At 30.9% G+C, this 144,179-nt stretch overlaps 2 protein-coding genes and 1 long non-coding RNA gene across 8 annotated transcripts; 2 read left to right on the top strand and 1 right to left on the bottom strand.

Annotated features, from left to right (window-relative positions):
- The first annotated feature begins 17,905 nt into the window (after positions 1-17,905).
- On the top strand, positions 17,906-28,731 carry LOC142324222 (ras-related protein Ral-a-like). Its single transcript, XM_075365038.1, has 5 exons — positions 17,906-17,944; positions 20,501-20,622; positions 25,271-25,357; positions 26,053-26,227; positions 28,306-28,731. The coding sequence occupies exons 1-5, from the start codon at positions 17,921-17,923 to the stop codon at positions 28,420-28,422; spliced, it is 525 nt and encodes a 174-aa protein (XP_075221153.1). The 5' UTR covers positions 17,906-17,920; the 3' UTR covers positions 28,423-28,731.
- Positions 28,732-47,669: 18,938 nt separating this feature from the next.
- LOC142324221 (uncharacterized) lies at positions 47,670-59,112 on the bottom strand. 2 transcript variants are annotated; one of them, XR_012756247.1, is made up of 3 exons: positions 58,733-59,112; positions 55,034-55,416; positions 47,670-47,883 (listed from the first exon to the last, which is right to left on the bottom strand). It is a non-coding gene; the product is annotated as an uncharacterized LOC142324221 (long non-coding RNA). The 2 variants fall into 2 exon arrangements; XR_012756246.1 differs by lacking the exon at positions 58,733-59,112 and adding an exon at positions 57,513-58,725.
- A 158-nt stretch (positions 59,113-59,270) lies between these two features.
- On the top strand, positions 59,271-121,599 carry LOC142324220 (uncharacterized). Of its 5 annotated transcripts, none has more exons than XM_075365037.1 (5): positions 59,271-59,539; positions 87,158-87,286; positions 91,238-91,366; positions 115,091-115,161; positions 119,682-121,599. In XM_075365037.1, exons 2-4 carry the CDS (start codon positions 87,209-87,211, stop codon positions 115,133-115,135), a joined length of 252 nt encoding a protein of 83 aa, XP_075221152.1. In that variant the 5' UTR covers positions 59,271-59,539; positions 87,158-87,208; the 3' UTR covers positions 115,136-115,161; positions 119,682-121,599. The 5 variants fall into 5 exon arrangements, with proteins under 5 accessions (XP_075221152.1, XP_075221148.1, XP_075221147.1 ...); XM_075365033.1 differs by lacking the exon at positions 115,091-115,161 and adding an exon at positions 73,445-73,629 and having other exon boundaries at positions 119,682-121,598; XM_075365032.1 differs by lacking the exon at positions 115,091-115,161 and having other exon boundaries at positions 119,682-121,596.
- Positions 121,600-144,179: the final 22,580 nt, after the last annotated feature.

Below are 144,179 nucleotides of genomic sequence, written 5' to 3'. Positions count from 1 at the left end.
TTAGCAATTGTTCTTCTATCTCTGTATTTGAACCCTAATTTTTTTAAAATGCTGAACATTTTATTCCAGTCTACGTTATCGAAAGCCTTTTCTAGGTCTATAAATGCCAAGTATGTTGGTTTATTTTTCTTTAATCATCCTTCTACTATTAATCTGAGGCCTAAAATTGCTTCCCTTGTCCCTATACTTTTCCTGAAACCAAATTGGTCTTCTCCTAACACTTCTTCCACTCTCCTCTCAATTCTTCTGTATAAAATTCTAGTAAAGATTTTTGATGCATGACTAGTTAAACTAATTGTTCTGTATTCTTCACATTTATCTGCCCCTGCTTTCTTTGGTATCATAACTATAACACTTTTTTTGAAGTCTGATGGAAATTCCCCATTTTCATAAATATTACACACCAGTTTATAATCTATCAATCGCTTCCTCACCTGCACTGCGCAGTAATTCTACAGGTATTCCGTCTATTCCAGGAGCCTTTCTGCCATTTAAATCTTTTAATGCTCTCTTAAATTCAGATCTCAGTATTGTTTCTCCCATTTCATCCTCCTCAACTTCCTCTTCTTCCTCTATAACACCATTTTCTAATTCATTTCCTCCGTATAACTCTTCAATATATTCCACCCATCTATCGACTTTACCTTTCGTATTATATATTGGTGTACCATCTTTGTTTAACACATTATTACATTTTAATTTATGTACCCCAAAATTTTCCTTAACTTTCCTGTATGCTCCGTCTATTTTACCAATGTTCATTTCTCTTTCCACTTCTGAACACTTTTCTTTAATCCACTCTTCTTTCGCCAGTTTGCACTTCCTGTTTATAGCATTTCTTAATTGCCGATAGTTCCTTTTACTTTCTTCATCACTAGCATTCTTATATTTTCTACGTTCATCTATCAGCTGCAATATATCGTCTGAAACCCAAGGTTTTCTACCAGTTCTCTTTATTCCGCCTAAGTTTGCTTCTGCTGATTTAAGAATTTCCTTTTTAACATTCTCCCATTCTTCTTCTACATTTTCTACCTTATCTTTTTTACTCAGACCTCTTGCGATGTCCTCCTCAAAAATCTTCTTTACCTCCTCTTCCTCAAGCTTCTCTAAATTCCACCGATTCATCTGACACCTTTTCTTCAGGTTTTTAAACCCCAATCTACATTTCATTATCACCAAATTATGGTCGCTATCAATGTCTGCTCCAGGGTAAGTTTTGCAGTCAACGAGTTGATTTCTAAATCTTTGCTTAACCATGATATAATCTATCTGATACCTTGCAGTATCGCCTGGCTTTTTCCAAGTGTATATTCTTCTGTTATGATTTTTAAATTGGGTGTTGGCAATTAGTAAATTATACTTCGTGCAAAACTCTATAAGTCGGTCTCCTCTTTCATTCCTTTTGCCCAGCCCGTATTCACCCACTATATTTCCTTCCTTGCCTTCTCCAATGCTTGCATTCCAATCTCCAACTATTATTAAATTGTCATCTCCTTTTACATGTTTAATTGCTTCATCAATCTCTTCGTATACACACTCTACCTCATCATCATCATGGGCGCTTGTAGGCATATAGACGTTAACAATCGTTGTCGGTTTAGGTTTTGATTTTATCCTTATTACAATGATTCTATCGCTATGCGTTTTGAAATACTCCACTCTCCTCCCTATCTTCTTGTTCATCACGAAACCTACTCCTGCCTGCCCATTATTTGACGCTGAGTTAATTACTCTAAAATCACCTGACCAAAAGTCGCCTTCCTCTTCCCACCGAACCTCACTAATTCCTACTATATCCACATTTGTCCTGCCCATTTCCCTTTTTAAATTTTCTAGCCTACCCACCTTTTTTAAGCTTCTAACATTCCACGCTCCGACTCGTAGAATGTTATTTTTTAATTTTCTGGTGACCCCTTCCTTAGTATTCCCCACCCGGAGATCCGAACGGGGGACTATTTTACCTCCGGAATATTTTACCAAGGAAGGCGCCTCCATTATTGCTATGTGAAAATGCAGAGAGCCACATTTTCTTGGAAAAAAAGCAGCTGTAGTTTTCCATTGCTTTCAGCTGCGCAGTACTCAAGAGGACTGAGTGATGTTGATACGGCCGTTTAAGTCGTCCTGACTCACGCCCCTAACAACTACTGAAAGAGCTGCTGCCCTCTTTCAGGAATCATTCCTTAGTCTGGCTCTCAACAGATACCTCTCCGATATGGTTGCACCTTCGGTCCAGCTACTCTGTATCCCTGAGCACTCAAGCCCCCTCACCAACGGCAAGGTCTCATGATTCATAGAGGAGGATATTAATATTATTATATTATATGATTAAGTATTGTGGCAAATAGATGAAGAAAGAAGCATTTGGAAAAATATTGTTAAAAGAAGAGACAGACTTATAGGCCACATACTAAGGCATCCTGGAATAGTCGCTTTAATATTGGAAGGACAGGTAGAAGGGAAAAATTGTGTAGGCAGGCCACGTTTGGAATATGTAAAACAAATTGTTAGGGATGTAGGATGTAGAGGGTATACTGAAATGAAACGACTAGCACTGGATAGGGAATCTTGGGTAGCTGCATCAAACCAGTCAAATGACTGGTTTCATGACAAAAAAAAGATACTAAATGAAAAAATATATTATTTTCTCATTAAAATATACATAAATATTTATATATAATATTTAGACAAGAAAAAATAATCTTTGATAGCTTCTACAGTAAATTATTTATATAAGTATCTCTAAAAAATGGTTTAGAAGAACGATTTTGATGTAATTTGAAAGCGAGTAATAATTTTTAATATTTTAGTTTATCATGTTTCATTGTGTTAATCGGTGAATTAAGTGTTAGATATTTAATGTTTTAGATAGATCTATAATAAAAGAAATACTAACTTTGACATGCAGCTGTAAAATAAAAACAAGATGTATTTAGAAAAAAACAGAAAATATAAATATTATTATTCTAAATATTTAAAAAACAGAATGTATTTAGAAAACTTAACAATCATGTTAGGAACTCATAGCCATCGCTGAAACCTTTTGTAAAACTTTTCATTTTATATTTGTAATTTATTAACCGTAAATACTTCCATTCCTTCATACATTCACGCCCGTAATTTTAAAAAAAATTTAATGTTTGTTATTTTATGTTTTATAAATTAATGATGATGTTCTTTTATTTTTTTTATAGGGTGGATTTCATTATGTTTTACCATTTATTTTTGTTCTTTCTTCAACTGCTATTGAATATACAACTGCACTTTTCTTTTGTTATATTAATTTCGAAGCTGAATTTGAAAAAATGGAAAATATTTTTATAATAAACGTAATTCTAGCAGGTAGTATAAAAACTAGTTTAAATATTAAACATATAATAAGAGTGTTGAAGGAGATATTTGCCACCAACATTTTTCGGGGTAAAAATAGGCGCAAAATGTTTGGCTGCATAAATTTTGTGTTCACTTTAACAATTTCAACCATATCTCAAACGTTTTTATCAATGTATTTAAACGAATGGGGAATCATTTTGTTCATAATAAAATGCTTAAAATTTTATCTAATAAAACATAATTCGATAAAACTAACGCTATTTGTATAATGATTATTTTAATTCGATAAAGCTCTTTGCAGACCTATTAACGATTAAAAAATGTAAATGGCCACCGATTTGGAATTTTCAAAGGTGGAATTTTCTTAAGGGTGGAGTATCCCCATTAATCTAAGGAAAATTTACAAAAACCGCCAAACTTTTTCCTGTTTTTCTGAAAGCCTAAAGTCTGCTCAAAATAACGGTGTAATTACTGTTCAGTAAATGTTTAATTTTATCCAAAAAATTATAATTTTACAAAAAAAATATTAACACAAAAAACCTCTTATGAATCAAAGAATGAGGTTTTATCTCTTATTTAACGCTCCATTTAACCATCTCCATCCTGCATTTTCACTTAAACACATTTTTTAAGGAATGGTTGAGGTTGAATGATAATTATGTATAATGAAAATATTTCATTTACCTACAGGAATCGCATTATAAAATATCAGCTTTATATGATTTACAGGAAAAACATTTTTTTTCAGGTATACTCCTCTCTTAAATTGTGTTGGGATATGTGTATCAAATTTCATTAAAATATCTAAATTTGTTCTTAAAGTATATAATTATTTTTTATTGAAAAATTACAAAATGAAGTGAATCAAGGTACTTGTTCATGTGAATGTTTTTGTTTAGTTTCATATCCCGAATCAGTCCCTTAAGTTTGGCTATAATATATATACATAACTATTTTTTTTGAAAATTTAAATAATCGATTAACATAATTACCTAATGATTAGTGTGCTAATTAAATTCAATATTAACTGATAACCTAATCACTAAAACACAGTAAAACTTAACCAAAATCGATTTTACGGGATCCCGCATCATCAGCTGGTATATAATTATATAATTGCATAAACAAATTTTAAAAAACCTAGATTTATACTCAAATTTTACTCATTCCAGTAATAGTTGTGGAGTTATGTTTTCATCGTAACAAATTTTAGTGTTATAATACTGGTAATGTAAGTTTTTTCTAAATTTTTAGGTTTTTAATATTTGATTAATGTAATTATAACATTTTATTCCAATTGATAATGCGGGATCCCGCGATCGATTTTGGTGTTAAGTTTTTTAAGCTTTTGCTTATCTGTTACTGAGTTTTGGTGGTTAGGTTTTCATTTAATATACGTATATTTTTTATCGGAAATTCTAATAATTTATTAATATATTGACAAAACTTAAATTTTATGAAATATAAACCGCCAAAACCAAAGTTGCACTTAAAATATTCCAATAATCGATTTTCTCTCTTTCGCAGTAATCGATCCTGCATCTTCATATTTACAATCTGAAGATGCTGGATCCCACGATAATTGATTATTGGAATTAATATGGTACGTACAACTTGTCTACTATATTTTGGCGGTTTATAAACCATATAGACCGTGTAATAATATTATAACCGTAAACCACATAATATTGGTTAAAATACGGATGATATATCACGTTAAGTAGATATTTTAGCAGCTCATTCATTACATGTAAAAATAAAAATAAAAGCTGACAACATGGTTGTAGGACTTTCCCGTCACGCGGCTTTTTTCTGATACACGGCTTTACACAAACATACACAACTTAATTAAAAATATTAATCAATTTATTTAAATATAGTATTTTTTATTTAATTAAATGATTCTAACTAAAACGCGCGCGCATACCTGATTTCATTCGCGCGGGTGTGGCGGTACTAGCAGCCACTTAAAATATCATTAATTCTATCGCTCACCTGTGACGTTACAACATAGTTCGTGACAGAGCTAAACAGAAAAAGACTTCAGTACGACTACAGTAGTTGTACATCAGCGGTACACTAGCGGTTCTTGTGGTGAGAACGGATACTAATGACACACCAACCCGCTTAGTCGCTAGTTTATTTAGAATATATTTTAGAGCGGGGTGCGATTTTGGATAAATTTTTTTTGAAATATTATTTTTTAAGTAGCAAATGGGCCTAAGAAAAATAAGACCTTCATCAGTGGAAATCTCGAGCTACTGAGTGCGACCTAGTTGCAAGCTTACCCCCTTGACATTTTAAGTTGAAAATTTAACGGCATCAGTGCCCCGTATATAGAAGTAAACCAAACACATACAAGTACATTCCAAGATTCGGAAAATTTCTACCCGGTTTTTCGGGTTCCTTAGGTGTCAAAACGTAAAACTCCGGTGAAAACCGCATATGCCCAAATCGGACAGATTGCCGTACTTTCCCTCTACAGTATATGTCTACTGCAGCGCTAGGCAGGAAAATAAAAGTACATGTAAACATACGTCCGGAAACGCTGCGTTAACGAGTTAACGGCTAGCGAAAAATTTCGCTCATATTTCATCTCCTCCAGTGAAATGAAGCCATACATTAATTCTTGGGACGCAAAAATGTAAGCTATTTGATGGTTTCATATGAAATTCAATCTGAAAAATTGAAAAAAAATGAGTCCGAGAACCGTAACTTGTGTAGTTCTTTTTAGAAAAACGCAAAAAACGGTAGTCGAAGAACGGACATTCTTAGTCTAACTTTTAACATCTTTTTTAAATTGCCAATAAACAGATAAAACTTGTACGAAATTTAATTCTAAATAGAATAGTATAAATAAAGCAAACAGAAAGCGAGTAACAATTAAATAAAATGAACTTTTATTTAGAGCAATACAAAGCTACATTTAACGGAAAAATGATTTTTAACGTAAAAAGTTGATAAAATTTACAATAAATTTTCGAAAATTTATTGTAAAAATGTTATAAAATTTTCACGTTTGTGGATCGGTCGTGTTGCTTTAGTTCATCGGGGCTGTTCTTTAACGTCACAAAAGCGTCAGTAATACGGTCAAGTAACTTCTATCGGGTATTTACTTTCAATTTATAAACATTACACTTCATCCAACCCCATACTCAAAAATCCATTGGCGTAAGATCTGGTGATCTGGGTGGCGAGGGTTGTGTACCGTCTCGATCGATCAGTTTATCTGGGAATTTCTGATTTAATTAGGCAGAAAAAATACGAAAGAAATGTGGAGACGATTTGAAAAAAGTCACGCGTTCAGATTAATTGTTAACATATAATCGATTTCACAAAGCGGTTGATAAGGTTAGAATAAGAATAAATCAACCGGGTGATAGTTTTTTACGTATTTGTGGGAAGCTTGTAGGCGAAAACGGTAAAAACTTAACAACATCAGAATTGGTTAATTTCGCGGGCGCCTTTCTATTTGACGAGATACAAAATATAATAAACGGGAAAGAAGTGGCCAGAACGGGAAATGCAGGTGTGACCTCTAAAATGAAAAACGCAATTTCAATGACAAATTCTTTAATTCCATTACCTGAATTAGGCGGATGGGTTAAGGATACAAATAAAATTGATACCAACTACGATAGTAATTTTAGTTTTTGTATACCGTTATCGATGTCGATAGGTTTCGCTGAAGCCTGTAAAAAAATAATCGTAAACAATAGGCAGGAGTTTTATTCTTGAAACGTAGTCGAGATGATGTGAAACCGATACCGGCTAGAGTTTCATATCGTAAATCTACACTAGAAATAACAGAAATCGCACGGGTTATACCGTATTTAAAGGCGGGGTCTCAATATCTATTGGAATCGCTCGATAAAGAAAAACGAAGAGTTGCGTATGCCGTTTAGAATTTGGGAACTTTCTCGAAAATCCAACAGTTCCTCAAACAAAATCTGTGGCGTGGAACGTGAAAACATCATCACAATTAGACAAACCGCGATACGTTATTGCGGGTTTTCAAACCGATAGGATAAATAAAGCTACAAGGGACGCGTCAGAATTTGATTCATGTAATGTGAAAAATATTGAAGTTTTCATAAATTCAAATCGTTATCCGTACGAGGATTTAGAAGGGAATCGAACGATGATGTTTAAGATGTTTATAGACTTTCAAAAATCATATTATAAAAAGATCGATTCGCCGTACACGTTTTCAGATTGTAAAAACAAATATCCGTTGTACGCGATCGATTGTTCGAGACAAGATGAATCGGTTAAAATAGGCGTTATCGATTTGAAAATTAAAACCGAAACAGAAAGAGAACTTTACACCTAATACAATAGCGGATTGTTTATTAATTTATGAAAATATAGTTTCTTATTCACCATTAACAGTGAAAAAGTAGTAAAATACGAGACAAACGAAGAGTCACAGGCTGTAACCTGAGTAGCTGTTAGATAATTTTAACACATTTTTTTGCGTTTGCAGTTAAATTTCACGATGAAAGAGTGGATTCAATGAAAATATAATAGTAAAACACCACTGATTTTTTTGATGAGAAGTTATTATTTAATATATCGAAAATCCCTGAAAAAAATACGTCCACATACATCATTTTGACCTTTGACCCCCTTAATTTTTGGGGAACTAAAATTTGAAACCCGTGTTTTAATACGTATTTTACAGTGAATGCACTCTTTCAGCTTGAAAATTTAACGAAAAACAGGAAGTAATTGTGGAGGGGTGGTCTCCCTTTAATTTTCCAGCTTTCTGATGACGGGGTCAAGGTCGAATTGATGCCGTATGTGGACATATTATACTACTGCTACAATCTTCGCTGATGCAGCTTTGAAACCCCGGGTCAAAGAAATATTTTAATCTTCTGATAAGAATTTAATCCTTCACCCTTTTCTTTATTTACATCAGGCAGAAACCGATTATTTGTTGAAAAAATTAAGTTTTTTATACGTAGCGCTGATAGACCTACATAATTTTTGTGATTACGCATATTCATTAACTCAGCGATTTTACAACGCCCAGCACATGATTTTACTTTTCAGGTTGATCTGAGGTAGCATTAAAATTTCTGTAGTAATTATTAGAAGAAAAAAGAAGCTTTTTATTCACTTCATTTAAATATTTACAGATACTAAAAAATAATTATGTATATTTTACAGAAAATTCTCATCAGGCCGAACGTCGTAAACACCGAAAAATTTTAATTTTTTTACTAAAAAACAGACGAGAAAAAGTAAATATATTTTTTTTATTCACTTCACCCATTAAGCGTAATAAATTCCAACATACACCCTTATGTAAACGATTTTCCCGGAATAGATATTCTAATAAATGTGTCTAAACGGGTCACTTTTAGAACGATAGTAATTCTTTTCCAGTATTATTATGCTTTTCATTGTAATTTTCATCTCAACCACTTCTTTTGCAACCAATTTAACTAAAATTCAAGACAATACATAACCCACCAACCAGATTTTTTTTAAAATTTAAATTTGAATTTTTATTTAAATTTTTCTCAGAAATTACGTTTTTATCACGAATATTAAAAGCATGGAGCGCCCTTCATTGTATTACATAGAAAATTATGAATGAAATGATTATAAAATATAATTAATACAATAAAGGGAGCCCCCTTGCGCCCTTTTATTATTCGTGATATAAATGGAAAAAGAAATTTTGGATCTCATAGGTTATACGACCTATATATATATATATATATATATATATATAAAAATTTATATAATAAATAAATCTAAAAGTATAAATACAATCTAACCTAACTTACCTACGCTCGCTTCGCTCGATAGTCATGGTTAGCGAGAGAAGCAAGGGTAGGTTAAGATTTGTGGGTTTTATATATATATATATATATATTATTTAGTTATCTCATAACCGTAATTGGACAAATATTTATGGACAGATATTTATTTATTGGATATTTATAGTGGGGGTCGTATAACTCATGAGACCCGAAATTTTGTTAATAAATTCCTTCAATATGTATTATTATAAATAAATGTTCACATAAAAGTAAAATCACTACTGTCAGTAGAAAACAGATGTAAAGATCATCGTTATCAATAAAAAACGTTATTTGAATCTATTCAAAGAGTTTATTATAAAGATTTATTGTTGATTTAATATGAAAGTAAAATTATTTTTATTTTTTTCATGCGTCTTTAAACAAAAGCGTATTTTTAATTTTTTAAAAATATTTTTTGAGAACGCTATTAGTGATTTACTGTAGATGTATTATAACTAATTGTGAAAATATTTAATGGCCACCATTTTGACAGGGTTGTTGTAGTCCGAAATTTTTACCCCAAAATTCTTGTTTCTTTTTAGAGCATGGGTGTTTGGTAATCTAATACCGAAATTTAAATCGTTTTGAGATTGGAGCATTTACTAAATTTTATTTTATACTCGTATATTTATTTTTTAGTTTTGATTGTTGAACAGTTATGTAAGAGGTACTGAAGATTATTTCTTTAATTATCTCTAAAAAAAGGCATTAAATGACCGCCATTTTTATTAGACTTCACGTTGCCTGATTGCTTTATGTAAAGCAAACATTTTTGTTTTTTCAATCCCCTTTACAATTATGTGTCATAATCCTATTGCTGAATTTAACTTTTCTATATTTAACTGTTGAAAAGTTATTTCAGGATTGCCGTATTTTGTTAAGATTATGTATAATAGTTCCCGTAGAATTAACAGTATATTTTATGGAAACCATACTTTTATACGAATGTGACTACTGCTGCAGCGATTTTTTAATTTCTTAAATGAGTAAAGATTTAAAATTTTATAATTAATCGATTTCATATAATTTGTTTTATAAAAACACAAATGTTAAAAGACAGACTCGATAGAAGCATGCTCGGCTATAAAACCGAAAAGTCTCTGGTTTGATTCCCGGCTAGGTTTTAAAGAAAATTTTAAATAAATCAACTTCAACATAGTCAATAATACAATGCTGACGATTAAAAAAAAATTTGTCTATTAAAAGAAGGTATCTAATTCTATTTATTAACTAACCGTGCGAAGCCGAGTAAAAATTCTTTTTTATGAATATTTAGTAAAATTTAACAATACATAAAGACTTGTGTATGTAAACGAAAAATAAAACGTTATTTTGATTGAAATATAGTACATTATATTATATAGATCACGTCAGTATAAGTAACAAATATAAAAAGAAATTATATATATATATATATATATATATACATTGGAAATTGTTTTGAGCAAATATTTACGTACACGTTGAACGGGATGCAGAAAACTCATATTTTTGATAAGTATTACCAAAAATTCATCAACAGAATAATATTTTTCCTGTAAAAGAAAGATAACAAAGTTAATGAATAGAGCCCGTGCGAAGTCGGGTAGAAATTCTAATATATATATTTTGTTAACATTTAGTACAATCTACTACTTAGATTTCATTACTGTTTTTTTATTATCTATTTCTATTAAAACAACACACAGTAAAACTGAAAATAAAACTGTTAAAAACGAACGTGAACGTAGGCTAACCTTTCAATCTTAAAATTCAATAATAATTTGGTTAAATTATAATAGACGTATTTCATTATTAGTAACCAAAAAACCATTAACAAGATTTTCTTAAAATTGCTACAATCATTGCTTTTTAAACGTTCTCTCAATTTTTTTACTCACTAGGACTGATTTAATTTCACCTAACCTATCTTTGCCCGAATATATGATCAAACCAAATGTGCTACATATATACGTACGGCTGCATTAATCACAGCAGTTTTTATTGATGACTATTTTTATTGTTTTTATAAAAATAAAGATTACATTATTTTTATAAATTATAATAAAATATATTATAATTAAAAATTCAATAATTATAATAAAAATTCATAAATAAATAAAAATTATTCACTCATTAAAATTCAGTGAAGAAAAAGAAGTAAATTAAGGGAAGATAACGACGATCTTGTTTTCGAGGTTAGTCGGTTAACGTATCTCTTCGTCGTCCCAATTACGGAGTAGTTAACTTCAAATCCGTCGTTACTTTAAAATAAAATGTAAAACTGACCAGGATTTTAAGTTAAAATTAGGGTAAGCTTATTGAATACAACATATTAATGCTAGGAATATTGTTATTTCATAGTTTTAAGTATTTTAAATTGAATTATTTAATTAAAACTTTAACGTAAATGTTTACTGCATTTTAGTAGACAACGTGGCACATACCTTTGTTCAAAATTATAAAATGCAATGAAGCATAATAATTCATTTAATATTTTTTCTATTTTTAATATAAATATGCATCGATTGAATTATATGATGATATATTTTGTATTATATTTTAAATTAATATGATATGTTTGATAAAAAATAGTTTTTTCTAGAATGTTCCATGCTTTCATAATGACACATTCTTTCTTTTTTCTATTACAGTAATGTAATTAAACATTTTTATGTATCAACATTTTCAGATTTTTCGCTATATTTACTATTTATTTCTACAACATTTTTTTTTGTTTTGATTGAATTTTAAAAAAAGATGATGAAATTAAATGGCTGCTACCTTACATAATGTAAGATTATTCATTATAAGCTGTTGAAATTTTTCCTGTAAGTTTATTTGATGCGAAACTGAATGTTTCATATCATATTTACCTTAATTGTTAAAGTTGTTGCAACAGAATGAAATTGGGTGTTACCTTAAATAATCCAAGATTATTTAAGGTAACATTGTAGGCAGTTGAAATTTTCTCTACAATCTTATATGATATGAAACTGAATGTTTCATTTTCTTATATTTACAGTTGAATTGTTAAACTAGTAACAGCAGTATGAAATTACTACTTATATCAGAGACTTATTTTACCAATTATTGAGAGACTGGTAGAATTTATGCTGTTTTAAAGCAACAATTTGAATCTCTTTACTTGAGATTACATGATCACTTGTCATGTACAGTTTTGTTAGCATCGTCATATTAACGAACAGTATTTACAGATACGAATATTAGATTTTATTCGGTAATAGGCACATAGATTAATAATAAAATCATACATTTTTGTTTAAGATTTTAAAATACTTTTAAAATTATTATTTTTTTTTTTTTTGTTTCAGATGTAATTGTTATCACTTAACACTCTACTCATTTCAAAAATCGATGCTTTCAAGACTGCTTGACTGTGAGTAAAATATGAGGGACGATTAGAAAGTAAGTAACACCCGGTCTATGAAAAAAAAACATATTCATAAGACATTTATATCGTTTATACATCTGTATTGCGTTTGTTCTGTGTGTGCTTAGTTGAAGTGCGTATTAACTTGTTCGTTTGTAAAAAAGAATGAAGTTAGGATGCAAATATACGGTCAGCAGTTCAAAAGTCCAGCCTGATTCTAATGCAGATCCTAAATTTTAAGAAAATGTTTGTGGTAATTATTCACAATCATCACCATATTTTCTAACAAGTAATAATAAATTTTTTATGATAAATATAATATAATATAACTATTGCTTCAATAATATCATCAACATAACTTTTCTGATGAATCAATTTTTTTTTTCAGGTACATGTGTTACATATAAAATCTTTTGCTTCATATTGAATTCATCCTGTTTCAAAGAGTTGTTCGGTGTGACTAGTAAATACACGATGTTCAGTATAAATTCCACAACGGTAGTAAACAATTTTGTCAGTAACTTAGTGCTATATATATTGTTGGTTTCCACATGTTGATTTATAATTATAAGATTTTATTGGAAAACATAAATGTAGTTAATTAATATTATAATTGATTATTGTTTGAGGTTTATAAAATATGTTTATTTGTGTTTCAGATGCTTGAGGTGTCATTTAAGTACTGTACTTATTTGTAAATTATGCCATTTTCAAGCCTTTGGAGCTGATTAATTTATCCTGTTCATTATAATTCAAATAAAGGTAATATACAGTTTTGTTAGCATCGTCATATTAACTAACAGTATTTACAGATACGAATATTAGATTTGATTGGGTAATAGGCACATAGATAAATAATATAATCATACAATTTTGTTTAAGACTTTAAAATACTTTTAAAATTATTATTATTTTTTTTTGTTTCAGATGTAATTGTTATCATTTAACTCTGTACTCATCTCAAAAATCGAAGCTTTCAAGACTTCTTGACTGTGAGTAAAATACAAGGGACGATGAAAAAGTAAGGTATACCCGGTCTATGAAACAAACATATATTTATAAGACATTTATATCGTTAAAACATATGTATTGCGCATGTTCTGTGTGTGTTTAGTTGTAGTGCCTAGAGAAGTGTTCATTTGTAAAAAAGAATGTAGTTAGGATGCAAATATACGGTCAGCTGTTCAAAAGTCCAGCCTGATTCTAATGCAGATCCTAAATTTAAAGATAATGTTTGTGATAATTATTCACTATCATCACCATATTTTCTATCAGTTAATAATAAGTTTTTTATGATAAATATTAGATAATATAACTATTGTTTCATTAATATCATCAACATAACTTTTCTGATGAATCAATTTTTTTTCAGGTACATGTGTTACATATAAAATCTTTTGCTTCATATTGAATTCATCCTGTTTCAAAGAGTTGTTTGGTGTGACTAATAAATACACGATGTTCAGTATTAATTCCACAACGGTAGTAAACAATTTTGTCAGTAACTTAGTGCTATATATATTGTTGGTTTACACATGTTGATTAATAATTATAAGATTTTATTGGAAAACATAAATGTAGTTAATTAATATTATAATTGATTATTGTTTGAGGTTTATAAAGTATGTTTATTTGGGTTTCAGATGCATGAGGTGTCATTTTAGTACTGTACTTATTTTTAATTATGCCATTTTCAAGCCTTTTGACCTGATTACTATATCCTGTTCAGTATAATTTAAATAGCGGTAATGTACAGTTTTGTTATCATCGACATATTATTTAACAGTATATTTAGATACGAATATTAGATTTTATTCGGTAATAGGCACACAGATTAATAATAAAATCTACATTCTTGTTTACGATTTTAAAATACTTTTAAAATTTTTATTTTTTTTTTTTTTGTTTCAGATGTAATTATTATCATTTAAAACTCTACTCATTTTAAAAAAGGATGCTTTCAAGACTGCTTAACAGTCAGTAAAATACGAGGGACGATGAAAAATAAGGTATACCCGGTCTATGAAACAAACATATATTTATAAGACATTTATATCGTTTAAACATATGTATTGCGCATGTTCTGTGTGTGTTTAGTTGTAGTGCCTAGAGAAGTGTTCATTTGTAAAAAAGAATGTAGTTAGGATGCAAATATACGGTCAGCTGTTCAAAAGTCCAGCCTTATTCTAATGCAGATCCTAAATTTAAAGATAATGTTTGTGATAATTATTCAAAATCATCATCATAATTTCTAACAAGTAATAATAAATTTTTTATGATAAATATAATATAATATAACTATTGCTTCAATAATATCATCAACATAACTTTTCCGATGAATCAATTTTTTTTTCAGGTACATGTGTTACATATAAAATCTTTTGCTTCATATTGAATTCATCCTGTTTCGAAGAGTTGTTTGGTGTGACTAATAAATACACGATGTTCAGTATTAATTCCACAACGGTAGTAAACAATTTTGTCAGTAACTTAGTGCTATATATATTGTTGGTTTACACATGTTGATTTATAATTATAAGATTTTATTGGAAAACATAAATGTAGTTAATTAATATTATAATTGATTATTGTTTGAGGTTTATAAAATATGTTTATTTGTGTTTCAGATGCTTGAGGGGTCATTTAAGTACTGTACTTATTTGTAAATTATGCCATTTTCAAGCCTTTGGAGCTGATTAATTTATCCTGTTCATTATAATTCAAATAAAGGTAATATACAGTTTTGTTAGCATCGTCATATTAACTAACAGTATTTACAGATACGAATATTAGATTTGATTGGGTAATAGGCACATAGATAAATAATATAATCATACAATTTTGTTTAAGACTTTAAAATACTTTTAAAATTATTATTATTTTTTTTTGTTTCAGATGTAATTGTTATCATTTAACTCTGTACTCATCTCAAAAATCGAAGCTTTCAAGACTTCTTGACTGTGAGTAAAATACAAGGGACGATGAAAAAGTAAGGTATACCCGGTCTATGAAACAAACATATATTTATAAGACATTTATATCGTTTAAACATATGTATTGCGCATGTTCTGTGTGTGTTTAGTTGTAGTGCCTAGAGAAGTGTTCATTTGTAAAAAAGAATGTAGTTAGGATGCAAATATACGGTCAGCTGTTCAAAAGTCCAGCCTGATTCTAATGCAGATCCTAAATTTAAAGATAATGTTTGTGATAATTATTCACTATCATCACCATATTTTCTATCAGTTAATAATAAGTTTTTTATGATAAATATTAGATAATATAACTATTGTTTCATTAATATCATCAACATAACTTTTCTGATGAATCAATTTTTTTTCAGGTACATGTGTTACATATAAAATCTTTTGCTTCATATTGAATTCATCCTGTTTCAAAGAGTTGTTTGGTGTGACTAATAAATACACAATGTTCAGTATTAATTCCACAACGGTAGTAAACAATTTTGTCAGTAACTTAGTGCTATATATATTGTTGGTTTACACATGTTGATTAATAATTATAAGATTTTATTGGAAAACATAAATGTAGTTAATTAATATTATAATTGATTATTGTTTGAGGTTTATAAAGTATGTTTATTTGGGTTTCAGATGCATGAGGTGTCATTTTAGTACTGTACTTATTTTTAATTATGCCATTTTCAAGCCTTTTGACCTGATTACTATATCCTGTTCAGTATAATTTAAATAGCGGTAATGTACAGTTTTGTTATCATCGACATATTATTTAACAGTATATTTAGATACGAATATTAGATTTTATTCGGTAATAGGCACACAGATTAATAATAAAATCTACATTCTTGTTTACGATTTTAAAATACTTTTAAAATTTTTATTTTTTTTTTTTTTGTTTCAGATGTAATTATTATCATTTAAAACTCTACTCATTTTAAAAAAGGATGCTTTCAAGACTGCTTAACAGTCAGTAAAATACGAGGGACGATGAAAAATAAGGTATACCCGGTCTATGAAACAAACATATATTTATAAGACATTTATATCGTTTAAACATATGTATTGCGCATGTTCTGTGTGTGTTTAGTTGTAGTGCCTAGAGAAGTGTTCATTTGTAAAAAAGAATGTAGTTAGGATGCAAATATACGGTCAGCTGTTCAAAAGTCCAGCCTTATTCTAATGCAGATCCTAAATTTAAAGATAATGTTTGTGATAATTATTCAAAATCATCATCATAATTTCTAACAAGTAATAATAAATTTTTTATGATAAATATAATATAATATAACTATTGCTTCAATAATATCATCAACATAACTTTTCCGATGAATCAATTTTTTTTTCAGGTACATGTGTTACATATAAAATCTTTTGCTTCATATTGAATTCATCCTGTTTCGAAGAGTTGTTTGGTGTGACTAATAAATACACGATGTTCAGTATTAATTCCACAACGGTAGTAAACAATTTTGTCAGTAACTTAGTGCTATATATATTGTTGGTTTACACATGTTGATTTATAATTATAAGATTTTATTGGAAAACATAAATGTAGTTAATTAATATTATAATTGATTATTGTTTGAGGTTTATAAAATATGTTTATTTGTGTTTCAGATGCAGGAGGTGTCATTTAAGTACTGTACTTATTTTTAAGTTATGCCATTTTCAAGCTTTTCGAGCTGATTACTATATTCTGTTCAGTACAATTTAAAGAGCGGTAATGTACAGTTTTGTTAGCATCGTCATATTAACGAACAGTATTTACAGATACGAATATTAGATTTTATTCGGTAATAGGCACATAGATTAATAATAAAATCATACATTTTTGTTTAAGATTTTAAAATACTTTTAAAATTATTATTTTTTTTTTTTTTGTTTCAGATGTAATTGTTATCACTTAACACTCTACTCATTTCAAAAATCGATGCTTTCAAGACTGCTTGACTGTGAGTAAAATATGAGGGACGATTAGAAAGTAAGTAACACCCGGTCTATGAAAAAAAAACATATTCATAAGACATTTATATCGTTTATACATCTGTATTGCGCTTGTTCTGTGTGTGCTTAGTTGAAGTGAGTATTAACTTGTTCGTTTGTAAAAAAGAATGAAGTTAGGATGCAAATATATGGTCAGCAGTTCAAAAGTCCAGCCTGATTCTAATGTAGATCCTAAATTTTAAGAAAATGTTTGTGGTAATTATTCACAATCATCACCATATTTTCTAACAAGTAATAATAAATTTTTTATGATAAATATAATATAATATAACTATTGCTTAAATAATATCATCAACATAACTTTTCTGATGAATCAATTTTTTTTTTCAGGTACATGTGTTACATATAAAATCTTTTGCTTCATATTGAATTCATCCTGTTTCAAAGAGTTGTTCGGTGTGACTAGTAAATACACGATGTTCAGTATAAATTCCACAACGGTAGTAAACAATTTTGTCAGTAACTTAGTGCTATATATATTGTTGGTTTCCACATGTTGATTTATAATTATAAGATTTTATTGGAAAACATAAATGTAGTTAATTAATATTATAATTGATTATTGTTTGAGGTTTATAAAATATGTTTATTTGTGTTTCATATGCTTGAGGTGTCATTTAAGTACTGCACTTATTTGTAAATTATGCCATTTTCAAGCCTTTCGAGCTGACTAATTTATCCTGTTCATTATAATTCAAATAAAGGTAACATACAGTTTTGTTAGCATCTTCATATTAACAAAAATGCGAAACCATATTTGGACCGTACCAGACAAGGTTTACCGACAAACAGGAAAAGATTGAGACAGATTCTACAACAATGCATCGGGAAAAACATTAAAAAAGACGGGATTTGGAGAATTATTCCAGACGAATCTATTTACAAAACGATCATCCCGATAACTAATAAATTTAGAATGAAGAGAATTTCCTTTCTAGGGCATATTTTCAGAATGGAAGAGACCAGACTTATCAGACGGACAATCGAACTTTTCTGGAACAAGAAAAGCAGACCGAACTGGTTATACGAAGTGCAGAAAGACATGGAGGAATTAGACATAACCCGTGAAAACCTAAAAACGAAAACCGGAAACTATGAGAAATTAAAAAATAAAGAAACAAGATTCCTATCAAAACCCAACAAAACAATAAGCCGGGTGTACTCTGAACAAGAAAAGGCAAGAAGATCTGAACCCTTAGAAATTACTGGCAAAAAAGAAAAGCTGAAAAACAACAAATCAGCAAGAAAAGAAAGAACTTGCCAAAAAAAAGAACTAAAGTGACGAGTTTGACTTTTGAAAAGTTGAAACAGACCTATGGGAACATTGCTTATCAAGAGCATAACTTTTCCGCTGGCACAAATCATTTTTGGAAGGCTTAGAACACGTTGAAGGATCAATCTTGCTCAGGGAGACCTTCAGCTTCAAAATCTGACGAAAACATTGAGGGTGTGAGATCAGACCGTCGTTTAACAATAAAAACGATAAGTGAACGGTTAAATTTAAACACTTTCCCCGTACATCAAATTTTGACAGACGATTTGGACATGCGAAAGGTTTGTGCAAAATTGGTGCTGAAAAATCTCACAACAGAACAGAAGGACAATCGAAGAAACGTGTGTGTTGATCTTCTTGAGAGGATTGACAATGACCAAGAATTCTTCAATCGTGTAATCACAGGTGATGATTACTGGATATTTGAGTACGATCCTGAAACAAAGCGAAGAGTGGCACACTCTGTCATCTCCTCGACCAAAAAAAATGCCTAATGAGCAAATCAAACATTAAAACCGTGCTGATTTGCTTTTTTCACAGTAGGGGTGTCGCGCATAAAGAATTTCTCCTCCTGGACAAACTGTCAACCTAATGTTTTACAAAGTTGTCCTTGTAAGGCTCGGGAAAAGAGTGATTCATGTGAGACCAGACATTGCATACAAGTGGATGCTTCATCATGACACGCCCCATGTCACACGGCCATTTCCATCAGGGAAGTTTTGACCTCAAAACGCATTCCCACGGTTCCTCAATCCCCCTATTCACCTGATTTGAGTTCTTGTGACTTTTTCCTTTTCCCGAAATTGAAACATGTCTTAAAAGGATGTCATTTTGGAACTCTGAAGAACATTCAAAAGACTGTTACCGACCAGTTATAAGCCTTACCGGTTGAAGCCTTCCACCACTACTACCAGGAGTGGGAACAACGACTCCACCAGCATAAAGCTGCCCAAGGAACTACTTTGAAGGGGATAATATTATTGTTTGAAAAAAATAAAAACTTTGTGGTAAGTAAAAAGTCAGTCTGATTACTTTTATCATACACCTCGTATATTATAAGTTAATTATAATTGTTTTCTAATTTTTTTATTGCAGTTATATATGTTAATCTTCCATAAATTAGTACGTTTCATTCTTATTTTATTTATGTCATAATACCGGCCCAGGGATTGGGGATTGAACTCAGTACCTTTTTTATTTTATCTATACAGTCTACAAATTATCAACATTTGTTTTACGCACTAAACATTATTCTACAATTACATCAACAAATAACAGAAACAAAAAAGAAATAGACACTTAAAAATTTATAAAACATTAATTCTAACAAAACTTTTAAGTTAGGCGGGTGCTGGGTCCACCAGCCAGAGCACTTAAAGCTTGGCGAGGTGTGGCTGGAAGGTAGTGTCCGTGCCCAACAGCTCTCTTGATGGGCTGACCGGGCCTGCTGCTGTGGTGGGGATGTTGGCATCTGCCAGGAGGTTCCACATTGCACCGGCCAGGGAACTTTTTCCTTAACAGATTTGTAAATGTATTGCATTCAGTTGTGCATAAAAAATTAATTTTTTTTTATTTTATTAAATCATTTATTATTACTTTGAAAACCAATTTATAAAACGTATGCTGTATGCTAATATAATTGTATCAATAAATTTAATTATACAGTTTAATGTATAAATAATTTTATTCTTTTTAATAATTAATAAATTTTGTGTGTTAATAGTTTGTTGAAGATTATGAACCCACAAAAGCTGATTCGTACAGAAAGAAAGTTGTATTGGATGGAGAAGAAGTTCAAATCGATATATTAGATACAGCAGGGCAAGAAGATTATGCTGCGATCAGGTTAGCATTGAATTACTGCAATGAACGTAAAAACTTTATTTCAAGTTGTATGTAATTTAAAAAATATTTTTTTTTTAATGCCATTTGGTTCACTTGTAAGTACAACGTAATTTACGAGATTATACAGACAGTAACTAGATTGTAGTTATTATTTGTAATAATAAATAAATAAATGAATGGACAATACAGTGTCCATAAAGTCTATCCATGATTACAAACATTTATTACAAAAAAACTATTAACAGTTAACAGCTGTATGGTTTGTGAAAGAAAGAAAAATTATCAAGTTTTTTTTTACCACGTCAGTAAACTTCAACATGTGCACCTTTTGTTGCTTGTCCAACAGATAATCAATTTCACACCATGTGTTGGTCAGCATTTCTTCGGTAACACTAGCAACAGCTTCAGTTATTCTTCATCTCAGTGTGTCCAGATGTGGTGCAGGTGTTGCATAGACCTCAGACCTTAACATAACCTCAGAGGAAAAAGTCTAAGGGAGTTATGTCTGCTGATCATGGTGGCCAGAGAGTGGGACCGTTGTGCCCAACCCATCTGTCAGGAAATGATTCATTCAGAAATCTCAAACTGGTAAACCTCAATGTGGTGGTGCACCATACTGCTGGAAAACCACCCTTGGTTGAGTCAGTTAGTTGAGGTATAGCTTATAGGTGTTGCAGCATATCCAGGTAAATGTTAGCTGTTATTGATTGCTTAATGAAAGAGAAAGGCCCAGTGATTCTATTGTACGTTAAACTGCACCACACATTCACTTTAGGGGAATATCTCATTTTTTCCCCGGTAAAGTATGGATTTTCTGAACCCCATATTTTCACATTATGCTGTTACTTCTCAGAGATATGGAAAGTGGCCTCGTCTGGAAAACACACGTTGCAGGTGCTCATTGTTGTTATCAATCCGTTGCAAAATCTTGGTCACAAAGGCGGCACAAAATCTACAGCCGTAATCTGGTTATAGATGTTACAGTATCTGAACTTTATATGCGTACAACCTTAGTTTCTTTGTAAAATTTTGTGCACTGTTGACCGGGGAATCCCTAGTTCATGAGATGCATGATGAGTATTTGGAAGGGCTATGTAAAAATGCTTGTTGCACAACCTCTACCTTCTCTTCATTAACAGATGGCTGCCTTGTTCACAGAAGGTCGACTGCACTTCCATTCTCCTTAAACTTTGCATACCATGTAACAATACTCTTGCTATCAGGTGCTGGTCGTCTGTACTCTCTTCTAAAATTTCACTGCGCAGTAATCTGTGATACCACAACACACATTGCGCTTTCTCGTGGATTGACGCAATTTTACAAAAAAATTGATCACATTGCCCTTTACTCTGCTTCTACCTGCAACAAACCAGTATTTATAATTTTTTCTTTCTTTTGTCACAACCGCACAGATGTAACTCTAATAGTTTTTGTGTAATCATTGTTTTTATAAGTTCATTTGATATTCAAACCAAAGAAAAAATTTATATACAGTAAAATTCCTGTAACTTGAATACCTATAACTCAAAAGTTTCTACAACTCAAAATTTATTCTAATTCCCAGCCGTATTGTACTATGTTATTCAGAAATATAATTCCTTCTTCAGCAGAAATACTATAAGTCGAAGTAAAAAATTTGATTAGTTTATTACTAAAAATAAAATAAAAAAATACTATGCGATAAAAAAAAAAGGATCAATTAACATACAGTCAAAAGGGAAGCGAAATCTTATACATCAGGCATCAGTATTCATTGAAACTCGTTTATTGTAAGAAGTGTTGGTCAGGTGTCTTTATAGCTGTCTCCTCAACTCGTATGCATAGTTTTCATACGTTTGTTTAGGTTTTTTGCTATTGTAAACAAGGGTGTTCTTATTTTTTCCTTACCTTGCAAGATTTTTTTAATTTACATATAAAATTGTTATCAATCATTATATTGTGGCTTGGAAAAGCTTATGATTATTATTTGTTCTATTTGTTGTCCTTCCAAAATCTATAAAAAATACCCGTGGAATGTAAATCACAACTGTCCCATTAAGATGGGGTTCAGATGGACTTTCATGAACTCTGTTAGCTAGTTCAGAGGGAAACAGTGTAGGACATTCAAGATGTCCGGGCCTACAACGAAGGCAAAGACTGAGTTAATAAATTACTGATTTAAATGTCTACGGGCATTTACATAGGTGGCATCCCAATGAGGCCAGGCTTATTACTATGAGATGTAAAAAGTCAGAGGACAATAGACGACACCTGTTAAAGCCCATCAGGGCTAGGAACGGGGAAAGTTGGCGACCGGAATGTCACTACAGGGTTGGGATGCCCCATTAAAATGGAGAAAATGTCCTTGTTTAAAGTTTTAAATAATTATATTGGCTTTCGTTTTCATCTGGAAACTAAAACTGTAAAATGCATCCTGAATGAATAAGTAACAAAAATCTATTTTTCTTTGAGAGGAAGCAGCCTACTGATAAATATATCTCAAAAATTACTATCTGATGAATTTCCACATAAACAGAATACCAGCAATTTAATTTGTGTAAAAAAAAAAAAAAATACAAATACAAAATACAAATTGAATTAACATAGCCCTTTTCAAGTTAACTTTTTCTTTAAAAGCATTTTTCTTTAACCTTTCTTTTAATTTTGCCATACCACAAAATTAAAAGAAAAATACATAGATATATAGTACACAGTAAACAGGTACACAGATATGGTTGCTGCAAAAATATATAAGTCGACTATTTGTATGAGGTCATTCAAATACAAACCGAAATTTGTTTACATAGCTGTTTTTATATTAGATAAAATTACAAATAAATTACTGTACTTTTCTATATAATTTCTTCAACAGAAATACATTTCTCCACTGGGTAGGTAGCTTCCTGATTCATCTATCAAAAAAAAAAAAAGATAAGCTGCCCCAACAACTAGTTGTGCACATAACGCTTGATTGCAGTATTGTCTTTGAATATTTCCTCTCCTAAAGCCCATTTCAGGAAACCAAACATATGGAAATCATACAGTGACAAGTTGGAACTCTACGGTGAGTGTTTAAGATTTCAATGAAATTTAGCAAGTTTATTGCAAATCTGAGTTGCTGTCTGCGGCTGTATATTGTCATGGAGAAGGAGGCCTTGTGAATTAGTTGCCAATATCATTTGTTGTGATAAGCAGCTCTGATGTCATCCAATCACTGGAAGAAGTATGCCGCATTTACTGCCATTCTTTCATCTAGGAATTCAATTAGCAACATCATTTTGAGTCCCAAAAGACAGTTTCCAGAACTTCTCCAGCTGACAAGCGTTTTTGACTTTGATCAGTGCATCCTGCCCACTTTTTTGACAAATGGTCTGAATGTTGCCATCATTGACGCTGGTATGCAGATGATGTTTGGGATTTTCATTCTCCACTGCATCACAGCCACTTAAAATTTTTTAACCCAATCAAACACTTCTCTGAACTGTGCCTGGAGTCTATTCAGAAATTTTCAGAGGAATTGACATCTTCATTTGTAAGAAATCTGTTAAACCATTTGTGACCTTGTGGCTTCTGAGTTACTTTGACGAAGGAGAGGCATTTTTGGACTATATTGTGACCTGCAATGAAATGTGGGTTCACTACATCCCGGAAAACAAAAAACAGTATGGATTTGGGAAAAAAGTCAAAAACGCTTGTTAGCCGGAAAAGTTCTGGAAACTGTCTTTTGGGACTCAACAGATTTGTTGAATCTGTAAGAATTCTTTTATAATTTGTTATGCAATGGATGATGGTATCTCCTGCTCAGACATTCTGCTACGATGTGGAAACATGATCTACAGGTGTGGCTGGGCAGTTGCTCCCCTCCACACATATCCAGTTAATTACCTGCAGCATCCCACTATATTCACTGCTGTTCCTCAGTCCATGTGGCAAAATTCCGGTTTATATTTGAATGACCCTCATAAATTTGTGGTTAATAAAATTTTGTATTTAATCACTGATATATGAGAACAGTTTGCAGTTGGAAGAGTATGATTTTGTGTATTTTTTTAATTATATGAACTATATGTTATGTCTTGATTAAAAACTGTGATTTAATCTACGATCTAGAATACTACTATTTTAAAAATTACACAGTAAAATGTATAATTTAACACATTTTACTGTGTTAAAATTACACAGTATTAGAGTTTACTGCTCATCTAATAATGCGATTATCTGGATATTTTAGGATTAAATCTTTGAGTTCAATAAACACTTCGGTAAAAGATTCATTTTGATCTGCCAAATTATTCTGAGAGTTTACTGAATGTCTGAGTAAATACATTTATTCAAATCTACGTGCACATATTTTGATTTAAGTACAGATAAAATAATAATATTAGAAAACTTCATTTTTAAGTCAATTAAAAAATTATTTATTTTTTAGTCTATATGGCAAGTAAATCCTTTTAACTTGCATCCCATACAGTCATATGTCATACCTAAGATATTTTATTAAACATGCTCAGTTTTAGTGAAAACATTATTTGTTTTGAGGGAGGTGAAGTGATGCAGATTTATTTATTTTTATTAAAAAAGAATGTTGTATTTCATTGTTTATTGTTATTTCTTTTTTTAATTAAAATTTTCCTGCAGTTTGTAACTGCGTGATGTTTTTGTGTTTTAGGGATAATTATTTTCGCAGCGGTGAAGGTTTCCTGTGTGTGTTTTCAATTACAGAAGATGAAAGTTTTCAAGCGACACAAGATTTCAGGTAAGAATTTTATTTGATTTTGATTTATCATTTTCATGGGAAAATTAATATATACTGAGTATTCTACTAATTCAATTCAGGTGAATCCAGACCATTCAGTCTCCAAGTTTTGAAACCTGAGTAAGGTTCTCCATCAAAAATTAAGAGGGACATCTTTCAGGAAACATGGGTGGGCCTCTAGATAAGGTTGAAGTTTAGAAAAATACATCTGTATGAATTGGTAGATTACTTCGTCGCTCATCCACTAGATAAAGTATGGTAAGCGATACCAAAAATGTATTTCTACTTGTATAAAGGTGGAACAGTGTGTGTAACTACATGCTTTTTTGCATTAAGCATCGTACTTCTATAATGCTATGATGTTAAATTGTAGCCAATGTGTTTTAACCGATGGTAGAGAACGATGTGGATGCTTGTATACAGATTCAAATTCCTTTCTCCATACTGAAAACGTAATATGCTTAATTTATAACAGTATACCACTGTACCTTTTAAATGCACACCGCATTTGAAAAGTACAGAATTCTTATAGCAATTATGCGTCTAGAATTTTTTTTTTTGTATTAGTAATTGAAATTTAATGTAATTATATGATTTAAAATCAGTTTGTATGATGGATTGTATATGTTGATAAATGTGTTAAAATATTTATTTTGAATGAATTAATTTTCAGTTGAATTTTAATTTCATTTCAGGGAACAAATATTGCGTGTAAAAAATGATGAAAGTATACCATTTTTGTTAGTCGGTAATAAAGGTGATTTAGATGAAAAACGAAAAGTTACATTGGCCGATGCACAAAGTCGTGCTCAACAGTGGGGTGTACCTTATGTCGAAACATCAGCTAAAACAAGAGAGAATGTTGATAAGGTTAGTTTTTTTTATGTGTAATTTTAGATAGATAAGAAGCTGTAATGAATCCATCAAATTATAATAAACAGAAATACAGTAAACCATTTTTATTTGAATTTAACTTTGCAAGGTTACATCTGGATTATCAGAAATCTGGATAACTAGAAAATGAAAAAAAAAAACTTTTTTTACAGGGTGGTCATATCATTCTAATGTTTAATAAAAGTATGAAAATATAAAAAAGTAAATGTATTTCAATAAAATTAAAAAAATACTTGGAAACAGATACAATGTAATAAAAAACAGATACAGTATTTCATTACAAAAATCTAACAAGTAGAAATCTTTAAATAAAAAAATAAGAATTTATAAAAATTGTCTTAAGAGAAATTAAAATTTACTTCCCTACTGTTTTTATAAAAAGTCATTAAAAAAACTTATTTAAAAAAAAAATGAGGAAAACTTATTAATAAAAGAAAGAATTATTCAAATGTTGCTGATCGTCTTATTATACGTCAGCATTAAAATAATGAATATAGAAAACAATTTTAAAATAAATAATAAAATACAAGGTCTGTTAAAAAATGAAAGAGAATTTCTGAATTATGCACACTTATCTTGTCAGTTAAGTTGATCTTTTTTCTGTGTGTTATAGTAATGTCAGCGGATATACTTGTTAATTTTCAGCCAGCTGCAATGTGTTGTCTGAAGAGTGAAATAACAAGATATACTTACTGTGTTGGGTGATTTTTTTTGTATAGCAAATTTTGAATCAGAAATTTTGTGTTCAAAACGGAATTAAGTGCAACAAAGATAAAATTTTAAAGGCCTTTGGCAATGAATTTATCACTTGTAAAAATGCTTTCAGAAAGTCTGAGAAGATATCAAAGTTAATATGAAGTCTGGGGCATCCTAGCACATCAATCATTGTTGAAAATGTTGAAAAAGTTAGAGTTTGTGCTTGCTAATCACAGAATTGCCATTGGAGGAGAGGTTGCTGAAGAAATAAGAATTTGATATGGGTCATGTGAAGCAATTTTTACTAATGTTTTGAAGATGAAGTGGGTGGCAGCCAAATTTGTTTCAAAACTGCTAAATTTTCAGTAAAAACAGCATTGCATAATCATCGCTGAACAAATGTTTACTACATCACTGATGACCCAGACATCCTCAAACACATCATAACTGGTGAAAAAAGGCTCTATTACATGACACCAGGAGATCGCATAACACCAATTTTACATGTGAGTAATAGTCGTTCATGAATCGTGAGGATTTTTAGCATTCCATGTTCGACAGGTTTGGCTGTTAATGTAGCCATCCAAATTAAAACTGTTTCTTGTCGCTGAAATAAACACGATCCAAAATTTCAATATCGTCATCAACAAGAGAACGAAACTGGCAACAATACTGTAAACATTTTCTGTGGTCTACTTCTTTCAGTTCTTGAACGACACCGATGCAATAAGCATGTGATTGTAGTTTTTTACCGGCCCTGAAAGCTGTAGTTAGTGAAAACCCATCCTGTGAAGAGATAACTTTCTGAATTATTTTCTGGGTGAGCAAGTCAAATATGTTTTTTCACATCCTCCAGAACTGTTAACAGTGACGGTTGACCTGTGCTTTTCCAATCGTGTTAATTCCTAGTCTCACGAAATTTATTAATCATATGCACTATTGTTGACTTATTAGGAACTGAAGAATTGGGAAATTTTGTCCGAAACTTGTCTTTTCTTCATAAGATTTACACGCACAATAAACACACATTCGTCCTTGGAAAATGCCATAGTTGACAAAATAGAGACAAATTTATACCGGTGTAGCACTAGCGCATAAGAAAAACATTTCAACCGTTACAAACTGCTAACCTTGTGTGTAATGTTGCCAACTGACATGTAGGGAGAAATAAAATTTACCTATGCGTGACTTCTACCTTCTTAATCTTAGGGTTGTGTACTTTTTGAAAAACCCATTACTTTTGCACCTCCTTGTATGGGTTTAATCTGACTATATCAAAATGATTCTTACTATGTGCTTGTACCCCTTTTCCTTTTATTTGTGAGATAATGTTTTGTTTTTTTTATTTTTTTTTTCAGGTATTTTTTGATCTAATGAGAGAAATAAGATCAAGAAAAATGGAAGATAATAGAATGAGTAACAATAGAGGAAAAGATAAAAGCAAAAGAAAGAAATTAAAGTGTGCTATTTTGTAAATAGAAAAAAAACAATTTTTTTTTTGAAACTGAAGAATAAAAATAAGGATTAAGTATGGACTTATTTGCTAATGTTTATAATTTATATATTATTATTACACACATAAAAAAAAATATATTATAATTTTCAGTGAAACAAAATAATTATTAACAAATTATTATTATTATTCTTATTATATATCTGCTGGGTATTTATTTATTTTTAAAAATTTTAATTTTACAGTGCGCGCTTGTATTATTGTCTCATTTTAGAATTAAATTATTACATTAGTTAAGTATATAATTATATAAATTTTTTTATTTAATTTATTTTTGTTTTGGTTCTTTTTTTACGTGATTGTGCTTGATGGTATGTATGATATTTAATTAAGAAATTGTCTGTCGAAGGAAAAAAAGTTTTATATTATAAATAATGTATATACAGTATAAATTGAGTTGTGTACGAACAACTTATTCTAATAAAATTAATCGTATTATAAAACTGCTGTTTGTAATAAAAAAAAAAAAAGATTTTTATTATGCGCTTTATAAGGAAAACTCTAAAAACCAAACTGAATTTTACTGTTCTTTAAGTCGCTTCAGTAAAAAAAATTGTTTTTCTTTTTAATTTGCTAGTATGTATATATGTAGGTTGCCCTTATGTACTGTAAACCCTTTTTACCTATAATTTAAATCTCCCCACACACTCTCTCTCTCTCATTGATCAATTCTAAATACTCTAAGGAGTATTTAGAGTTGATCAATTAAGGAAGATTTTTTTTTTACCTTAACGGAATCAAGGTTTTTTTATCCAGATTTCATAAATCGTGAAATTTTATTAAAAATCTTAGGTTTTATAATAGATTATTTTGTCGCTAAACAACTTGAAATTGTAGTTTTAAATAAAGTAATAAAAAACAAAAGCAAATGTTCTTATTGAATTCTGTATTTTTTTAATGTAATGCAAAATTTTTTTGACTTTGGCACAAAACAATTAGTGTAAATTTCAGTTTATAATATGCTTTACTATATAAATAAAATTTACTTCCTTTTGAAGGTTGTTTTGGAGAATTTTAGTAAGAGTTGGTTTTTAAGTTAAATTATTAATAATATTAATTAAGTTAAATTATTTGTAATGATATTGCTGATAAGTTTTAGGCTTACACCATAAAGGGCTTTGGCAGCTCTCTGAAGTAAATTTATATGAGTATAACAAACTTAGAGTATTAGATAAGAGATTATATATACTTCAGTCCGTTTTAAGGAGATATTGTGCCAATTACTCCCTTTATATCTGTCAATCTGTTTTATTCTTCTTTAAATTAAAAAAAAATTTGCTTGTCACTGCCATTTTGTTTTATTTTACAAATCTACTGATAACGAGTCACAAGAAGAGCTGTGAACATACTGGAGTAGCAGCCAAACATAAAAAATATAACAAAATATATGCACTACTATTAACATTGGCTTGACATACCTCAATCTAGTGTATGAAAATGGTTCACGTGAATGTTTCATTATTTTACTACCTTCTGTCATCATTATTATTTTCCACACCACCACCTGGTCTTAAAATAAATTCATCAGTTGCATTCTTCATTACTCCATCTTTTCCTGGTAATCACTTTTTATTTTTTCTACATGACTGAAATAAAACCGACCCGATTTTCTTTAGACATAGTTGTTATTCCTCCCTAAAGAAATTACTGTAATTTTATCATAATTAATTGTTAGCTGATTGAATGTAATATTCTAATTTAGCCTGATATAATCTATTGTTTTGAGGTCACACGTATATGTAGAAAGGAGCACTAGTCTACGACCAATTGTGGTCGTAAACATTTATAGATGCAAAATGTTCTTACTTTCTGTTTTTATTTTTTCAATTAAATTATATAATGGGTATTTTTTCCATTAACCACCTTTTAAAATTAATACTGTATGTTTGAATTTCCAACAGTGGTGGCCCATTCTTTAAATATTAATTTCCTTTTGTTTATGAATCCTTATCCTTAGATATTAGGTGTGATCGATTTAATCACTTTGCCGACAGATTTTGAAATTGAAGATAAAATATTGTACAGTTTTCTGATTTTAAATTTTTTGTAAGTACCTAAATCTCATATTTACAACATCATATAAAAAGTTTTCTTTAGATTTGCATGTCATCTATAAAAAAGCTGTTTTTTTTTTTCAAATTTTTTTGTTTAAAACCGATTCCATTTTGTAATACCAGTAAGGAATTCTTGTAGGTAAGAACAATTTTCTGTCTTTTTTTGTCTTCAGTCGTTTGACTGGTTTGATGTAGCTCTCCAAGCTTCCCTATCTAGTGCTAGTAGTTTCATTTTGGTATACCATGCATCCTACATCGCTAACAAATTGTTTTCTGTATTCCAAACATTGCCTGCCTGCAAAATTTTTCCCATCTACCTGTCCCTCCAACATAAAAGTGACTATTCCAGGATGCCGTTAGATGTGGCCTGTAAGTGTCTCTTTTTTTAGCTAGATTTTCCAAATCCTTCATCAATTTGCCACAAATTCTCTTCATTTGTCACTTTATCATCCAACTGTTCAGCATTCTCCTAGTGCCGCATTTCAAAAACTTCTAATTTTTTTCTTCTTAGGTACTGCGATCGTTGATTTTTCACTTCCATATAAAGCTACATGCCAAACATATGCTTTCAAAAATGTTTTCCTGATGTTTAAATTAATTTTTGATGTAAACAAATTATATTTCTTATTGAAAGCTCGTTTTGCCTGTGCTATTCGGCATTTTATGTCGCTCCTGCTTTGGCCATCTTTAGTAATTATACGTCCCAAATAAAAACTTCTGTCTCCATAATCTTTTCTCGTCCTGTTTTTATACTCAGTGGTCTACCTACTTTATTTCTACTACATTTCATTACTTTTGTTTTGTTCTTTTTTATTTTCACGCGGTAGTTCTTGCATATGACTTTACCTATGGCATTCATGTTTTTTCTGTCTTAAATAAAAATTACTTATTATTTCTTTCATTTCATATCTATCAAAGCCATATTTATTATTATGCTTTTACGGCCAACATGGGACCACTTAAGTCAATTTTAGTTGGATCTTTTCTGAGAAAAGCGTGTTATTTTACTCTTTCGAGCTGCCCAGTATTTCTTCATCCGTTCAGATCTTGCTTTCTTTTCTTCATCCGTAAACACCCTCTTCGTTGTATTTTGTCGTTTGCCTGTCTCAAAGCCATATATTATAGCATTTTTATGCTTTGAGAATTTTCTGTTTTTCCCTGATGTCAATAGAATTTTATGTTTGTTGTACAGAGGATTCTTTTACTATAAATTTGATTGTTGATATTGAAATGTTACAGTAATTTAACATTTCATTTGATATTCTTGTTAGAAAGAAAACAAAACCTTTTTTTTACCTTTGTTATAATACATATTATGTGTAAAACAAGATTTTTTTACCTATTACAAATAGTGTTTTCATTCACTCGACATTGCACTTCGCTTAAAATCAAAAATGATAACACGTAAAAAATATAACAAATTTTATTCACCATAAAACAAATTTATATGAAAATACAGTACTGTGTACAATAGAAAAATCAGTGACTGGACCAGTGTTAGAAATTTATGGTTTGCACATGTGCTGTAGGACTCTTCATCTTCTTCACTATTTTAGAGTTCTTCTGACTATATATCAGTAATTGGTTATGATTTTATTTTTTTAGTTGTGTTTGGTGTTTTCATTTGTTTTTTAATGTGAGAATATTTTATAGAATTTTCAGTATTAATGTAGTAGGTGATCAACCACTGTAGTTAGTTATTTACTTCTTAGATGATGCCACTGAAATGCTATGTAAAGAAATAAGAAAATATAATTTAACTTAACTTAATCTATGCTCACTAGATTAAGTTTAGTTAATTATATTTATAATTTCATTTATTTATTTCTTTTTTCAATGTAGCATTTCAGTGGCGCCATCTAAGAAATAATTAACTAACCACAGCAGTAGATCACCTACTATGTTAACCGAATTTTCATATTGGCTGTATATTATTTCTTACTGGCTAAGTTGTTATATATTGCCTAATATCTCACCCCTTCTGTTCACTAACATTGAGGACCAGAATTTTTGCTACGATCTATTTTCTTTGAAAACTCTATTCTTTCTAAAATATGAAACATTTCGCAACTAATAAAATTTAAAAGAAAAAAATTTTTTAAATTTTCAAATAACTGATAAAAATTTTTACATTTTTTTCTTAATAAGTGATGTACTGTATATCATTATTATTGCTTATTTTTGGGGGTTTTTCCCCATTCTGTGCGTGTATGTGTTTGTGCATTTGTGTATGAATGTAATTGAAAGTGTGTAATTATTATAATCATTATTAATAAATAAAAAATTTTAAAAATGAACAAGAAATATTGGATTTATATATGGACTTTTAGTAATTATTATTACAATATGTATAATCATAACAACATGTTCAATCGCCGTGCCTGGTTTCATTTTATTAGTTTACAATCATAAATTATAATTATAATATTTATTATAAGTAAGTGTAATAGGTATTATTATTTTAATAGTTTTAATATTATTATTGTTATTATTATTGCGTAGTAAACATTATTATCATGCGTGTTAATTTACAAGATGCTACTCAAAATTTCCTGTTTTTTTTTTCAATAAAACAAAATACATTAACGGCTTAATATTTTTAACTCCTCATTAATGATTATCCTTTTAAAAATTAATATTTTTTGTCAGTACGTATTATGGAATATGATGGATTCCTTTTTCTTTCCTTAATGTTGGCGGCTTCTTCGTATATTTTATATTAATTTTTTTATTCGATATCCTTTTTTATTAATTTTTTTTTGAGAGGAAGTTTTACATTTTTACAAAAAATTAATAGGAAAACTACTATTTTGTATTTGTCTGAAAGTCGGATGAGTTTCAAAGTATAAATTTAAAAAAAATTAACAATTGCCGAAATATAATATTACTGTATGGGATTAACTGATACTTAATCTTTAAAATTTATCACTTTCAGTAAATATTATTAAATTATGCTTGTAATATGGAATAATAATCACTGTAATGTGTGGTGCACTGTGTTGGCATTGCCAACTAACAGTGCACCACATTCTTGCGGATTGTTATCTGTTATGCGGCATTACATCGCAAGTTTAACCTAGGGGCTAACATACAAACAATTTTAGGGGATAATGAAACAAAGTTATCTATGTTTTATGATTTCGTAGGGCCATCCGTTTTCATTAAAAATTTTAATTACTGTGTTTAAGCTATTTATTTGCCGTAAAGCAAATGGTAATTTTATTATCTTAATTTTTCATTTTAAGATATATTTTAATTGTTTTTAAAGATTTTTTTTTAATTAATTTTTTAAAACAAAGTCATTGTATTCAGACAAAGATAATGCGTAAAAACGTTTTTCACCTCCCCCCCCCCCCCCCCCCGCAAAAAAAGAAAAGAAAGTAATATGGAATGTTTGTAGACTATTTCTGTTACATGGCAGAAATTTAAATTTGGGGTTTAACATCAGAAGTATTTTAGGGAACGATATGACTATTTCATTGAATGTCTTATGATTTCTTAAGCCCAAAGATTTGATTACTCGTACGGTCTTTTTCGTCTCTTTATACCATTTGATGTATGCCAGATGGTATCTTTGTTCTGAGGTGTTAAGATTTTCATGGTTGCTAGTCACCCATTGTGAATTACATACCAAAAGAACAAAAACATAATCTTTTATTAATATGAAATTGAAAATTACAGACACTTAAAATATTCAAGAATAAAAAATAGTAAATTAATATTGCTACCTGAAAAATGTAGAATGTATATAAACGAATCTAAAAGAAAGTGAAAGAAGATAAAATTATAAATCCATGTTAGTGTTTACTTCTACATCGTATTTCATGAAACTTTAAATAGGAACAAGTTGTTTCCCACAAGCAAGGAGCTGACAGTGAGAACTCGCATATTACAGAGCTACTTTCTTTGATTTTTCATTCTTTAGCACCTCAATTAAGAAATTATTTCCTTATACATAAAATTTCCAAAATCAATCGGTTTAAAATAATGACGAAAGACTTGATAAAATGGTTATACAAATTAAATTGTAGCTGATAAACAATTAAATTTGAAATTTATGGGATGGTAAATTAAGAGAATGGGCTATCCTGTTTGAAAATTCAACCGGGATTGGTGCAGTAGTTCATGGAACAAGCTACATAGAAAGAAGACTCAAAAAATATTATCTTTTTCAATTCTCACTACAAAAATTTAGTAAATAAAAATTCACCATCATATTTGAATAAATTTATGAATTTTGATCCAAAAATTTTGTTATTTTTTAGCTTCAAAATTTTATGCATATAAATTGTGCACCATCAGTAGTTTTAGTTGAGAAAATGAAGAGCTGAGATTTGTTGTAACATTTAATAGCAATTAGTATATATTAGTTTTTTTAACTCAATCCTGTTTTATGGCAGCACTGTCATATTTTTCTATAATTTATTACTGCATATATTAGCATATTATGCTTTTTATTCATCTTTCATTCAGTGTGTTTTTTTTTGCAACTTATCGACAAAAATGTAAGTGATTCTGTGAAATTCTGTTAACTGAGGTTTTCCTGTATTTAAATAATAAATTTGTTAATCTTAAAAAAAAATCGATAATTTTTTTAATTTGTTTTAGAATAATTTGTTATTTGTAGAAAGTTCTGAAAAAATTACTTGAAAAAACATAAAACTTTAAAGGTGAGTTACATTCTTTTAAAAACATTTTTTAAAAGAAGTTCATATTATTTACTGTTTGTATTCTTACTGTAACAATCTATTAAAAACAAAAAAAACAGATTTTTGTAAAAGAATTGCTTTATGACAAAGGGCACTAGGAAAGTTTTGTAATAAAACTTTATTTTTTATGAAAATAATTTCCACTACACATTATACACTTCTCCATCCTTCAAAACCAGTCTTCAAAGAAACCGTGTCGTTTTGTCAGAGATCTGGGCACATTCGTTGTCCCATGTCCTTAGGATATTATCATTGTTTGTAAAATGTCTCCCTTTCAGTCTGCCACATGGAGCGAGGTCAGGACTGCAGGAAGGGTAATCTAACAGTTTTATTCCAGTACTAGTCAAATACTTGGAGCATTATCATGGTGAAAAAAAACGTTATATCTATCCTTGAGTTTGGATGCAGATTATTAAGAGCTTGACAACGCGAAGGTGTTCCTCATTATATCACTTCCCTGTAACTGTTACAAGTTTCCAACACAACTGCTCTAAATCTCCTGTCATATTAAAAAAAAGCCACATTCCCTTCATTGATCTGGATTTTTGAACAGCCATGAGGTTCTACTCATCTTCGAACACTCGCACTTCATTCTGAGCCTCGATCGGAAGCATAATAGAAAAGCCAAGTTTTGTTCACATACGGCGATATCATTTTTAAACTTTATCAGCATTTTACAGCACCATGAAACACATTGTGCCATCTGATCATCGTCAAGTTATGTGGCATCCAAAGGCTACAAAGCTTTCTAATTTGCTGATCTCGCAGAATAGCATGACCTGATGGTGCTTTAATGGCAGGACTCGCATCTATACGTCTTAAGCATTTTTTGTACTGTAGTAATGTTTCTTTCACTCGTAGACAAAGATGGTCAACTTCTTTGCATCCTCAAGGTTAAAATTTTCTCTTTCAAACTCTTGGTACACCTAAATTTTGTTTTAAAATGAAAATAATCTTCTCCAAGCTCAGGAGTCATTTGCTCAAAAAACTCATCTACACTTACATGCAAAATTGCCTGGTATTCAGTTTTTGACCACGATGACATCACTACCTCTTTTCAGTAACAGCTAAAAAGCAAATGACACTTGAGCAGCTGCAGTGCAGATTGAGAACTATCTAAATGCACAGTAACTTGTAACTGCCTGTTATGATCTGTTCCATTGTATTGTAAAACTTTCCTGGTGTACCTAGAATGTATACATTTACATTATCCATGTAGAGTATACTTCAGGGAGATTTGTTATTATTACCTGTAAAACTTTTATTTTTCTGGCTATATAATTTTACTGTATATTCCATAAAGTAAAATTGGGTCCCATTGTTAATTGGGTCAAATTTTTCATGTCGTAGTTTTTTTGAAATCTTGTTTCATCAACCAAACTACCAAACAAAGGCATTATTTTAGCATTAAAAATTATGGAAGTGTGTGTGTGTATATATATATATATATATATATATATAAAGACTGTATGTCATCGACCTGCTTTTAGCTTGATATCTCCAAACTGGATTGATTGTTTTAGATGAAATTTAGTATGATAATATATATATATATATATATATATATATATATATAAGGGGCATTGATGTCATTTAATTTTGGTCATAATCAGTCAAAAGAACAGAAATCAAAATTTTTTTGGGTCCATTATCCCAAAATTTTACTGAAAAGCATAAGTAATTTTTTTCCATATAATTTTATGCCTCTTAAATAGTTGAGATACTTTCTTATGGTGTTTGGTCATATTCAAATTCCCTTAAATGAATGGGGGTTATATTTTTCTGGACTTGGTCATATTCTTTTACTGTTTAATGATTCTATTAGATTAGTATATCATTTAGGTGATTTCATTCGAGGATAGAGGATAATAAGTTTATTTTTTTTTTAAAGACTGGATGATGTCATTTAAGCTTGGTTACAATCGGTCAAGGGGGTGAGGATATATGATCAGCAATGGGTGTTATATCTCTTGGCTAGCATTTGACTAATTTTAAACACTAGTATTCATGTTAATTTTATAATTATTTCTATTGATTGAGTAAATGGTAACCATTTTTATGTCAATTGGCTTATAATTTACAGTAATTTTAAGTTTGTAGAACAATTTTTCTTATATGTTGATTCAATTTTAGCGATCTGGATATCCCAGGTATTAAATTTCAATTAAGCTTGTAACCATATTTTTATTTGAATTTAAACCTAGATTTTCTTTATAAAATAGTGATCATCAGTAACGTTAAGGTAATAACTTAATTCTATTGGAATTTGATTCATTTTGATAAGGGGATATAGAAAAATTTTTCAAACTACTAAGATTTTATACGGTTAGATATAAGTAAAGAAATTTATACATTATAAGATAAAAATAAATGTAATTAAAGGCTTTGTTAATTATTTAAATTTAAAGTTGGTTTGCATTGTTGTATTACAAGGTATTGATAATATTCTTTCTGTTATTTGAACTATTAGAAAAGAAAATAAGAAGGAAAATTTACTGGAATGTGGATTATTTTATTTACTCTAATAATCCTTATTCCTACATTACTGAGAATCATAACTTATGTTGAGTTATAATATCTTTATGCTTGTTTCTTTGTCATGATAACAAAAAAATATATACAGTGTTCTTTCAGCCTTGTATTTCTTGTGATCACTTCGTTTTTCACAGGGCAAAAAACATTTCTGCAGATTTTTAAATAAAACCTTTGTTATATTTTGACCTTTTTTTTAAATTTGCATCAAATAAAAGAGTTGTTTTTAATTTGGCGTTGATTTATATAAATTTAAATTGTTAAAGTAGTATTTTGTTTAACTTCATTTAATTTAAAATAAATAAATATATATGAAGAATGCAGGGAAAAATCCTTATAGGTAATTTTTCAGGAGACCGTTTTTAAGTAGATTTTTTGATGAAAGATAAAACTTAACAGATACTATTCATCTCTGATGTAATAATAATAAAGTCTCAGTTGTTTTTTATGTCTCTTAGTGCGGAAATATATTACACTGTTCCAGTGGATTTTTTGAAAAAAAAAATTATGGCCTAACCCCAATTTTTACTGGGGAACATGATAAGTTCAGGACCTAAGTTCTTTCTGTGCATTATACTGGATAACACTAGGAAAAATAATACAAATGGATTTTTATTAAAAAAAGTTATGAGCTTTATTACCAAATTCAATTAAATATTATCAAAAAAATAAAATATTTTTATACGTGAAGCAGATTATTGAAAAATTCTTGAATTTTAGGCCCGTAGAACATCGTCAAGACTTTGTTGATTTGAACATCTTCATTATACTTTAGTTTTGAAATTGGTATGTCACCTAATGGAGAAACAAAAGATGGCTATTAATATTTATCAATCATAAGGAAATGTGTTCTAAATGTGTATAGTGGTCCGTGTAACACAAAGCTGCCAGGTTGCAGTTGCTCATCCTCATATGTTTTTGAGGTAGATTTTTCAAATTAGCAGCTTCTACTGTAAATTTTTTCTTTTGATTTTTAAATTTCTTTAGCCGAAAGTTTCATCTCTTGCCTGCCAGTTTTTGCTAATAGTTGCTAAAAAAAAAAATGGAAACAATAATTTACTCGTCTTGCACTTTTAGTGTTGTAATCAAAATATTGAATGATTTTCATACAACAATTCCATCTTTTCTATAAATTCATCAATTTACATATTTATATTAAAATGATTACGTTTTCTTTTAAATTTCAATTCTTTAAAAGCAAGGTTAAAGAATCGTATACTATTTGGATCTTTTAATTTTTCATATGCAATTTTAAAACTAGGATACATCTTTTCAAGTTTATTCAATCTATCTTCTAGAATTCTATATTGAACATGAACAATGTAATATTTTATTTTTGTCTAAAATTACAAGACAATTGTCACTTTCATCGTGCGGATAAAGCGACGATAAATAAATTAATAATTTTTAGTTATACTTATTTTTGAATAAAAAATAAATATTTGAATAATTATAAATGTATTATTTCGTTTATTTTAGTATAACTAAATATTATGAATAATTAATAATTATTTAAATGTTAAAATTATAAACAAAACGCGGTCAATTTAATTCACGTTCAACTCGTAATTTCTTTATTAGAAGTTGAATTTGAAATACGCGCGTAGCTCGACTGTGAGGAGAACTCGAGCAAGCGATCGGCTTATTTCGGGCGAGTTCGTTGCTCCTCGCCGTCCTGCCACGAGACACAAGTTTAACAGGACGGGTGGAGCAATTAGATAGTCATCTGTTAGGAAAACATCTCGCAAAACTCCGTATACTTACATACGCTGTACATCAGTGGTTCCCAAACTTTTCCGAGTCGCCGCGCCCTTTTCAATTAAAATTTTACCATGGTGCCGTACTCTAAATAAAAGTATGACTACTCGTAAATAAGAGATAAAAATAAATAAAACTCGTGTACTTTATTTTTTTTACTTTATTAACGTTAAATTAATCATTATAAACGTCTTGGTTTAATTAATTATGAAGCTTTTACAATATTTCGCGGCGCCGTAGTGAAAAGGACAGGGCATCGCGGCGCACAGTCTGGTAATCACCGCAGTACATTGTCACAGTTAGATAGTTAACAGCGCGGTAAACCGGCCGTCAGCATACGTGCACAGCAGTATGTCGACCGCTACGTCATAGGGAATGTTTATTTAGACGTGCTACAACTATACGTTTTCCCGCAAGTCCACCGAATCGAACAGGAAAGTAACGTTGCTGTAACGTTTTTTACAAGACGGTTCGCCCCCCTCACTTTAGCCTAGGCGTTCGACCGCTTTCGATGAAAAATTTCTAATCGTTGGATCGGTAGGGCCTCCGAAAAGCCCAGATTTGACGACCCTAGACTTTTTTCTACGGGCATACGTTAAAAACGTTATCTATAATGAAAAAAATTAGCGATGTACTACATTTAAGACATTTTATTTTTGAATAAAGGATTAACATGAAGAAGAAGAAAGGGCATAGTAAATCGTTAATATTTAATAATACTTTAATAAATATATGCAATTTTTTTAAATAATTTAATAAGTTGAAAAAAGTACGACACAAAAGTTGTGTAATATAATCATAACAACTTCCTAATTATATAATTAGAAAAAAGATTTACCAAAAAAGTAATGTTTAGAAGGAAATTCCAATTTCCTTCTGAAGTGTTTTTTTTTTTTAATTGGTGAATTGATAAAATTTAAAATTAAGAAATTTTAATGCGATTTCAAGAAACAAAATAACATATGTTTGTGTAAACAGTAAATCACAATTCCTGTTTTAATCAATCTCTCGCAACTTGTGTAATTACAATATATCTTTTATTTTCATTATTCTCTTTTATCTTAAAATAAAATTATTATGGAATATTTTTTTGTTTTAAGTAAAAAACAGAAGTTAAGAATTAAGAAGGAAATTTTACTCATAATAATGTTAAAGAAGGGGTACAGATATTTAGTAGAATAAAAAGCTTGTGTTAGAATACCTCATATCTCTTTTATAAAAGGAATAAAGGACCCTCAAATTGAAAAGGAAACACCAAATTCAAATTTAAAACTGTTTGAAGAAGAATGCTAATAGTGTAAATATTTTTAGCTTATAGACATAAACAATATAAATACGCTACGCACTGTAAATTTTTAGCGAACGAAAAATCGATAAGTGAAATTTTCTATTAATTTGATATTTAACACATCAATATTTTTCTCAAATTTACAGCCAAAATGCCACTTCCAAATTTTGGCGCCCCGACCAAATGTCCGGGTTGCCCGCCCAGGAATATGAAAACGATTTAGTTGTTTTTTCAGTTCTGATCAGAAGATGGCGGATAGCAAGGGCTCTTTGATTGCCAAATCTGTCCAAAAACACGCTGGTAGGGCGAAAGAGTAGTTAATTAGTAAAAATTAATAAGAATTTTTTCTCTGTACATAGAAATTTAAATTAAGCACCATCGGACTATAGTGTTTTTAAGCGGACATTTTATTAAGTTATCTGATAATACTAAAAAAATATTATCTGTATTGACATTTTATTATTTATACGGTTAAATCAAATACGGCTTTTAAGCACATTGTGCTTAAAATCCGTGCACTATATTCTTGAATGTGATAAAGTTTAGAATTAGATTATTATCCTGCTTCCTGCTATTCTATTTGATTCAGTTTTTTGGTTCTTTTATCGTACAGAAAGATTTAACCATGGCCTTGAAAAGGCCTAGAAAAACATTTTCTGGAGCAGCACCCCTTACTAATTTTAATTACGAGCCGCTACTTTTTGATATCTTATCGCCTATCCAATTCATAGTTGAGAATCTGAGCGTGGTGGGTAGAGTTGAGATGACAATTTTGTGATTCAAGGGTGTAATCAATAATTTTTATTCGAACACTTTCGATACGTATCCCCATATGAGTAAAAAGCACTGATCTCTATATAACTGAATAGGGGATCCTTATGGCGTAAACTACAAAGTTTTCAATGTTGAAGCATACTTCAGCGCCGCAGAATGAGCGGCTGTGAACTAAATAAAACCATTGTACGCTTGCGCGACTATAATCGTAATGGTAAGGATTTTACTAAAGTCAGATAACCAAAAGAATGGTCATTTTCGCAACACAAGCAGAAATTTACGGACAGTTATAGAAATTTTATATAGAGATCAGTGTTCAAAATACATAAGCACTTCTATGCATCGGTTTAAAACGTGGTTTTATCTCTACTCTTACTTACCTTTGCGCATGCACCGTTTCATTATATTTAGTTCTACCACTCATTTTATGGCGCTAGTTTATGCTTCAACTTTTACAAACTTCAATATATGTTTTCCAGTTATATAATGATTAGTAGTAAAAAGGTAAGTAATGGAATTGAATTTACTCGTCAAGTGGTAAACTCGTCATCGTAATTCATTTGTTTAACAGCAGAGGTTCGCTGAAGGCTCAGAAGTTCTAATCCTAGTAAAAGTAGTTTTACTTTTATAAGAATTTGAAAAATAGAGGATACAAATATTTCTATATATGAGGCATTAATCGTGTTCATTTTTTCAAAATTCGTTAAAGTGGTAGTGGGATATTGTGAAAAAAACAATTTCGATTTTTTTTTCGGAGGCATTTTAAAGAGAACATTATGAAAGAAAATTTATTACCTACAATTCATATACAAATAATTTTAAAAAAATCTTCCCAAAAAATCAACTCCTCCCTCTTAAAATTGAAATAGGTTTTTTTGCTCTATCTGCCTTTGGAGATAGAATCTTAATATTAAATTTGTCAATTTCAAATTCCCCTATCGCATCTAGTAGAAACTACAGCTTTGAAATTTTTCCCACATTTAAATACAACTTTATCACATCAGCTGATACTTTTTCATATTACTAAATTTAAATTTTCTAAAACTATTTATCAGTTTTTTGGAATTGTTAGCATCATTATACTAAGACTGAAAAAGATTACATGTCAAAAAAAGTACAACTAGCTGTACTAATACATTACATAGTTCCTCAGAAAATTTCATTTTCCAAGTTGAATGGTTCTCATGAAAAGGGTACAGAAAGTTAAAAAAATCTAATTTATGGAAAACGTGAATTAAAAGCGGCTGCTTATCTTGTTTTAGTGTATCCCTTCACCATATGACTGGTCATTTGGATTATCCTCTTCAGGAACAACAAATTATCTGCCAAATCTTTAACACAGGCTTAACAACTTTGGCTATAGCAAGTGGTACTGGTTTTTTTACAAGCACAATTTGCACCCTACCCTACATATACTTTTTTTCTTTAATCTCCAGGACCACCGTTAGGTATTGCTTCAGAGGATGAGATGAATGATTTGTAGCGTGTGTGAAAATGCCATGCCTGACCGGAATTCGAATCCAGGACTTCCAGATGAAAGGCTGAGGCGCTACCACTCGCACCACGGAGGCTACCCTATATTTTTGCTTTATTACACTACACCAAGTTTTTCAATAACTAGAGCACATTTTAAATAAATAAAAATTAGTAAAGTCTCAGTATTATGTTCTAAGTAGCAGCTGTGCAGATAAAAAAATATGAGTTTTTTTATATTTTGAATATATTTTTGGACATAATATGAGTTAATTCAATTCATATAAATTAAACTGAGAATCCAAAAACAATTCATATAATTGAAAATTGATTTTTACAACCAAAATTGTCGTGCCTGTTCCCCTTAAGCATAAAATATCTCTCTCTCATATTACATACACAGACAGATATATTTGAGTAGTATACAGAAACACATTTGGTTGTTATCTATCTCGAACTGCATAGTCCCCTGTTCCGTGTCCAGTTGTCTGACATGCAAATAGTTGTTAATGGAAACTACAAGATATTCACTAATTCCATGCACCCTTGTGCCTCAACCGCCACGGACCAAGGGCTATTAAAAACACACCTGACCCCATTTCACTTTGTTTTGTGTTAACTCTTAACCTCAACATATTTATCACAACTACAACCTAAATTATGTTTTATTTATCCAGTTTTTTACCTTCTACATGTTACAAAGTTTAATCATAAAATTAACTAAACGTAGATTATTTAATATGTGACCCTAGCTAACATAGTTTTTCAAAACTGTCACAAATTTGATCATCTCTTATTCATCTTAACACCTTTTCAGTTTGGATTTATCTAGTATTAGACTTACCTTATTATAAACGTTTTCCTGTAATTACACATTTCAAAGGTATCTATTTTTTTCCTCTTTTTATCTATTTACCTTTCACTATCATGAACTGCTACACTACATACAAATAATTTAAAGAATCTCCTTTTAATACTTAGGTCTATATTTGATTTCAGTAGAGTTCTTTTGGTCTACTGAGGTCTGAGTGACTACCCATTTCTTTGAAACCGGTGAAGCTCATATTTCACAGTAGAAGTACCTACATGTGGGCGATATCTATGTACAGAAAATAGTAGCAGCCTAGAAACTGGTTATAAACAAAGAAGTAAGGTATTATGCCAATGGCTGAAACCAAATTTAATAAACCAGTTTCTCCTACAGATTACCAAAGTTAAATAATATAAAGTTCTATCTCATTGGATGCTCTTGTAATTTTATTATTTATCGCAACAATTGACTTTTTTAATTGCTAGAGCAGTTTATATAACTAACAAAAAAAAACTTTCAGCTTTTTGGATGGTCCTTTATCCCGCTTATCTAAAAGTTGATTCAGAATCTGTCACTTTTCTTAAGTCTTTGTTCAGAATTATTTATTTTTTATATCAAATTAACAGGATATTCCATGAAAACAAAAAAAAAAATTAATAATAATACAATCTATAATAATAGAATTGCTGTAAGATAGTAGTACAAATATAAAATGTCTTCTTATAGTAATTAATCCTAGGATTTGTTTGCAGTAGTCTTCCTCCTCCAGACAGTTCTATCTTGTGCTAATTAAGGTTTTTCCACTTACATATTATACCCAATATCTTGTATGGTTTGTTCCATATACGCTAGCGAAAAAAAAAATATTTGCCAGCACTGAAGCATTTTTCAAATACAAGACATTACTAATAACAAATTTAATTTATTTATTCTCAACTGCAACATGAAAACGTATACACAAAAGACAAGTAATACAATATAATGCATTATATAAAATATAAAGCACTTAGGTAATTAATTTAGGTCGCACTGATATTTAATCACATTAATATGTAAATAAATTAATATTCCGATAAAGATATTACTGTAATTGCATATGAAAATATATTACCTGCAAAGCAAAAGCTTACAATTTTAATTAGAAAAACAGTAAAATAAAATAATAACTTCCTACACACACCCAGTTTTCTTCAGTTATCTTTTTTCTCTCACATACACACTTAAACACACAACACAATATTGTTACCAACCAGGTATGAATATAAGTATATTAAGATCCCATTTAGATTTAAAATTGGTAACTTTCATGACTAAATTACCACTGAATACAACACTTCCACCTCATCGATTGCTAAGCAGAAATTCTATTCCTTTAAGTTAAATTTAAATTGATTCAGATTACAGGTGCTTCTTACATTACCAGGCAGTAAACTAAAGAACTTAGGTGTTAGAAAAAGAAAATTATTTTATACAGTATACAGTAAGGCCTAGGAACAGTAATATTTTCTGTAAAAATCTGCTAGTTATATAATAGCTTTCACCCTTAGCTATCACCACTCGGACATTACCACTTCTTTTGTAAAAGATTAGAAGCATCTTATAAAGAAAGAAATCTAATGGAAAACAAAGATATTTTCTAAAAAAAAAAAAAGAAGTAAATAATGTTCTATCACACCACACATTACCTGTACAATAACTTCTTTCAAAATTATAATCAGATAAAAATAAGTGATGTAGACTAAGCCCCAGCAATGCAATCCATAATTTAATTTCGAATGAACTAGAAGCAAGTAAATTTGATTAAAAATATTTACTAGAAAAAACCTTTTTAATGCTTGAATTAAACTAATCATGATAATTCTGCATCATTCTATCATTCACGCACCAGTGCCACTGATAACTTCATTAGATATTCTAACAAAGATTCATTAAAAATATTAGTAGCATCACCTTCAACACAAACAACATTACTATCTACACATTCTTTAATAGTAGAAATACCAGCAATCATTGTTTAATTCGTTCATCAAAGTGAATGATAATTTTTTTATTGCTGCTTTCATCAATATCATCCAGTCTTCCTTCATTTAGTTTTTAACACAAATCTTGATCTGCATTAAATGGTAATTTCATTAAACATTTTTCCCAAGAACAATTTTCAGCATTGGTATCTGCACCAGAATCAATCAACAATTAAATAACGTCGATATCATCACCGCTAAAAAAATTACTTACTGCTAGCAGTAAGTAATATTGAATTTCCTACATGGTCATATGTTATATTAAGATCTGCACCCATTTCTAATATTTATTTTATGAAATTTAAATTTCTTTTACTCTTCATAAATTTTAATATAGTGAAACATATCTTACATTTGTAGTCCCAATATTGTTAAACTTAAAATAGTATCTATATAAAATTGTCTCGCATGACTCCATCATATTTATAGCATGGAAAATATGTACAATTGGAAGAAAATTTCCTATATGAAGTAGAATTACTTTCAAACTGGCCTTGGAAGAATCTATAAACAATCGCCATTGTTTTGGTTTATGTTCACATTTCAGATTTCATAATTCCATCAACGTCTGTGGCAAAGGTCATATTAAACTTTGAAGAAACGAATGTAGTAAATGTTTTTCACAATTGCGATAAACAGATGTTTTGACGTTTCCCTGCAATAGATGCCTTTCCAGTAGTTTGGAAGGTAGGAGCTCTGCTTTTTTTTCAGTTCATGGTCATGTTGAAATTTTTTTTACATCAAGGCACAGCTCATCACAAGTGTGCTCCTCTAGAACAAACTGTCAATGAAGAGTACTATTACTATTACATAACTGTTCTTCGTGAGCAATTCTTAGCCAAGAATTGCTGTTCGATGCAAGAAACTACAGCTTTGGGAAAATTCATCACGACAATATTCCAGCCCTTGCATCACAACTTACCCAGAGATTCTTGCCAAAACACAAGATCAAACTACTTCAGCAGACTCCTTAATCACCAGACATGGCTCCCTGTGATTTTTGGCTATGCACCTTCCTATGTTTAAAATTCTGCTTAGAGGAAAGAAGTCTTGAAGAACAGAGAAGAGATCAAAAGAAATGCAGCAAAATGACTTATCGGTTCACTTAAAATGACTTTGGAAAAAGCTTCCAACAATAAAAACATTGCTGGGATAAAACTGTTACATCAAAAGGAGTCTAATTTGAAGGGAAAAAAGTCACTGAACTATGTTAACTATTTTTGTTTTTATGAGCCAAGATTGGATATTTTTTGTTTACACCTTGTATTTTACTTCATCTGAATATAAATCTGAAGCAAGTCTAATTTTACGTTTGTTAGTATCTTTGGATATCATTCCTTTAGTCTAGTATCTTACCAGTCAGTGGTTATCAGATGATTATTTTACAACCTAAAGAATTACAAATTTACACAACACTAAATTAATGGCCACTAATTATGGCTAATGAAAAGTTTTTTATAAATAAAATAAGCAAGCTATGAATAATAAAATTGTTTTTATTTGTTGTTGATTAGGGCTTAATGAATACAAGTGCCCATGTGTTACTTATAGCATGTACAAGGGATAAAATAATTTCTCACACATAAGATATCACATGAGAACAGAACCGATTGAACTGATGATGATCTAAACTGATAAATAATTTTTTTATAAAATCAAAATTATTTTCATAATCCTGTTAAGAATTCAAATCATTAATAATTTTAACCGTATAAAAACAATCTTTAGAAGTTTGAAAACATTTGAACTTAGGTATAAAAAGCTGCATAAATAATAAAACGTATTAGAAAAAGGTTTATTTGTTTATTTAAGTTGGTTCATTAAATTTACACAAACAAGGTTGTAAAATAAATAAAATGAATTTCAAATTTAGTCAACTGAAATTAACTTCCATGTATTTAGACTTTAAAAATTATGTTAAGAATATATTTAAAATTAACCGAAGTAAAATATTCCAACTGAGTAACTGGTTGGTGAAACTGGAATTTAATTAATGGCCATACCTGTAAAAGAAAAAAAAAATATATATATATATATAACTGATTAATAATTATTTAAAAAACATATTTCAGTAAAAATGCTATTGAAAAACTAGCTTTTCTTCTTTTATACAGTCAATTCAGATGCTATACATGTAAAAAGATGATGCAAGGTTATAAAGCATGGTAATAACAACAAAGAATTGAATGATCCAAAAGTGAATGATGATTTTTAACAAAACAACCACAAATTGTAAAACTTTTTAACAGTATTTTGCTGTAGTTGAAGAAAGTGGAAAAAATTGAAAGATATATATGAGGGCCTTGCAGGCATAAGTCTTATTATGTTGCCGCATACTTTGCTTCATGTTGGCAAGTGCAGCAGTAGCCAGTTCAATGTCAATGTCAAAAACACATGGCTACCCCCGCATCCACCAATCTGGCCTTCCCCACCAAGCACTGGCAGCTATGTAAACAGCAATGCAGGAAGGTGAAAGCATTTACTCTTGAATTCCCACCAGGGGGAGAAGAAAAAGATGGAAAATGTTTCCTGACCAGCCCAATGTGGGGCTAGGAGATCTGCTGATGGGATGCCAACATCCCCACCTCAGCAACAGGCCTGGTCGGCCCACCAAGTCACTAGGAGCAGACGGCACATTTCTGCCCCACCCTGCCAGGCTTCAAGCACTCTTGCTGGCAGCCTGACTAACAGGTTTACCAGCAGGAGCCGGCCCATCATGGGATCACCCAGCAGACGAACACATTCCCACTGGCCTAGCACAACAAAGCCTACTACAGCCAGGATACATAGTGGTGACAACAACAGATGCTGACCCAACACTGTGAGCACTGGGAGCCACACAGTATTGGAGAACAAACTGTCACTGAGGAGAAGCTCAGTCTGATTCCAATAAATGAGCTGCAACTCCCCACCAGCTGAACCAACCAACATCACCAGAGACCGGCAACTGAACTCAGCAGCCGTTTTCAGGGTTACCACATCAAATGCACAAATTGCACTTTTCAGGAACACCATTACAAAATCCCAAACACCCCTTTTCTGAGCTACAAGGTTGTTATAAGGTACCGTGTGCCATCAGAGGAATCTGGCAACAATTACAAAGAATCAATTCATAGAAGGTATTTATAAAAAAGTGATACTACAACCCATACATTAGAGATGAGCAATGAAGAGAAGAAAAAATAGGCAGACAGCTTGCAAAATTAAATTTATTAATAAGGTATGTTGATGAGCAGGATCAATATTAAAAATGACCATGGATATGATGAGCAGTAATTAGAAAGAATAGGATCGTCAAATGAAATCATGATATATATTTTCTTTTTCAAAGAGTATACAGCGAAAAGGTTTTTACAACCTGAGCATCAAAATCAAAAGAATGCTATATTCAGAATTTATTGAAACAAGTATTTAAATTTTTGGTAAAGAAGAATGTTAAATTATTTAAAAAAGGGAAGACATTATAATGGTAAAAAAAAAAAAAAAAATGGGAATGGATAAGCTCCTTTTATTCAAAAAATTGTTAAAGTAAATGAGGTTATGTTAGAAAATAAAAACACCTTAACAATAAATAAATCTATTTCAGTTAAATCTACTGTCCAGATTGTTATAATAATATGAAAAAATCATGCACTAACTGCATTAACCACAATTCAAACAACAAATAACATGTTAAGGCAACTATCACATACTGACAATTTTCATGGCAATAAAGTATAATCAATTCATCATAGCTTATTATGTACAATATGTGGTTGCGTACTCATTACACTGCTTTTTTACCAGTATTTGTTACATACATTCTATCTACAGGCAATGACTAACTGTGGAGGCTATTCAGAAAGTAACTTCTGATTCGTTAATAAAAAAACACAAACTGATAAATGAAAAACGATTTCTCATGTACATCTTACAACTACTTTTCTACATAACTGCCATCTGAATTAAGGCACTTTCATATCTGTAAACAAGTTGTAAAATATCCTCATCATAAAACTTTGCTGTCTGTGAATTAAGCAGGTAGTAACACTGTTTTTCAAATCATCATTTTCAAAATACTGTGTTGCTGATTTCTTTATTTTTGGGAAAAGGTGATAATCACTGGGAGCCAAATCGGGGCTGTACAGAGGATGGTTAAACAAATCCCACTTGAAATTGTCAATTTGGCGTTGAGTGTGCACTGCAGTATGCGGACAAGCGTTGTTGTGAAGAAAAACAATGCCTGAACTCAGCATGCTGTACAGTCCTTCTCAATTTCTGTAACAACTCACGATAAGTTTCAGCATTGTCATAACTCTTTACATAAAATCAACCAATATCACACCTTCACGATTCCAAAAAACTGATGCCATCAATTTTTAAGAAAAAAGTGTTTGACGTGTCTTTACGGGTTTTAGAGAACTGGTGCCCCCACTGTATTGATTAAGCTTTTGTTTCCATGTTAACAAATTTAACCAATGTCACATCACCTGTTACAATGAGGTCAAGGATTTCATCCTTCTCGTTACAGCAACGGTGAAGGAAGATTAGTGGGTGACCTCATTCTCTTTTTTGTGCGTTAGTCAGAAAGAAGCTTAAGCACCTAGCAAAGCACAAAATTTGTAAAGCCTAACATATCAGTTACAATTTTACAGCACTTTTGCAATATGCAAGGAAAAAATTCAGATAACTCTGTTATTGATGATTTTCTCAAATTTTCACATTGACAATAATAATTGCAGGTGCTTACAAGAAGTGCAGAGTTAATCACTTCTTTCATTGTCTTGAATGTTTCTTCAACCTTTTTAAAAACATATAGCACCACTGTCTTACTTCACTGTCACTCATGATATTCTTCCATATACTGCAGAAAATTCACGATGAATTTCAACATCTGACAAGTTTTTTGCATGAAGGAAATGGATGAGGTCCACACACACTTCACAATCAATGAGATTTTCTAAACAGCAGCCATTTTGAATGATAGTTTTACAAGAACAAACAAGAGAGCGATATTTCCAGTAACACTACTATAAAACCTCACTGAATTGGGTTATTCAACTGTACAAAGATAGAATCACTATCCCCATTCCTTCACTCAATACCAAGGACCAGAAGTTAATTTCTGAATAGCCCTCCCAGTTCAGCGAGATGAGATGAGGAATTATTTTTTTCTCTGTGAAATCTAATTTCTCATTGCACTTGGTGACATCAAGCAAAATCTCTTTCCAAGATTTTAGCATTGTGTTCAGTTTGACTTTGCCAGTCATACAATTACATGAAATTGTGTAATGACAGTAACAATGAACGTGTTTATTGCACACTATGTACTGGAGAATTTTCTGTTGCACATAAAGGAAAGGGTGATATTGAAGACCATGTGAAAACAGCTAACCATAGGAGTGCTATTAATGGTACTGCTTCAGCAAACATGAGATTTTTTTTAAAGCCAAAAATGGGAATAACAATAAGAGTGATCTAGTGTGCTGTTAAAGAAGCTATAATTTCATACCACACTGCTAGACACAAACTCGGTTTCAAAACATCAGACTGCACATCTAAACCGGTTAAAAAGTTATATGACTCAAAATTTTCATCTGCTAGAACCAAAACCGAGGCAATTATTGTTTCACCATTTATTTGATATGTTGAGTTCTTTGGAAATTCATTAATTATGTAACAGTAATGATGGATAGCTCAAACAGAAGTGAAATAAAATTTGTTCCAATTTTGTACGATATTTCAGTCTGGAGGAGGGAATCAAGTTAAACTTTTAAATTTTGATGAAGTGTCAGGTGAAACTGCTCAAATTTAGACTCTGTATCTTTTGCAGTGTGTGAAAAAATACAAACTTGGAGAAAGGTTGATTTGTTATACTGCTGATAACACTAATAGTAATTTTGGTGGTGTGAGGAGAAGGAATGTGAAGAAAATGTGTTCAGAAAAGTTCAAAGTGATTTAGATAGACCTATTTTAGGAATTGGTTATTCAGCCTACATTGTACACAATTCAATACAAACACTCCTGGACGTAGAAGTTATTGTAATAAAAATTTATAAATATTTTCACATATATGCACTATAACTTATATTTTCACATATAACTTAAAGAATTCTGTGAATTTTTGGAAACAGATTACAAAAAGTACTATCTCATAGCAGTACAAGGTTCCTTAGTTTGATACCTGCAATAGAAAGAATTCTTTCCATTTTTGATGGCCTAAAATCATACTTATCTTGTCACAAATGCCCAAAATTATTATTTGATTTTTTTGGAAATCTAGAAAGTGAACTGCTTTTGAAATATTTATATGGTACTCTACAATCGTTTAATAATATATTTCTGAAATTAAAAGCTAATTCTATCACAGCAACAGAAGCATTTCACACATATTCTGAATTAATTTGTCAACTTCAGGAAAGAAAAACCCACAGATTTATACCATCTTCTGCCAAAGAATTGCTATGCACTCTAAAAGAAAATGATGTTCAGGAACAAAAACAAAAATTCTTCTCAACCTTAGACAATTTTTATAATTCTGATATCGAATGCCTAGAGTTGTGGAAAGCCAGTTTTGACAAAGTTAATAAGTTTCAGTGGATAAAGTTACGAACTGAAATTGCCTGGTCTGATTTAGAAGAGTGCACAGGTTGTTAATGGAATTATAAAAGATTTTGTAACTATTGATGATCTATTTGATGAACTTACATGTTGAACCAGGTAATTCAAAACCAAAGGGTAGGTTGTGGTTCAAGTTCTGAAAAAGTACCAGATACTACTGAAAAGAAGTGGAAAGCAATTTTTAAGGTGTTTCAAAAGACTGATATTTCATGTTACAACATTTCTAAAATGGTGAGTTTGTGATGTCTTTGCCTGGGACATCTGCTCCAGTTGAGAGAATTTTTTCAATTACGGGGAATGTTTGGTCTGCAGAAAGGGGTAGACTTTCAGTATCTACTGTTAAACATCTGCTAAATGTTAAAATTAATTTAGAATTTTCTTGTTATGAATTTTATGATGCAATTAAAATAAACAAACCATTTTTGAAAAAAGTCATGTCTAATGAAAAATACAACTGAATAAAAATAGTTTAATGTTTCAGTAAACTGTTAAAACTTTTAAGTAATTTCAAAAATATGTCCTGGGTTGGACCCAAAAAAATATGATAAGCCTATTTATACTTAATAATCTCATATACTGTCATATGACAGTTAACATACTCTCATATACTATCATATGACAGTATATAAGATTATAAAGATTTCTCTTATTGCTATAGAAAGACACAGATTTTGTCCAGTATTACTGTACCAGTGTGAAAAATTCTGCAGTATTTTAAAGCATAATCCTTTCAAAGTTCATAGATTGATAGCAATCGTACATATCACCTCCCTATGCTTCAAACTTCATCCTTTGGTAGTACCCCTTCTGATATATATTAATAATATGATTAATATATATATTTTGAGAAAACCACTGATCCACTACACTTGCTATCCATTAAATTTTGTGATTAGATTCTTTATGGTCAGACATTCTGTTTTCATTCTTGGTTTTTCAACCAAGATGAAAACATTGTAACACCTTCAACTGTCTGATTTCACGGGGAAAAATAAAATATCATAGCATGTGAATTGTTCTTCAAGAAATGTTCTATTTTCAGAAAAAATTAAAAATCATAATAGGTCTAATATATTTGGGTCCCCTTGCTCCTCCATGGGACTCTTGCAAGAGTCCCTAATCCCTTTAATTAAAAAACTCTAGTGCCCTTAAATACCAAGAATTAAAATATTTGATGTTTGAATCATTCTCTTTGAAAATAATTTCTCTCAAAAAATATTTAAAAAAAAGCCGGGAAAAGTTTGCATATTCCAGGTTAACACTTTACAGGATATTTAAATATTTAGAGTACTACTGTGAAAAGGGTCAAAATGCTCATTAAAAAATTTTGATTTACTTGATCAACTGATGTTTTTACATTAAAAATTATGCAGTGTTAAATGCATAAATTTTTAGTAAAACATTTCCATCCCAGTAGATTCCCTTAACCAAATCATCAAAATTAATTTGATTTTATCATCAAAATTATTTTTATTTTAGAGTATAATTGCCAAAAAAAATTTTGGGTCCCATTTGACCCCCATCAGTCAACAGCTACTTCATAAAATATTTTGAATAATAGCCTGCAATTTGAAATCATCTCTGCTAAAAAGAATAGTCACAGATTCATAAATAATAACAATATTTACCTCCATCAAATCAGAAACAAAATGTTTTCATGTAATACAGTACAATACTTGGGCTTACAAGAAATAATGGTTGCATTGCCATTTTTAGTAAATTACTGGACCATTTAAAAACATTTCCCATCCATTTATTTAAAATATAATTAAAAAATGTTCTTTTACAGAAACAGTATTACTCTTGTTTGATGGATTTTTAAATAATAATTAATGAAAAATGAAAAAACCTGAATTTTCTGCATCTCTGTTCAACATATACATAAATGTAGGCTCATATAATTTTCATCACCTTTTGAATTGTGTTTATACGTAAATATTATTTCTAGTGTTTATAATTTTAAAAATACTGGCAAAGTATAACATGACTTTCCTGGCTATTAATAATAAAAATTAAAATAGTTAGAGCCAAAAAAAAAACATTATATATCTTTTAGAGTTGGGAATAAAATTTAAGGAAAGGTTTTCTAAAATTATTCATATATAGGTTAAGCTTAACAAAATTTACTTAAATAAAGTTTTCTCTAAATCTAACACCTTTTAATAACTCCTATAATAAGAAAAAACATTTTTTCAAAAAGACTTTTCTGCATTTTAGATCCAGGGTCTAATTTATAAAAAAATTATAGACATTTCTTGATGATCCTGTGTATGGTATATAATTTTTAAAGATTTTTTGAAAACTGAAGGAAGTTGGAGCAAAAGAACAAAAACTTTCAATTTTAATTTACACAAAATCTCAATTTTAAGAGGTGGGGGTTGATTTTTAAAAAAGATCTTTTGGATTACTCATATATGCATTGTAGGTAATAAATTTACTTTAATACATTTTTCTCTAAAATGCCTTTGAAAAAAATCAAAATTGTTTTTATTGCAACCCCCTTAATGAAATTAAAAAAAAAAATTATCAGTATATATAGAAGAAATATTTGACCTGATTTGAAGATCCATTTGATCAGTCCTGAGAAGTAAGGTCAAAAGCGCATAAGTAGATTTTTTTTGGTTTAGATCAACTAGTTGGATCCTAAAATGTAAAAATTTGCTTCATTTTCGACATGATCGCCATACCTTCTCTTTTAATAAAGTAATATAAACTTTATGATTTCTTTATTTTTATTTTTAACTTAATTAAATTAGTTTTAATTAAAAAGACTTGATCGGATTTTTTATTTTATGATTAATTGTTAATTTTTGAATACTCCTCTGTTTAAGGCTTTATCATGGATTCCCTCGATCCATTCAGGCAAGTGCTGGCGCTATTTATATTTCTTTTCTCTGTAGAATAGCTTATCTACCCATTGACACTCCAATCTGTAACTAAAATTCAAATGAATTGCTTCCTGAAATCTGTGATAGTATTTTGGTCCTGTTGTTGCAGGTACATTTCGCAGATATAAAGTGAATAAGAATATTGTTGGGTATGATATTCTCCTACAGAGAATTGCAGTTAATTCAGTTTTTCATAACTAATGACAGATAACTATCTTTCATTTATATGGCTTATGTTAGGATATTGAATTAGTAAATTATTACAGTACTCTTTCGGAATCAAAATGAAAGTAATTTTACCATTACTTGGACTTGAATGCTGCCCATAATATTGTGTAACAGCTGATCAGCAACAACACTGACGAAAAATGAAAAAACCTGAATTTTCTGCATCTCTGTTCAACATATAAATAAATGTAGGCGCATATAATTTTCATCACCTTTTGAATTGTGTTTATACGTAAATATTATTTCATGTGTTTATAATTTTAAAAATACTGGCAAAGTATAACATGACTTTCCTGGCTGTTAATAATAAAAATTAAAACAGTTATAGCCAAAAAAAAAAAAAACATTATATATCTTGTATCCGCATTAGTAAATCCTGTATCAGCAAGACAAAACTGTTTTGTTTGATAACAATTGGAAGTCTTGGGGTTTTTGATAAACTCCAGTACAGTTGTCATTTATAAATTTTTTTTCAGAATGTAATAAAAAAAACTATAATCATGATACAACTCTGTGCTCTTCAATAGGAATATCATTAAAGTTAATTTCTGTTTTATATTTATTCTTGCATGGAAGATGTGTGTACATAACTCTCTGTCTGCCAGTCTTTCTGAGTGTGATTTTAGTGCAAAGGAACAAGCAGTAAGAATGGCCAAACCGTTTTTAACTGCTTGCTTGTACTATGTTAGTCTCTAAATTAAATCGGCTAGACTTATTAATTTTTTTGAGTTCTAAAGCAGATTTTTTTTTAATGTGCTGCATGTATATAACTTAATCTATTATTAATTGGCCTCAGAATAGTAACCTTTCCCTGCCTAATTTAATTGAGAATATAGAATCAGGTTAGATAATGTAAAAGGCCTGATGTGAACTTGTAAAAAGATATTACTGTTAAGCGATAGATAAAACTTCTTATTTGAGAAGTAATAATGGTTATCTTTTCTTTATTATAATGTATAAAATTTTAATTTAAGTTGGATTTACATAAAGAAAACTTGTATGTACATGTCTGTGTATGTTTTTTTTTATATTTCAGGTCTATTACGTACATGTATTTTCAGGATGTGTAATTAATAAGTGTAGTGGTGAGTGTACACACATATGATTAAGTTGCATATTATTTTTTAGTTACACTTAAAGTTACTGCTTAAGTACTAACTTAAGCAGTTATTTGCATAGTTTTTAGATATGGTACATATTAATTGAATAGCTAGTTAAATAAATCAACATCACTATAAAATTTAAATAAGATATTTTTTGAGTTATCAGTTTACATTTAATTATCATTTTTAAACAGGCCATCTATTCGTTAACTAAGCCATACTTATTTTTCATTTCATAAATGTAAAATTTGTAATTATTTCAGCTGTTTATGCTCATGAGATGTTTCTAAAACTTTCAAGTTATTTTGGAAATTTACATTTGATGATTTATTTTTAATGAAATATTTTATAACATTTTCAATTTTTTCTGTTTATTTTTAAATTTATTCATTTATCAAAAAAATCTTCCCTTCACATGGTCTTATGGATCTAATCGCAATAAATAGTACTTGTTCCAAGTTAAAATATTTCCTTCATCATTTAAAGTAGAGATTACCTTGTTCAAGTTGAGACCTCTGTTAATATTAAACAGTAAAAATATATTTTTTATTTTAAGACTAGTAAAAGGTTTTGAGAGTATAATGTTTACACGTGCCTGCTTCTTAAGTTCTTTTATTCTAATAATATGTATTGTAGTATTACTAAAAGTGATTTGTAATTTTTAAAAATAGAAAAGTTAAGACAAAAGATTACATGATCGTATATTATAATAATATTACTATTACGATAATTAAAGTATGTAATGTTCAGATATATTTGAACAATAAGAAGTTTAACTAATTGCTAAGTAAAATAATTAAATACTTTATTTACTTATGTAGTTAAAGTTCTGAATGACTTCCAACATGAAATGTTTATAATAATTAATTAGCAGCGATGCTAACAACTTGTCTATTTCATGGATTAAGTTATAACTAATTAGTGATGTTGCAGGATGCACATCCAAATTCAGTTTGTATCCAGTTTAAAGTATCATTACTTTTCTATATTCATGTTACCAGTGTTCTTGAACTGGTCACAATTTAATTAATTGATTTACATAACAAATGTCAACCTGAAAATTGGTGGCTACCAAGGTGATCACTGTTTTATTGTAACTAAAAAATACGTTGCTGAATAATCTTAAATTTAAAAATATATAATTGTAGTTACATGAGCTAAGTAATTTATATTTCTTTAATATTAATATAGTATAAGGATTCATTTATTTAGTTCATATTATGTGAAATAATTACTATTGATTATAGTCATATGGCATATAGTTAGAGTAGATCTATCTATTGCACAGATACTGGAAATGATTCACACCATCGCTTTTGGTGATGGAAATAATATATTGCTTTCAATCTTAATGTAAATTAGTAACAAATTAAAGATTTGCAGGCTGGAAATTGTTTTATTTATAAAGCAATGTTAAAAAAAGGGTTAAATCTTTATTATTGTAATATTCTAGAATTACATTTATCATATAGTAGTAAGTAATGTGAAGATAACGAGCTTTCTCATTCATATCAACCATTCCTACCCTATCCGGCTTCAAATTGAGAAAAAGCTTTTTCAGATCTTCACAGTTTCAGAAACCTCCATGCCTGCGTCTGAATAGAGGCAGTATTGACCTCAGGATGTTCCCTAGAAACAAATTAGGAATTTCCTGTTCTTCAGAAAATAAATGATTTGATGTATGTAATTCTGCAGTATTTGCAATTCAATACTCCCAAGTAAGATGTTGTCAGGGAATACGAGTTATTTTACACTTGGTGACCTTCATGTAACAAACCACTGCATTATCCTCAACTGAATACACTGTGGATACTGAAAGATTCATATTTCCTTATGTATTAATAAAGCAAGAGTACTTTAACACTTAGTGCTGGGGGTATCAAAATGTGCCTGTTTGTAGAATGGTAGCCATTTTTGCTTATATTTGTAACTTCGTAAATTTAGAACTAAAAATAATATAAAATTTGTACTTAAAACAACATATAAAACCTCAACTCTTCTAGTTTCAAATGATATATAATATATACTTCTACCATTTATGAATAAAAAGATATAGCAGATTTTTGAAAGCCTGTTTTTAAATAAAAATTTTTTTTACATTCGGTTCACACTTAAACTATCACCAACACTAATATTTATTAAAATTACAGTAGGCCTACACCAAAATAGTTTTACTTTTTAAAAAATTTAATTTTTAGGTAATTTTTTTTTAATGAAAAGTTTTAAAACAAGGATCTTTACATAAAGCGATTTTGCATTCACAACATTGAAATGATTTATCCTTTCTTGTCACTTTCCCATTTTCATTCAATCTTCATCACTTTGTAAATAAAAAAAAAACATCGACTGCATCATTATACGAATTGTTAGATGCCATTATAACTGTATAAAACGCGAACGTAAACAAACACGTAATTTCAACGATTGTAACTGCACGATACCAAATCGATTTTATAATAATCGATATTACCAAAAGCGCACTCCCTGCCTTATTTAGGTACTAAAATGTATACGAAAGTAGTGGACTTGAATAAATCCAATCTTTTTTTTTTTTTTATCTTTTGACGTGGCTTGCTAGCAATAACAAGATGGCTGCATGTTGTGTGGAAACTTGTCTTTCTAAAATTATTTTAAATTCAGTCAGATTGAATGCTAATTGACTTACTTATAAATAAAGTATTATTTTAATAAAGCTGTAGTTTTACTATAACATTTAACGTATATTAAAGTGTTACGGGCCGTATACTCGTCCGTTTGACTGTGATGAGATTCGGCGTCCAGGTTCATCGCTCGGCTCTACCCTGCGTATTTGTTTTTACATTAGACTGTTGTTATTGTGGGTGAGTACGTTACGTTAATTGTACATAATTGTTTTAATTAGTTATTAAATAAGTGATTTTATTGCATCATATAAAAGAATTGTAAAGAACAAATATGGCTGATGCAATACATTCGTAGTTTTGGTCTGCTTGGACAGTGATATTTTTATAGATATATATTTTTTTTAATTTTATTATTTTTCCTGGATTGTAATATGACTTGAGTTTTAAATTATTATTTTTTCGATTATTTAATTGTAATTAATGTAGTGAGATGGACCAAACGTAAATTTATTTTCTAGCCTAACACTATAAATTTAGTGCGAAGTGTGTATTGAGTAAAAGTTTTATTTATTTTATTCTGTTAATTATAAACTTCGTGTACATTAAGTGTTTGGTGTTTCTGCCGGTGTATTGAGAATTTTTCGTTTCGCTTTCGCGTTCTTTTCGTCTCAGTATTATTAGTTGTCAAGTTCGTGTATTCATTATTTATTTTGTTAAGCCCTGTTAGAAATTTATAAATCATTACTTAAAGCATAATACATTTATAAAGCAATAACTTGTAAAGAATTTATAATTTTTTTACATTTTTATCTTTTGCAACTTTAATGTCATTTACATGATTTTATGGTGAAATGATTTTACCTTACCAGAGTAAAAAAAAATATTATATTTTAATTAAATTCATTCTTATTTTGTTGTAAGAATAATTCATGTAATATAGTGGTGTATGCCTACTTGCTGACATTGTGCTACAGTACCTGTACGTAATGTTTTGTAGCAGTATGAATTTATTTCTGTTATTTTTAATCCTTGAAAATTCCATTGAAAATTATTTTAATAGTACATGCTAGTTTCTTCTACAAATTTTACATATTCCTGAATTTGTGTTGACCATTGTGCCCTTCAACTTTAACATGTTAATTTTTACATATATGATAATGAAGAGGTAGGTTGTTTAGAAGTATACAGACAAGTATTTATATCTACGTAGAATATAAAATTTAATTTTTTCATGCTGTGTATATGTGTGCTTACTCGATCATTGTCAAAAATATAGTATAGATATAAATTTTAAGATATCTTAAAATCTTTTTTTCTCTCTTTTTTAAATATAAGTTTATGTATATTTTATTGTATTTAAATTATATATTTATTTATGTTTTCTATTTTACTTTATGCTGTAAACTCAAAATTAGTTATTAGTCAGATAGGAGTACACCTCGGACATTTTTGTTGCCACTATATTTTTTTTAATAAAAAGGATTCTATTAGTTGAACATGAGTTACGGTTCACTTACCGACTTAAAAATTATTTGCTTGACTTTTTTGTGGTGTGGTTGGTATAAATTTAATTGTTACTATTTATCTTCTTGATTTAAGTTAACGTTACATTAGATTTTCTATTTTGTTTGTATATATCAGGTGAACTTCTAATGTCATTACAATTAGAATCACTTTTACAGTTTGTCTGATGCCACGCCTTTTATGAATGTAATAACTTATAAAATTGTAAGCATTTTCCATAATAATTAACCGTTTGTCCAAACTAGAAAGTGCTGACTTTTGGAGTTCTCTACGAGTTGAAGAAAGATAGTTTCATAAAACGATTGTAATTATTGCTTTTTCTTAATGTATATGATTGTTTTGACTACTGATGGTATTAAATTGCATAACTAAAATTATTTAAATTCAAGAAATTTTTGTTGTAAAATATGGTAATTCTGAGCAATTGATCAACTTCAGTTTTTTTCATGTTAACATAGAAGATGTTTAGGATCTAAATGTCTGAAAGCATGTTTGGATAGCGGGTGACCCGTAAGTTCACACCATGTTAGTACTCTAGTCGATAGTAATCAGTTTTTGGAGTTATTGAGATTTGTTCAGTTTACTGATTTGTTCTGTGTTGGGAGATTAGGGTTAAGGTTAGGAATAAACCGTAAACTAACCTTAATGGTCATTAGAGTCGAATCGAACTGTGATTCTGGTGTTGAAGATGACTGATTGTGTTTTTTGTAAGGTGACATCCATCATTCAAATGACTTATAGCATAGAAAATGTATTATAGTCTCTTTATAGTGACCATATTTCCATTTAAAAATAAATTCAGCCAAGCGTTATATGAATCCATTTAAGTATTGTCATACCTTGGTAATTTATCTCCAACCTCTCTTCAAAAAAGTGTAACCTTAACTCAACCTCATGACAGAATGGATTAGCATCTGAGCATGTATCGATGATTCACAGAACTGGTTGCTGATCGGTTAGACTACTGTGATAACACGCTGCTGACTTTAAAATTGCACAAGTCACCTGCTGACCAAACCTGCTTTCCAACATTTAGATTTTTTTCTCCTGATACTAAGCATATTTCCTATGATATATTAAAGTATGAAAAGAATTAAATTGATCTAGTAATTGCGCAAAATTACTTAAAATAAACTTTCCATTCTAAATTCTAATGCACGTTGAATCATTAAAACTATAAATTTTCATTTAATAATAGTAGATGATTTTTAAAACAAAAGTATGTTTATAAAGTTTCTGCATTCAAAATAGAATAAATCAAAATATGTGTGTGTTTCTTGAAAATAAAAATAAATATCGCGTTATAAGATAGATTAAAAATTTGTAAATAATAAATTACAGACTTTGCGTATAAAAATTCATAATTTCTCACTAGAAAATTTCTGTTTATCGAATCAGCATTTCATGATTATTTTATCTGCATTTAAGATAAAACAGATCTTCTGATTGTAAATGCTTTAGGATCTGTTTAGTGTGAGCAAAAAAGACCATTTATATCTTGGGAAAAATTTCTATTTCATTGAATATACTACTGTAATTTTACTAATATTATAACAAAGTAGCCGAATATTTCCAAATCATATGCTGTGTCTGAATATTTTGAAGTTATTCGGTTTGTTAAATTTATGTTTTCTATTTGTTGTAATTTAAACAGAATTAAAATATTAGTCTGCCATTAATTAGTATGCAACTGCACATTTACTCGCCACACACCTTTCTACACCTCCATCTCTCATGGTCGTCACTTACATCCGACACCGTATATTTGTAGTGATTTTTCTTTAGGTCAAATATTAACATTTTGCATAAAAACAATACAACTATTTTTCGTTTTTATTAGCTCACGATTACTCCACGACTTATTATTTAAAACGATTAACTCCACTCTCTGATCGAACTAGTACAGTATTATTCATTTACAACAATGCACTTTGAAATAGAAAGGACCAGCCAGAACACGCTTAACTATTAAATTCTGCCGGTGTATGTGTATTATAAAAAATAGTAGGGAACAGCTAACAGAACCTGTCCCTTATTTTTTACGGTTTGTAATATATATTATTTAAAAAACAGTACATGTTACACCTTTTTGGGTCGAATGAATCGAGTCTTTTGACGGGATATTACACTTAATAACAAGTAAATATGAACTCCGTTAAATGACGTGATCCGCATTTCTCCGTAGTTACGACGTTCCGTCAAATGACGGGAACAGCACTCTAAGTGTTAAACTACAATGATTTGTGATTTTTAGACATGATGGTGAGGAATAATTGCATTATTTAATAAATAGGGGGTCTTAATTGTAAAATGGCCGCCACATATTTGTTTCTAGAAGTAACAGTTATTACCGATAATTAATATCAATCAACTAATTAAAATACTATTACTAATAATAATAATAGTATCAGTGTTAATTAAGTATTTAAACATTTCACATATATAAACATACAAATATTTAACTTGATCGGTAAGTAAAGTATTTAATTATTATGTTTAATTAAATTCCCTGTTATAAAAACATATTCAAACGTTACATTAAATTTTACAAAATAGCCAATTTGGTAACTACCCCTAGTAATTACCTCTTAAGTAAGGGATGAATAAAATACCGAATTTACCGTCAACAGTTATTAATAAAAAGAAGGATTAACACAGTTTAATTTCATTTCATTAGATTATAATATAAAATTATTTATCTACGAAAACAAATATCTTTTTAGAAACATCTTAAATAAATAATTATATAATACAATTTAATGGAAAGTTGTGTTTACATATCGGTCTTACGTAAAAGTTATAAAAATTCCTCAAATAAATTTTTTTTAAATATTAGGCATAGAGAATTTAGATTGTCAAAATGTCTCTGCTACAAAACGGTCTAATTTTTACTTCCTTGTACGAAGTAAAGGAAGTATTGTAATCGCGAAAAGTGTCTGTTTTCAGATTTCAACGGAAATATCCATTTTCATCATCCCCGATTTCATTTTGACTAGTTTCGGCGTGACTTCTGTACGTCTCGTATAACTCAAAAACGATTAGCCGTAGGATGTTGAAATTTTTGGGTTTAGAACAGTTGTAACATCTAATTGCAGACCTCTCGTTTTGATTGCAATCAAGCGGACCAAAAATGTACAAAACAGCCCGAAATCCAATTTTTATTTGGATTTTTGAGGTTTCTTAATTGCAGTAATAAGTCCTCATCGAGAGCTTGTCAACGATATATCATAAGCGGTATTTATTTTCATCGGTTTCATAGTTATAGCTCAATAAAATTTTAATTAATGAAATATTTGGATCTTACAAAGGGAAGGCACATCGGTTCAAATCTGATTTCATATACATATTTTTTTATTTATTTAAATATATTGATTTATTAATAATTATTAATCTCAGATTGTAATAATAGTTTTAAAATAAATAATGATTCAATAATAACAAAAAACTATATATATATATATATATGAAAAAAATCGGAAGTTATTAATGAAGTAAGGTTTTATGTAATTTTCATTTAAAAAAAATATGTATATGTAATATAATAGGCGTACAAAGAAGTCATGTGGTGTCCACATTAGATATTTCCTGTATGACACAAGTACATCAGGGAGGCTTCATGGAGAAAATCTGAAGTTTTTAATCGAAAGAGTACCATAACTTAGAGAAATACAAAAAACTATTTTAAAGTTAAAAAAAAATTTAATTAAATCTTTGAACGGGTGGGGGGTGGATTTTTTCTTTACCTTCTGTTCACTAAGGATCACGTTTCCAAAATTTTGATCTCTTTTGCTTTCCAAAATGTCACATTTCTTCGGTCCATCTATTCAGGTTTATACCTTCTTTTTCTTTTTCACTAGAAACGTAGATTTTCAAATCAATTTTCTAAATTTATCTCTGTCTTTATACAGATCATTATAATGTTTATTATTTTTAAATCTGTTTATTTTTCTTTAAACCGGGCTCTGTTTATGTAGAGATTAAATAGGGTTTAGTCAAGCACCGATTCCGGTGGCGTCTCGTACTTGAAATTACTGGGGGTGCTGCTCCAGAAAAACCTTTTCTGGACCTTTTCAAGGCCGTGGTCAAATTTTTATGGAAATTAAAAGAACCGACAAAAATGAATCGAATAGAATAGCTGGAAGCAGGATATTAATCTAATTCTACACTTTATCGGGTTTTTAAGCACAGCACATTCTGCTTTAAAAATAGTATTCGGTTTAACCGAATTATTAATAAAATGTCAATACGGATAATATTTTTTAGTATTATTAGATAATAACTTAATAAAATGTCGGTTTAAAAACACTGCAGTCTAACGGTACTTAATTTAAATTTCTATTACATAGAAACAAATACGTAATTATTTTTTACTAATTACCTTCTCTTTTGCCCTTCCAGCGTATTTTTGGACGGTTGTGGCGATCAAAGAGTTCTTGCTTTACACAATCTTCTGATCGCTACTGAAAAACAACTAAACCGCTTTCGTATTCCTTCTACCGACTAAACTAGAAAAGGGAACGAACGTGGAACGTTCCACACACACGCGGAGTAAAAACAAAACTACCTTCTACCGACACGCAAGGGTCAGAACTGCGGGAGCGACAGTGCTTTCTCTCCCTCAAAGCATCGTTCAGCGTTCTTTACGCGCATGCGTAGAATAGCCAAACAGTACGCCGCTGTAACTGTGAAGCTCACAGTTTCATATAAAGATTTTTGTATGTTTTCATATACGCGCAGTTTGTTTACTTGAATTCTATAAGCTAACCGAATAAGATATACATGAAAAATTGATGATTTTTGACATCGAAGTAACTTAACTAGGAAGATTTCCTTCAATTTTAACGCGATTCAATATAATTGTGTCAAGAATGCTTAACTTTTGAAAAGATTTAAATAAAACCTCTTTCTGCAATTCTAAATTATTTTATCAGAGCAAAGGTATTTAACTTTTCGCTGAAAAATAATAAAATAACAAACTGTAGTAAATCGTAAAGATACCGTAATAGATTTAGACAGATCTTAGAACTAATAATATGATTCGACACCCCCCTCAATTTATTTTGTATATAATCGCATAATTGAGGGTATAAATTAAAATAAAGGACTGTATAAATTTTATAATTGAATTTATTCATACGTATAAGAAATTTTACACCGCAATAGATTCATTAAATAAAAAGTCGAACTTTAAATTCACTTCTTTGATTTTTCTCCTGTTCTTTCTATTTTTATTAAAACATTCCTTTCTTGATTGTAATTAGCTTAAATTGTATGACACCCTACCATGTAATGCATAGAAAATTGAAATACAGCATCTATTTTAATGACAATTGAACACCTACCGCAAAAAAGTTGACAACACAGTTGTAGGATTTTCCTGTCACGCGGATTTTCTCTGATGCACGGCTTACGCACACAACTTAATTTGAAATATTTATCATTTTATTTAAATATAATATTTTTTGTTTATTTAATTCGATGATTCTAACTAGAGTGCGCGCGCATACAGTGTATTATTCGCGCGTGTTAGGCGGTACTAGCGGTTACTTTAGATAATTTTTATACTTTAAACATAATTCATTTATTTAATTCTACCGCTCTCTCTCTCTCTCTCTCTCTATATATATATATATACTACTGCTGCATCAGAACATTTTGTAAGTAATATTGTTTCCTTAATTCATCATGTTCAAATTTTATTTTATCACTAGGATCCCTCGTCCGCGCTATATGCATAATTTGGCATATGAAAATATTACTACCAAATCGAATGTCGAATTTATGCCAATTACGAGAATGGCTTACCCTGATGATGTAAATTCTTAGTTCGGGAACTAAAAATATACAGAATGTTACTCTGTACAGCCGCAAATTTCTAAACTGTCGTCATTTCCTATAATTTTATTATCAAATTAATTTATTTTTACGTATATTATGGCGCTAATACAAACTGATATTTTATAGACGACGAATTAAATTTAGTAAATCAAATAATTACTGTTTGAAGTCGATATTAACATAGACATTAAATCTTGGTAAAGGAAGTTATAGATTTTTATCTATAAGGTTTTTATTTAATGATTTACATAGCAGTGAAATTGATGAGATTTAAACTGCGGTTAAGTTTCCAGGTGTCATAAGAAAGTTACAGGTAAAATTTCGTAATGACTGATTCATTAGTTTTTGCGGTTATCGGGAACAAACGAAACGCACGGCGTCAATATATGTATAGATTGAGGTTAATTATATTTTTTTTTTTGCTGTTAACGTATATTTTTCAACAGTAAAGGATTTAAATTTTTTGCCGTTATTTAAAATATTTCCTTGATATTTTACTACAAAGTATGTGATTATTTTTTCCTAATGTGTCAGAAAATAAAATCTATTTATGGATTATATTTAACTACACTTCTGTAAATGATTCTGATAGCGATTTATTTATTATATATATATTTTTTTTTTATAATTTTTATCTTCAAATTATATTTTATAAACATTACGTTTAATTTAAATATATTAGAATTAAGATTCATTATTAATTATTTTATCCGATCCTTTTATTTTTAATTTTAAGATCGATTGACGAATTAGTTAAATGTATTTTATTTGAAAAATATATTCACGTCGGTATAAATTGAATGTAAAATATTCCAATGGAATATAAAAATTCATATTTCAATGATATGCACAGGTTAGTTCATTTTTTACCAGCGACTGAAATATCAAACATACAGCTCTCTACAATTTTAATATATTTATAATTAGAACATACGTACAGAGTGTTGCAGGACGTATTCGCCGAACTCCAGAAACTGATTCAGGACACCAAAAGATGCAAAAACGTTCAAACCGACTTAAGTCCTGCTTTGCTTTGTTTTCCTTCTGGACGCAATTTTGTGGTTTTCAACAAAAAAAATCACTTCTCAGGAACGGGTTAACCTACAATAATTAAATTTGGAAAATTTAATTTTTTATTCTACATAATAAAAAATTTTGAAAACATCAACTTCAAAGATTTCAAAATGAGCCATCTTAATTTTTAATTCTTCCATATCTTTGTAATTAATTGTTTGATAAAATTTTTTACTTATTACAAAATTTATTAAGCATTTTATGCTGAACAAAATGGCACTTCACTTGTCATGGAAAAGATACCACCGTATTACAATTTGTCGGTAAGAGAATTTATTGGCCAGCGGGTCGGAAGACGTCGTATAGCTGATCATGTGACGATACATAAAAGTACATTCGCGTGCGCGGTTTTATATTTTTTTAATTTTAATTTAAAGCAGAAATTTTAAAAAATCGAATATTGTAATTAACAATAAAAATGTAATGTCGCCGCGACCGTTTCACAGAAAGCGTACTTCCTTGCTACATAATACACCAAAGGTTTTGGGTTCGATTCCAGAAGATATCTGAAGAATTTTCCACAACTAGACTGTAACTTCTTCAATAGCTAATCATCAAAGAAAAATAACTGAACTACAAATTATTATAGATTATAAAAACGATTAACGAGTGATACATAAGGATGTAATGTGTGCGCGCTCACACACACACAGTGAGAGAGAGATTTATTTTTTATTAATACTATCAAAAAGTAATGTGTGAAGTTTATTCTATATCCACCACCGACAATTGTTTAGCCAGGTTTCATACATTAAAAAAAAATTAACAGGTCTTGAATTCAATTCTTGTCTTACAACGATCTTTTCAATAATTACAATCGAAATAATGGCCACAAAGGATTTAAAAAAATAAATGCATCGGTGATGAAAACGTTTGCAATGTTAATTTTATATTTTTGGTTCGTTATAATTTTATAAAATACTGTAGTAATATATGGGATGCATTTAAGTTGTAACTGTGTAACCTTGAACGGTTGTATGTAGTCGAAGTGAGAAGGGGGGACCTCCCTTCCTCATACAACGTACTAGGTTGCTAGGAAACCGATCGGTTTCCTAGCAACCAGAGTTGCCAGACTTACAAATACACCAACCAGAGTTGCCAGACTTACAAATATACATTACCAGATAGACAGCGGTCAAAGACTTTGTTATTATGTCTTCCGCGCTACTAAAACAAATATTCAATTAACGCGTCAAAATGCATCTATTAACAAACTTGAATCGACAGCATATCAACGTTCAATTATTATTTTTTTTTTTTTTTAGCATGTTAAAAATACAAAGACTGACTGGGATTCGACACCTTTATTTTAAAACGGATTATTTTTATAAACACAAGGGTCAACATTGTATTAATCTTTCATATTATACGTATTTTAAAGTTTATGTAATTTAACATTACATATTGTGTAGGGGGCTGATGATGATCGTAAAATAATAATAATAATGAAAATTATTTTATATTGAAACGGTTTTTTATACTTTTTTGCATTTGAGAAACACAAAACATTTGCTTAGATTTAATACATAATTTACTACGCAAATAAGAATCATAATGTTATAGTATATCATTTTTTTCATAATTCACATATACTTCACACTCACACATTTACACTCCAATAAAAGTTATGAATTATTATAAAGCTAATCGTCGATTTTTCTTTCTCGCCATAATATCTAAAATTTCATCAGGATTAACAGTAATATCTCTACATGTAATCTATTATATCTCTAAAAGAAGCACAAAGACCGACATCATATTCATATCAATAATATTGCAATTCCTTTTGTATGCGTTTGTAATACAAACATCTCTTGTTTTGTGTTTGTTTTTTCTGTATCTGAATATGACTGGAAATGTCATTACTAGAAAAGAGAAAGCGAACGAATCGTCGGTAAAGTTGAATTTCATTTTATTTATTATATATAAACTATTTTATCATCGTGTTTTCTATTTGCTTAAGATTTGAATTTTTTTTCAAAATTCAATTTGATTATAAACACGAATTTTCCTCAGTAACGATGGATTTATAATTAAAAACTTGCGCTTTACAAGTTCAAGAACGTTCACGATCGTAATTCTTCAACTTGCAGAAATCTGATGATTGCAATTTACATGTCCTCGGAACAGGTTTTGCACACGTGCTCGAGATAGAAGGGGTGTTACATCTTGTACAATAGTTAGTTGTCATTCGTTTCTTTTGGTAACGGCACATTTCACAGAAGGTTCTCTATTTTTCTTGTCTTCCGGTCGGTGTCTGTGCTTCATTGTTTCCTAGGATCCCTCCAATAATTGTTTTCGATGACCGAGGTAAAGTAACAACTTGCAGAAGAGTTTCCGGCCAGGGTATAACTAGATCTTTCATGAAATTTGTCCTTGTCATTTATTTTTGCGGTATTAAAATTTACAATGCGTGAAAAATGCCAGATTTTTTTTTGTGGGATTTGAACCCAAAACCTTCCCGATGAGTTAAAAAGAGCAATACTTACGCTTCGTTTATTTTATAATTGAACATTTTTAATCATTTTAATTTTTCGATATCAAATAAATTTTTTATAAAGTAGGAAAATATACGGCTCTATAGTTTTAATTACTTTTATTATTTTGATTTTGTACGTGAAACGATTTAAATAATTTGATTAAGCTATCTCTCTGCAAGAGTGAATGATTGTTTTAGCACTTTCCGACAAGACACGGCGCAGTACCGACATCGACAAGAATATTTTCACGTTACAAGTTTTAACTTAGTTGTTGTCTACCAGTTTCAGTGTTTTTTTTTGTTTTACTACCCGACATTATTTTTTATTATAGTTTATTTCTATTATCGTCATTAAACTTATCCCACAAGCAGGGCTTACTATAAGTTCGATTAATGTTACTACATCGTATTTAAAATTAGCCATATTTTAGAGAAAAATTGGAGACGCAACCGGTACAAAACAACGAACTGAGACGACACCGTACCGACGCCTACATGTCGGTCATTGTGAAAGGTATTCCTGAGTTTAAGTTAATTCTTACGACCGCCGACAAAGTGTCGGTAAGTGTGAAAACAGCCATTGCCTGTAAAAAGATTCTTTAATTTTATACTACAAATTCATTACAAAATTTGTTGATAAGCAATGGCTCCCAAATTTTGCCGAATTGCGGCGCCCTTTTTCAGTTAAAACTTTTCCACGGCGCCATACCCTAAGTAAAATAATGACTACTCGTGAGTAAGAGATAAAAATAAATTAAACTCGTGTATCTTCATTACTTAACATTTTCTTTTTTCTTTATTAACGTTAAATTAATAATTATAAATGTCTTGGTTCAATTAATTATGAAGCTTTTACAATATTTCGAAGGGCGCCGCGGCGTCAGGTTTGGGAATCACTGGTCGATAAGGTTTCTAACAAAAAGGTTTCGGTTACCGTCAATACGAAATTGGAAAATTATTCTCGATTAATTTTTCCTCATCGAGAAACAATTATTTCCATTTAAAAAGTTTTACTAGCGGTTTTAGCATTAGTTGCCGTTACATTCAACGCGTATAAAAGAAATTTCTTCTACTAAAATAACAGTTTGTTCAAAATATTGTCATATGCTTTATTGTTTCAACCGTGTTTACATTTACGTCTGCTATTTTGTCCCGATTTGGTTGAAAACAGCTCGGTCAGTTATGTATTATTTTAAAAATACTTTTAAAAAAAACATTTCTATAAATAGGCCAAAAATGTCAAATCTTGGCTTCGTGATAGTTATATCTATCTGTAGCGATATCATTTCTGTTTCTAATCTTCTTTTTATTTAGTCTGAAACAAATAAATTAGACGTTGAAATGGATTTTATTAGAATTCCTTTTTTTTTCAGTAAAAGAAGACTGATCGGTGAATCATAAACGTAAGACCGCATGATATAAGGTCGGTTATAGTTTACTTTAAATGCGTTAAAGTAGCTTGTTCCCCTCCTTTCTTATATTTTAAATGGAAGAGTACTCGGATGAAATATCAGAACGTTTTACTCTTCGGTAAAAACATTAATATAATATTGAGGTATATTATTTGAACAGCAGGTATTTTCTTAGCGGTTTCCACATCGTTGAGGTAACGAAATAATAATTTAAAAAAAATCATGAGTATGCTCAGAGCAGAGAATGAAATAGCAATCGATCGCGTTGCAAATAAGTTTTTAATTTATATATCGCATCGACTATGTTTATATAATAATATTAACAAACAAACGAAACAAAATACACACCTGGGCTGTTTCTAAATTGGCCTCTAACTGTTGAAAATGTTTTGCAGATTATTTCGACTAAGCGGTACGGTCAGGAATGTCTCTAATCCTGTTGCACGACTGTCTGCCATCATCCGTTCTGTAGGGTGCCGGCAAAGCATCGTGTAAAGGCTGAAACTTCCGTTACGAATATTGTACGATTAGTATTTTCTCCGGCAGAAGGAAGAACAGAGATCTGTCAGTGACTTTTTTTGGTCGATTTCATAAGAAAGCTAACTATTGTAATGATACCGTGGTTCGACTTTGGGAAAATTTCGACATATCTTCGCGTTTCACATCCTCCAGACTCCAAAACCACCCGGTTAAAAATGTTGCGCGCGCGCACACGCACACACACTTCACTTTCTTGTTGACACGATAATTTCCGTAATTTTGCGCCAATCGCTTTCAAATTTATACGTAAAATATAACCACCCAAACTCTCGGTCGAGTTTGTTAACGGGCAAAATCGGACCGTGGGACTGGAATTGGGGGCGCTTTTTTGAAAAAATACTATACCTTTCTTATTAAGTAAAATATCGAATTCGTTTAAAGTTTCTACTATTCTTCGGGTAAGGACCTAGAACACCTAAGTAAAGTCTTTTGATATCACCGACCGTTGGCCCAGGGGGTGGAAAAAATGGGGTTTCGAAGACAAAAAAAATCGTACCTCCTTTAATAGGCACAGCGTCGAATAGGTTTAAAGCGGTAATTAGTTGTATAAACGTACCTAAAACTTTTGTCCTAAACAATTTTTGATATGACCTACCCTTACGGCAAGGGATGATCAAAATATTGCTGGAACTGTAACAAGATGGAGCTTGCCGTACGCTAAACATGTGAAACTTTTTTCACATGTACCTACTTAGCACCGGTGAAATTTATTACCGCCTTCCGGCGTCTCGAAAGGAATTTTTTGTCATGAAATGTAGACGTTAGTGTGCACTGAATTGTCACGATAAGTTTGGTAGTTACCGAACAATAAACACAAATAAATAACATTTATGTAAAAAATTTAAATATAAGGAAATAAACTCGTAAAATAAGAGCGTTGCATTACAAAATTGACAAGTAAAATTCAAAAAATTACAATTAAATAATGAATAAACGTTATAATTAATTATTTTTTGGCATTTAGGGGTAGCGTGATAGATCCTTTCAGCTGTCAAAGAATTTATTTAACATATTAAAACATTTCTATTTTATTCCAGATTTTTATTTTCTTTTAAAAGTATACGCAATTTCAAATTTTTTATTTCGGTTTATATTTTTGATTATTCATTTCGATGATAATTCATGAAAAACAGTCGTGTGTCTTTCAAATATTACTCGCTACGCTCTTAAAAGTTACAGATAACTTCGATGAAGCTTTTTTTGAATGTTTAGGATGAGAAACAACTTGAAGAGGTAACCGCATTCGTATGATTTGACATGTGATTTTTTTTTCAGGGAAATCTTCATGTTTTCTTCAAATCCGATCATCCTGAATTTCCCCTCACAGGCGATTGAAAACTTATTTATTCAATTTCAAAAATCGGATAAAAGCTTTAGGAAAAAAAAATTGTAATTCTGAAGTAAATACCATCGTGAATGCATAAGAGTGAAAGCATGATGTTTTGAACATATTCATTAAGGTATGTTAAACATATAATAATAAAAATAAATTTTTTGTTAACTTTTTCTTTTTAAATACTATTAGTAACTGGGGAAACTCGGAGTTTTAGCCCGATCGATGAACTGGAACTTTTACAAAAAAAAAATTTTATCGGTAAATTTTCATCTTCAATTTGTGAGAAAAATCTTTGTCGTTGAATTAAGAGAGAATTCTTAATATTTTTTGTTAATTTTGTAAAGGTATTCCCTTAAGATTACGATGAACTGTAATCTTGTACTCCATGTTGCGCTTTAAAAGTAGGTCTGATATTACAGAGTGACAAATGCGCAAAGTCGTAAAGTTTCATCGATAAGATAAATCGACGAGTAAGGTTATCTTTCTAATTTGAAATATTAAAAAAAATTGTACCGTTTAAAAATTGATTATCGGTATCTCTCTCTTTTCCCTGTTTAACCTCCGGTAACTACCGTTTAGATAATTCTTCAGAGGATGATATGTATGAGTGTAAATGAAGTGTAGTCTTGCACATTCTCAGTTCTACCGTTCCTGAGATGTGTGGTTAATTGAAACCCGACCGCCCAAAGAACACCGGTATCCACGATCTAGTATTCAAATCCGTGTAAAAATAACTGGCTTTACTAGGACTTGAACGCTGTAACTCTCGACTTTCCAAATCAGCTGATTTGGGAAGACGCGTTAACCGCTAGACCGACCCGATGGGTTGATTATCGGTATCTAATATTTCGTATCGCGTTGTTTTAGTCTCGTTTATACTGAGAATCTTTACTTGCTTATTCGAAGTAATAAGGAACCGCGAGAAATTTCTGTTTTCAGATTTCAACGGAACAATCCATTCTGATCATCCCTGAATCCATTTTTACTAGTTTCGGTGCGATGTCTGTACGTACATACGTCCGTATATATCTCGTATAACTTAAAAGTCAATAGCCGTAGAATGTTGAAATTTTGGATTTAGGGCTGTTATAATATCTTTGGCACCTCTGCTTTTGATTGCAATCGACTAAATTAAAAAAGCCCAAAATCTAAAAAAAAAATAGGATTTTGGACTTTTTCTTAACTGCAGTAACAACCCCTCGTCGAGAGCTTTTCAACAATATATCATAACCGGTACTATTTTCGGTTGGTTCCAGTTACAGCCAAATACAATTTTAATTAATATAATATTTGGATCTTACAAGAAGGCACATCGGTTCGAATCCGTAATTACGTATATTTTATTTTCATTTTTTAATTTTAAATATATTGATTTATTATTCCTCCTCTATGAATCATGAGACCTTGCCGTCGGTGAGGGGGCTCAAGAAAATGTGGCTCTCTGCATTTTCATATAGCAATGATGGAGGCGCCTTCCTCGGTAAAATATTCCGGAGGTAAACTAGTCCCCGACCGGGTGGCGACTACAAAGGAATGGGTCACCAGAAAATTAAAAAATAACATTCTACGAGTCGGAGCGTGGAATGTGTTAGAAGTTTAAAAAAGGTTGGTAGGCTAGAAAATTTAAAAAGGGAAATGGATAGGATAAATGTATATGTAGGCAGGCCACGTTTGGAATATGTAAAACAAATTGTTAGGGATGTTGGATGTAGAGGGTATACTGAAATGAAACGACTAGCACTAGATAGGGAATCTTGGAGAGCTGCATCAAACCAGTCAAATGACTGAAGACAAAAAAAAAAAAGGGGAAAAAAAGATTTATTATTATTTCAATAATATGTTTGTATTCATATAATATGTTTACAATCAGAGGTTAAAAAATATTATTAATAAATCAATATATTTAAATTAAAGAAATAAAAAATAAAAATACGTGTGTGAAGTCGGATTCGAACCGATGTGTGCACGGTTACGGACTCGACACGTTGTCATTTGCACCACTTATCTACTTGAGCGACGCGAAACAAATGTGTTTTATTAATAGTTTCGTTTATTTTTCTAAAATATTTAATTTTTTTGTTTTGTAGTTTTGTTTCGTTTAATACCTAATAAAATCAGTCACATTTTTAAATATATATATATATATTTTTAATAAACTTCGAAATTCTTTTGTTTCTGTGCAGATTATTCATAGTTTTACTCGGAATCAAATTCTCTACAAATTTTGTTTAAAACCTTAATGCGTTTTTATCACCGATTTAACAACGTTATTTTACACCAAACGTAAAATAGTGTTTTTATCAACTCCGATCTTTTGTTTATTACCCCAGATTTCTCAAATACAAAAAAAAAATACAGTTATAAGACCTTTTTTCTTTTTCCTGTTTAGCCTCCGGTAACTACCGTTTAGATAATACTTCACAGGATGAATGAGGATGATATGAATGAGTGTAAATGAAGTGTAGTCTTGTACATTCTCAGTTCGACCGTTCCTGAGATGTGTGGTTAATTGAAACCCAACCACCAAAGAACACCGGTATCCACGATCTAGCATTCATATCCTTGTAAAAATAACCGAATTTACTAGGACTTGAACGCTGGAACTCTAAGCTTTCCAAATCAGCTGATTTGGGAAGACGTGTTCACCACTAGACCGACCCGGTGGGTACAGTTATAAGACCTACCTTTTTTCAGTTTTTCAGGTCAGATTTCATATAAAACCGCAAAAGTTCCCCTCTAATTTGGATCCCAGTATTATAGTATAGCTTAATTTGATGGAAGGCACATAAATAAGGGTGAAACCTTTCGCCGGCCGACGTTTGTTAACGAAGCCGTTTCCGAACCTATATTTGTACAAATTTTCTTCTTTATTTTCATCGGTATTTCACGTCCTAAATGTTTGTTATATACTTCGTGAATCACTCTGTATTAAACAGGTAACTGATATGCGGAACGCTAGAACTATATCGAATGCTTTTCTTTTAATACAATATTCTGGAAATATATTTTTCTTAATTTGAGACCAGCAAGCCGAGTCTTTTGTCTATTTTGTGCCTGTAGCGTCGGAACAAATCCTGAAAGTTTGTGATATTTTTCGTGAATATCTCTTCTGTACATTCCTGTCTTGTAACCTCTCTAACGTTTATTTTCTTGTGCTATTTTTTTTAATTTAATTTCCTGATATCTCAAAACGTAAAGAAAATTCAATTTCAACCCTCACTCCCACCATCTAACCGAAAGTAAAAACCGTATTTTTCTTCGAAAATTCTGTAAAAAATAGATTTTTGAAATTCAGATTAATTGTTTAAATACAAACGCACGAAAAAATGTCGACATATCTACATGAAATATAACAGATTACTAAAAAATGATTCACAATTTCAGTATTAAAGATTATTTTGACCATATATTTCAGTATACGTTGAACGGGAAGCAGCTAAATAGTGTTTTTTGTTGTTTTTAATTAGGATCATTTAAAATTTCACGAACAGAATAATATTGTTCCTGTAAAATAAATTTTTTTATCGCATTTTAAATAAATCGGTTAAAAGTTTTTTCAAATGAGATTGGCAATTTTTTAAAACGATAACATAATAAGGCCGCCCTTTCTCATAAATATAGTATCGAGTTATAAACGAAAACAGCTCCGTTGTCTGTTTTGGTAAAAGTGGATATTGTTATTTTTTTAATTATAAGTGACCGTTCTTTTGAACAAAAATTGCACATAGAATGCAGAAAAATTAAAAATATAGATTAAGAGATGTAAAATCTAAACTGAGTTTCCGATCTCTAGAATAGCGTTTTTTCTTATATTAAAATTATATTAGTCCTTTATTTTTTCTAAATGTATTTAACACTTGAATTAATAATTAAGAGTATTCTGTACCTATCCGTTGAGAAAAAGAAAACATTTTTTTATGTTACGATGTAGATATTAAAATATTTCTAAACTTTTTTAACCTATTAGCGTGAAATAAAAAGTTTTTATAATGAAATTATCGTCTTACTAGATTTTCTTTCTGAAGTTGTATTAACTGTATCTTGAAATTATTCATTTACTGCCAAAGTTAACAAAGTTTGCGAATCATTTTTCTTAGATATAATAAAAATATCAACATTTGAAAAGGCATAGTAATATGACTTTAATGAATTAATTTTTGAAAACCACAATGTCGAACAATATTAAGTCCGTAATCTAAGGAGACCTTGTAAACGTTTTCAATGCGGTCAGTAACAAACCTCTTAATCCATTTTAGCACGTAGTGAATGTGCTTAGTACTACCGGGTGATTCAAAAAGGACCGTAACTCTAAAAGCTTATAAAAGTCTATTTAGATAACTTACAGATTTAAGTTTCTATTCTTCTAGTGACTGTGATATATGTAAAATATCTCCTACAGTAATATTACTAACTAAGAGTAATATTTTCTATAAAAGTAATGATGTTTATTAATTAGACGATCCATTTGGCGATCGTAATGAACATTTTGAATCGGTATATCGATATTTAAAATATATATTCGTCTTTTGTAAGGACAGGAAACTATTTCATTTCTCATTCTATATTCCCTAGTAAGCCTGAAAAAAGGATTTTTTTATTGAAATTTTTTTGTATTTGTTCGGTCAAGAGTTTTGTATATACATAAAATTATTGATGAACAAGTATAGAACTGTAAGATATATATATATATATATATATAGTGTCTAAAACTCTTTTTATAATTACACTGCCGCTTGTGCTAAAAAAAATCAGTTAAAACTCTGACAGTAGTTAAAACAAAGACGCAAACGCTATTGTATGTAACCAATTCAAGGACAAGTATATAAAAAAACTACATAACAGAAAGGCTTGTACATGACCACTGTTCGTGTCGGCAAGACAGAGGATGTAAAAAACAGGCCATCGTTAAAGATAAATCATTTATTTTAAGATTAATATTTGCTTTGTTTTTGTTTGAAAAAGCGTTTGTTTAAATCAAAGTTTATATATTTAAAATAAAGTAACAAAATAATCTGAATTATGTTGCTAAATTTTTTTAACTAAAATTTTTAATTTATCGACTTTAAATATGTTTTATTTATAAATATTTATATGAACAGTAAAGGAAAACCACAACTGATAATTTTTTATTACGATTAAATTTATGAAATGTTTTTGTGTTTTGGTCAAAGTGGATTTTACAGCAGTTAAAATGAATATAACGATTTTAAAAACCGTTTTTGTTTATAAATCGAGTAAATTTAATGTTTAAATGCAATTTTTATTTATATTTTCTCTTAAATTCACAGTTCAATAAGAAAGAATCCAGTGTATTTTCAAAACTAAGTGACTTATTATGTAATAGAAAATAATTTAAAGAAAAAAGTTAATTAACTTTATTTTAAATAAAGTTAGATTTAGTAATAAAAATGCATCTTGCATTCCTATTTTAATAAAAAATATTCAATTATAGATTAGGAAAAAATATAACATCGTATACGAATTAATTAACAAACACCGATTTTAACTAATTTCGTAGCGATGAAAAATTTGAATTACAATTTTTTTTTTGTCTTCAGTCATTTGACTGGTTTGATGCAGCTCTCCAAGATTCCCTATCTAGTGCTAGTCGTTTCATTTCAGTATATCATCCCCTACATCCCTAACAATTTGTTTTACATATTCCAAACGTTGCCTGCCTGCACAATTTTTCCCTTCTACCTGTCTTTCCAATATTAAAGCGACTATTCCAAGATACCTTAATATGTAGCCTATAAGTCTGCTTCTTATTTTAACTATATTTTTCCTAATGCTTCTTTCTTCATCTATTTGCCGCAACACCTATTCATTTGTCGCTTTATCCACCCGTCTGATTTTTAACATTCTCCTATTATCCAGGAATCTGTGAATGACTTACTAATATATATATATATATATATATATTACTTACTAAAAGTAAGTAATGACACAATTAATTTTCTTAATTGTACAAAATATTAATGCGAGTTTTTGAACCTGTTTTACATTAATTATTTACAGTTGCACTGTTTGTAAATGACGACAGAATATTCCAAGGTAATAATAACAGCGATAGACAAAAAAGATTGTTTTAATGTTTCTCTAAGTGCGATACCACTTCTTGAATTGCTTTTTTGTGTATATTACAGATCTGTAAATACAATTTTTCTTTTAAATAAATAATGCTTCGATAGAATTAAGGGAAAATATTGTTAAAATGTATAATTTTGCACGGCATACCTGCGTTAGAATAATTTTGCTGATGCTTTTCTTGTATAAATAGCATCAGGCACATCCTGAATTAATGTCTAACAGTAATCGGCTAGCATGTTAGTATTCCATTTCCCTTTATAACGACTTTCCATCACGTAATTGTCTTGGTGAAAACGTTCACTGTGTTCATCACTTACATCTCCGAGGTTATCCAGCAAAAAATCCAGATGTGAATGGAGGAAATGTATCTTCAAAGATGTATTACATCCCATAGCTCTTAATAATTAAGACCTATGGAACGGTCAATAATAATTCTCTTTATCTTAAAGTAAAAGAAAGTAAATTCCTTTCTCTTAAAGTAAAACTATTATGGAATATTCTTTTGTTTTAAGTAAAAAACAGAAATTAAGAAGGAAATTTACTGTTATAATGAAGCGATGATGTGAAGTAAGAAGTTGATTAACAATATTGTGGTAATTGTTGAATTTTTGTTTGCTGAGAAAATTTCTGTAAATGTCCTTAAATGAAGCCCAAGCTGCACTTTCTACATTATTTAACATCGAGTTAAATACATCATCTTTGACCGACTCTTGTTATTTGAGGACCAACAAATATTCCATGATGAAAGTAACAAGGTGTCGCACACCCGGCGTTGCGCAGTGGCTCGTCCCAAAATCCTTTTCCCGCCATGATGTTTAAATTCGTTTATGCGGTTGGCGCACAAACAGAAGCAAGACATCAATGTGATTAAAGGCAGAATTATCAAAAATAAACAAACTTTTGAAACATAAAAGAATAAAATTTATTGACGTATATGAAAATTGGCGTCGAAATGTGGATTTTTACTCTAATATTTATAAATAGGAAGTGCCGTACTCACGTGTGCGTGTACACGCACTTCCAAATAAATATGGAGTGTAGGCTTTTTTATAAATTTTTAAATTTTATATAAAATTTAATCGACTGTATGTGGAGTCGAGAATTATGATCTGAATGATAAATTTCGTTTATTTCTTAACGATATAATAATTTCTAATAATTTTTCTTAATAAACAATTTACCTTGAATTAATTATTAATGTACTATTAGATACAGAGCGGTTCAGAAAATAATTAACTTTAATTATTTTAATTCAAAATGAAAATATAATGGAAACGTTTTAATGAAATAGAAAAAAAAAGTTTTCATTAACATAAAAACCAAAACCGACCCTTTTGCAATTGTTCTCTTTATTGCACGCGGTTTAAAATGGTTTATCTAGAAAATCCCTTGCATTTCATTTGACTCGTTAGAAAAATATGTTTATCGAATATAAAATTATTTTTCACTAAACAACTTTTTATTTTATTTTTATTTCGGTATTATAAAGTAATATTCATTTTGGTATCCGTAAAAAAATAAGTAATATCTCATTTTCCCGTGTAAATTAGATATTAAAAGCAATTTCTTTCAAAAATTGTTTTGCGATAATATTTTTAATTAAACTAAAAAATCATCAATTCTGAAGATCGACCAAAATAAAAATATCAGATCTATAGTTATAAAATTTTGAAATAAGTTATCTCCCATTTAGTTGATTTTCCATTTTAACAACATTAAATAGTTTCACATAAAAAATGGAAAATAATATTAGTAAAAAAAATATTTTATGAGCATAAAAAAAAATTATCGGTGATTCGATACCGGACCCCACGAATAGCAAAAGGAGTCGTTACCGTAGAGCCACACACGCTACACAAAGACTTAGTGTCAGTTGCACTTCATAAGATGTGTCCCCATGTTTGTTTGTTTAGGTTTTCATTCATTATTTTGAATTTTATCTTAATTAACAATCGATTTCAATACACTTAAGAATCAATAGACTTGTATAAAATATTTATTTTTATTAAGGATTATTAAAAAAAAATTTTTAATATTTTTAATAAATATTACGACTTTATCAGTGCCAAATAATACTAATTAATATTGAAAGTGAATAATCATTCATAAATATTCGATTGTTAACTCGTTTAATCATTATCATGTATTTAAAATTTTGTAAAATTTTTGTACGACTAAAAACTTTTGTCCCAAAATCCCTTACTTAAATGTTCAAATAACCCGGTAGAAAATGAGATTTTGTGACGAGCGTGTACGCATGCGCGCCGAATACTGAGCGCAATGCTACACCTTGTTACTTTCATCATGGTGTGAACGTTTGTCTAAGACCTTTGTGTGGGAGGGGTTTATATTATAATATAAGTATTATTTATTTGGTGGTGTTCACTTTTGTTTATCTGACCAAGTAAGTAATTTTATACCATTCTAACATAAATTAATAGAATTTAAGTAGATTTTTTTTTATGATGAATTTGTCATTACTAATGCTGTACGGTTAATTGATATACAATGTAATCATTTCTTAAAACATTACTGTGTTAATTAGTCTAAGTTAGGGAGCGTAGGTTAATTCGTTAAATTATGTTTATAATATAATAGTTATATCGGGCGATATTGACAATAATCCAAAGGTTTGCTGTTTATAGTTATAGATATAAATTAACTTAACCTAAGCTCGCTAACCTCGACCAATTAACATAAATGTTTTGATTATTTAAATAATAAATAATTGCAATAATTACTGAATTTATAATTTAAATACTCAAAACATTTAACAGTAATGACGTATACGATAAAAAAACATTAGGTTGGATAACATTGCATAAGTTCCACGATTATCTTTCTATTTATGGAAAATAATAATACTTATTTTCTTATTCATATTCTACGATACTAATAAATAAGAACAGGTGGATAGTTGACAGTTTTGCAGTAGACTCTTGAAGTTTTCAATTAGGTTATAATTACAATAGGACCTCCATTGCTCGTTACCCGTTAATTCATCTCGTTCAATAATTCGTCATCCCTCTGGAAAAATTTGTGATTTTTATTTTAGAGGTACAATACTGATACATAAAAGAAAATTAAATTTTTAATTAATTACTAATAAAAAGTACACCATCTGTTAGGCCTACAGCATAAAAGTTCACTTAATTGACTGATGTTTTTATATGAGCCTATTGTACATTATGTATAAATTACAGTAATCATGTGAGAAAAGAACTGATAAAATTACTTTACATATCTTTCATTCATATAAACATTTTCATTTGGGCACTATTATTTGATATTTTTTCATATTTCTTACACAGTATAGTACTTTATTTTCTTTAAAACACATGAACTAATATATTCACCAACAGTTCCAATAGTCCAAAGTGAAAAACCAATAAAAATTCTAAAAAAACATGAAGCAAAGTAACCTGACCGTCTCCTTTCTACCACTAACCATCCTCTACCGTCTTCCTGTTCAGGAGTCGACTTAACTATATCCATTTCAACAGACACACTTGCCTGTTGCTTGTCAGCTGCCTTAACACCATTTACCTCAGTCGATTTCCCTTTAACATCTATACCAGTGACCACCGTTTCTGTATCCTTACTGCCAGGGGCAACATCCATTGGTTGGACTTATTCTTTTTTTGTCATCAGACGCCTTCCTAGACATCACTGAAGAACGCTTTCTGTCGTAGCAGCTAGAAATGAATTCTGTGGCTTCATAAACTTTAAATGTTTATAAATTTTTACAAAAAATTATTTTTAACAAACCGAGTTCAGAAACTGATTACACAAAAAAATCTGAAATTTGAGTACCCACTTTCACTATTTGGGAGGCAGGGGGGTCGGAAAATGTATAAACCTAAATCTGGGGGATGTCAGGGGGTCCGGAGATAAATGAAAATAAAAAGAAGGAATTTCCCCTTATAGCTCACCTTAGACTCAGAAAATATTCCAATTGGCAATACCTGTTTAGAATATTGCCACAGCTGTACACTACAAAACTGACAGTAACAATCCTGTCGAATCTAACTGGCCACTCTTAACGTAAAAACACTATAACAGTTGAAGTACACTTCACTGAAAACGTGATTACTCATTTACTCATTAATTTACAAAAGTAAATTACACCCACTCGCATGAATCTTAAGAAACACTCATTTTACGTAATCTAACACTTGACATTACCAAAATCACAAATAACACCACTAAAACACCTTTCACTTCTGGGAGTACAATTTAATGAACTCCTATACCAAAGGCTACTCAACAACACCTTTTCTTTTCTTATTCCTGTTTAACCTACAGGAATCATCATCGGGTATTATTTCTGAGGATGATATGTATGAGTGTAAATGAAGTGTAGTCTTGTACAGTCTCAGGTAGACCATATCTGAGATGCATGGTTAATTGAAACCCAACCACCAAAGAACACCTGTATCTTCGATCTAGTATTCAAATCTGTTTAAAAGTAAACTGCCTTTACTAGGACTTGAACGCTGGAACTCTCTACTTCCAAATCATCTGATTTGGGAAGACACGTTCACCACTAGACTAACTCGGTTGTTCGCTCAACAACACCTAGGATTTGTCTAATTAACACACACAAAGATCATCTGCTTGACATCATCAAGGACATCAGGATACGAGAACAAATCGTACTCGCTGGTACAGTTACGACATGAAACAGTTATGACATGACAGTAACTGAGTAAGGAAATAAGTCTACCTCACAGCTGTTTCTCATTGGTTCCAAATGACATTATTTGACGGTTTATGTTTTTAAATCGTATTAACATATTTTCGAATGTGGTTGAAATAAATAACAACTATATAAACTTTTTTTTTAATGCAAGTAGATACCTATAATCTGTTTGTTCAGGACAATGAATAAATGTTTACAACTGTCTTGAAGGAGAAACCTCAACGGCAAAAGTTAATTCTTATTTACATCATACTTCTCATAAAAGGATTTACTTCTTAAAGATCTTGAATTTTAAAAAAGGTCAATTGGATATAAATGTCAAAGATTAACTGTCAGAACATTTGGATGACTGTTGAGTTTTGGTTAAAAAATTGAGATTTCTTCTGTAACTATAGGTATCTTGAATCGTGTACATTGTTATTTGTATTGTACAAAGTTGTAAGGAAATAAAGTGTACCTCACAGCTGTTTCTCATCGGTGCCAATGACATTATTAGGTGGTTTATTGCAATGTGATGATGTGTAAAACTTTGTATTGTATACATAATATAATTATATTAGATCCTGTTAATATTTCTGCCGTAAGTCCAGATCAAATTTTCGATGGCTTTGTAAATAATAATCTTATTCAGAGATAATTTTGAGTTTCAATTTAGAATCCAGTACATTTGACAAAATTTAGTAGTATTCAGTTGTTCCTTTTTTTCCAAATGTGAGCCTTTTGTCAAGGTAAATACCAAAGCATTTTGGTATTCACTAAAATGCTTTGGTGAACACTTTAGTTGCTGCTTTGAAAATGCATAACTAAAATGTGTACTTTTAATTTTCATTAGACTTTATTTGTCACAACTTCTGCCACGCTTCAATGTTGTTAAACTCTTCTTGAAGGTGCTGTGAACTTGTGAATTACAAGCAAATCGCTTATAAATATGCTATTTTAGTGTTGTGAGAACAAGCGTATTGGAAGTGCGTGTAGAATACACTTCCTTGAGCATTGCCTACAGTTACGGAAAATATTAGACATAATTCAGTCTCGAATGTAATCTTGAAATATCTATTACTTAAAAAAAAACTGATAATGTAGATGTCGGATTAATTTTATAAAGGCCAGCATGTTACACTTCTTAAGAGTTGGCAGATATCAAGAAGAACAAGCAGAGCAGAATTTTTTGTCTGAAGCTGTGAATATTAGGGAAAATTTGATGAATCTGTTGGATGGTACTATGATCTGTTTGAAAGCCGATCATATCATACTGATATGATGTTATAAGAGAATTAGCATTAGTTATGCAAAAGCAAAAATTCTACTAGTTTATTAAAGACAGAATAAAATAATCTTATGCTGTCTGATTGTATATGTGATTTTTCACTCGTCATATTTCTTATATGTGCATGCCAACAATCTGGAAGTTTTTTAAACAACTTTCAAATTAAAAGTCCTTTTGGATGGTATTTGGGATAAATTTAATACATATTCTTGGAATTAACCTTCACTTCGACAAAGCAATACTTGTTGACACTTACTATCTCTTTTAAGAGATCTAATCCGTGCTTAATTCCTTTGGGCAACCAAGTTACAAGGTCGTGGGATTTTTGTACAGAAATTAAAAAAAAAACATTTAAATGACAATTTTTTGAATATACATTTTGTACAATGCTATTATACCGTCCAAATTTAAAACCCTCTGTACTATCATACTGTTGAAATCGAACATTAATTTGGTGTAAAACATGTTTATATTTATACTACAATAGTTCTCATGTGTATCTGTATATGTAATAAGACACAGATCAATGACAACAATTTTTGTTGAAGAGAAAAATCATAACAATTATTTAGAAGGATGATGCGCATTCAAAAGTCAATAGACTTGGCATGTGTTGTTATAGTCATCATGGTTATTATCAATAAACAAGAAAAATGGGTCGCTCTACAGTAGTTTTTAAATGTTACAATCTTTTTTTTTTTGTAATAATGATCAATTTTTAGTTTTATGTTTATGACAATAAAACAATTACTGTCGTTTTCATTCAATCATTTATTCTTGATCTGTATACCGACTGGTAGAGATTGATTTGTTTTTGCAGTCAATAGGAAGTATAAAGTTTGTAGGAAATGTTTATTATGTCTACATATTTCCTCTATAAAGTTTAATATCAAATCTTGGCACTCCCTCAAAGTCAGATTGAGCTTTTAAGATAGAAAATTGGGCTGTCTGATCATTAACTGGTGTTTATAAGTGAAATTAAAATCCTTGTGTTTATATTTATGGATGTGCAATCTTTACTAAAAACAATTGTCACTTATTCTTAAAAAAATAACAATATCCACCTAAACTGAACCATATAACAGTACTGTTTTCGTGTAACTTGACATGGTACTTCAGATTACAAGAAAGGGGCCTTTGTGTGCTTCTGAATTCCTGAATCATTTGAAAAATCTTCCAGCAATTTATTTAAAATACAATTCAACATTTGTTTTATGGAAACAACTTTCCGTTGTTGATGAATTTTTAAATAATACTAATTTTAAAAAAATCTTAATTTATCTGGATTCCGATTAACATGTATTTAATTTTCAATAGTGCCCTCTAAATTGTGAATTATCATTTTGTGACTTTTTATTTTTAAATATTTACCTTAACATTATTTCATGTGTTTTTATAAAAAATTTGTATAGACTTTAAACACATCTTTTTTTATCGTATAATCTGTTTTATTATTACTAATTTATTTTATGATGACATAATATAATTATATAATGGTATTATTAAGTTACATTCAGAATAAAAAAAGACTATTTGTCGAATAATAATTAGTTTTTCAAATTTTTATAAGGTTTTTTTTTATCTTATTTAAAGGAGTCTGAGATCTCATTAAATGATGAAGTTTCACCACAGATTAATCTTAATATGAAAATCATTGAACGTGAAATAAATGATTTACACACTGTGAAGACAGAAGAAGAGATGGAATTTTATCCGGGTCATGTAAGTATTTATAATTATTGGATATTATAACAAACATGGGTTAATCTCTTGTTAATTTCATTTCTGTGTGTGTATGCGTGCATGCGTGTGTTCTGTTATAAAAAAAATTGTTTTTAATTCTCTTTCTATTTAATTAATATCGACTTATTAAGTTGTGTGTGAATGATAAACGGTTAATGTTTGAGGGCAAAAGTGTTGTTTTTAAACTTCAGTGATATCTGAAATGCGTGTATTTTTAAGTTTTTCATAGAGTTATCATTTTAATAAGCTCTGGGTAAACGGTTGTTATTTGTAATGGCTTTTCATATTTGAATATTTATCAAGTTAGTAATAAAAACCTAACCTGATGCAGATTCAACAGAGTTGTGACATATAATTTTATTATTGAAATAAAAATAGAATAAAATTTAATTCTGTATTTACATTAGGAAAACTTAACATATTTACCATATTAAATGATATTTTAAGTTATGAGCTAACTTATGATAAGTTATGAGTAATGATATAAGTTATAAGCTGCTCTGTGGAGCTGATGCAGCAATGCTAAAGAAATCATACTAGAGTCACCTGGTGCAAAATGTTGTCAATAATTTCAGTTTTTTGTTGTGAACATTTGCCTTCAGTTATTGATAGTGCAATTTCAAAAATATGATAGTAGCGCAGAGGGTTTTATATTTGTACAGTATTATAATGTTATTAAAAGTTTATATTCAAAAATAATCATTTAAAACTTTTTCTAATTTTTGTAACCCTGTAACTTGGTTGCCCAAAGGGATTAAACACATGTTAGGTCTCTTATAAGAGACTAGATGTCTAACCAGAACCTGGACCATTCGAGGCTCAGGTCAGCCCATGCGAATCCCAGAGCCAACTCGGGGGCCACCTCAAGGTCTACCTCATGGCTGCAGACATCGCTTCAATTGCCATTCCCAATTTTCCAGGGGGACTGGTGTCCTGGACGTCTGTAGATTTTCCTTTGGTTGTCGTTTCCATCTACCCAGGTGACTCCATATCCTAGACTCCCGCACTGTATGTTATTCTCATGGTTATGAGAATAATACTGATTAATAATAGTTACAGTATTCAGGCTTCACAGAAATCTGAAAAAGGAACTAAATTACAATAGGTAGAATATTGGGAACTATAGTAACTAAAGTACACACACCTTTGACGATGAAAAATTCTTAACTTATTTCTTTTTAAGGGCAGAAATATAATAATGAAGTAAAAGGATTAGTTTATTTTTTCCTTAATGAGTATCTTTAATTCATAACTTCACCCACCTTGGGGGCGAAGTTAAGTTATATCTTAACTTACAAGGGAGTTAGGGCCTCGGGTGATGGTTTAAAAGCTTCTCTGGGATAACATGAATGTATCCTGCAAATTTGAAAGTAATTGCTATTTTGTTTTTTTATCATTTTAGACGTTAACCAAATTTTCAATATTGTTGTTAGTGTAGCAATATTTTATATAAATATTTTCATCAACACTTTTATTATTTATAGGTATCAACATGCTTTTATTATTAGATTTAAAATTTTGCTTTTTATAACTATTATCAATTAATGACATGTTATATCCATTTTTTATTGTAATAACTTTAATCTAGTTTTTTTTTATTATTATGTGTGTAATGTATGCTCTATTTAACATGTTTGTAAATTTATTATTAATTTTATGCGCCCAAGGATGATTTGAATTTTTGTTAATAGTTATTAGTTGTTGGTTTTTTATATACATGTGTTATAATTTTATTACGTTTCCTAATTTATGTCAACATCTAAAAAAAATTTTTTTCTGTATTTGTCAGTTTCGAATGTAAATTTTAAATTATTATAAGAATTAAGTTTTTTAAAATTATTAACTGTTCATTATTTATAATAGGTTCATAGATTACCAAAATATAAATATCATCCACGTATCAAACCCGTGTTCGAATTTTATAAATATGGGTAATACCATATACTATTCTACTCTCAAATTCCTGTAAATAAATTTTGTCCATAACGGCCAATGATGGAAATCCCATGAGTAAAGTATTATCTGGCGTGTAAAAATTTGTTGTTAAACTCAATTATTTGAAAAAGTGCTGTCATCTACTGCAGCTTTGGTTAATATGTACCTTTATAAGTTTATTATTTATAATATATATATTCTCCATTTGAATTTTGAAAATCGGATGATTGTGTGCAAAGATATTATAACAGCACCACATTGCATCTCCTAAAACAGCGCCCTAGGGGCGTCCTGTTTGTTACCAGTGATGGTAATGATTGGTCTAGCCTCCCATGAGGTGCTCATATATCTCATCACTCTAGCCTCACACGCAGTCCCCGCTGGAAGTCCCATGGCTAAACAGAAATTTTATTACTGTAACAAAAATTTGTTGTTACAGAAATTTTTTTAATATTACTTGTATTATTTTTGTAATATTATTCAATTGACCGATATGAATCATTCATTTCAAACCCAGGTCACACAGTGACATCTCTGTCACTGTTCATTAATTCAATTCTCTCAGTTCATTAATTCAATTCATTAAAGTTTGTGCTTCAACCCATAAATCTCCACTACTACATACACATACTCATATTTTTTTTTTTTGAGATTGTTCATATACCATCTAATTCATAAATTACCTACAATGTGAACTTTGATCGTCATAACGTTCTTGTTTAGCTAGTTTTAATTATTATTGCTTTACATCCATTCTCAAAAATAAATATTTTCTGGATCTATGGAAAATAGCTGAAACCAATCAAACTAGGTAAAGCATCTAATGATATAACATCGTATCGACTGATAAGCTTGCGAGGTGTGTGGCAGTAACGGACCCGCTAGACTCAAACAACGTAATAATTTTTTGAAGTACTTTCTATAATTTTGCAATTTTCTTTGTTGTTAAGAGCTAATTTTCCATTTTTATCATCAAGCAAAGGCTGAGTAATTGGTATTTGATTTTTTTTTCAATTTCTGTAAGTGTGGTAAATGTTTAACATCATTTATTTATTTAATTCAGATAAATGGGCATGAAACCATAAAAAAATCATAAGTACATAAAGTAGAAGATCTGTCATCATTTTTGTTAGTAGATTTAAAAGAAATATTTGGAATCATTAGATAAAGATTCCTCAACTTTAACAGTATAATTAAAAATTAAATCTTTGTGACTAAAACTTTTACATATACATTGTTGTTAAATAGTCTTAATAATAAGTAGATCTATATTATTTTTGAAGCTTATGGAAATTTTTCTTATTAATAACTGTGATAATAAGTTCACTATAGAACCGCTTTGATAATTACATTTTTGTATAAGTATATTTGGTACATGACAAAATTTCTGTATAGGTGATTAATATCAAATCCCAGTCAGGCATGGCATTTTTGATATGCTGCAAAATTCAGCTTCCATGTTCCATGCACAAACTTAAATATTACCAGGCAGTACAAAAAATAAATAAATATTATTTACTATCAAACTCTCATTTAGTAAATGTTGAACGTTACAAAATTTATATTTTTATATCTGGTAAGAATTTATGTAAATCTTATATTTATATTTATAAGATTAGAATTCAAAATTGTAGGTAACGTTTTCTCTAAGATAAATGATGTTTATTATGATAAAAAATTTCACCATAACCAGTATTAACATCAGTGTCAGTAAGATTAGAAAAAACAAAATCATGAGAATTACCGCAAGAGTTTTAACAAATTATTTGATTGTTAATTTGTAGAAAAATATGAAAGGTGAATAGCAGCATTTTTTGATAACATTTAGCAAAACCTGGCATATTAAAGTCGCCTAATAATATTAGTAATAATTTAACTGTGATTGCACTATTTATGTGTGTTAAGCGAATTAAGAGATACAATTATTTTTATTTTATAAATTATACAAAAAAATCACATTTACTTTGTAGCATTCATGTTTGCTTTTTATTACAGCAAGCAGATTTACTGCAACTGGAAGTGGAACTGCTTGATATTAGTAATGGTGATATCATAAAAGATCTTTTAGCGATTGAAGAGACTGACTTGGTTAAATCAGAAAATTTAAAAGTTGAAAATGAAATGGTAAGAGTGTTAGATTTTGTGTACAGTGGAACACCAATTATCCAGATGGACCTTTGCAAGGCCAAATCTGGATAATTGAAAAGGACAATTTAAAAAAGTTTTATCATATAACACTTCACATATCATTCAGTTTAATGGGTAAGATACTATGTAAATAAAAAATACATAACAAAAAATTAAATGTATTTTAGTAAAATTAAAAAGAAATTTGGAACATATGTACCATGTAAGAAAAAAGAGATTCAGTAATACGGTTAAAGAAAATAGTGTGTAGACATTTGCTTTTATAATTAGTTTTACAAAGGCCAAAACACACATTTATATTTTTGCTAAATGACTTGGAAAAATTAAATTAAAATTTCTGTAAAAGTAACATCAATAAAAAACATTTGTATTGCAGCGAAGATTTATTTGAATAGTGTTTAAATTTTTTAAATAATGTATTGGTTTTTTAAGTTGTCTAGTCTGGATTTAAGCAGTGCAATTAGTTGGACATCTGGAAAATTGGTGTCCCACTGATATCTTTTAGTCATCAACTCCTATGGTCATTAGCCCCAAATTTTCATTATTATTATTATTATTATTTTCATCAACATTTTTTTGTTATATAAGTGCTTTATTACAAACACTGCACATTGGTCTTTCTTCGCCGGTTAACAAATATAAATTTCTTATTCGTGTTTGACCAATTGTAAGTCTGGTCACCACCTCTTGTTCTCAGCGAGTTTTAATTCACGTGCCTCTTCCATTTATATGAAAAAGTTTTAACTGCATTTAGTTTTGTATTTAATCTTCTCCATTTATTACTCTACCTGTTTCTTATAGTATTAGACAATTTTTAACATCGGCCACTCGTACAGGAAATATATCAAAGTTATCACAGACTATTGCTGTACTGGCAGCTTCATCTGCGCTTTCATTTCTTGCAATGCCAACATTTCCTGAAGTTCATACAAATACACATCGCTGTCCTCATCGATTTAAAATATATAAAATGGACAGGATGTTTGCAATAAGAACATCCTTAATGTTCTTGTCCCTGTTTAGCCTCCAGTAATTACCATTCAGATAATACTTCAGAGGATGATATGTACGAGTGTAAATGAAGAGTAGTCTTGTACAGTCTCAATTCGACCATTCCTAAGGTGTGTGGTTAATTGAAATCCAACCACCAAAGAACACTGGTATCCACGATCTAATATACAAGTCCGTGTAAAAATAACGACTTTACTAGAATGCTGGAACCCCTCTACTATCAAACCAGCTGATATAGGAAGATGTGTTCACCACTAGACCAACTCAGGTGGGATAATGTTCTTGTTCCGAATTGCAGTAAGTGCACTTAACGAAACGAAACATATAAGCACCATTTCTTCGCGGAAATGTTCAGAGTAGTGAACAGATTGCTGTATGGCAATAACTTCTGCCGTTTAAACACTAACCATTTTTGGCAGTTTCCATTAATGGACTTTTCCATTTACATATATGGGGCATCCAACACCATGTTTGGTTTTAGAACAGACAGTTTAAATTATTATACATTATTTGTAACTACTGATGGTTGATAGAAATTCCTGTCAGTTGATTACTGCTTGCTTGTCTTTTTTTTGCCCAAGGTATAAACCTCCCTAAAAAAATTAAGAATCATTAAAATAAAAAAAATACTGTGTTGCCACCGGTATATTCTCTGATATATTCAATATATTTTAATAGACTTGTATATATGATTTTATTATTCTTTTTTTTTTATTTGACTGATGAATCAATTCGTCAAACGTTGGACGAATTGATAGGAAATAGATAATCGAATAGTTGTAAGAAATAGATAATTGTGTTTTTCACTTTTTCAATTGTGTTTTTAAGTATTGTTTGTGAAATATGTTTATAATACATAAATTGTGATTTTTATGTGGTATAAATAAATAACATTTTGTCCTTAATGTAAACAATTTCAGAATTATGTACTATAACATCCACTTAAATATTTAAGCAGATTGATTATTGATTAATTTCGAAATGTACATTAGAAATTATTTATTTTTTAATTTAATAAACAAAGTTACACAGAAAACAGGTTGTTTCTTTATTTTAATCGTATACCATTTCTTTCCATAAAAGCAAATCAATTGTATTATAGTGCGGACTGGATGCAAGTTTATTATTTAAGTTATGATGATAAACACTAAATCAAATCTTCCCAACCTGCATACTGAAAGTGGTACTAATGTGTGTCAACAGGTTTGGGGGTTTGAATCTGAGGTTGGTTTTGAATTTTTTATTTATAAGTGCCTGCAATTATTTGTCAACCTGTCTGTTTAATATTTTGAAATTTTTTTATATCGACATCATTTAAATATGATGTGCAACCTTACTCTTTCTATTTAAAATTGTATTGTTCCAACCATGGGAGTTTGAGCAGTGGTGGATTTCTAAATATGCTAGCTAGGCTGTAGCCTATTGTGGCAAATTTTCAAAGGCAGTAATGGGCTGCCAGGAACCGAGTCAGGCCCCGGACACTTGTTGGGATATAAGGTGGTTACCGTAGATTTAAGCTCATCAAGCACTACTACTATCTCCCTCCATTCGGTCTCTACAACTGGAAATAATCGTTTCATCTTCTCAATCGCCATTTCACCCAGGAAGAGGAGCTCTTATTCATGATAACGATTTAATAACCCACCTTATGCATAATGAAGAGAAAAATTATATTTGTAACTTTTGTCAGAAATCATTTAATCATAAAAACACTTTTAAAGACGCATATTAATATTCATACAAAAGAGAAAAATTATGTTTGCAACTTTTGTCAGAAGACTTTTAATCAAAGTTCTAATTTAAAATTACATTTAAATATTCATACAAAAGAGAAAAATTGTGTTTGTAACTTCTGCTGAAATGTTTTCAGTCAACCTTTTACTTTAAAGGCGCATATATTCATACAAAAGAAAAAAATTATATTTGTAACTTTTGTCAAAAGTCATTTAATCATAACAGCAGTTTAAAGACACATTTTAATATTCATACAAAAGAAAGAAATTATGTTTGAAAATTCTGCCAAAAGGCTTTTAATCATCTTTCAAATTTAAAGAAGCATATTAATTTACACACCAAAGAAAAAATTTGTAACATTTGTCAAAAATCTTTAATGAGAGTTATACTTTAAAAAATTACTTCTTTTTGTTGTAATGATGTTGTGTTTCTAAGGCAGAGATTATGTGCGTTCTCAATATTGTACAAAATAAGTTATACTTAAGTTTACGTGAAGATATTGGTGCAACTTTTACTTTTCCTGATAGTTGTATAGTGTCAAAATTCCAGCTTGGAGCTACTAAATGCTCTTATGTCATCAATCATGATCCTGTACTGTACTTTGATGGCATTCTGCAAATACACTGGACTAATAATGACAAAATATTTTTCAAGTAAATATTAGTAACGTTTGTTTTCTGTACAAAATAAGTTGTGATCATACATATATTTTTTGTTAAATTGAAATCTGTTTATTTTAGAATTTTTATGCAAACCAAGTTATTAAATATTGTTTTCTTTTTACTTGGCAAAATAATGTAGGCTAGTTTTTGTGAAAAAGTTTAGCAATCTTATGTAGAAGCCAATTATTTCTAAAAATGTCTTAAGTTAGTTTTTATTTCTTATCTATGTTACTTTTAGTTACCGTGATCATTTTTATGCAAGAAACTTGTTAAATTTTTTTTTGTACTTCAGTGTAATTTACCGAAACAATTTATCACAAAAAATGGTGTAATTTTAAATGTATATTGTAAAAAAATCAATAAAAAATAAACTTTAAGAATGAATGTAATAATAAATAATGAAAGGTACGAGTTGGGCAGCTATAGGGATGGTAGAGGCTGCAAAAAAATAAAATGTTTATTTTTTTTCAGAGTAAACTGTGATAGCATACCATTATGAGAGTCAGGAAATTTTTATCAAGGTCAGTATAATAAGTCAGTGAAAAAAACAATCCTTAAAATTCAGTGGGAATCCTGTTTATAAACATTTTTACAATCCTTCTTCTTAGAGATCCTTTTTAATTGCTTTTTATCTAATTTACTTTGGGTTTTTTTTCAGCAGAAATCTGTTAATTTTTAAAGCACAAAATAATATTTCAAAATTGTTGCTATCAGTGTAGGTATACAATTTACAATATTAGGTACTTTTCTTTTAACATAAGGGGGGCCCACTTGCTTTTTTATTTGTGGATTTTTGCTTCTTTCTGTTACACAGTAAATACCTTGGTTTAATTGAGTTTAGGTTGGATGAGGAAATGTAACTGACGATTCAGAATACCGAACTTTGTATCGTATTACCATTGCGTTAACCTTGTCTAATTACATAAACCCGCGATCGATGTGATTTTTAGTTTTTGATAATTGATTATGTATTTTTTAGCGCTGAATAGAAAATAACCTTCATTTTTGTTTCATCATGTCAGGATTGCAAATTTCAATATTATCAAAAAGATTAAAAATTACAAAAATGTGATACAATAAAGTAGACATTTTTTTTTTTAATAATAAATTAATGTAATATATATAATATTGTATTTTATGTGCTTGTTTGGCTTATATGCATTCTTAGAGCTAAACAGTTGAGTGGTCTGAAGAGGGGGGGCAGGTGGGGTCATTGACCCCTAAATTTCTAATGAAAATTGCCATAAAATAAGCCTAATTTCTATTATAGTGGTTAATTTTTATGAGGTATGTAGTGCCTTAGGAAACCACTCCCCCTCTTCACCTACCTTTCATGATGAAGTATGTAACTTTTATTCCAAGTGTCGAAGTTTCTTTGAACGGCTTATACTCTGCTTTGCGCTTTTCCTTCTATGTTCTCTATAGGGTTCATCTTGGTGTAACAGCCAGGCAGTAGTCTGCCATCATTATAGTAATCCATTTTCCTTGATATGTCCTTTCCATTTCTTTCATGTCCTGATGAAATTTCTCACCCGTCTCTTCACGTCTCGTCACAAACGGCACCCAGATTTTCAGGAAAATAGTTCACATGTGAATTTAGGAAGTGAACCTTCAAGCACACAGAACAGCCTAAATTTTTGTACTTCTGCAGCATGCTCGAGCGGTTGATTTGAAGTTCAGATTCTTCTTATTGGCCAGAAACTTGGTTAGTACTTCTTTAAATTCACCCCCAAACTTCTTTTACTGCAACTTCATTTGTTTATCAAAATTACCTTGTTTGAGAAGTTTTCTAATGTCAGGACCAGCAAAGACATGCTGTTTATTTAGCATTTTATAAGACGGGAAATTTGTCGCAGATCTATTTACAACATTTACCTTCTTTTGGTAAGGCTTTGACCAAGCCTAACTTGATACGCAGAGTTGGAAGAACTTTATTCTGAACCGGTCTACGTACATCGGTGCAGAAGACTAATTCCTCCTTCTGAAAAATGTGTAAGAAAATCCTTTTCTCTATACCTGAACCAGGAAAGTAAGGTGCCAGCTGCTAGTAGGTTCTTCACTTTAATCTTCAAACCAAGCAATTCTGAATTTTCTTTGATCAGATGTAATTCTCGAACCAAATCATTTAGTTCAGACTGTGAATAAAACTCTGGTGCATAGCTATCTCCAGGTTCATACACCTTGACATTATCTTCATTTAAATCGCTTGTGGAACCATCTGTTTCAGTTAAATTTTCTGATGGAATTGGCACTGGTATGTCTGGACCATGTGGAACCAGACATAAAGCGTATGGCATATTTGGATAAACGATTCTTTTTTATTCTTTAAATTGAAACCATGGATACCAGTTCAAACAAAAGTAACAATCGTCGGTGTAATTTTGTGACTCCATTAAAACTCCAAGTCTGTACGCTTCTTGTTCCCTTTGACCATCATCTAAGTCCTTCAACACATGTGCAGCAAACTTATTGGGATGCCCAAGTTTTGCCTTGATCTCCTATTTTCACCTGAAATATGACAGGTACACTTGTCAATCGAAACTTGTTATTTTTTTTTGTTGCCTTTTCACCATTAACTCATCACAAATGTAACGAAAAGAATCTTCAGCCTCTTGAAGCCATTTAGAAAACGGAAAGTTTGCTTATGGTCTGGAAATATATTTTCCACTGACAAAAACAGCAGTGGCGGATAGCTGCCAATAAAGTATTACATCTTGTTAAGTGTTATCGCAACCTGTTGACCAAGCTCTTCTTCCACTGTCTTGTCATCTTCAACCCAACCCCCCCCCCCCAACCATTCTCTTCAGACCACTAATCTGTTTAGCTATATGAATGCATAGTAAAGGCCAAAAAAATGAATATGTTTTTTTTTATTTTTTAATAAAAAAATAATGTTTTATGTCTATTTTATAGTATCACATTTTCAACTTTTTACAAATTTTGAAATTTGCAATTTGTGAAAAATTCTGACATGATAGAAAAAATGAAGATTATTTTTGGATTCAGTGTTAAAAAAATACTTAGGAATTAATTGTCTGTCAGTAGTTAAAAAACATTCCTCTACATCCCAAATTTTGCAGGTCTGTTATATATACAAATTTGATACAATTTATTTATAAAAAAAGCAATAATTAAACTAAACACAATAATAAAATTTGAAAAACCAGAAACTAGTGAAAATCAAATGGCCTCTGTTAATACAGAAATACTTAATACTTTTTCAGGACAATGTTAAGTTTTTAACAGCTTTTCTTTTACGATTGATGTTTCTGTTTTGTTTTTTTTATTTCATTGTTGTCTGACAGGGCCGTGCATGTTTGTAAGTAAGATTTCTTCTTGTGATTTTATTTTTAAGATTTTTATAATCTGTACAATCTAATGTATTACTTTAATGCAATCTAACCAAAATAATAAATGAAAAAAGCAGTTTGATTTTTTTTAAAACGGGTTGGTTGTAGATTTCTGTCATATTATGTATATGGATAAGTAGATATGAGTTATAAGCTGAAATACTTGGTTACTATTTACTTTATAATTAAAAATAATACAATATAAAAATTGTTGTTTTAGGTCTCTCTGATTATATGTTTGCGGATAGGTACATTAATGTTATTTTGTGATAGAATAATAGTGGAATTAAAATTGCTGGAAAATGATTAATGTTCAGTAATGACACCAATTTATATAATATCAATGAAATATTAGCAGTTTATAATTTGTACAGTCAAATACTTCAAAAGAATAAATAAAAAGTTGGGGATAGATTATTTTCTTTTTAAAAATGGATGTTTAGACATAACTTCCCTTCAGCCAAAATTGTTGTCAAAGATCTCTCTCATATTATATACATAAACAGATAAGAGTTCAGTAATACACAGAAATACATTTCGTTGCTATTTATTTTATAAAGTACTAGCTGGCCGTCTAGCCAGAAGCTGGACCCTCTGGACTCAGGTCAGCCCAGGCGAATCCAGAGCCAACTCTGGGTCAATTCTTTTAGTTGGTTCTCAAGTGATGCAATAACAAACAAACAAACTTTATATATATATATATATATATATATATATATACACATTTTTGAATAATCATGTCAATTTGTTAGATTGACAGTGTACCCTGATGCATGTAAAAAGTTAGCCTTCAACATACTAACAAAGTCCATGTTTGAATTTTGAAAATCTGATGACTTTCCAGAGATATTAGAGAAGCACACCATTTCACTTACCAAAACAGCACGCCGTTTGTTACCAGTTAATGGTGATGATTCATCATTATCATAACTTATTCCAACCTGTTCTGCAATTTCAGATACTCTCAACCTGATCGTCTTCAAGAATGCCTCAAATCGCACGAGTGTTTTTGTCTGTAATGCTGGTCCGAGGACGGTGATCGTGTTCTTGATTTTCCACTTGTTTTCGTTCTTCTTTGAACTCTTTATGCCAGGCAAACACAAGAGTCCTTGACAATTTTTGGTCCCTGAACTGTGCAGTCAATATATGAAAAATTTCCAACGCTTAAACTTCATGAGCAAGAAATTTTATAATTATACATTGCACGGTGGAAGGGTGCACCTATTGCTGCTACATTGTGAGCGTTACTGACGAATTGGTTGGAAGTGTGGAATGGCTGGCTCTCCCCACTCATAATGACTCCACCCAAGCATACTAGAAGCACAGGCCCAGTCCTACCCACCGTAGATCCTCTGGAACAAAAATCCCGTTTATATTTGATTTACCCTCGCATTTTATTTAACGTAAATTTAATTCTATTATGTTTGTAATATTATTCCTTTGATCGATTCGAATAATTCAGTTCAGTTCCAGATCATAAAGTGATAGAGACTGGTAGTTCACAATTCATTAATTCAGTTCATTGAAGTTTGTGCTTCAACCGGCAAATCTCCACTTTTACATATATATTAGAGATTTTTCAGAAAATATATTAGAGAGCGCACAATAAAAGAAAACAAATAACACAAAGAAATAATAAAACGAACATCAACTCAACTCAGGAACAATGAAAACAAATGCACGGTATCAGCTGTTACGAAGGATAGAATAGAGAATCAATATGCTACTAGTGCTTCAGTGTTAAATTAGAATAAATATGGAACTAGACTCACACATTGCAGTAACTCATCAAGAATAAAGCAGATCAGTTCATAATAACAAATTACTAGCAAAAAAGTGGATGATGAGTTATTTCTTCAAGGGCAATTTTTATTAAGGTAGTTAATGACAAGTTATCTCTTCAAAAACTGGTAAGGGGTTAATGATTATTAATCATGAAAATAATGTTTTTATTGATTTGGGTGACTTAATACCGAAAGCAAATTTGACACGATATCTGAAGAGAGCGTAGAAAAATTTGGGTCTGATTAAGTTCCCCCCCGCTTAACACGACATTAGTCAGGTGTAGAGAACTTTTCTTGTATTTGACATTAAAAAAAATGATTTATTTTGTCCCAGATATGTTTAGTTCTTGCAAGATATAATTGCGAGTAAGATATTAGACAAATGAAACATCACTGGTAAACAAAAATTGGGCTATGTAAAAATAGTTTGATAGAAGTTACATGTAATCAATATTTACTTATTGTTTGCATATTACAAAGATAAAACAATTTGCTTTGCTTTATATTTAAAAAAATTAACATAATTTCTTATAAATTGTTTTAATTCAGTCACTGTCTTTGTTGACACATTCAACGCAGACAAAGACTGCCCTAGATACTGGCTCCTTATAAATAGGGGCTCTGCACTTGTTAGTGTACCTGTTCTTTCTTTTAGGGCAGTACTTGCACTTTGGAGGCTTTTGATCGTTAGGTTCAGCAGGCTAATTTTAAACATTGTAGGCAAGGTCTACAATGTAATTTTTTGTTTTGCGGGAATAGTCAGTGTTTTGATTTGTACTCTTTTCAGCAGTTGATTTTTCACTAACTCTTTTCCAAGGTCCATCAAAATCATTTTTTCTTCTTATATTCACATGTATGTTTTGAAAATAATCAGAGCATTGATAGCACTGACATTTAGCATACCATTAAAAATAGTAAACGGCCATTTCAACCGACAACCGAATGATTCATGATACACAATATTCAGTTTTTAGACGATCGGTGATCCACCTTTAGTAACATTACAATAAGTTATAATTTCGGGTTTCAGAGCATGTCCACTACTTTCATACCATGGAGAATAGGAAGTACAAGAACAAGTTTCTTTTCTTTCTTATCCAGAATGCAAGAAACTATGGAACAATAATTTGGGGGATTTGATAAAGCAAATATAGATGAACATCTGGGATTTTTTGAAACGTTGAGAAGCTCTCCTGGAATTTCCCGTTTATCTTTGCAGAGAATCCAAATTATCGTAAATCCGTGATTGGCGTAGAGATCGTTTACTAAAGGTGTAGAGGTGAAAAAATTATCCATAGTCGCATTTCTTCCTGTACCATCTATTTCACTGACACAGAGTTTGACTACATTTGATACGGATAAAGGGGGGCTGTCTTTAAGTTGTTGACCTGTATATCTCTGTATGTATTTGTCTAGATGGTTCTTCAGTCTACGGTAGCATAGATTTTATTCTGTATCGACACAGTTTACTCTTCATATACACTAAATTTACAGCGTCCTCTGAAGACCTGCATCATCACGTCAACCGTGACACTTTTTCCTACACTGTATCTTTCACTACATGTTTTTACAAATCCATCAAAAATATTACGAATAGGGGCTAAATTATCAATCTTTTTTCATTCAACGTGTATAGAGTAATCATTAAATCTCAGTGCTTGCGGTAGCAAACGAAATCTTTACTGGAACATAGTGGCAGTAAATATTTCAGTTGCTGTTACATCTACAGCTCAAAGATCATTTAATTCAATGCGATTCTTTTTTTAACTCCAATGATATACATTAACCCTAAAGATACAGCTAATTCTGTTTCATTAGTTAAATAACAGTCCTGTACACCTCTTGAATATTTTATATTCATTTTAGTCCAATTTCTGGTTTGTAAAATTTATGATTTCATGCATCATTGAATCCAGACAAAAGTGTTTCCAGCACTCCATAGTTATTTTGTTGTCTTTTGCTACTACTCTTGCTAGTTTAGTAATGTTTTAAGAATGAGCATCAACTAACTGCCACGACTACAGCTCTTATAATTTTGGAGAAATTCCTACGACGGTTTCATCCTTTTCCCAGTAGAGCAGAAATGGCGTATAAAAAGGTGAGGTTTTTTCTCACAACCTGACTAATGGCTGGTTAACCAAATGACATTTTTGATTATTAAAATTATGCAATATAATCACAAAAAAAAATTGTAAATTCATTGACCTCTTTGCTGAACAGCTACCTCATGTGACATTTTTAAAAACAGCCACAGCTTAAGAAAGATGAAGTCTGAAAAATTGTTTATAACCTCTTTTTTTTTTAAATTTGCATTTCATTTACATTAATACAATTAGATTTTTGATCATGAAATTAAAAAAAATGATTTTTTAAGTATGGATTTCATTAAGCCCTGTTGATTTTTGGGCTTAAAATTGTATTTATCAAAGTAATTATTTATTTTGATAAGTTACCCAATTTGATAAAGTATTTATTATTCAACAAAGGTAAAAAATGAAAGTTTTCCAAAAAAAATATAATCAAGTCATCTATAAGCTGGTAATATAAGTTGGTCTGAGATATATTCAAGTAAACAAAAATCAAATCTACTAAAAGAGAAATTAAATTTATTAAACTAACAAAGAGAAGTCAAAGTATTAATTAAGGAGCTCTGTAATATTATTAAAGGTTTTCAATGATGTGAAAATGAGACTTTAAATAAAGACTTGGAAAAAATCACAAGTTATTACAGCATTAAAAATAGTGCTACACTGGTTGCAATAAAAGAATGAGTTCTTTGTAATTTAATGATAGTAAAAAAAATTTATATTTTCTATTTAAAAAAAAGACAAGCCGCAGCCTGCCCCGATCCAGTCTCCTTAGGTTACAAACCTTTGATCACTAACCTGGCCTTGGGCCAGACAGTCCAACTACTTTTACACCTAAGCAGACCCCCCGTCACCAAGGTGACGTCGATGTAACTTTCCCCCAGTTCAGAAGAGAAAGGTGGCGGTTCTGCCTTGTTAAGCTTGTAGAGGTTCCTGGCATCAATGAACTGTGCGACACTGGGGCCAGCGAGTGGTGAACCCCAGGCGGAAGACTGCGTTAGCAACCAGCATTCTTGATGCCCGGGAGATCGTTCAGAATCTTCGCCAAGCCATCGGCGTACTCCTTGTGACTCGCACAACGGTGAACTACTCGTCAGAAAACTGAGGCGAACTCTTCGTCCCGGCGAAATATACCATATTTCGCTCGTTAATATTAGTACAAAGATTAGTTTCTCCGCGCCAAGCTTATTTTTTTGTTTAATTACAATAATTGAGTAATTATTCAAAAATACAAAGTATCTTAAAAAGAAATGAACACAAATAGTACGAAATGTGCACGAGTTGAAAAAGTAATAGGAAAAATAAAATATATACATAAATACGTACAGCCAATGGTAGATGTATCTTTTGCCAGCATATGCGTATACTGTTTTTAAAAATGTAATTAATCGGTCTACTTATTATAAAACTACGCCAATAATATTTTTGTTTTGCTTTATTTTATTAAACGTGTTGAAGGTTCATCTAATAGATAAATGCGATTGTTTGTGAATCTGTCTGTTTGCAACAGCATTATACGAGAACCAACCGACTGATCACTTTAGTTATAACTCTAGCCTCACACACAGCCCCAACGGGAATCCCATTATTGTTAAAAAATATAACATTGAAATATCAATTACTTAAAAAAGAACTGAAAAGGTACATGCTGACTAATTTTAAAAGAGTCGGTGTGACACACTTAATCTAAAGGCTTGGCAGATATCAAGGAAACCGGTAGAGCAAACGTTTTTTTGTCTAAAGCTATCTGAATATTAGCAAAGTCTCTATAAATCTGTTCGATGATACTATGATCTGTTTGAAAGCCAAAACGGTAGTCGGATAGTTTGTTTTGTTGTAAAAAGGTTCTTCTATATCTGAAAAAGACAGGATCGGTATTCAAGATCGACATTAGGCCAATTCATTAAACATAGTTATTTTTTATAAATCATCAATAAAATAAATATCTTTCTCCAATCTTATCTGTTTTAACGTAATTTAGGATAAAAAGTAAATAAAATTGATTAAATTTTCCTAGCTTCTTTAAATTCAAATTTCCATTATCAGAAGAATACGAGATCGACTTTAGATGAATTCATTAAACATAATTGTTTATATATCATCAATAAAACTAAATATTTCTCTTTCAATCTTACTTTTTTTAACGTAATTAAATTTAACTTCATTTTTTCACATAGGGGGTAAACGTATCCTGCAAATTTGAAAGTAATCGGTCGGTTGGTTCTTGCATGATGTGATAATAAACAAACATACAAACTTTTATATATATATAAATTTCCGAATAACCGTGATCTGTTAGATCGAGAGTGTACCGGATGCATGCAAAAGCTAGCCTTCAACTTTCTAAAAAATACTCTGTTTGAATTTTGAAAATCGGATGACTGTAGAGCACCCATTGTACCTTCCAAAAAAGCGGCACAGTGGCATCCCGTTTTATCAGTTGATGGTGATGATTGGTCTAGCTTCCTGTGAGGAGCTTGCGCACCTCACCACTCTAGCCTCACACACAGCCCCAACGGGAATCCCATTATTGTTAAAAAAATTTATTTAATGTGGAGTTAATTCTATTATTTTTTTATATTATTCATTTGATTGATTCGAATCATTCAGTTCAAACCCAGTCCACACTGTGATACCCACCGGGTTGGTCTAGTGGTTAACGCGTCTTCCCAAATCAGCTGATTTGGAAGTCGAGAGTTACAGCGTTCAAGTCCTAGTAAAGCCAGTTATTTTTACACGGATTTGAATATTAGATCGTGGATACCGGTGTTCTTTGGTGGTTGGGTTTCAATTTTCCACACATCTCAGGAATGGTCGAACTGAGAACGTACAAGACTACACTTCATTTACACTCATACATATCATCCTCTGAAGAATTATCTAAATGGTAGTTACCGGAGGCTAAACAGGAAAAAAGATTCCACACAGTGATAGACACTCGCAGTTCACAGTTAATTAATTCAGTTCATTAAAGTGCGTGCTTCGCTCAGCAAATCTCCACTACTATACATATAATTTTTTTTCGAGATGAAATACATCTAAAAACCTTCTCGGTTATGCCAAGAAACATGGATAAACAAATTTGGTCGTAACTGATTGAGTAGTTACTTTGAGTAGTATCCCGAACAAAAAAAAAACCTCTTCATCTTTTTTATAATAGTATAGATAGAGTACAGTATCTTGCATCTCTTACAGTATTTTAAATGCAATTAAAAAAACTTTTGAAGAACTAATATTACTCTATCGATGCATTTTTAAATAATACAAATAAAAAAAACTTAAAGTTCTGCATCCTTCACAGTGTGTATATAAATGTCCTCAATTACTTTTTGTTAATGCCTTCTGATTTGAAGCTCATGACTTTTTCTTTTTCTTTCTAGCCTCCGGAACCACCATTAATTATTACATCAGAGAATGAATGAGGATGATATATATGAATGTTAAGTGATGTGTAGTCTTGTACAGTCTCAGGTCGACCGTTCCTGAGGTGTGTGGTTAACTCAAAACCCGACCACCAAAGAACACCAGTATCCACAATCTAGTATTCAAATCTGTATAACAGTAACTCTCTTTACTAGGATTTGAACCTTAGAACTCTTGACTTCAAAATTAGCTGATTTGCGATGACGAGTTTGAAAAAGAAGTTGCTACTAGTAACTTCTTTTTTGAACTTTTTTTCAATGTCACTACTAGTGACTTCTTTTGATTTGTGATGACGAGTTCACCGCTAGACCAACCGTTGGTCTAGCGGTGAACTCGTCATGACTTGAAAGCTCATGACTGCTACACCATACGTCCAACAATGGACATGTTTCAAAGCAGCAGCTTACTGAGCAGTTCGTAAACTCCAACAATTCATTTGCTGCATTATATTAAAATTTCTTACCATTCATAACAACGGTTTAAAGAAACCGTCTGCAAAATATTTCATTCTTTGTCTTGCACAACAAATAAGAGACAAAAGAGATCACATTGGCGGCTGCTGCAACTGCACCAGTTGTATAATTTTCATTGCGAGGACTACTGTATTTGATAGAGACTTTGCATTGCCATCAACGTTTAACACGCGGTGAGACAAAGCATAAAATGGCAAACATTGAAGTTAATGTTTGAAACAAATTTGAGATCAATGTTACATTTGTACATTTCTTATTATAACCCGAATGTATTCTGAAAATTTAAGTAAATTTTTATTTTATTAAACTTATTTAACTGTTACGTGAATGAAAAATTATTTATTAAGTCTGTTGTGCAATATCATATGTGTGTGTGTGTGTGTATATATATATATTTATTTTTTTTTCATCATTATAACCAGATATCGTTTGTATTGAAATATACAATTACATGTGTTGGCGTCACTGTTTAGTAGATTGGGATCATTTGTTTGTAAGCGTTGTTAAAGTGAAATTTGTATTGTAATATCAGTATTATTTATTTGTGTTCATTTTTGTTGACCAAGTAAGTAATTTTATACCATTCTAACATAAATTAATAGAATTTAAGTTTGAATTTTTTGTGTTTATGAACTGAGCGTAGCTTTAACTTGTGATGAAAATTTATTTAAGTTCGACGTAAAATCGTTTATTTAAGCAGCACATTAAAAAATTATTATATCGTGGGCATATTATTACTAGTCGTTTTTTAATTAGTAATTTAGGCAATTAAGCAGTTTGTTCCACCTTAACTTTTGTATCGTATACGTTATTACTCACGTGGTGTAAGGCAAGGTTAGCCTGCGTAGGTTAACCCACCGGGTTGGTCTATTGAACGCATCTTCCCAAATCAGCTGATTTGGAAGTGGAGAGTTCCAGCGTTCAAGTCCTAGTAAAGCCAGCTATTTTTACACGGACTTGAATACTAGATCGTGGATACCGGTGTTCTTTGGTGGTTGGTTTTCAATTAACCACAATTCTCAGGTATGGTCGGACTGAGAATGTACAAGACTACACTCATACACATCATCCTCTGAAGTATTACCTAAACGGTAGTTACCGGAGGCTAAACAGGAAAAAAAAGAAAGAAAAGCTTGCGTAGGTTAAATTTCGTTGAATTATATTTATAAAATAAATAAATAACAGTGGTAATATAATGGTTATATTGGATGATATTAACTATAACCCAAAAGTTTGCTGTTTATAATTATAGATATAAATTAACCAAATTTAACCTCTGAATCTTAAGTCACTCTGAGGTCAGAGCGTAAAAAGTAACAACTTTTTACTTGTCTAGAAAATAAACTCCATAACTGCAGTCTGCATATCTAACCTTTAATGATTTTACATCAGATTTTCTTCTTTTTTTGTCTAGAATCCAAGCAAAACATTCAGTTCAAAAAATTCTGAGGTAGTTGATATTCACTTCCCTTTTCAGAAACAACTCAACAGAGGCATTTCCTTTCATTTTTGTCAGTGCTGTTCTATTTATAGTATATGTAGCAGAAAGGACTGCTTCATTACTTCACCCCTAAGCAATTTGGGTAAGTTGAGTGCAAATGCAACCAGGATCTTGCCACCTCACAAATGATTCTATTTTCTTTCTCAGCTACTCTAGATTGTTGTGGAGTATTAGATACAGTCATAAAATGTTAACACTTGCATTAATTTTTCCAAGCCTGATTCAACTATAGCAAAGTGTTGTTTTATTAGATGGACATTCATTTGATTTATGCCATATAATTTGCTTTTACAACAAATAAGTCCCACTTAACAATTTTTAGAGAGATGACCTAATTTTCTACAACAAAAACATTTCTTGCCATTGTGATTAGCCTTAGCATGACTCCCTTTTGCTAAAGTTTGATCTAGAAGCATGCTTCCTGGGTTGACTGACAATCAACCTTGAGTTAAAGATGTTTCGTATCATAATCCCAACTCATATTTAAAAGTAGTTTTGCAATTCAGACCGTGTCTTCTGTTGGCAAGTCATGCCATGTGATGTAAATGGGGTAAAACACATGAGGCAATGTTTATTAAAGCCGTGCGCACGCCATTCTCATATATTGTTTTGCCTAGGAGTATCATTTCATTTGAAGTTCACTGTACTTTGCAAGAGGAGTGTCAGATTTATTTTAATTTCAACCATACTTTGTGGGCAGTAGGATGTAACTCTACCCAATAAAAAATTTCTATCTAGAGAAAGAATAATTCTTTCTTGACTATTCTTCTTTTTTCTATTTGCTATGATCCATTCACCAGTTTCTTCTGATAATCAACACTTCCAGTCTCAGGCTTTTCAAAGGTTCTATTAACAACTTGAACAAAAATATGTTGCTCTAAACATGTCTGCACAATAATATGCCCATTAGTTTTTCAATTTTGTTTTCTTCTGATGTCTGTAAATATTCCATGATTTCCAACTAGATGTAGAAAAAAAACACCCCATCGCTTGATAACCGTAAACTTATATTTACAACAATATAAAGGAAAAACCTCCACGTCAATTTTCCATCTAATGTGTTTACCGAAAATTGCCTGCTCACCTACTATATTTGGTAAAACTCGCTAAAAAAAATCTGAGATCGGTTACAAAAAACTATTTCTTTAATTTTTGATTGTGAGATCCATGTAATCCTTACAGGGATCACTTGATAAATTTTAATATTATTTACAAAGTATTCTTATATATATAAAAAAAAAAAAGTTATATTTATAACCCTTAAGGAAACTACCTATGTACATCTCTTAACTACTACTGCTATTATTACTTACATCATACTATGTTATAAAAAACTATTTACAGAAAACAATAACATTTCATTATATCTATCATTTAATTATGAATTTTGTTATAAATAATTCAATACAGATTTGTTTACACAAAATCATGATCACAACAACGTTTCAATCAAAAGTTTTATGAGATAACAAAATTAGTTAACAGCTGAAGCAATTAAGATAAAATAAAGCTTCATACACATAACATTTTGTCATTACCCTTTTGATAGTTTTTGTTAAGGTTTCTCTGTCTTCTGTCTGCATCTTTACTTTTTAGTAGCCACTGCAGCTCTGTCTTGCTGTTTTGATGACTTCTTACCTTCAGTGTTGATAAGCCTATATACTGTTGCAGTCTCTTTTGTAGCTTCATCTTGACTGACTTAAATTTGCATATCATTGTTAAAAATTTGTAAAAAAAAATGTAAAGTCAATTCTTCCCTAAATATTTTGGTTCTCATTGGAAGTTTATTACTTTCTTTAGTACACAGATAAAAGTAATCGATGCTGAACCACTCCCTTGTCTTAGTTCTGTTTTAATTTCTAATTCTTCTGACAATTTTACATCTGATTTTGTGTTTAGAATAGTCTGTCTGTTTAGTAATGTTAATTATGTTGAGATCCTTACCAAATACTAGAACATTAAATAAGGAAGTTCTATAGATCGAGTTGTATGCCTTTCTGAGATCTATGAAGACAATTACTTAATTTTTATGCCTTGCCATTTTTTCTCCTTATTATTGTTTTAAGGGTTGTGTTTTGTTGTGCATATGATCATACTTTTCTGAATCCTTCATGTTCTCCCAGTTATTAAGTCTATGATTAATTCAATTCTATTTTGAAGTACTTTTCAAAGTATTTTATTTGTCAAAGGTAAGAGGAAAATCCCTTTGTGGTTGTTTACTTCTGTTTCATCTTTTTGTTTGTGTAGTAGATCTATTAATACATTTTTCTAATTTTCATGGGATTTTTCAGTTTTCCATATCTCTTCTAGCAAGTTCTTCAGTATTTTCTTGGGTTTTTCATGATTCTTTCCATAATTCCATATTTTTCAAGCTATCACCTGCTATCTTGTTATTTAATTTCTGGCAAATTTTGTCTATTTTCATTTAATAATTTTTTTTTTAATTTTGCAGTTTATGTTGTTAGATTTTGGAATTGAAATCTTATCTTCTTGGTAGTGTAATAATTTTTCAAAGTACTTGCTGGAATTTTACAGTTGTCTTTGTTGTTATGGCCTATGCTATCAAATCATACAGCTAAGTCTTTAATAGAAGATACCTTTTGTATTGCAGTATTATTTTGTATTATTCAGTTGCACAATATATCGGCATTTGCAAACCTTCAAAATTGAGTATGAAATCAATTTTCTTTTTGTAATTTAAAAGAAATACTAAAAGAAAAAAAAACTAAAAAAAGAAAGATGTGAGTAGCTTATGAATAAACTGTCATTTATAAATACTATGAAAATTAGAGAACCGAAGTGCATGCCTTGTCTTACTCCACATCTAGCATAAATAGACTTAGAAATAAAATTATCAGTTTTAACATAGGGAATTCTGTTTGTACAAAAGGAATATTTTATGGGAAAAACACATCGTTGTAATCATTGAAACAATTTGAACAAGATGACTATATTTTGAAAATAAAGTATTTAATATTAAGCTTTTTATTGAGGTCAGAAAGTTATAAAAATATTCTTCCAAAAGTACAGCCGCAACTAGTAGTTTGCATGTATCCTGTTTGTTATAATAACCAGGGACACACAGTCATGGTTTAATAATGCCTTTCGTACAGTTTTATCAGACTACTTTATACTTCGTTGACATTAATATTATTATTATTATCATTATCACATTATTATTATTGTTATCATTATCATCATCATCATTATTATTCGCAATATTTCTGCCAAAGACTCATCTGTGTAAAAAGAATAACAAATTTAAAGACATTAAAATCATATCAGTAAACATTGTACAATTTAATATAATGGTGAAATTTAAAAAAAAAAATATGTAAACGCAGTTGCAAGCAACCACTTTTTCTTAAAGCCACTGTTTGATTTCAGCTTTCCTTCAGTTGTTGTGGTAACGTTATTATTTACAACTTATTTACACACTCCACAAAGTACAGAATGAAAGAATATTCATACCTTACTTTTTTCACATTAAAGCGCTTTCGGGCATAAGCCTTTTTTTTTTCTTTCTTTTCTTTTTCCTGTTTAGCCTCTGGTAACTACCGTTTAGATAATTCTTCAGAGGATGAATGAGGATGATATGTATGAGTGTAAATGAAGTGTAGTCTTGTACATTCTCAGTTCGACTGTTCCTGAGATGTGTGGTTAATTGAAACCCAACCACCAAAGAACACCGGTATCCACGATCTAGTATTCAAATCCGTGTAAAAATAACTGGCTTTACTAGGACTTTAACGCTGTAACTCTCGACTTCAAAATCAGATGATTTGGGAAGACGCGTTAACCACTAGACCAACCAGGTGGGTTTCGGGCATAAGCCTGTCTTCAGTAATGTTTACTGAATTTACACATAGGTAACATTTGTTAAAATTTGTTCAGTCAATAAAAATTTCGTTTTAAAAATTTTAATGTTATTAAAATTTACTTTAATTTGCGATCTTATGTTAACATATTACTGTACTGATTATCTAATTTATATGAAATTGCTTATAAATTATAAATTACCAACTTAAATAATATTTATAAGAATATCCCTAGTGAATTCTGTCTGCAGATTCATTAAGCTGAATTTACATTTGCGTCTGGTTTAAAAGTATCTAATTGTACAGTGTTAAAGTGTACAGTGTATATTAAGAGAACAAACAACTCTCCCTGTTTTATTATAGGTTATTCAACTTCAATGTATGCACCTTTTGTAGCTTGGCAGATGTCTAGAACAATAATCTAACTCTTGGCAGATGTTTAGGAGCATCTGCGGCATTATTAGACATATGAGTAGTATAGAAACCTCGGGTTCAACTGTCATTTTGCTTTCTATGAAAGTAGTGATTATTTGGAATTGAACCCGATGTCATGTTTTTTAGATGAACATGTGTTTGTAGTTAAATTTATGAGCTGAAAGAGTGGATTTACTGCAAAATATATAGCCAAACATGGATTTGAGATGTCCCCCAAAATTACAGTAAATAACCAACAATCAAATGAAGTTTGAACCTGAAGGTCTCTTTTCACGGGTTTATTAGATACATTAAAGAACGGCTACTCACAATGATGAATGTGTGTTCACGTTAAATTTACATGTTAAAACAGTTAATTTATTGAAAAATTCATAGTAAAACAATTGTTTTATTCATTGAATAGTTTGATGCTGTCATGGGGATTCCCCCGTCTCTATTAATAATGATTTCTCAACTATAAAGGGAACCACTGTTTTATTATTATATTCTCATCGAATCCAATCTTTCATTTAACTGCAATCACCATGATTAAGTGCAAATTGTATTATGATATTTGGTCATCATTACTTTCAGCGATTGTGTAATATATCATTGATTATTATTTAATGTCTATAATGTCAGTTTAAACTTCAAAATCATTGTTAGTTCCTTATCTCGAAAATGGTGTGTCCTAGGCCAATTCTAACACGATTTTGAATGGGTTAACTGAGTGGGTACTTTCCAACTTCCTGGAGCAATAGCTGCTAGTTTCATGCGTCTAGGTCCAACCATTCTCAAGATATGCTTTTTTTTACAATATTTTTTGTATTTGATGATGAAATAAAATAAAAATATGTTTTTATTATCTAGCAGTCAACAGGTTAACAGTTCTAATCACTTTTAAATTTATTACTATGTTTTGAAAAAATCTGTCATCATTACTTTAAGCGAAAGCGGGATGATATGTGATAAAAGTTGTGGATTGTTTATTTTTTTATTGTTGAGATAGCTAATGACATTATCTTATGTATATTATACATAAAAAATTGATATTTATTATATTAAATAATGATTTATAAAAAAGGGCGTATCTTGAAAAGGGTGCGTCCTACACAATCTTTGATGCGATTTTGAAAACCTTAACGGTTTAAAAGAGTACTTTCCAGAACAATAGGTCCTAGTTTCATGCATCTAGGTCCAACCGTTCCCGAGATACTTGCGCTAGTAGAATTCGCTAATGTCAGTTCACCTCAAACCTATTTCATTATCAGTTTTTAAAATAATCTTCTTTATAGTATATGTTCCTTCAGATTTGCAAGGCTAAAATAATTTCATATAAAACCGGAAAAAACAGTAAATGCTGAACAAACTCTATAATGCTATATTGAACCCGACGTTGAATGTGAACGTGTTCAGTGTAGCAAACGTGAATAGCATAATATTTATACTCATCATTAGCTTTTTGTTTATTTAAAATTACAAGGCAATTATCACTTTCATCATGTGGGAAATGTGTGATGACAAATATGGTGTGGGCATGGATTTTTACATTACCATTTGGTTAATTTGCAACTTGCGTTTTAAATTCTCATCTCCAAGTCTATTATTTTCTATATATTACAACTTTGAATGCAGCTAAATATTATCGTTTTGATATGAAAGTCTTTGATGAAATAATCTTTCATATCACATTTATCATAAAACTCTTTTGATAGCCATGAAGCAATATCGAGTAATAATAATATTTTATAAACATACGTGTACCAGTAGTAATTGTAATAGTTTTATTTTATTATCACCCGTAATCTCATAAAAAGCCGATCCAGGATTCATTTAATTCTTTAGATTGTTTTTTTTTGTAACAAATTATCAAACTGTTTCCCTTCATCATGATATAACTTTGTCGCATTAAAAAAAGGGCCGATGAGATTTAATGTAATAATAGTTCTTTAGATTGACTCACCTTAACATTCTTCTTTTACTGTTGCTGTGATTTGCAACTTATTAAACGTTTTTTTCATATAATATCTAACTTTTATATGTACCAGAAATTAGTAAATCTAATTGATTTTTATTACATTTTAGACTAACTTCATATATAGTGTTTGACTCATCGGAATTCTGAGTAGCCAAAGTTTCTGAATAATAATCGATTGCGGAATCCTGATTGCGGCTTTTCTATTATAAAACTCAATTAATTTTTTTGAATGAAATCAGCTTTAATGGACATTCCCCTTCTAAAAATAATAATATATTAAATCATCTAATTCTTGTTTTAAACTATCAATGTCGATTGCTGTATCAAAATGATTGCCTTTCCTTTTAAATTTAAGATCATGGCATGCATAATTGAAAAATTTAATACTGTTTGGCTCTTTTACTTTTCGATATAGGATTTCATAATCGGGATCTTTTTTTTAATTTAAAAGAATCATAGAATAATATACGAATCGTCTGGTTGTATCTATAATTACAATACAATTATCTTCATTATCGTGTGTAAATGGTACTGCCATAGTTTTATGTCTCTGCTTTATTGTTTAATCTATCATTTTCAAACATATGATTTGAATATTCATGCACAGTTGTTTTCTTTTTCGATTTGATGTAATCAATCCTCGATATTTTCAAGTTCTTTTAATTTTGCTTGTAACCGAGTGTTACACTCAGATATATGCATCTTGATATAACTTAAAATTTTTGATGAAAAAATCTATTAAATTTTATTACATTTAATATAAAACTTGGGGATATCCAGGAAGCTATTGATAGTATTAAATTATCACAAACCATTTATGACATTCATAAGACATTCTCTTATTACATTCCTCTTATGATTTCACAGTTTGACCAGTGACTTTAGACATTTCCACAGCAGCCGGAATTCCGGCTGAGATCAGTGTTGTAGTTGATATATGCAACAAATATTTATTACCATTCATTGTTTAATATGAACTATTTTATTGTAATTTCAACTGTATGTAAAACATAAATTATTTATAAACCTCATTTATAGTTCAAAAATGATTTTGTAATTTACTTATTACAACAGTAATTATAGGTACTTAGTATTAACACCACCACAGCTATAGCTTTATTTAAAAACAAAGTAGTCAATCGGATTTCGGTGGAAAATGGGCCGAAAATAGAGTTTAATATAAATAAATATTTATTTTATAAATATAATTTAATCAAACTTAATCTACGCTCGCTAACCTTGACTAATTAACATCGTAATTTTTTGAGTATTTATTTAATAAATTCAGTAATTATTGCAATTTGATTATTTAAATAATAAATAATTGTAATTACTGAATTTATTAAAAAAATTAGGGTGTTAATTAAGTCAAGGTTAGCGAGCGTAGGTTAAGTTTGGTTAAATTATATTTATAAAATAAATAAATATAAATAACCATTTATATTCTGTTTTGAATCTGTTTCAGCCCATTTTCCACCGAAATCTGATTGACTACTTTGTTTTTAAATAAAGCTATAGCTGCGGTGGCGTTAATACGTGAGTACCATAATTATATATTAAAATGATCTCATGTTTACAGATTGCAGATATTTTAGAAAAATATGATGATTCTACATACAATATATCTGAATATCTTACATTGTTATATTCAAAATTACATGAAACTGTAAACGTTATTGATTATAAACTTAAATGTAAAAATAAAACTAAATATAAATTATATTGAACATGGAAAAATTGTCCAAGTTTACTATACATAATTTTCAATATAAAAACACAGCGTCAAATATATTGCATAATATTGCTTTTGAATTGGTATATCGGAAAGAAAATTTAGAAAACGAAAGAAATCCTCTTTTAAAAAGAAGTTTATGTTTAATGTAAATCAAAATGATTATGTGTATGAAATGGTAGTTGAATTATATAAAAATTTAAAACCTATAATAAACTTTTTTATAATAAATATTCTTTATATATTAGATTATAAACAATTATATTCATATATCCAAATTTGTGTAAGGAAATTTACAGTTCTAACCATATAATGCACCTACATAAACTATCAAGTTTTGTATATAACCAGTTTCTGATTGAATTAGCATACGTCTTAATGCCAAAGGGTACCGTTTTTATTTTACTAAACTAGTTCAGCCTACCTTTCCAGTAAACTTTAATCAATCGCTAAATTTTTTCATGTGTATATACTTCTCTGAATCTGTTAACAAGATAACAGGTTTTATTTTTTGGAGATGGTTAAGTATTATTATCATCAGTAAGGTGGAGGAAATGTGACAGAAGTTTGGCTCTTATGGGATAATTTTTTTTCAAATCCAAGAGTTGTAAAAAGGGATTTGTGTCATAAATTTGAATTTTTGGCTTCCAAACAATTGCTGATAGCATATATACAGCTGCAAATAAAAGCATCTTATAATTATCAGTCTTTTTCCACAGGTGAAACCTCAAAAACCGGTTAGTATTTTTTTTTAAAGAAATTTTTGACATGAAGATTAGTCTGCTTCATAGAATATCAACTAATTTATTCGTAAAAAATCTAAATAATGAATACATTGAATAATATATTGTTAGGGTCATCAATTGGAAAGTTTATTCCTGGAGTTCCAGTAAATATTTGAGCATTACAAAGCTTTGTGGTAACATCGTATGTCAACCATTCTAAACCCAATGTTTTGTCTCTTTTTTTTGGCAACAGATATTCAAGGTCTTTTACTTATTTGAACAGGAGGCTGTAAATCCTGTCCCTTATCATGCTCATTATCGGTAATATCCCCAAGAAAAAGAACAACTAACATCAGCCATGTACACAGAACCCTTCTTTAGTTATACTCGTTGCAATGCCAGTAGAGCCTGTCAAACTTTCTGGAGAAATCACGTTGTGGAATCGTCTTCAACTATTCGGTACAAGCCCTTCGGGTGGCTGGAATTTCATAGACAAAGCAGACATCCTATCGTCATCGAAATTTACAGTGCAATCGCTGAGTTGAACCATCACGACACACAAGTGAGTTTCTGTTGGATCTCTAGCCATGAGGGGATTCTGGGTAATGAATGTGCAGATTCCGCTGCTATAAAGACGCATTTAGTCAACCCTCTTTCACTACTATTGTTACTACATCCTAATTTATTAACTGTGTAAAACTCACACTTTGCGCAAAGCGGCTAGATGACTGGATTGCTACAGTAGACAAGTGTGAGGGCAAAATGTTGTTTTTAAACTTCAGTGATATCTGAAATACATGTATTTTAACTTGTCGATAAGTTGTTTAAGTTTAACTTGTTCTCATTTTAATAAACTCTGGGTAATCGGTTGTTAATTGTATTCACTTGTCATATTTGAATATTTATCAGATCAGTAATTAAAACTTGACCTGATACAGATTAAAAACAGTTGTGACATAATTTTATTAATGAAATGAAATTAATTATGTATTTACATTAGGAAAAGTTAACTATCATATTTACCATATTATTACAAAAGATATTTGAAGTTAGTGCCCTGCAGAGCTAATGCAGCAACGCTAAAGTAATCATACTGAGAAACACCTGATGCAAAATGTTATCAGTGTAAACGTTCGTTTTTAGTTATCGATAGTGCAATTTCAAAAGTATGATAGTGTAGAAGGTTTTATATTTGTATAGTATTATAATGTTATAAAAAGTATATATTCAAAAATAGTAATTTAAAAGTTTTTTTAACTTCTGCATAAAATTCCCATATTCTTGTAAGGTAAAAGGATTAATCTATTTTTTTCTCAATGAATATGTTTAATTTACAACTTCACCCACCTTGGGGGCGAAGAAATAATGAATATTTTTAATATCTTAATCTTCAAAGGAGTTAGGGCCTCTGTTGATGGATTAAAACCTTCTCTGAGATAACCTTCCTGCAAATTTAAAAGTAATTGGTCAGTTGGTTCTCTGGTTCTTGCATGATGCATTAACAAACAGACAATAATATATATATATATTATTTTTTATTTATTTAATCAACCAAAGTACAGAATAAATAAAGTAGGATGACTTAACTTATTATACTACAGCTGCATTATATATTCATCTCAAATTACATTACAAACTTCGTAAAATATAACATATCATGCATTTATTTATTTTATTTAAAATTTAAAACCTTTAATCTTTTTTTTAAACTTATTCAGTTAAATTAAAAATTAAAGAAAGTAGTAATTAGTAAAGTAGTTGGTGAAGTAAGTTCAGTTAAATGGACAACATGCATAATTAATTGCTTTACTTAAAATTATTTTTTTAATTTTAATTTGATTTTATGCCTTGATGTCATATTTTTAGATATGTTAAAATGTTTAAATGTTAATTTTAATTTTTCATATTTTAAATTTTGTTTAATTTTTAATTTAACCGAATAAGTTTAAAATAAAAATAAAAGGATTAAAGGTTTTAAATTTGAAATAAAATAAATAAATGCATGATATGTTATTATATTTTACGAAGTTTGTAATATAATTTGAGGTGAATATTTGCATATATAGTGGAATAAGGTAAGTTATTCTACTTTATTTATTCTGTACTTTGGTTAATCTAATTAAATAAATATATTTACATATAGTGCAGAGGAGTATAATTCTTAAAAGAATTGTTTAAAACAAAAAATTTATATATATATATACATTTCTAAATAATTGTGTTCTGTTAGATTTTGAGTGTACTTTGTGCATGCAAAAGTTAGCCTTTAACCTTCTAACAAATACCCCATTTGAAAATCAAATGATTGTTTGCAGACATATTATAAGAACACAACTCTGCCCTCCCAAAACAGTACCTCAGGGACATCCCATTTGTTACCAGTTGATGGTAATGATTGGTCTAGCCTCCCACGAGGTGCGCTCATATATCTCACCACTCTAGCCTCACACGCAGTCCCCACGGAAAGCCCATTATTATTGTTAAACAGAAATTTTTTAAATTTATTTAATATTATTCTTATTATTTTTGTAATATTATTTAGTTGAATGATACGAATAATTCAGTTCAAACCTAACTCACACAGTGATAGAAACTCACAGTTTAATTAAATTCAAACTCTAATTCAATTCATTAGAGTTTGTGTTTCAACCGGCAAATCATATACTTATATACTCATATATATATATTTTTTTTTGAGATTGGTATAATATCTAAAATCTTCTTAGTTATGCTGAGAAATGTGGGTAAAAATCTGGTTTCATTGATCGAGTAGTTTTTTTTGTGTATCTCGAACAAACAAAAACCCTCTTCCTTTTTATATAATAGTATATAATAAATCTTTATGACTAAGAATATACTTTGTTCTTAAATAATTTTTGATAATAAGTAGATCCATATTGTTTTTGAAACCTATGGAAGTTTTTCTTATTAAAAATTGTGATAATGAGTTCACTAGAGAACCGCTTTGAAAATTACATATTTTTATGAATATTTTTGGTATGTACCAAAAATATTATAGTCATGTGACTAAAAATATTGAATAGTCATGACTATCAATATTTTGATAGTCATGTGACTATCAACAATATTATTTATTAATACATAGTTGCAATTCCTAAGCAAAGATTTCTATATCATGATCAATATCAAATCTCAGTCAGGTGAGATATTTTTCATATCCTGTAAAATTCCGTTTCTATGTTTCACACATGAGCTTCATGCTTATGTGGCGATATAAAAAATAATTATTATTTACGATCAAACTCTCATTAAGTAATTGGTGTATATTACAAAATGAGTTTTTTTATAATTTGGTAAGTATTTATGAGAAATAAGATAGAATTCAAAATCTTAGATAACGTTATCTGTGATGATGTTTGTGATAAATGAAAAATTTCACCATAAGCAATATTTACACTAATGTCAGTAAGATGAGTAGCAGCATTTTTTGATAACGTTTAGCGAAACTTGGCATATTAAAGTCACCGAATAATAATAGTAAGCAAATTAGATATACAATTTATTTTTATTTAATAAATTTTACAAAAAATCATAAACATATTTACTTTATAACATTCATGTTTTGCTTTTTATTACAGCAAGTAAATTTACTACAACTGGAAGAGAAAGTGCTTGATATTAGTAATGGTGATATTGGAAAAGATCCGTTAGCAATTGAAGAGACTGACTTAGTTAAATCATAAAATTGAAAAGATGAAAATAAAGTGGTAAGGGTATTAGATTTTACATAGAGTGGAACACCAATTATTCAGATGGACCTTTGCAAGACCAAATTTGGATAATTGTAAAGGACAATTTAAAAAAGTTTCATCATATATACTGCAGATATCATTTTAATGTTTAATAGGTAAGACACTAAGTAAAAAAAATAAAAAAGTAAATGTATTTCCGTAAAATTAAGAAGAAATTTGGAACATATGTACAATGTAAGAAAAAAGAGATATAGTAATACGGTACAATGTGTAGAAATTTGCTTTTATAATTATTTTTACAGAGGCTGGTATCTATGTTTTTGCTAAATGAATACAAAAACGTCAATTGAAAAACTCAGTAAAATAATTATCAATAAAAATAATTTACATTGAAGCAAAGATTTATTTTTTCAAATAATGTATTGTTTTTTTTTTTTAAATTGCCTAGTTTGGATTTAAGTAGTCCAGTTAGTTGAACATCTGGAAAATTGGCATCCTACTGTATTTTTCATTGTTATTACTTTATTTGTAAATTGTAAATTTTGGATTACATGCAGTTCATTTCTTAACTCATATATATACACATATATAAAAAATGTTTTTGGGTCCATGCCCATCTTTAATGATATTTTTTTATTTAATAAATTCTTCTTTGTTTACATTTACACATTAATTTTAAGCTTTTTACATTTCATTTTTTTAAAATTGTTTGTTAATAAAATTAAAATATTTTAAAACTTTCAGAACAAATATTTTGTTCAGTCAAGAGAATGAAAACGTATTCCAATCTTATGATTAAAATTGATGTATGTATATATACACATTAATCAATTATATAATATATAAATATATTTATTTATTTATTTATTATCACATTTGGGTGTAACATTTAAGATCAGACTTTCTAAATTTTCTTCAAAGTAACTTTTACAAAAGTCAGATTGAGCCTCCACAGATTGTTCCACATATAGCTGTTGGCTATATGTGGAACAAACATGAGAAAATTGTCTGGTGAACTGAATCTAAACAAACTTCATAGCTTCATTTATCATCAAATCACACCTCACTAGATCACATCTAGAGTTGTAACTCAGGACCTAGTCTCACTACAGGTGAATGAGTTGTCTATATATATATATATACACCATCATTTGTATGTTTACATAACTAATTTATCTCCTTGTTTTTTTTTCTTCAAAACATCCAATATTTAAATCCAGTAATTAAAATTGTAATTAGCTGCTATAATTTTGTTGAGCTCATGAACTAAGTATTGCATTTTCAAGGTTTCTCTTTACTGTATCTACTAGATTTATTACTATAGTTAAATTAATGTTTTTACTAACAACAAGGTCTTAAAAACCTTTGCTGCTGAAACTAAAATAAATTTGTAAAATAACATTAATACTTTTTTATTTTAAATGAATCAACAAAACTATATTTCTTTTAAAAATGTATAATGCTTGTATTGTATTGAATTTTGTATTATATATTTTAATGTATTTTGTTATTAAATAAATTAATAAATAAAGGTGACAGAAAAGTTAAATATTATTTGTTTATTGCTGACAAAATATACCTACATTTGTTATTCTCAATTGTGATATAACTTATATACATCACACTCTTTTTGAACTAGCATGAATAAGCTTGGTTCACTGCAAAATGACACACCAATTAGGTTGCTAATGGCAGCTTTAGAATATTATGGGCAGATGTAATTTTATGTATATGCATATTATTATAAATGTAATTATGTAAAATGTATAAATAATAATTTACTAATCGAATGTTAAGTGTATAAGTGCCCCTGATTTTAATATATATATATATATTTTAATTCTCTGATTGTTTTTTGTTTTTTAACATTATATGAGCTTCAGTAAGAAATATAATTTGTGTACATCAAAAATGAATTTAAATGTCAGGAAAAGATTTTTGAAAGTGTATGTTTGGAGTGTCGCTTTATATGGAAGTGAAACTTGGACAATCGGAGTATCTGAGAAGAAAAGATTAGAAGCTTTTGAAATGTGGTGCTATAGGAGAATGTTAAAAATCAGATGGGTGGATAAAGTGACAAATGAAGAGGTATTGCGGCAAATAGATGAAGAAAGTAGCATTTGGAAAAATATAGTTAAAAGAAGAGACAGACTTATAGGCCACATACTAAGGCATCCTGGAATAGTCGCTTTAATATTGGAAGGACAGGTAGAAGGGAATAATTGTGTAGGCAGGCCACGTTTGGAGTATGTAAAACAAATTGTTGGGGATGTAGGATGTAGAGGGTATACTGAAATGAAACGACTAGCACTAGATAGGGAATCTTGGAGAGCTGCATCAAACCAGTCAAATGACTGAAGACAAAAAAAAAGGTCGTAAAAAAAGGAAGTTAAAAATAAGCCAGACATAAGCTGTGTAACCCACTGAGTGGTGAACGCGTCTTTCCAAATCAGTTGAGTTGGAAGTCGAGAGTTCCTGTGTTCAAGTCCTTGTAAAGTCAGTTATTTTTACATGGATTTGAATACTAGATCGTGGATACCGGTGTTCTTTGGTGGTTGGGTTTCAATTAACCATACATCTCAGTAATGGCCGAACTGAGACTGTACAAGACTACACTTCATTTACACTCATATGAGTGTAAATATCCTCATTCATTCTCTGACGTATTATCTGAAAGGTAATTACTGGAGGCTAAACAGGAAAAAGAAAGAAGACATAAGCTATACTCGCTAACCTCGTGTTAAATACACAAATTATATATGATATTCTCTAACACTCTGGAGGCGATTAATCAAATTCACCGCATTCAGTATGCACTGATGGTAGAAGTTGAATAAAGATATTTAAAAAAAATTGAGCATTTTTGAACATTATCGTTCATCAATGCACTTAGCATATTCTTTATATCCTGATTGGCCCTTCCAAATTATAAAATGTGGAAAATTTGATTAATTTTTTTTATAAATGAGGTGAATTTGATTAATCGCCTCCAATATTAGAAATTAACATATATAATTTTTATATTTAACGTTAATTAGACGAGTTTAGCGAGCGTAGGTATGTTTTGCTTAAATTTAAACTTTTTTTTTTAGAAAGGTTTCTCATAAAAAATTATTTACCTTAGAGGTTGGTATTAGATGATTGTTTTTTTAATTATTATCGTTTCGACCCTCACCATAGGTTAACTGTGTTTGTCGACATATACCGGCGAAAGTCTGAATAAACAAATATTTCACTGACTTATTTGGTATGTGTCGACATTCAACGGAGAATATCGATATGTGCCATATATTGATTTTTCACAGTAACATTATATACTAAGCTTTTATTATGATGATTAGTCAAGAAATTAAATTGGTATTACGTAATAGATATATCCGCCGTACTGTGTGTGAAACTTCTATTTCAAACTTCTATTTCTATTTGATTTGCTCATTCGACATCTTTTCGGTCAAGGAGATGACGGAGTGTGCCACTCTTCGCTTTGTTTCAGGATCGTACTCAAATATCCAGGATTCATCACCTGTGGTCACACGATTGAAGAATTCTTGGTCATTGTCAATCCTCTCAAGAAGATTAACGCACACGTTTCTTCGATTGTTCTTCTGTCCCGTTGTGAGGTTTTTTTGGCACCGATTTCGCATGTCCAAATCGTCTGTCAAAATTTGATGTACGGTGAAAGAGTCTAAATTTATCTGTTCACTCATCATCCTTATAGTTAAACGACGGTCTGATCTCACAAGAACCTACACACGCTCAACGTTTTCGTCAGATTTTGAAGTTTAAGGTCTCCCTGAGCGAGGTTGATCTTCAACGTGTTCTCGGCCTTCCAAAAATGATTTGTGCCAGCTGAAAACTTGTGCTCTTGATAAGCAATGTTCCCCATAGGCCTGTTTCAACTTTTCAAAGGTCACACTCGCGAATTGCAATAATAATTGATAAAAATATAGGTATAAAGGCAAATATATAATATTGAAAACATATATAGAATTGTAAGATAACGTAAAAAGCTCTTTCTTGAGATATTAACAGATCAGTATTATGTAAGCAAAGGAATCATTTATGCTGCTAAATTGCATGAAGTAAATAAATAAATGTTTGCTTTCAGGCTTTTATGCATGTTAAAAAAGCCGGCAACCAAGCACTCAGTTCATTTGTTTTGAACTTCAACTTGACTGATCAAACCAATTCTGAGGTATCGCTGTGAAATATATACACAAACATCTAGGAAAAATTATAAAACATTTTTTGTTATTGCAGCTTAAAATTGAGGGGCCGAACTGCAAAACTCATATTCTTCATCCTTTTCTGAAAATTATATTTTAATGGATTCTTGTATTCTATGTTGAAATCTACATTTCTTTAACGTCAATATAAAGCAAAACAAACACTATCCTATTTAATAATGAATATAAAATCTGGGTTACCGTCAAAAAACTCACATTCTCCTTAATGTCTGGCTGAAAAACTGATGTTCTCTTCGCCAACCAATGAGAGGCTTCGACTTTGATCACATGACATCAGCTGTTTTCAGCAAGCCTGTTGTTCAGGTAGTAGTGTTGCGAGTTAAAATATTTGTTTTTCATTTTATTTATGAAATTTTAATCTTCAAAAAGATTGTTATCCTTTCCTTTGACTGTAAAAAAGATCAACCTCTTCCCAACCTACCCGACCAGTCTAGTTATTACAGTAGACAGCTATATTTCAACAAAGTTTGTTTCGTTAAAGGACACTCAACTCGAAATCTAAGCTTACAAAATAAAATGCAACAGCCTGTGTTTGGACAGAAAATGAATACAGTAAAAGATCTGATGACATCTCATCCTTCTTTTTGATTGTTTGAATGCCACTAACCTTGAACCCTAGGGCACTGTTCGCCTTATAAGTGATGGGTGTAGAGAACAAAATAACAATTCTATTTTGACAACTATGATAGGTAATCGGTTATAAATAGCACCACCCCATATTGCAAAGCTGCAGATTGTATTTCCTATGACCGGGCATAGTTTCCTATCTCTGGGCTGAGTATTCAGAAATATCGAAAAAGGAGAATAAATATGATAAATATAAATATATAAATACGATGCTTTTTACGATAGAAATAAGATGAAAATAATTACAATGCAAACTTTTTTTAAAACATATAATATACCATGAGGTTGACTGAAGACTTGAGGTTGTGTTTTGTTCTGCCCTGCGATAGTACAATTTGTGATACGGTTTTATGTTTGTTAAAAAGGATTGTTTTACGTATTAAGATTATTTGGATGATGGACTATAACATGTTGCTGTGATTTTTGCGATTGGACCTGTTACACATAGGATACAATCTTTTTTTATATATTTTATTGTATATAGTATGTTACTATAGTATAGTTTTAATAAGAAAGAGATGTTTATTTGTTTACTGCATCGGCAGTAAACAACTTGTTTTGTTTGAACATTTAAATTAAATTGTTTCTTATCAGTGATTAATAATTTATTTTGACTTTAATAATAAATACTGCTCGAGGCATTCCAGAGGTCACCTGTGCGGAGTAGAAGGCCGCTCACCTTGTGGACTTCCTTCGAGAAGTCTGTTCCAGACTACTCCCCAAAAGATAGTTGGAAGAGGCCATGAAGAGAAAAGAATGTTATCGCTTTAGGAGACTGGCGTCGCGGGCGTATTACTACTCTATGAAAGATCTCTACACTGTCCGGTACAGAGAATATAGAAAACAGCGAACTCTACTTATTCGAGTCTCGAAAAGGGCGGCGGCTGAGGTGGATGCTGACTGTTGCGGGAGACCATAATCTATCTGATACCTTGCAGTATCGCCTGGCTTTTTCCAAGTGTATATTCTTCTAAAATGATTTTTAAATTGGGTGTTGGCAATTACTAAATTATACTTCATGCAAAACTCTATAAGTCAGTCCCCTCTTTCATTCCTTTTGCCCAGCCCGTATTCACCCACTATATTTCCTTCCTTGCCTTTTCCAATGCTTGCATTCCAATCTCCAACTATTATTAAATTTTCATCTCCTTTTATGTGTTTAATTGCTTCATCAATCTCTTCATATACACACTCTACCTCATCATCATCATGGGCGCTTGTAGGCATATAGACGTTAACAATCGTTGTCGGTTTAGGTTTTGATTTTATCCTTATTACATTGAGGGTTGTAAGGTTCAGTTAACCCTGCATTCTTCCGCAGTTTATTTTATTAACTCTCAAGAAAAATCTATGATTAAAAAATGTTGTCGCACATTCTCATAAAGTCTTTGCCATGATCCTGCCTCTGTTCTGCCTACTTGATGCCAGTTAATAATAACATAAAATCAATGAATTCTAGATGAAAAGTTCGAATTTTAAGTGACAAAATCATAACAAATTTTTTTTTTTTTTTTTTGTAACTTATTTAATGGAAAATTATAAGCAGAAGAAGCCATTTGGCATTCTCAGAGGTTAGACGTGGGAAAGGAGCACCTGATAATGTGGGAGTATATCTGGGTATAAGCAATTTTTCATGCAGTGCAACTTTACAAACTTCAATTGCCCTAAAGGTTGTCATCAGGAAGGGTACCGGCCATAAAATCCTGCCAAATTGCTTCTGCATAACCCAAAAGACAGGATGAAAAGAAAAAAAATGGAAATAAGAGTGCATATTTTTCATTGTTTTATTGTTCCAGACTCTTTTCAGAATATTAAAACATCATGATAAAAATTGAGTATTTTGGTCTCAAACATCTATTGTGGAGAGGGAAGCAAGTTGGAAATTTTCATTATTAAAATACAGCGTTTAGAACTATATTTCAGTCATTTCACAATGCAACGAACAACATGTGAAACGATCGTAATTTGTTTGCAGTTATTTTTTTCTTTATCTGTAAAAAGTCTTTTTTTTTAATTAACTGTTTATTATTAGGTTAAATTAAAGTTTTTTTTTTTTTTTTTTGTTTTTGAACTCTAGTGAAATTAATATTGAATCAATCCAGTTATTTGTCAAGAAATGAATTATTTTATTTTGTCTGTATTTACAGCTTAGATCATGTTATTTCTTTAATTTAATAATCTAACTATTATCAACGTATCTTTAGTGTAGGGGACCAATACCTTGCTTTGTCTGCCAATACTTATTAAAAAATCATGATGTTGGTACCACCATGTAAACTCAGTCAGATACGATAATACAGCAACCTGGAGGGCTATGTTAAATCTGCAATTTGGAACACCCCAAAACCTCAAGGTAGGTATGTTAGTAGACAACAGTATGTTGTGCAGGTAGTTGGAAATCAATGTCATGTTACAATTTACTAGATGGTTAAAACTGTATGGTTAAACTAGATGGTTTATCATGTTTTAGACACGATAAAGTACAGTTTACCAGACAACTGTGTGGATAATCATGTTAATCTTACGCATAGATGTTCAGATGGATCTTCAAACTAGTAAAGTAACCCGTGAAGAAGGAAAACAAGTCTGAACTGTTATAAATAAACAGAGGTAAGACTGAAGCAGTCCAACCTCTGTTTGTAAAATGATGAACACAGTATCAAAGTACGAGAAGATACACAAAATCATTTTGCAACAGAGAACGATTATAGATGATTACAAATATTGATCAAACTTTAGTGAAATATTGGACAATACCTGTGTTCAGACATGAAATCAAGTAATGATTTCTTCTTTATTTAAAATTATTATTTTATCACTTATTATATCTTACACCTATCACTTAATTTTGTTACATTGTAATACTGGTCTAATTAATTAAGTTTTACTGTGATTTCTCTTAATATATCCAGGTAAATGTTGGAACAATTTTTTTTAATCTGTGGAATATCATATCGCTTTCTTTTTTCTGTTTAGCCTCCCAAACCACCGTAAGGTATTACTTCAGAGGATATTTATGAGTGTAAATGAAGTGTAGTCTTGTAAGTCTCAAGTTAAACATTCCTGAGATGTGTGGTTAATTGAAATCCATGTAAAGTAATTCCCTTTACTAGGATTTGAATCTTAGAACTCTCAACTTTGAAATCAGCTGATTTGCAATGACGAGTTCATAGAGTATCATATATATCCATCCTGTATGTGATCTATATAATATGTTATGTAATGATTACAATAAAAGAATTATTTTAGTTGACAACTACATTAAAAAACTTGTGTAATAAAATACTTAAATAATAAAATACATTTAAATCTTTTAATGCTCTCTTAAATTCAGATCTCAGTATTGTTTCTCCCATTTCATCCTCGTCAACTTCCTCTTCTTCCTCTATAACACTATTTTCTAATTCATTTCCTCCTTATAACTCTTCAATATATTCCACCCATCTATCAACTTTACCTTTCGTATTACATATTGGTGTACCATCTTTGTTTAACACATTATTAGATGTTAATTTATATACCCCAAAATTTTCCTTAACTTTCCTGTATGCTCCGTCTATTTTACCAATGTTCATTTCTCTTTCCACTTCTGAACACTTTTCTTTAATCCACTCTTCTTTCGCCAGTTCGCACTTCCTGTTTACAGCATTTCTTAATTGCCGATAGTTCCTTTTACTTTCTTCATCACTAGCATTCTTATATTTTCTACGTTCATCCATCAGCTGCAATATATCGTCTGAAACCCAAGTTTTTCTACCAGTTCTCTTTATTCCGTCTAAGTTTGCTTCTGCTGATTTAAGAATTTCTTTTTTAACATTCTCCCATTCTTCTTCTACATTTTCTACCTTATCTTTTTTACTCATACCTCTTGCGATGTCCTCCTCAAAAATCTTCTTTACCGCCTCTTCCTCAAGCTTCTTTAAATTCCACCGATTCATCTGAGACCTTGTCTTCAGGTTTTTAAACCCCAATCTACATTTCATTATCACCAAATTATGGTCGCTATCAATGTCTGCTCCAGGGTAAGTTCTGCAGTCAACGAGTTGATTTCTAAATCTTTGCTTAACCATGATATAATCTATCTGATACCTTGCAGTATCGCCTGGCTTTTTCCAAGTGTATATTGTTCTATTGTGATTTTTAAATTGGGTATTGGCAATTACTCAATTATACTTCGTGCAAAGCTCTATAAGTCGGTCCCCTCTTTCATTCCTTTTGCCCAGCCCGTATTCACCCACTATATTTCCTTCCTTGCCTTTTCCAATCTCCAACTTCTATTAAATTTTCATCTCCTTTTACGTGTTTAATTGCTTCATCAATCTCTTTGTATACACACTCTACCTCATCATCATCATGGGCACTTGTAGGCATATAGACGTTAACAATCGTTGTCGGGTTAGGTTTTGATTTTATCCTTATTACAATGATATTATCGCTATGCGTTTTGAAATCCTCTACTCTCTTCCCTATCTTCTCGTTCATTATGAAACCTACTCTTGCCTGCCCATTATTTAAAGCTGAGTTAATTATTCTAATATCACCTGACCAAAAGTCGCCTTCCTCTTCCCACCGAACCTCACTAATTCCTACTACATCCACATTTATCCTATCCATTTCCCTTTTTAAATTTTCTAGCCTACCAACCTTTTTTAAACTTCTAACATTTCACACTCCGACTCGTAGAATGTTATTTTTTAATTTTCTGGTGACCCCTTCCTTAGTAGTCCCCACCCGGAGATCCGAACGGGGGACTAGTTTACCTCCAGAATATTTTACCAAGGAAGGCGCCTCCATCATTGCTATATGAAAATGCAGAGAGCCACATTTTCTTGGGAAAAAAAAGCGGCTGTGGTTTTCCATTGCTTTCAGCTGCGCAGTACTCAGACTGAGTACTCGGACTGAGTACTCGGACTGAGTGATGTTGATATGGCCGTTTAAGTCATTCTGACTCACACCCCTAACAACTACTGAAAGAGCTGCTGCCCTCTTTCAGGAATCATTTCTTAGTCTGGCTCTCAACAGATACCTCTCCGATATGGTTGCACCTTCGGTCCAGCTACTCTGTATCCCTGAGCACTCAAGCCCCCTCACCAACAGCAAGGTCTCATGATTCATAGAGGATTTATTTTCAGTCGGTATTTAAAATTGATACATTTTTTTCTTTCGACATGTTTCTTGTTTGACATGTTTTGTTTAAGTTTCTTTAACATTAGTAGGGAAGGATTGGCTAGTTTTTTTTTTATTATTTATATACATATATATTTTTATGATGACAGATATAAATTAAATTATAAAGGTAAGGGATTGATAAATAATTCTAGATTCTTGCCAGTTGTTGAATCTTGTTTCAAAAAGTAGGTATGTTTATTAACAATTGGTTGACAATTTATTACTGGAATACAGTTAAATTAATGTGTTACAAAGAAACTACTTTTATATTTATGTATAAAAAAAAAAAGAACTTATATCCTATAGTTACAATATGAGGGTGAAATATTCTGTTTTGCAAATATGCTAAGTCTAACTAGGATTCAAACCCACAAACTTCCAGATGAATAGTTGAGAGAGATCTTACTATTGTTTTAAAAAAGTTGATGGTATTTTAGATGTATTTTATAAAAAAATAATTTATTTTGATTTTTTTAATTTAATTGAGAGAATAACATGTTGGTAATGAAATGTGTCTATTAATGTGATTAATGTAGATTAACTGTCATTTGTCGGTTGTTAAGAAGTAAATAATCTTAATTTTAAAAGTTGTAATTTTTCTTTTATATTATGTTAATAAGGTAGTAAAAAATGTATGTCAGAAAACTTTAAATATCACTATTTAATGTTTATTCGTTACATGATGCGTAGAATAAATTATATACATATACATATATATATATATATATATATATATTATATATTATATATAAATAAATATTATTATCTATAAATAAATAATATATTTTAATCATAAAGATATTTAATTGTATTGATAATATACACAAATTTTGTTTTAAATAAATTATAAAAGAAGTATATGCAGATGAAATAAGAAGAGCAGAAATTATTGCATTTTAGTAGCAGATGCTTTTTTAAAGTTTATCAGAAAAAATTAAAGTAATAAACTATTTTTTAATTGTTAATGTTATTGTTAAATAACATAATAACATTGTTATTGTTTAATTGTTATTGTTAATTAGTGGTGATATTATATAATATAAAATGAATTGTATATTTTAATGCACGCTTATGTACTGTACTGTTCACAAATTATTTGTGCCCTAAAATTTAGATAGTGTGCAATTCATAATTAATGAAGTTAATTGTTCCTTCAGTGATTATATTATTTAAAATTAATTATGTTTCATTGAATTAATTATTAATTACCATAATTAATTATTTTAATTTAACAAATTATTTATTATATTTTATTATATAAGTAATGGAGCTAGTCATTAATTTAATGTTTTGTATATATAGATTTAGTGTCAATAAATGATAATGATTTAACTGACTTTTTTTATTGTTGTACAATCCTGATTATCTGATCTACATCTTAGTCTGTATAAAGCATTGAATATATATTACAGAATTATATTCTTCATTTTTTTAAATTAATATCTTATTTATAAATATAATTTCTTTTCAGTAACATAAATAATAAACATGTATTTTTGTGTATTTTGAGAATAATGGTTTTTTCACTTAGTTCAGTAATCATGAAATGGGTTTATCACAAATGGCGTATTTAATTTTTCAACGAATTTATCACTTGCAATGGAATATGGCTTTCTTCACTTGTTTTATGCATTAGTTCATCCTTCGCTAAAGGAGAACAGTTTATTTTTAATGAATTACCATTAATTTATAATAATAAATAATTACTCACATATTTTAATCTTTGAAAATCCGATAGATTAAACTTATCATAATAATTTCCAATTATAGATTATCCTGCATCTTTGGTTGGTATAGAATTCTATAACTACATTAAAATATATTCTTTTAATAATTTGTTATTCCAGATTGTTTTCTGTTTTGAAATTTTGAATTACATTAAAAAATGTACCTGTAAACTTTGCTGTCCAGTACTGGAATGATTTAATCTTTGAAATACCTTTAATTCTTAAAAGAATACATTCTTATAATTATACAAGTAAGTATATTAATATAATATAAGCGTGTCCCAAAAAAAATCATCTGATTTGAATTATTTATATTTTGAAAACTATTCAATATAAAAACATAACATTAATTTTGTATTAAAGTTTTTCTACACAGAAAGTCATGGGTGCTCAACATACTCGGAATACATCCACACTAGTTGAATTCATCCCACACTTTTTTCTTGTTGGAATTGGGAAATTTGCCTAACCCAAATGCCCAGCAGCCCATACATACTGGGTGTGTGGGGTTCACCGTCTACTGCAGTGGTACCCACTAAAAACCACTCCCTCATGTGATGTGGTGTTGGAATTGCCATTAAAACATTACCTCAATATCATGTGCATCCACACACCTTACATTCATACAAAATACATCTCATTCACATGCTACTGTACACTGTATGCAACTCTTCTAATATATACAAACTTCACTTATTTACATTTTTTTTTTCACCCTACTCCCCTGGGCCAGACATACAATTAAGTAAAGCTGAGCCCAGGGTATATATATTTATTCTTTTTTATTTTGTCCTTTTACTCTAAGGCAGCCAACCTGCCAACTGGCAGTAAATCTGGCACGGCAGTTCGGCCCCCCCTGTTCAGATCTTTCATCTTTATTTTGCCTGCCTCTAATCTCCAGGAGGGAGTAACAAGGCCCAACTATGTCACTCCTGGGACTTTTTTTGTCCTTCAGTTTGAAGATGGCTGCCGTCACCTCATCTTGTGTGAAGCGCTTTCTGTCACACTTGATGTATTCAGTAGCACCGTTATCTTTGCAAGAAAACAATCTAATCAGTGGGAGTCTCTCTATCTCCTCCATGAGGATGGGGAGCCGCCTACTAAATCGCTTCATAGCGATTTGATAGGCTCGCCCTCATGGATCTGAATTGAGCTCTCTGCAGAATTTTCTCCATTTATTTTTTTAGACTGCTTGATTTCATAATTTAGTAAGTGTCATGAAGCTACATATCTTTTTGCGCAGCCTCTTCATATGCATCTCCTCCTGCAACCCTTAACCGCTATTTTTGGCATCATAAACTCTGAAGATCACTTTGCATATGCACTATTTGCACGGTCCACAAATATACTGAGTAAGAGCATCAAATTTTTACCATCTCTGCTCTGTCTGGCAACATTTTCAACGACAGTTGCAACTTGCCTTCATGTCAGTCTTAAAGGTTTCTGAATGGCTATCACACAAAACAATGGGTCTTCGATTTCTAACAGTGTGGCCAAGTGATTACTAGCCGTTTTGTCCTGCAGGACTGTCCAGTTACACTTGGAGCGCTCCCATCATCTGTCCATTATGGTTAAATCCAGAATTGAGATATGTCCCCTCGCCACACAGGTAGGTGTGTGGTCATTTAAGCAGTAAAGACAATTCACTGTCATGGGGTCTGAAAGAACCTTGCCGTGCAGTTTTTGTAAGGACTACTGGCGACAACAGCCTTACAATTCAAGTAACCCATCAGGATGATCTTCCTGGGCGTTTTGGCAATGACATCGTTGAGTCTACCCACAAATGCCTCAAACTCATAAAAATTCACAGTTGGCCAACAGATATGATTTATGTGAAATCAGATATTTTTGCAAAACGTGGATTTCCTAGATGGTGGTAGGGTACATGATATCCTAAAAAAAATTTATTTTTTTTAGGATATCATGTACCCTGAGAGCGTGAGAGACATAGAGAGAGAGACAATGAGTGAGAAAGAGAGAGTGATAGTGAGAGAGAAAGAGAGAGAGCGGCAGAGAGAGATAGAGACAAAGAGGGATAGGAACAGAGTGAGAGAGATTGAGAGAGAGAGAGAAAAAGAGGGGGAGAGAAAGAGACAACAACAGTCACAGAGAGAGAGAACGAGACAAAGAGAGATAGAGGGGTGGAGAGAAAGACAGAGAGCGAGAGAGACAAGAGGAGAGAGTGATACAGGGAGAGAGGCAGAAAGAGAGAGAACGAGAGAGAGAGAGAGAGATAGTGACATACAGAGAGAGAGAGAGAGACAGATAGAAAGTAACAGACAGAGCCAGAGAGAGAGAGAGAGTGAGTAAGAGTGTAAGACAGACAGAAAGAGACAGACAGAGAGAATGTGAGAGGCACATATAGAGAGAGAGAGAGAGAGAGAGAGAGCGACAGAGACAGAGTAAGAGTGTGAGACAGACAGAGAGAAAGTGAGAGGCACATAGAGAGAGAGAGAGAGAGTGTGAGAGACAGTGGCAGAGAGGCAAAAAAACAGATAGTGAGAGAGAAAAACACAGAAAGAGAAAGACAGAGAGAGAGAGAGAGAGATATACAGTGACAGACAGAGAGAGAGAAAGAGATAGACAGTGACAGACAGACAGATAGAGAGTGAGAAAGAGTGAGTGAGACAGAGATAGAGAGAGACGGACAGAGAGAGAGAGAGAGGCAGAGACAGAGAGAGCGTGAGAGACAGATAGAAAGTGACAGATAGAGAGAGAGTGACAAAGAGGGATAGAGACAGAGAGAGAAATAGAGCGAGGCGAAAAGACAGAGAAAGAGAAAGAGAGAGAGATTGACAGAGAGAAAAACACAGAGAGAGAAAGAGAAAGAGAGCGAGTAAGAGAGAGAGACTGAGGGAGAAAGACAGAGACAGAGAGACAGATAAAAACAGAGAGAGAGGCAGATAGAGAAAGGCAGAGAGTGAGAAAGACAGAGAGAGAGAGAGAGAGACAGAGCGAGCGTGAGAGGCAGACAGAGAGACAGAGAGAGCGTGAGAGGCAGACAGAGAGAGAGAGAGTGAGAAGACAGATAGAAAGTGAAAGAGAGAGAGAGAGAGTGACAGAGAGCAGGAAAGAGAAGGAAAGAGAAAGACAGATACAGCGTCACAGACAGAGATAAAGTGAGAGAGAGAGAGAGTTAGAGAGACAGAGACAGTTAAGACAGAGATATAGGCAGAGAGAGAGAGAGAGAGAAAGAGATAGAAAGAGAGAAAGAGAGAGAGAGAGACAGTGACAGAGAGGTAGAGAGACAGAGACAGAGATATAGGCAGAGAGAGAGAGAGAGTGAGAGTAAGAGAGTGAGTCAGAGAGAGGAAGAGAGAGATAGAGAGTGACACAGTGACAGAGACAGATAAAGACAGAGATATAGGCAGAAAGAGAGATAGAGTGAGAGTCAGAGTAAGAGAGTAAGTGATGAGAGTATGAGTGAGGGAGAGAGGCACAGAGAGAGTGTGAGAGAGACTCACAAAGAGAGAGCGAATGGGAGAGAGTCCGACCGAGACAGAGACAGCGACACAGAGAGAGAGATTGACAGAGTTTCGGATTGACATAGAGAGAGGGGGAGACAGTGAAAGAACGAGAGAGAGATAGGGAGAGTGGGGGAGAGAGAGACAGTGAGAGAGACAGAGAGAGGCGAAAATACAGCGATAAAGAGAGAGAGACAAAGAGAGTGCGAGTTACAAAGAGAGAAAGAGACAGATAGATAGTGAGAAAGAGAGAGAGGCAGATAGAGAGAGAGACAGATAGAAAGTGACAGACAGAGAGAAAGAGACAGAGAGAGAGAGAGAGAGAAAGCGACAGAGAGAGCGTGAGACAGAAATAGTGACACCGACACAGAGAAAGACAGCGACAGAGAAAGAGAAAAACACAGAGAAAGAGAGAGGCAAAGAGAGAGGGTGATACAGTGAGAGAGACAGACAGTGAGAAAGAGAGAGACAGATAGAGCGTGAGAGACAGAGAGACAAAGAGTGAGAAAGAGAGAGTGATAGTGAGAGAGAAAGAGAGAGAGCGGCAGAGAGAGATAGAGACAAAGAGGGATAGAAACAGAGTGAGAGAGAGAGACAGCGACAGTGACACCAACACAGAGACAGGGAGAGAGAGAGAGTGAGAGAACGAGAGAGAGAAAAACACAGATAAAGACAAAGAGTGAGAGAGAGAGAGACACACACACACACAAAGAGATAGAGAGAAAGAGAGAGTGAGACAGAGACAGAGAGAGAAAGAGAGAGTGAGGCAGAGACAGAGAGAGCGTGAGAGACAGATAGAAAGTGACAGTGAGAGAGAGTGACAAAGTGGGATAGAGACAGAGTGCGAGAGAGAGACAGAGACAGAGAGAGAAATACAGAGAGGCGAAAAGGCAGAGAGAGAGAGAGAGAGAGAGTTTGACAGAGAGAGAATGAGAGAGAGAGAAAAACTCAGAGAGAGAAAGAGAAAGAGAGAGACAGACAGAAAGACAGAGACAGAGAGCGAGTAAGAGAGAGAGAGTGACAGAGAGAGAGAGACAGCGACAGAGACACAGATAAAAACAGAGGGAAAGGCAGCGAGTGAGAAAGACAGACAGAGAGAAAGAGTGATAGAGAGAGAGCGTGAGAGGCAGACAGAGAGAGAGTGAGAGAAGATAGACAGATAGAAAATGAAAGAGAGAGAGAGTGATAGAGACAGAGAGAGAGAGAGAGAGAGAGAGATAGAGCGAGAGAGAGAAACACACACACAAAGAGAAGAGAGAGAACGAGAGAGTGAGCGACAGAGAGAGAGAGAGAGAGAGAAAACGAGAAAGAGTGGGAGAGAGAGATAGGAAGAGAGAGAGAGAAAGAGACAACAACAGTGACAGAGAGAGACAGTGATAGTGAGACAGAGAAAGAGCGACACAGGGAGAGAGAGACAGACAGATTAAGAGTGTGAGAGAGAAAGAGACACACAGAGAGAGAGTGAAAGACAGAGAGAAAGAGACAGACAGAGAGTGAGACACACACAAAAAGAGCGAGTGAGATAGAAAGTGGGATACAGAGATAGAGAGAGAGACAGAGTGAGACAGGTACAGAGACAGAATGAGAGAAAGTGACAGACAGAGAGAAAGTGAGAGAGAGACACACACACAAAGAGAGAGAGAGAGAGAGAGAGAGAGAGTGAGACAGAGATAGAGAGAGACAGACAGAGAGAGAGAAATAGAGAGAGGCGAAAAGACAGAGAGAGAACGAGAGAAAGAAAAACACAGAGAGGGAGAAAGAGAGAGACAGACAGAAAGACAGAGACAGAGAGCGAGTAAGAGAGAGAGAGATTGAGAGAGAGAGAGACAGCGACAGAGACAGATAAAAACAGAGAGAGAAAGACAGGGAGAGAGACAGAGAGAGAGAGAGAGACCGAGAGAGCGTGAGAGACAGTGAGAGCGAAGATAGACAGATAGAAAGTGCAAGAGGGAGAGAGAGAAAGAGTGTGAGACAGACAGAGAGGGAGTGAAAGGCACACTCTATGTGCCTTTCTCTCTCTCTCTCTCAATCACTCTCTCTCTCTCTCTAGAGAGAGAGAGTGATTGAGAGAAAGAGAGAGAGACAAAAAGAGAGAGTGATACAGTGAGAGAGACAGAGAGTGAGAGAGAGAACGAGAGATAAAAACTGAGAGAGAGAGAGAACGAGAGAGAAAAACAGAGAGAGAGAGAGAGAGAGAGAGAGAGAGAGAGAGTGAGAGAGAGAGACTGAGAGAGAGACAACGGGTGAGAAAGAGAGAGAGAAAAGAGAGAGTGAGAGAGAGAGAGAGAGTGAGAGAGAGACTCACAAAGAGAGAGCGAATGGGAGAGAGTCCGACCGAGGCAGAGACAGCGACCTGTGTCGCTGTCTCTGCCTCTCTCTCTCTGTAGAGAGATAGATAGATAGATAGTCTCTCTCTGCTATCTCTCTCTCTGTAGAGAGAGATAGACAGAGTTACGGATTGACATAGAGAAAGGGAGAGACAGTGAACGAGGGAGAGAGAGATAGGTAGAGTGGGGGAGAGAGACAGAGACAGAGAGAGAGAAACAGAGAGAGGCGAATATACAGCGATAAAGAGAGAGAGACAAAGAGAGTGCGAGTTACAAAGAGAGAAAGACAGATAGAGAGTGAGAAAGAGAGAGAGGCAGATAGAGAGAAAGATTCAGAGGCAGAGAGAGAGAGTGCGACAAAGATAGAGAGAGAGAGAAAGAGAGACAAAGAGAGAGAGAGAGAAAGAGAGACAAAGAGAGAGAGAGAGACAGATAGAAAGTCACAGACAGAGGGAAAGAGACAGATAGAGAGAGAGAGAAAGCGACAGAGAGAGCGTGAGACAGAGACAGCGACACCGACACAGAGGGAGACAGCGACAGAGAGAGAGAAAAACATAGAGAAAGAGAGAGGCAAAGAGGGAGAGTGATACAGTGAGATAGAGAACGAGAGAGAGAAACAGAGATAGAAAGAGAGACAGTGAGAAAGAGAGAGACAGAGAGAGCATCAGAGACAGAGAGAGAGAGACAATGAGTGAGAAAGAGAGAGTGATAGTGAGAGAGAAAGAGAGAGAGCGGCAGAGAGAGATAGACAAAGAGGGATAGAAACAGAGTGAGAGAGAGTGATAGAGAAAGAGACAACAACAGTGACAGAGAGAGACAGTGATAGAGAGAGGGATACTGACGGAGAAAAAGCGACAGAGGGAGAGAGAAAGAGAAAGAGAGAGAGACAGACAGAAAGATACAGACACACACAAAGAGAGACAGAGACAGCATCATAGAGACAGAGGGAGGCAAATAGACAGAGAGATAGTGAGAGGGGGTGAGACAGAGAGAGACAGAAAGAGAGAGTGACAGAGAGAGAGACAGTGTGATAGAGAGAGAGAGGGGAGTGGTAGAGAGTGCAAGACAGAGAGAGAGGCGAAAAGACAGAGAGAGAGAGAGAGAGAACGAGATAGAGAAAAACAGAGAGAGAAAGAGAAAGAGAGAGAGTGAGAAACAGAGAGAAAGAGAGGGACAGAGAGACAGATAAAAACAGAGAGAGAGAAGAGAGACAGATAGAAAGTGAAAGAGAGAGATAGTCACAGAGGGACGCAGAGATAGAGAGACACAGTGAGAGAGAGAGACCTACAGAGAGAGAGAGACAGAGCGACAGGGAGAAAGACAGAGAGACAGAGTGAAAGAGAGAGAGAGTGTGACAGCGAGAGAGGGGGAGAGCATGAGACAACGAGAGAGAGAGAGACAGTGAGAGAGAGTGACAAAGAGGGATAGAGACAGTGAGAGAGAAAGACAGAGTGACAGTGAAAAAGAGAGAGAGGGAGACTGAGAAAGAGAGGGATAGTGAGAGAAACAGAGAGAGAGTGAGCGTGAGAGGGAAAGACAGAGACAGCGGGAGAGAGAGAGAGAAGGAAAGAGAAAGACAGAGTCAGCGACAGAGTCACAGAAGGAGAAAAAGACAGAGAGAGAGAGAGAGAGAGAGACACGCACACACACACACACACACACACACACACAGAGAGACAGAGAGTGAGAGAGACACAAAGACACAGACAGCCAGTCAGACAGAGACAGATAGAGACATAGACAGAGACAGATATTCAGACACAGACAGAGATAGAGTGAGGAGGGAATACATCCAAAATTGCCTCGTTTGCGAGTTATGGCTAATGGAAGATGTGGCTCAGATTTCAGCTACCTCTGTGAAATGAGGTCGAACTGAAATTTATAGGATGTTAATTAAGCGGCAGAATTAGTGATTTGTTATGGTTGTTGAGCTTTCTTTTTTCCTGTTTAGCCTCCGGTAATTACCTTTCAGATAATACTTCATAGGATGAATGAGGATGATACGTATGAGTGTATATGAAGTCACAAGTCTTGTACAGTCTCAGTTCGACCATTCCTGAGATGTGTGGTTAATTGAAACCCAAACACCAAAGAACACCGGTATCCACAATCTAGTATTCAAATCCGAGTAAAAATAACTGACTTACTAGGACTTGAATGCTGGAACTCCCGACTTACAAATCAGCTGATTTGTGAAGACGCATTCACCACTAGACCAATCCGGTGGGTTATGGTTGTTGACCTAAAAAAATCGAATAAAACAGGTCTCAGAACCGTAACTTCAGTAGGTTTTGAGAAATCTGCGGTGAAAACCAATAAATTGGAGGAAAAAACTCTATTTTTTACGTTTGATGTACAATAATTTTGTTAAGTGGGTTATGAACACATAAAAATTTTAAGCAGAACTTGTTGACAACTTAATTAATTATGAACAAATTAGTTTAACATAAGTTGAATAAAATAAACAGAATTTAGAAAAATTAGAATCTTTAACACTAGACCAAAGTGTATATGTAGAGGTTTATAAAAGATGTTCAAAAACGAGCCCGGCATTTTCAACACATTCTTGGCACACCTCTGTACTGCTTTTGTTGCGCTTTTTAGTTCTCAGGGCTGTCCTTTGTTGGTCAGCCGCACCCATAATGCGGACAATTAATTCCTCAAGAGAATGAATTTTTGTTTTTTATACAATATTTTTCATCCATCCCCAGATGCGTTTCCAGATTATCGCGTTTCACGGAACTATATTCTGAATATGAACGAAATCAGACCATAAATATGTTTTTTTTTTTAATATCACGGCCACACCAACACCTAGGAGGTCCATGTTTTGCAAAAATATCTCATTCACGTAACTAATATATATTCTGTACCAAATCTGAACATAAATAATATTTTTTTGAAATATCTCGACTCCACCGTCTTTAGCAGGTTCATGTCTTGCAAGAATATCTCCTTTAACGTAACTAAAATTTATTCTGAATATCAGCCAAATCGTAGTATAAATAATTTTTTTGGGAAATATCACAATCTCACAACTACCTAGGAGATCCATGTTTTCCAATAATATTTCGTTTCACTTCACTAATATATATTCTGAATATGTAACAAATCGGACCATAAACACATTTTTTTTTTTAAATATCACGACCCCACAATCACCTAGCAAATCCATGTTTCCCAAAAATTTCTCCTTTCACGTAAGTAATATATATTCTGAATATGAACCAAATTGGATCATAAATAAATTTCTTTTGAAATATCATGACTTTAACACCACCTAGTAGGTCCATGTCTTGCAAAAATATCTTGTTTCATGTAATAATTATTATTTTGAATATGAGCCATACCGGACCATAAATAATTTTTTTTTATATATCATGATCGCACTACCATTTAGCAGATCCATGTTTTGCAAAAATATTTCGTTTCACGTAACTAATATATATTCTGAATATGAACCACATCTGACCATAAATACATTTTTTTATATATCATGACCCCACCACCACCTAGGAGGTCCATGTTTTGCAAAAATATCTCGTTTCATGTAACTAATATATATTCTGAATATGAACCATATCTGATCATAAATATTTTTTTTAAATATCGCAACGCCACCACCATATAGCAGGTCCATGTTTTTCAAAAATATCACGTTTCAAATAACTAATATATATTATGAATATGAACCAAATCGGACCATAAAAAAATAATTATATTTTAAATTTAAAATATAATATTTAATTTTTTTTTTAAATATGACGGCCCCACAATCATGTTTGATGCCAAAACTTAAAGGTGTTAGATCAGGCGATCTTTGCGGCAAGGAATGTTGACTTGCTCGACCGATCCATTTCTCAGAGAATTATTTTAGTGTGTGGAATCGGCACAAGAGAAGCGGAGAGGCGTACCACTGTGCTGGAAGTATACTTTGTGTCTCAATGCTAGAGGAACATCTTCAAGCAAATGTGGCAATTCTTCTTGAAGAAAGTACAAGTAGACCTTAGGATTTATGCGGCTAGATAATATGAACGGTTCAAACCGCTGATTGTAGGAGAAAATACATTGATACTAAATAAGTGTTGAAAATTTCCTTCCACCGTTACATGAGGTTTTACTTCTTGTCATGTAATGATTTAAACACTGACATAGTATTGCGCATTGTTGATCGGCTGTTGTTATTTTATTGCCAGCTTTGAAATAATAATTTTTCAAATAATTTATTGTATTTCTGTCATTAATAAAAAAATTATTATCTAATGAATTTTTATTTATTTTATTAAATAATAAACAAAGAATTGTATAATTTCCAGTTTTTTTTAATAGTAAATTTTGATTTTACAAATTTTTCCAAATTAAAAGTAACACGTACACGTTTTATGTGTTTATAACCCATTACAAAGTTATTATATGTCAAACATAAAAAACAGGATCTTTTAACCCCAATTTATTGGTTTTCACCAATTTGACTAAACTTTTTTGTATTTAATATGTTTCAAATCTAATTTTGTTTAAAGTTAAAACAAAATATTTAAATTATAAGTGTACCTACACGTGACTGATCGTGTAACTACACGATCAGTTTTGTACAAGATTATAATGTAAAACAAAGCAATTTCTCATAAAAAAAATTTAACCAAAATCTACTCTTGCATCACACTGAGTAAAGAAACTGATCATGTAGAGAGAAAAGAACGTTACACTGAGACTGTGTACAGATGTTAAGCAGAGATCACTTTCATAATGATACAAGAAAAAATATTTAAATACCTCTTAAATGTAATTTACGTCATTTCATCAGAAAACACACATTTTTATTTTAAGTATAATACAGATTTACTCCTTAGATGTTGCTATCATAAATTTGTTGATCTATTCTTCAATCTCTACCAACAAAACATTGACACACTTGCTCTTGTATATTTGAACACAAATACCTTTTTAGCAGTTATTAAAGTATTCCGATTATTTTTTTTTTATTTTAAGGTCTCGCTTAAAATTTAGCCGATGAAATTTACATACCTTTCTTTTTCTTTTTTATTATAATTTCTCATGCATTCATCAGTTAATACATTTTTAGTTAATTTATTATGTTCATAAAATTTTTTTACCGTAGCTAAAAACAGTAATAAATTTATAATTTGCAATGTTGTCGAAACAGTAGTATATACTGAAATGAATATAAGTCTTGCTGAAATTGAAAACAAACACCCACATGAGATTTTCATTATTAATCGATCAAATAAAAAAATTAATCTCTTATTCTGATCGGTGTACAGTAATAGATTATTTTGATTAACGTCAAGAACGATTAGGTTTATTACTCTGCTGATAAAAAAAAATTTCCAAGCATTAGACCCGATGAATCGAGATAAAACCTTGATCTAAATAGAATGAGACAATCCAGCCAGAATTAATTGTAAGATAAAAAAATAGAAGTCATTAAACTCCATATTAATTATTTAATGTATAAACTCGAGAAATGATAAGAAAAAATGTGAAAATATTAAATATAAGAAACGATTATAAAATAATTTACAATTCAGGTGTTAATGAATACTACTTGAGTAGAAGACTTTGTGTTTCCTGTTTAGCCTCTGGGAGTTACCATTCAGGTATTACTTCAGAGGATGATATGTATGAGTGTAAATGAAGTGTAGTCCTGTACAGTCTCAGTTTGACCGCTCCTGAGTTGTGTGGTTAATTGAAACCCAACCGCCAAAGAATACCAGTATCCACAATCCAGTATTCAAATCTATATAAAAATAACCGCTTTTACTAGGACTTGAATGCTGGAACTCTCAACTTCCAAATAAGCCGATTTGGGAAGACATGTTCACCATTAGACCGACCCGGTGGGTTACTTTAGTAGAAGATTAGAAAAAATAATTCTAACCTTGAACAAATGCAAGAAATGAACATTTAAAAATTGTTTTAAATGCTTACAAAAAATTTAAATTCTTTAAGACTGTTTAAAAATTCATTAACTGTGTAATATTGTTTCTGTAAAATAAAAACCTTTCGTTATGTTTTATAAATAAATTGGTGGGAAGATAGTTTAAATAGTTCAGCAATTCATTAAAAATGGCAACAGAGACGTAAGACTCTTTTTTATAAGCTGAGGTATTGTGAAAATTTACCTGTAAAATGTTCTTTTGTCTGGTTTGGAAATTGTTATTTTTTTTTAATAAGCGATTTTTTTTCTGTTAGTGACTGATTTCATAATTATAAACACAAGTATTAGTTAAAATTTTTAATTTTCTAAATACACAATCCATATTTATAGCCATTTTTTATTTTGAATACTTAAGTTTTTGAGGGAGCCCTAAGAAATGACATTACACTTCAGAGAGGAATATACATAAATATTTATATATGTTTAATAATGATGATAAACTCAGTATTCTACTAAGGTACTTCAAGTATAACAATACAGTTTCATTTTTTTAACTAACAAAATCAATTTGTTCATTCCAAGCAAATTATTCATCTAATAAAATAGCCAAAAAGGAGATGCTGTTACTGTATGAGACTCAAAAATCCTGTTATTAGGTGATGGAAAAATTATGCAATCAGCAATGTTAATCAAAAATACTGTCATGATGTTCTTAACAGCTGAACTCTTGTTCTTCCAATCCACGCTCTATTTTTTTTTATTCCACTTAATAATGGTGAATCCACATCTCATCATAGGTTAAAATATTGTCAAAAAGCATCACCTCCTGGGTGAAACCATTATTTCAGTTCTGGGCATATGCAAAGTGTTGTCTCCTTATGGTGGTCTATCGACTCTTTTGGAAACCATCTTCTGTTTGTTTTA

The sequence above is a fragment of the Lycorma delicatula genome, chromosome 4 (assembly GCF_047948215.1).
Source record: "Lycorma delicatula isolate Av1 chromosome 4, ASM4794821v1, whole genome shotgun sequence".
Taxonomy (NCBI): Eukaryota; Metazoa; Arthropoda; class Insecta; order Hemiptera; family Fulgoridae; genus Lycorma; species Lycorma delicatula.
Note: the sequence above shows the minus strand (reverse complement) of the source record. Positions and strands in the feature narration are given on the sequence as shown.

Excerpts from the sequence above, each read along its gene's own strand:
- LOC142324222 (XM_075365038.1), top strand. The coding sequence starts at position 17,921 with ATGTTCAGTATAAATTCCACAACG. Across the intron at positions 20,623-25,270 it reads GAAGATTATGCTGCGATCAG|GGATAATTATTTTCGCAGCG; the intron begins GTTAGCATTGAA and ends TTTGTGTTTTAG. Across the intron at positions 25,358-26,052 it reads CAAGCGACACAAGATTTCAG|GGAACAAATATTGCGTGTAA; the intron begins GTAAGAATTTTA and ends ATTTCATTTCAG.
- LOC142324220 (XM_075365033.1), top strand. The coding sequence starts at position 87,209 with ATGAAAATCATTGAACGTGAAATAAATGATTTACACACTGTGAAGACA. Across the intron at positions 87,287-91,237 it reads TGGAATTTTATCCGGGTCAT|CAAGCAGATTTACTGCAACT; the intron begins GTAAGTATTTAT and ends TTTTTATTACAG. Across the intron at positions 91,367-119,681 it reads TAAAAGTTGAAAATGAAATG|CAAGTAAATTTACTACAACT; the intron begins GTAAGAGTGTTA and ends TTTTTATTACAG.